Source organism: Pipistrellus kuhlii, unplaced genomic scaffold (assembly GCF_014108245.1).
Source record: "Pipistrellus kuhlii isolate mPipKuh1 unplaced genomic scaffold, mPipKuh1.p scaffold_m20_p_6, whole genome shotgun sequence".
Taxonomy (NCBI): domain Eukaryota; kingdom Metazoa; phylum Chordata; class Mammalia; order Chiroptera; family Vespertilionidae; genus Pipistrellus; species Pipistrellus kuhlii.
The window spans coordinates 77,734,567-77,871,925 of record NW_023425562.1 but is presented as its reverse complement, the minus strand read 5'-3'; the positions used below and the strand labels follow the sequence as shown (position 1 = coordinate 77,871,925).

The 137,359-nt window shown below is 47.3% G+C and overlaps 1 protein-coding gene across 8 annotated transcripts; it reads left to right on the top strand.

Annotated features, from left to right (window-relative positions):
* The first annotated feature begins 43,141 nt into the window (after positions 1–43,141).
* On the top strand, positions 43,142–120,024 carry BCAS1 (brain enriched myelin associated protein 1). Of its 8 annotated transcripts, XM_045574437.1 has the most exons (14): positions 43,144–43,307; positions 53,645–53,721; positions 56,224–56,302; positions 62,542–63,110; positions 80,569–80,724; positions 81,629–81,673; positions 84,304–84,438; positions 88,901–89,077; positions 94,912–94,953; positions 99,068–99,241; positions 106,209–106,274; positions 113,510–113,809; positions 116,558–116,628; positions 119,453–120,021. In XM_045574437.1, exons 2-14 carry the CDS (start codon positions 53,650–53,652, stop codon positions 119,520–119,522), a joined length of 1,956 nt encoding a protein of 651 aa, XP_045430393.1. In that variant the 5' UTR covers positions 43,144–43,307; positions 53,645–53,649; the 3' UTR covers positions 119,523–120,021. The 8 variants fall into 8 exon arrangements, with proteins under 8 accessions (XP_045430396.1, XP_045430394.1, XP_045430397.1 ...); XM_045574440.1 differs by lacking the exon at positions 99,068–99,241 and having other exon boundaries at positions 43,142–43,307; positions 119,453–120,024; XM_045574438.1 differs by lacking the exon at positions 94,912–94,953 and having other exon boundaries at positions 43,143–43,307; positions 119,453–120,023.
* Positions 120,025–137,359: the final 17,335 nt, after the last annotated feature.

Here is a 137,359-nt window from a genome sequence, read left to right as displayed (position 1 = left end):
TGGACTGCATCTCTCTGCGGGGAACTCCGGAGGCTCAGCATCTAAGGAGGGGATTCCACCTCTGGGTCTAGGGCAGCGAGGGCCAGTGGAGTTTGCAGAAGCTCCCCCTGCTGTTTCACTTTGGCTGCCATGAAGATTTCAGGGATCAATGCGAATCAATCACCTGCGGGTCCATGGCCAGCCCTCCACATCGCTGCCACCTCTTTAGGCGCCTGGGAAAGGCATGGCAACTGAGGCTGGCCTACCTCTTTCACGTTTCCCCCCACCCTTTTTGGGGCGCCCTGGGCAAAGGATAGGCACTTGCAGCCCCACACCACAGACCCCGCCAGGCCATCCCCGCCCTTCCCTGCAAAGCGCCTCCCCCCACCCCCCCACACACACACTCACACACACACTCACACACACACTCACACACACACTCACACACACACTCACACATACACACACACACACACACACTCACACACACACTCACACACACACACACACTCACACACACTCACACACACACACACACACACACACACACTCACACACACTTCCTAGTCATCCTGGCGGGTAGGCATAGGACTTCCCTTACAAATCCGGGAAGAGAAGTGGAGATTTTTGTGGATTATGTGAAAGCAGCTCCCCAAGATCTGCCACCCCAGAGGAGCCAGGACTTTCCAGCCTCTTGCCTGGGGCCAGTCCTCCCCTGGCAAGTTTATGGTCAGCTTTCAGTTTGTTACTTGAAACCTTTGCAGCCCAACTTGAGCTTGAACACTGTCATTTCAGATTTGTCCTGAGAGGTTAATAACTGTTAATGTGAATAAAAATAATAGCTTATATTATGTACAATGCACTTCAGATATGTGCTATATCTACTTATGTAGATATCTATACTAATAAAAGGGTAATATACAATACTAATTAGACTGGGAGACCTTCCAGACGTTCTTCAGGACAAAGCCATGTGGCAAGGCTGAGGTAGAGGTGGTTGGGGGCCTAGAGGGGAGGGCAGTTGAGGGTGATCAGGCTGGTGTGGGGAGGGAATTGGGGGTGATCAGGCCAGTGCGGGGAGCAATTGGGGGTGAGCAGGCCAGCAGGCACCTCCCCACATGCACAAATTTTGTGCTCCGGGTCTCTAGTAACAAACTGAAAGCTGACCAAATTCATGCAGGGGGGGGCTGGGGTTGTCCCTCAGCCCAGCCTGCACCCTCTCTAATCTGGGACCCCTAGAAAGATGTCCAACTGCCTATTTAGGCTGGATCCTGGTGGGTTCAGGTCTAGGACTGCTGGTTCCCAACTGCTCGCCTGCCTGCCTTCCTGATTGCCCCTAACTGCTTCTGCCTGCCAGCCTGATCACCCCTAACCACTCCCATGCCAGCCTGATTGATGTCTATCTGCTCCCCTACCAGCCCGTTTGCCCCCAACTTCCCTCCTCTGCCGGCCTGATCACCTCTAACTGCCCTCCCCTGCAGGGTTGATTGCCTTCAACAGCCCTCCCTTGCAGGCCTGGTGCCTCCCAACTGCCCTCCCCTTCTTGCCTGATCACTCACAACTGCCCTCCCTTGCTGAAACCTGTTTGGCTCAATAGATAGAGCATCGGCTTGGGGATTGAAGGGTCCCAGGTTCGATTCCGGTCAAGGGCATGTACCTTGGTTGCGGGCACATCCCCAGTAGGGGGTGTGCAAGAGGCAGCTGATCGATGACTCTCTCTCATCGATATTTCTAACTCTCTATCTCTCTCCTTTCCTCTCTGTAAAAAATCAATAAAATATAAAAAATAAAAAAAAATTAAAAAAAACCTCCCTTGCAAGCCTGGTCCCTCTCAACTGCCCTCCTCTGCTGGCCATCTTGTGATGGCCATCTTGTGTCCACATGGGGGCAGGATCTTTGACCCCATGGGGGCAGCCATCTTATGTATTGGAGTGATGGTCAATCTGCATATTACTCTTTTATTAGATAGGATAGATGCCTGGAGCACGGGTGGGGGCCAGCTGGTTGTCCCTGAAGGGTGTCCCGGATCAGGGTGGGGGTTTCTTTGGGGCATAGAGTGGCCTGGGTGAGGGGCCTGTGGTGGTTTGCAGGCTGGCCACACCCCTCAGAGACCCAAGCGGAGGCCCTGATATCAGGAATTTATTTACCTTCTACTATTGAAACTTTGTAGCCTGGAGTGGAGGCTTAGGCCAGCAAGGGCAGGTGGAAAGCTTGGCTTCTTCCATTGCTGGGGAAATGCCTCCCTCCTGCTCTCTTTGGCTGTAGCCATCTTGATTGGGTTTATTTGCATACTCGCTCTAATTGGCTAGTGGGTGTGGATTGTGGGCATGGCTTGTGGAGAGGAGTGATGGTTAATTTGTATATTACTCTTTTATTCGGTAGGATACACACACACACACACACACACACACACACAAACTATATAGTACATATTATATAGCATATGCTAAAGATATACTACAAAAGTGGGCAAAAGTAGGTTTATGGTTCTGAGTATGTGAAACAAAGTTTTGTCTAGTATTATTATTTATTAATTATTATATTACTAGAGGCCTGTTGCATGAAAATTCATGCACCTGGCATGGGGGGGGGGGGGTTCCCTCAGCCCGGCCTGTCCCCCTCATAGTCCAGGAGCCCTCACGGGATGCCCTACTGACAGCTTAGGCCTGCTCCCCACACAGTCTGGCCTCCCTCTGCAGGAGGTGACCAGCAGATCAGGTATATAGATACTTTCTGGAAACAGCACGGACTCGTTCCTTATTTCTTTCCTCTATGGTTGGAGAACAGGGGACTGAAAGATGGAGACAGAACTGTGGCCTGGCCTGAAGCTTTTGTAGGCAGCAGAAAGAGGGAGAGGGCTGGGGAAAGACTATTCCCATTTCCTTCCATGTCCTCCCTTCGGGCCCCTCCCTCTGTTTTTTCCTTCTCGTGGTAGATGCTCAGGCCTCGGACCCACTGGAGCCAACAGTGGTGTTCAGCCCCCTGACTTCTCAGCTGAACGTACAGCCGCCTCTCACTCCAAGAGGGGCTGTTTTCAAGTGACTAAAGCGCTGGGACTTCACACCTCCTGGCCTTTCCTCTCTCGGGGTCCTCCTTGGGTCTGTTGCAAAGTTCACGGAGACAGAAGCAGCTCTGCCCTGGAGGCAGGGCTGGGGGGACGCATGCAGGCAGCATTTCGTCCCAGGTTAGGGTCACAGGCAGAAAGCTTCACCTCAGTGCGGGGGGAGGGGGAAGACGACACCCATGTGGTTGGAGAACAGGGTCTAAAAAGGGTCTAAAAGTTGGTGACAGAACTGTGCAGGCCTGGGCATGCCTCCACTGGGGGCGGAAGTCCCCACCCCTGTCCCTCCCCCCCGCCCCCCCAGCCTCTGTGCGTGCGAAACCCATTGACTGGTCATGACTCGGACACTGTATGGACAAATTAGCGAATTACCTCTTTATTATAGAGGATTTTCCATATAAACAACTGTAAACTTAGTTTTGCCCACCCCCTGTATATGCAATATACACTCTATCTTGTATAACATATGTTACCTAGTATACCAATGAAAGCTTTGTAGGCCGTATGATAAACCAGCCACTAAGCTAGACATTTTACCTAAATTCTCCCATTTAGTTCAGCCCAACAACAACAAAATAAATTAATAAATAAAATGAAGCTTGAAGAGTTAAGTAATTTGCCTGATGTCACAGACCTTACTTCTGGCTCATGTGGGATTCAGACCCAGATTTTAAATTCTAACCTAGGCCCTTAATATACACCTCCATATACACCGTGCTTTATCACATCACCTTTCCTTACACCAGGACTATCTCTGAATACTGGAAGTATTCCTTAAATGGGACTATCTCCCAGAGGTGGGCGGGGTCAGGCTGTGTGGCTGAGATGGAAATGTTGTTTTATGTGCTGATGATAGTGAAAGAGAAGAACCCTAACAGAAGATCCACTTAGCTCACCACTGCATGCCTTGCTTCTGGGGTGGGGGGGTGGAGTATTGTTGGCACATAATACATGCTCAGTAAAGCATCCCTCCTCTCGCATGCCTGCTGCTGAGTCATCACCCCTCTTTCTTCTTCTTGTCAGGTATGCTCAGGAGGAAAGGCAAACATTTTCATACTTGCTGGTTTTTCATCTGAGCCGAGACTATGCTGCTTTACAAACGCCAAGCAGATGCTTGGAAGGGCGGGCAATCATTAGTCTCAATAGCACGAACATCCCCGCCTCAGGGAAATTGGTTTCGCATGTCCAGTGGAGGAAGTCCCCCTGATTTTACCCTGGGTCGCGGAGGGCAGCAAAGCCGGCTCTTTGAAGCTTCGTGGACATGGACACACACCCATCCTTGAGGAGGTACAGCTAATTCAAGACTTGGGGCCCAGACCCAGCCCTCTCTATCCCTCCCTGGGCGGCTTCGCTGGCTCGCGACTTAGCCTCTGTGAGTCATCGCCTGCGATCCTGCCGGGAATCACTGATGAGAGATCCCAAGCGTCTCAGAAGTGCCCGCCGAATTACTGAGACCCGGCCCCAGCCCTGCTTGGTTCTGGGAAATCTCACCAAGACCTGAGGGGATAATTATACTCCAGCCCGCAACCCCAAGTGACCACCGGTGACAAAGTGTCTGTGCATGTGCACTTGTGCTGAGGGCAGGGCGGCCGGAGGTGGTAGAGCAGGGCAACGTGGGGCTTCTCTGTGCTGGAGACACAAAGCTCTCTCAGACCGCTCCAACGGTAATAAAGTGCTGTGCCTGAAGCTTTGAAGAGTCTTGGGTGTGAGTCCTAGACCTGTTTTCTGGTGGTGGAAACATGGAGACTTACTCTCCACATCTGTGGAGTGGACAGTGCTGGAACTGACCTCGTAAAGCTCCAGCTTCATGGGAACAGGAGTCACAATAGTAGCCTATTTGCTGGGCTTGCCATGGGACTAACACACATACAGCAACGCGCTCTGTCAATGTTACTGCATATCATCACTGTATCACATCCCGGGTTTTGCAAACTCCATACAAGAGAAACAACTAAGATGTGTCAATTACTATTTCTTTTATATATATATAATTGATTTTTTTACAGAGAGGAAGGGAAAGGGATCAACTGCTCAATGTTTCTCACTCATCTCCTGCACAACTCCTACTGGGGATGTGCCTGCAACCAAGGTACATGCCCTTGACCGGACTCAAACCTGGGAACTTTTAGTTCGAAGGCCAACACTCTATCCACTAAGACAAATTGGTTAGGGTTCAATCACTATTTCTTGTGTTCAACTTAATATTGAAGTTTTGACTCAGAAAACTGTGTCATTGGATAAAGCCAAAGGCAGGTTAGCAAAGAAATGCTGGCATGTTCCTCTCCAGCTCAGCCACCCAGGAGCCAGACATAGCAGGGGAAACTCCCAGCAAGCCTCAGGTCCCTCACCTCAAAGTGCAGGTGAAGGTGGGGCCCACCCAGTAGGGTTTTTCGAAGCATTGGTGTCTTTGGCTCCTGGACTGCAAGAGGGTGCAGCCGGGCTGAGGGACCTCCCGCTCCCAGTGCTTGAATGCTGTGCACTGGGCCTCTAGTTGATAATAATAAGTTTGGAAGATATAAAGGCAAGTTAAGCTCTAATAAAAAGAAATCCTTTAATTTGGAAAAATTCTTTTGGTACCGTATATGTTGCATAATTAACTTTTTAAAATACATCATCACATGAATGCCTATTTAATTCTCTCCTGCGTGATATGACTTGCCTAAGTCATCAGGGGCAAAATCAGGGAGATTCCATGACGGAATTATTGTTGCTAATTATATTGGACCCAAAGTATATTCTATTTTGCTCCTGTAAGTCAGGAGCCTGCCTTGGCATATCTGATTATGACTGTTGACTTGGAGAAAGATTGTTGTGCTTTGACTGGGTTTTGCCAAAGCTTAAACACGAGCCCCTGAGCACACACTTCCATAGGGGTTGACACCTCTAGGCAGCTGCTGGGAAGTACTCCCATAGTCCCGGCGAGCACATTCCTAGAAGAGTGGAAAGCAGTTTGCCACTGTTCACGAAATGGGCCAGGTAGCCCACTCTACAAGAGGAAAGCCCTGGAAGAGTCCTTAGTCTTTGGTAAGGGGCTTTGAGGCATTCAGAGACAGTCAAGAGTGTTTTCAAGGGCGGAAACATCTCTACTGTTGAACTCAACTAGAATTCTATTGCACAAGGCCAAGGCTGCAAATAGACGCGGGGGAATTAAATTCAGATGTTGAGAGGGATCTGCAGAGATGGGAGTGGAGGGAGGGAAACTATTTTCCATTCTTGAGATAAACAGCCGTGTTATGGAGTGCAAGAAGCAGGCGCCCTTGTCCTGAAGCTTCTGATCAATGAGCCCATGCTGTTCTCATCAGGGACAGTGCCCTCGGCTGTCAACCTATCCACGCTCACTTATGTAACAATCAGTTCCTCTGGCCAACACAAACAAATTCCTCCTCCACCCGCCTGAGCTGGTGGCCTGATTTCAAAACAATTTAGTCACAAATACAGCTGCCCGTGCGACTTGTGTGTGAAGGGCACGGGCGTCACACGCTTGGCTCTGCAGCAGGATGGCGGCATGGTGCACACACAGGGCCGCCCACCTTCACCAGAGTCCTCTCGGTCTGGAGGCTGAAAGAAAACAAGTGGTTTCATAAAGTCTCTTTCTCTAACAGGCACGGTGTGTGTCTGTGGGTGGGCCGAATCCTGGTTTGACTCTGAACGGAGGAAAGTGAAGGTTTGGAAATGGGACTCGGGCATCCTATGCCCCAGGGTTTGAATCCCAGGTCCCGAGTCCACCAGCCTCTGTGACTGTGGGTGAGTGCTGCCACCCCCCTCCTCTTGGCTTCTACACTGATGAGAAGGAGAGCATCCCCAGGCTCACACGTGGTCGTGTAGGAGCTGAGCGGAGTGCTGGCCCCTGGCAGCTCCCTTTGCCTCTGGCCAGAGCTTCATGGCACGGAGGGCCCATACTGGGAAGAGAGAGGGTGCCCCCAGCTCTGTAGAAAGCCTTGGTGGCAGGAAAGGAGAGTTCTCATGAACAGGCCTTATCTTTGGCCCCTGGTTAAGTTTTCCCTCTTTGAAGGGAACCTGGGAGCCAGGAGTAGCTGCCAACGCAGTTTGCAGGGAAGGGTTGACAGGACACCTGTCTGTCTCTGTGGCCTGGTTCCAGGAGGGTGGCTCCAGGCAATGAGCACTACTCTGTTGGAGAGGATTGCTCTTTCATCCTGCTGCTGCCTTTTTTTTATGATGGTGGAGTCTTTTCTTTCATGCGGTCGATTTTAGAGTTAGTCTTCAGTTTCATTTATTTCCTTGGCAAAAAAAAAATGTTGGCAACTTTCTGCTGATACTATGTTATTAAATACTTACTGGGATGTGAAATTCAAATGTTTGAGAACTACTTCTGTTACGGTAGTATCAAGCAATTCTCCCTTTTATCCCCAACTATAGTGTTCTTTAAAGAATATGGCCCCAGAGATATAAACAGACCAACTCTTTTTTCAGGATCAGGTAAAATGAACCAGACCATTTTTTAATTTTAATTATGATTGAAAGTAGTACACATGTCCCTGTCCTCCCTTCCCTCTTTCTCCCCCTCTACCTGGTTCCTGCCCCACCCCAGGCCTTCACCACCTGGTGTCTGTGTCCATAGGTTAGGCATATGTGCATGTAAGTTCTTTGGTTAATCTCTTCCCACCCCACCCCACTTCTGCGGAAATCCGTCACAGACTGACAGCCAGACATTCTAATGAGGACAACACGATGAAGGCACAAAGGACCACGCCAGTCTCTAAAGCGACCACCCCCTGCTGTTTTGTTGACCAATGAATGCTATGGTCTCTGCTGACTGGCCCGCTTGGGAAGCACACCGCGAGGGGCGGCAGCACCAGGCAGTGGTCACAGGGGCCGGTGCACAGCTTGCCAGAGTTATGGCTCAGGGAAGCCCAGAAAAGGCAGAACGGTGAGTGAGGTTAAAAGCCGGGTGTTGCCGAAACCGGTTTGGTTCAATGGATAGAGCGTCGGCTTGGGGACTGAAAGGTCCTGGGTTCGATTCCGGTCAAGGGCATGTACCTTAGTTGTGGGCACATCCCCAGTAGGGGGTGTGCAAGAGGCAGCTGATCGATGACTCTCTCTCATCGATATTTCTAACTCTCTATCTCTCTCCCTTCCTCTCTGTACAAAATCAATAAAAAATATATTAAAAAAAAAAAAAAAGCCAGGTGTTGGAGGCAGCAGACATGCTTCCAGGGAGCCGTGCCACGTATGGAAGCTCTAGGAAAGCTGAAACAGACCTAATATGTACTGATTATGGTGTTAAAAGATTAGGAAGAAAGTGGGGGGAAACTGGAAGTAGAAGTGAAAAGGCAGAAACGTTATCTGGGTTACATTTTGGAGAGCAGGAAGGTCACAGAAAAAAAAAATCACGATAATGATAACACTGGCATCTTGGATGGGCAAATGTGTGCCCCGGGTCTGGGAATGGCTTTGCTCCCTGACCCTTGGCAGGCACACTGGCGCACCATGCCAGTGGATGCCAGCCGTGGAGTAGTCCGGAGGGTCGACATCGGCTGGTGAGTCTTCCTCTGAAGCATGGATTTGGGATTTGGGGGGAAATCACTCAGTATAAACTGGCCTCCTGGTCAGAAGTTAGGGGAGACCATTCCCCCCACATCTGACGCCGTGGAGGAAGAAGGTGTTCGGAGATGAAGAAGGCTGCAGCTGAGTGGAGAGCAGAGGGAGAAATGACGCAGGTCCCGGTGGCCTCAGGGCTCCTGTCTGCACACCCAAGCCCAGGCCTGGTGGAGACTGAGCTTTTGGATTTGGTGGCAATTTAGAATCTTTGGTTGTAAGCAACAGAAACTGGCCCCTACTGTCCTCAACAATAAGGGAATTTACCTGGCAGGTGACAGAGGCTTGCAAAAGTGGGGCTGATGGCCAGCTGGGATGTGGAGAGGTTCCAAACAGGAGCCCACCCCTGGAACAGCAGCAGCAGCAGCAGCAGCAGCAGAGCCGCAGGGCACTGCCACCCAGAGCAACGGTAGGCTGGGGTCCTTCAAATACCCACTGACATTTGTTTTTATTTAGTTACTAGAGGCCTGATCCACGAATTTCATGCCAGAGTAGGCCTTCCTTCCCTAGGCTGCAGCACTCGCTTCCCTCTGGCACCCGGAACCCAGGCTTCTCTCACAGCCCCGGCTTCATCTGGAAGGTCATCCAGAAGGACGTCTGGTCTAATTAGCATATTACACTTTTATTATTATAGATTTTTATTTTACCTATTTACTTATTTGCATTATATTTATTGGGGTAACATGGGTTAACATGAACATACGGGTTTCAGGTAGAGATTTCTATGGGACAAAGTCTTCCATGTCACAAGATCTGTATATGGCACCAGGTGCCCATCACCGGAAGTCAAATCTCCTGTCACCACATATTAGAACCCCGTCTTCCCCCACCCTTTTCCCTCTGGCAACCACCACACTCCCACAGGAGATCTGAATCGCCTTCTTGCTTCCGAATTCTTAAGACTCAAATTGCTTAGGTATTTTCACTTCTCCAGCAGCTGGGTGAATGTAAACCCTTTGGCATCTCTTTGGGCATTTGAATTTAAGACACAAGTTTGTTTACCAAAGTCATACTGGTTCTCAATCAGAGTAGTCGGTGTGCGCGGATGGGTACCAAAGACCTCACTGACTTCTCCTCCCAGGAGTCTACTCCAAATCTTAGGGGCCACGTCAGAGGAAGTAACTAAATTGAGGTGGGTTTGCAATGAGTAAGCATTTTTCTTTCAAGTGATCTCAGCTAAACGTCCTTGCTTAGCTTAGGCAGCATGGGAGTTTTTGACACTGGTTTATTTTGCTCAGGAGAACAATGTTATCTCAATGTGGGGGCAGGTAGGCTTCGCCCTTCTGGTCTGAAGAGCTCCCTGGAGACAAAAGGGATGAGTTGATGGTTTGGAGGACGAAAGTGACCTTGGCAAAGTAAATCCTGAGGCTCTGGGAAAGATCAAGCACCCGCTCAGACTAACCATCCATGACTCGGTGTTTCAGCCCAGAACCTCCTGGACCCGCCCCACGGGAATAACCCTGCGGACACCGGTGGGTGACGTTTGGATTATTGGACATCCATCAAACAGTCACCGGTTTTGGAGGAAGGTTTACCCTGGAAACAGAGAAAGAATGGAAGCTGTCACAGCTCATCCCTGGCAGTTAGGAAATGAGACAAAGTTTAAAATAAGCCAACAAAACTCACCATCCCACCCCGAGACAACCAATAGAATTGTTTTAAAAGTAAAAATGCTATTGAAGTACTATGCACATACCAAAACAGGACATCACTGCTGAAATTTAAAAGTACATCTCTAACGTAGTCATGGATGGTCTTTAGTGTGGTAAACTTGGACACGAAACGCTGTCCTTTTAGGTATGAATTAGAGATTTTTTTAAAAGGTGCCTAAGGATTCGACTGTTTTCTCGTCTTGCATTTTAAGTAGAACTGCTTTGTAGTGTTTTCAGCAGAAGGTGGCTCCTTTAGAATTAAGATCTTCAGAGATCGAGTCCCACGATTTTAATTATTAACTTGGACCCATCACAACGTAAGCTATAGTGAAGGCACTAACAGATAAGTGTGCGATAAGAGCTATTCACATAACCCAGAGGCAGAAAGTACAAACTCGCCGCTGTCCGCTGGGTCATCCCTGGTGGGGCGGGGCCAGGAAGTCCCCGGCTGAGACACCGAGTCACGGATGGTAAGTGGGGGCTGGTGCTTGATCTCCCCCAGGGCCCCAGGGTTTACTTTGCCAAGGTCACTTTCTTCCTCCAAACCGCCAAACCGTCAACTCATCCCTTTTGTCCAAATAATAAAGTACAAATTGGTTCCATGGCTTCCCAGCCCCCCAACCTGACTTCCCCGGCACCACTCACCCCTTCCTCAGTCTGAGGTCCTCACCTGGTGCCCATTCAGGTGTCCCTCCAAAATGTATGTACCCTTTAAGCTGACAGCCCCATTTTGAAAAGGAAACGTATTTTAATAAACACTGCTTTTATAATGATTCCAAGTGTGTATTTGGAGGGACACCTTGTTGTTGTTGTTTTTGTTTGTTTTTTGAAATATATTTTTATTGATTTTTTTACAGAGAGAAAGGGAGAGAGATAGAGAGCTAGAAACATCGATGAGAGAGAAACATCAACCAGCTGCCTCTTGCACACACCCTACTGGGGATGTGCCCGCAACCAATGTACATGCCCTTGACCAGAATGGAACCTGGGACCTTTCAGTCCACAGACCGACGCTCTACCACTGAGCCAAACTGGTTTCGGCTGGGGGGACACCTTGTATTACTAGTATAATCTCAACGTTTCTTCCTTTTTCAGTCTTCACCAACGCAGAGTTTACCCTAGCCAGTCTCTGTCCCAGACGTGGGACTGCACTTCTCTGGACTTCCTTGGTAACTTACAAAATATCTGACAAAACACTTGAATGATGTGCTTTCATGTGCACGCACACCTACAAAGCAGCTCCCTCTACACTTCGGGACGTGGGAGAGGGAAGCTTAGTTCTGTGTTGGGATTTGAATCTGCCAGAGGCGCCCTTCATTTGGAAAAATTATTGGAACAAACAAGACTCGGTGAGTCTGAAACTTTTTTACAAACAAGAGAATATCTATCTGTCTATATCTATCTATCTATCATCTATCTATTTATCTATCTATCTATCTATCTATCTATCTCTATATACATATCTCTGCATCGCTCTATGTAATATTATGTTCCTTATTTCAAAAGTTCATACATTTAGTTACAGGTTAAGTGAATGTTGTAATTTCTATGACACCCATATTTGCAGATTAAGTAAATCAACATGATTTCTCAGAGAAATCATGTTTTATGAGATGTGTGTCATCACATTAAAGATCAAATTAACAGAAATTTTTAAAAATGGCAGTTGACTGTTTATACCGCAGGGAGCTTTGTGTTTCTTCTCTGAATCTTAGGACCATAATTTTGGGAAACTATTTAGATTTAAGCCCTTTGCTTCCGATGGGTGAGCTCCTGTGATTGGTGGAATGTGAGAATTATCTAACTTTCTCCTTAACGAGAAGGGTAGTAGCGTAGTCATGTCTTGAAGTTTCCCAGATACTAGTAATGTAATACCTAATCATGAAAGGGAATGTGAGAAAGGATAGATAAGAAAAACATAATTGTGTTTCCTGTCGCTCAGTGACAGACAGCCACTAGAATAGGTTTGTATAGTCCTTTCTACATAGCTTATGGGTGAATATTAAAATTCTATTTAGAATCACAATGTGTGTACTTCATAACTTGCTTTATCACTTACCATTACATCTTGCATGTCTGCATGTAAGTTAACATTAATATTCATTCTACATGAATAAAACATTCATCCATGCTCACATCAAAAAAATGTAGAAAACTATAAAGATGGAAGTAAAAAGTCACCTTTAATTCCTGACATCTAGATATAAAATCACTGTTATATATTAACATTTTTCTACAATTTCTTCTTGTATTTTTCTAAGTATATCCATCAATATCTACAGGGTGGGCAAAAGTAGGGTTACAGTTGTAAGTACATGAAATAAGAGTTTATTATGTTATTATTAATAGCCCTGTGCATGAATCCGTGTGCCAGTAGCTCTCTGTGGGGCCTGGCTGCTCCAAGCTCACTGCCAGAGGCTCTCCTTGCCCAGAGGCCCATCCACAGTCAGGTGAGGAACACTTGCCTCCTTGTTGCCATGGCAGTGATGCAAGCGACGCCCCCCTCCTCCACATCCTTCCCCACCCCGATCCATGGGGATGAAGCAAGCATTCTGCCAGGCCATTCATGCTACCGGCTCTAAGTGGCCACACCCCTGGGACTGAGGGACTCAGGCAGGGTTGAGAGGACTGGCGCCACCTTGTGGCTATGGGCACCACCATCTTTGTGACAGAGTGATGGTTAATTTGCATATTGCCCTTTTATTAGGTAAGATTGACTAGAGGCCCAGTGCATGAGATTTGTGCCAGTAGTCAGACATCCCTCTCGCAGTCCAGGGCTCTTACAGTCCGGGACCCCTGTACTTGCCAGCCATGAGCCAGCTTCTGGTTGAGCAGCACTCCCCCTATGGAAGCACACTGCCTCCTGGTCATCTGCCCCCTGGTGGTCAGTGCATAGCGACTGGTCATTCCCCATTTGGTTGATTTGCATATTACCCTTTTATTATATAGGATAATTATTGTATTATTTTCCTTATGAACAAGTGTAACGCTACTTTTGCCCTCCCTGTGCAGAGAGATGCTTTTTAAGAATAAAACTGACATCAGAATTTTGCATCCTGCCTGTTTTTCAGTATCTTCCCTCACGTCACTACTTCTCCCGACTGGCCCTCGGTAACCTTGTCTCTGGGCCGTGAACCTGGCCTCTCTGAGCCGTTAGAGTAGTTTACGTAATGCTCCATCTCTGAAAACTCTGCTTTAATGACTCTTGTATAAATAGCTCATTTCTGGAATTAGGCCTATTTCCTCAGAAGAGGTGGCCAGAAAGAGAACTAGTTGTGAAACAAGAAGACTGTTTATTCATTTTGTGAAGCTGCTTCCGAAACCTTTTGAGCACTCACTCGTTTCCCTGGCGGCAGAGTGAGCAGGGCTGCTCTTTTCCCCCCTTCGGCCTCGGCGCCTGCGCGGAGTTCTGCTCAGAGAAAGCCTGCGGACCAGCAGGGATGGCCGTCAAGGGTTCCCTTGCATCTCTGACCCATCCTTTGCTCAGCACCGAAAACAAACGAGAGAGGCGAGGTGCCTCCTGAGGCTTTGCAAGGAGCCGGCAGGGCCGAGGTACCCGTCAGTTCCCTCTTCTGATGACCATCCTTCCTTCCATTCGTGTCCTCCCTGCTGGCTGATCCCCTTCCGGTGGTGACTGGGCTGTTTCTGGGGGTGCTGTTGGCTTCACTGTGACTGTGATACATCATCAGCCTGCATCTCCTCATAAAGCTCAGGGTCAATTTGACCGCAATGCAGCCTCCAGGTTACTGGGGTATGTGATTTATAAAATAGAAAGCATTGAAAATTCGCTCAGTCCATAGTGTGTAAGGTGGCAGCGTATTGAGGATGATTTTGTTGTTGTTGTCCAGATAGAATTTCACCCCTGCAGATAGAATCCCCTGGTTGTCTTGGCTAAATAACTTTTTATAATAATAATAATAATAATAATAATAATAATTTATTCTAAAAGAAATAACTTACCTTTTTTTCTAAAAATAACATCTTTTAGGGCTCTTTGTGTCAAACAAAGTTGTAAGTACATGAAATAAGAGTTTATTATGTACTAGGGGCAGCTGCAGCAGGCTTCGGTGAGGGGGCTTAGCCTGTGCACAGACCCTTAGTAAGGGTAGGGTTATCTGCACTAGAGGCAAACCTCTGGGGGTGACATTGAAATGACCTTGCAGGCCTGCTCACTTCTAGGATCCCAGCACCTCCAGACCCCAGCCACAGAGCCAGCGAGGACCTCTCTTCCTGCTACTTCAGCAACTCAAGCTCCCCCTGCCAGGCTGTCCTCATCACATGCCTGGGTTCCCCTCCTCTCTTTCCCCTCCCTGCCACTCCTTGCCCCTCCCCCCCCCCCAAGGCACCTGCCCCCTCCCTCTTTGTGCCCTTAGTTCAAAGTCTCCCCTGGTGAATCTGATTGGCTGGACCTAGAGCCGAGCCGCAGGTCTGCATCCTGGCTTAAAGGGTGCCTGGAAGCTGAGTTCTGACTTCTAGAACGGAAGGCTAACACTTGCAACCTGGAAATTTCCAAGTAGAGAAAAACCGGGAGGTATATCTGGTGAGCACAAATGTAGGGTGTCTCCCTAAAATGTATACACACACTTTGAGTAAAAAAAGGTAGTGCTTATTAAAATATATTTCATTTTAAAAATTGAGCTATCTGCTGTTCACGTGTGTCTATATTTTGGGGGGACACCCAGGACATAAGACGCCCACTTCTTTGGTTCTTTTCTGAGTGGCATCTATGTGAGAGGCTGCTTGGTGGGCACCAATGGCCAATATTAAGATCAGCAAAGCTGGCTACTAGAAAAACAACGAGGTGCTATCTCTCACCAGTCAGAATGGCTATCATAAACAAATCAATAAATGAAAGCGCTGGCGAGGATGCACTGCTGGTGGGAATGCAGACTGGTGCAGCCACTGTGGAGAACAGTATGGAGTTTCCTCAAAAAATTAAAAATGGAGCTTCCATTTGACAGTCCAGTGATCCCACTTCTAGGACTATATCCCAAGAAACTGGAAACAACAACCAGAAAGGACATATACACCCCTATGTTCACAGCAGCACAATTTACCATAGCTAAGATTTGGAAACAGCCTAAGTGCCCATCAGCAGATGAGTGGATTAGAAAATTATGGCACATCTACACAATGGAATACTAAGATGTTGTAAAAAAAAAAAAAAAAAAAAAAGGAAATTTTACCATTTGCAACAGCATGGATGGAACTGGAGAGCATTATGCTAAGCAAAATAAGCCAGTCGGAGAAAGATAAATATCACATGATCTCACTCATTTGTGGAATATAACAAATAACATAAACTGATGAACAAAAATAGAACCAGAGTCATAGAAGCATTGAACAGTCTGTCCAACCTATGAGGGAAGGAGGCAGGTGAGGGGGTAAGAGATCAACCCTGGAGGACATGTATGCATGCCTATGAGCATAACCAATGGACACAGATAGTGGGAGATGGGGGTGGTGAGTACATGTGCTGGGGGGTGGGGAGGTCAATGAGGTGGAGGGATGAGGAGACTTATGTAAAACTTTAAACAATGAAGAATTTAAATTTTTAAAAAAACCTGTCTGCTGGAAGTGTTTCACAATTTAAAAAACCATGTGTTACCTGTTTCATCTGTTCTCCTTGGACTTTTCCTCTTGGACTGCTTTGTCATTTTAACGCCCTCAGCGCCTCCTGCTGAGATGTGCATTTTTGGGAACAGCGTTTTCTTCCTGCCACGACCCCTCTGTGAAAGTTCGGGGTTTGCAGATTTCGGTTCCAAGTGTTACAACTTGTTTTTGCTGGGCTCGGTGGTGAGGTCAGAAAGTGCAGGTTGGAGTCAGGCTGAGTTAATGATTCAATGTGCTTCCACGTGGTCTGTTTCTCATCGGAGCTGCGGATCCCTTTACACATGTGGCTGTGGCCGAGAGGGGCTGGGAGGCGACATGGTGGCAAGAACAGAAGGCTCGGTCCACAGCATCCTCCCCGTCACCTCTCAGTGTCCCCACAGGGGAGATAAGGCTTCCCGAGGGAACTGGGCACCTGCAGAGTTATGACCGACCTACCAGGGAAGGTTCAAGGAGGCCAGGGGGTGCGTGACTTCCGTGTTAAAGTGTGACTGCAGCCAGGAAAGGCGCGGTGGACCCCGGGGGCAGACAAGGCACTGAGTTCATGAATGAGATCAGAGCCAACAGGGGCAGATCCGATGGGAAGCTCTGCATGTGTCTGCATGTGTCTGCGTGTGTGTGTGTGTGTGTGTGTGTGTGTGTGTGTGTGTGAGCGTGTACACGTGAGGTAGGACATGAAAACATACACATTAAATCTAAAGTTACCAGCTCTGTGTATAGGACCTTGTAAGTTCCCAGCTCAGCCGCTGGAAAACCTGACACGTCTAACCGCAAATGGACACCCCGGGAAAGGACTCACCCGGCCGGCGGGCTTCGGGGAGTCAGGTGCAAACACAGACGCTTTCTGCCCCGTGGATAGATCTGGGAAGGTCGGGTTTAAAGAAAGTTTGAGAATGTCATTGTGGCTGAGTCCACATGCAGTGTTGTCTCCAGTTGGTGGGAACCTGCAGTTGCATAAGGGAACCTTCACGCTCTGCACTGGCAGCCGGCTCCCTGCCCAGCACCCACCACCGCCTGCCAGTCTCTGCTCTATGCATGTGACTGCCCTGGATCCCTCATAGAGTGAGTGCATCAGGCAGTGCTGTTCTTCTGCCACTGGCTTATTCCATGGAGCATAATGTCTTCAAGGGTCACCCGTGTAGTTGAATGCGATGGGATTTCCTTTTTAAGGTGGAATAATAGTCTGTTGTGCATAGACACTACATTTTCTGCATCCATTGGTATGCTTTAAGAAATTATTTCCAATTTTTTATTTTGAAAATCTCAAGCTTCAAACATATTGAAAGAATAGCATCATCAAATACCTTTAGACCATTCACCCAGATTCTTCAGATTGTTCACATTTCACCGCCTTTGCTTACTCTCTCTTTCTTTGTAATATACACTACATTTTATGGAGCATGTATAATATATAGTATAATATGTACATATATTATTTTTCTGCTAAATCACTGGTGAGTAGATTGCAAATACCATGTCCTTTGACTCCTAAAGACTCAGCAAGTACCCCCTGAAAGCAAGAATATTCCCTTGCTCTCAAATAAGCACATGCAATTATCAAATTCCGAAATTTTAGTATGAGACTAATTTTACTTCTGTTCCTATTCAAATCTCCCCAGTTGTCCACCTTCCCCCCCCCCCCCCCCCCCCCCCCCCCCCCCCCGCACCCTCAGTGCATTGAAAGTGATTCATTTCTGGTGCAGGATGCAGAGTCATGTATTGTCCTGTCAGTTTCGCTCCCTCTGTTCTGGAACTGAGCCTCCTCCTCCTTTCCTGACATGGATGGGCAGTCCTGAAGCCGCTCAGTGTGGGCTTTTCTGCTTCCTCCTGACTAATGGGGGCCGAGATTTCCCTTCAGAAAAACCCTGTGGGTGCCGTGGTGTTCACTCCAGCGGGTCACATCAGGGTCACACGATATGAGCTCATTTCGTTGCAGGCGATGTGAATTTTGATCTCTTGGTGAGATGGGACTTTGACATTTCTAGGATGCAGTTCATGGAGTGAGTTTATGGCCACGATGGCTTCCTCCAACTGAAAGGCTGCTTGAGAGTCGGTGTCTCCGGGATGGGAAGGCCCCTCCTTTTGCTCCAGAGGAGAGCCAAGGCCAAAGGTCCTCCTGCTCTGCCTTAGACCCAGAAGGCCGCCCCCTGCCATCCCTCCCCAACTCGCCTTCTGTGGAAGGAGAGGGCAACAAACCAGTAAGTGCTATGAATAATACGCCAATTCGGATTGTGGCAAGTGCTATGAAGGATAAAAACCAAGAAAATGGGGCAGCGAGAGGCAGGGACAAAGTTGCTCCAGATAAAACAAAGTCCCTGCCTCCCTCATGTCCTTTACGGTGGGGGCAAGTCCCAGGATAAGCACAGGACAAGTCTACAAGGTTGGGGGGGGGGGCGGTAGAGAATGTGCATCATGAAGGGAGATGAAGCAGATGAATGAGACCGTCCTCAAGGGCTCCATGTAGGAGGACAGAAAGCACCCAATTCAGGAGGCATCGCTGATGAAGGGGAGATTTAAATCAAGTGAGGTGAGGGGTGGGGGTCCAGGCAGACAGAGGGGCCATTGAGTGCACCGACCTGGAGGCAGGGACCTGCCAGGGCCATGGAGGGACGGCACCAAGGCTGATGCGGTGTGGGCTGGAGTGCCAGGCACCAGCAGGAGTGGGAGGGATGAGAACGGAGAGGTGGCCAGGGCCAGACCATTGTGGTTTCTAGGCTGTGGTAAGGACCTTGGATTTTACCCTGAGTCCACTGGGAAGTCAATGGGAGGTGGAGAGCATCCATGTTTTCAAAGCATCCCTGACAATTCTGAAGAGGAATCCAGGAGCTGGAAGTTTGTGCCCGAGGGAGGCAGGAGGCCAGCAGTTTCCTGATGGAGAAGTTGGCTCCCACAGAGCCAGCACCTCACTTTCTTCACCTGACTGCCCTGTGCCTCACAAGGGATGCTGGGTAGTTGCTAAATGAGCTAAGGAATGCATGGGTGAAACAATACACTGGCTTCTATCGTTACTAACGTTCAAGTAGAGACATTTGTCAATGGGTGGTGGATTTGCACTGTGTCCCTGTAGCTAAGGTGGGGAATGGCTCTCCTCTGTTTTCAGGTTGGGGTTGTCTGCAGGAGAAGCTGGCATGAGGTTTAGAAGAGGGAAGGGAAGGGCAGCCACTGTTAAGGGCTCTGAGGTCAGTACAGAGGCGACACTGTTGAAGCTCACACAGCCTGTCACTGGTCTGCGGGACCCACTCCTTGGCCTGGGACAGCGTCTCCTTGGGCCTTTGCTGATCAGCTCCCCTGGTCTTTGCACCCTGGTTCAGGTCGGTGTGCAAATCCATGGTCACCTGCTTCCATGGGACACACGTTGTCAGGAGCAGAGACAATGGCCAGGGTGTGCTTGTCTCCCTACTTCACACCCTTTCTCCCAGCAGCCAGTGGTGCTGACTTCAGGCCCAGACCCAGAAACAGAAGCAACAGAATGTGAGATTCCTGCTGCAGTTTCTCGATCGTCAGAGCTCTCGTCCCGTAATTAACCCCTTTCCTATCCCCTTCATCCTGCTTCTACTTCCCTGCCAAACCCCCAGGGGACAGACGGAATCTTGGCGCTTCTAACTCTTCTAAGTTTCAGGGGAGAAATGATTCAAGTTTCTGCTAAATTTATAAATATAACTGATCAACCTCTTAGAGATTCTGGTACCCATAATGCTCATCCTAACACACAAAGGTGCAGGAGCGTGGTTCTTCCTGAGTTTCATAGATATTTGGTGAGAGAGCAGATTTTGAGTTGTTTGTCTATCTCAGAGGGAAATGAGGAAAGGTCTCTGATAGGATTTTGCAACAAGTGAACTGGATGACTTGACAGGGAGTCTGGGGGTGATAAGTTGAGCTGTCAATCATTGGCAGACCCCCACTTCTCTGTTTGGGACCTCTGACCTCCAAATGAGTGCTTGAGATTAAAGTTTAGTCCCAGTTAGGGCCAGATTGAAAACATCTTAGCTTTTGGATTTATGGGGAAAAGAGGTGTGGAAGAGGGAAAGAAGGGGCCACTTGAGATCTGGGCCATTGGGCCTTGGGGAGGAGGCCACTGGGTTTTGTGACTGTTAAGGGCTGGAGCTCTTGTGGGCTGCTGGAGCCAAATTTAAGCCTGTGACACTGTGTAACCTGAAGGAATTTATGGTATGTATTTGAAACTCAGTGTTCTAGTTTATAACGCGGGGTTATCGTTTCTTACTCAGAGTGCTGGCAAAGGTCAAACGGGACCGTGTACAGAGGACTCTGTATAGTGCCTGGCACCAGTGCAGCAGATGAGAACTCTGACCTGGGAGATCTGGGGCAAATGAATGAACGTTTACCTGCTTCCGTTTCTTCACCTGCCAAATGGGGCTATTGATAGCACCCACTCCATAACGTCTTCATGACCATGAAATCGGTACATACCAGCCTGATGAAGATGGCAAACATTAGATTCAAATCCTGGATCCAACACTTAATTACTGTGTGACCTTGGGAAAATCACTTAACATCTCTGACTCTGAGTCTGGTCCTCATAACCACAGTACCCACTGCATGGGCTGTTGGAGGTTAAGAATCATCATGTATGTGAAGCAGTTCACAGAGCCTGACAGGGAGTAAGTGCATAGCAGATGTTGGTTAGTGTTAGTGCTGAGGGTGGAAGTCCCCACTTCCGTCCCTACCCACGGACTGGTTGTAACTGGGACACTGTAAGGGCCAAATTAGCATATTACCTCTTTATATGTATAGATTTTATGGGCACATATTACTATAGTATATTTACTTTTTTTTAATCCTCTCCTGAGGATTTTTTTTTTTCTATTGATTTTCAGAGAGCGGAAGGGAAGGGAAAGAGAAAGAGAGAAACATCAATTTGAGAGAGACACATCGATTGGTTGCCTCCCACAAATGGCCAGACCAGGGCTGGAAGGACAAACCTGCAACCCAGGTACAGGCCCTTCACCAGGAATCAAACCTGAGACCCTTCAGTGCACTGGCTGATGTTCTAACCAGGGCTTATGTTTACATTTTGAGTAAAAGGCACCTACCTCTGAGAATAATAGCCAACACATAGGTCAGCATAGGGATAATAATAATGATTTAAAGTCAAGAGCTAACAGATATTGAGTACTGACGGTGGCAGGAATTCTGTTCTCAGCACATGTAACATCTCATTTAATCCCTGCACCCAACCTGCTGCTTAGGTGCAGTTATTCTGAGGACACTGAATGGAGATGCTTTCCCATCACGCTCCACCCAGCACCTCCGCCCTCCATGAGCACAGGGACCTGGAGGAAATAGTTACTCAGAAACCTCCGGTGACCCCACTGGGGGATGCACCTCTCTCCAGGCGGGAGGGCAGCCCAGATCGGAAGCAGAGCTGGCCTCACAGCCCAGCACACTGTCAACCACAGTCCAAAGGTCGGGGGAAAGCTCTGTGGCTGTCAGGTGCTCATCCTGTTTCTTAGGAAGTCGCCTGCCTGGAATCCTCAAAAAATCTGCTCACTCTCAAGGTTTTATGCTGATCCCGTGATGACCGCCACAGGCTGTGAGGAGCTGGCATGTTCTGGGTTCACTTAGCATGGGGCTGCTAGGATCATTTGCATCGCTCACGCATCCAAGTGGGTGAGCCTTTGCTCACTGTGGGGTTTTTAACTTCGTTGGTTGTGAAACCCCCAGGTTTGTCTCGGGTCTCTGCTGTATCTGTAATGAGAAGGGAAATGGGGGTAGAGGAAAAGGAAAATATTGTTTGAGGTACATGGGTGAGTTTTGGGTGAGGAGGAATTACACAGTTAACCCCCACTTTAACCCATTGGGGTGGGCATTACTGTCCCCGTTTGCTCAGAGAAGTCAAATAAAGACCCTAAGGCAGTGGTTCTCCACCTTTCTAATGCCACAACCCTTTAATACAGTTCCTCATGTTGTGGTGACTCCCAACCATAAAATTATTTTTGTTGCTTCTTCATAACTGTAATTTTGCTGCTGTTATGAATCTCAGTGTAAATATCTGTGTTTTCCGATGGTCTTAGGTGACCCTGCTAGCAGTTCTCAAATTGAGAAACCACAGGTTGCAACCCACAGGTTGAGAACCACTGCTGTAGAGCCTCAGACCACCGGAAAACACAGATATTTACATTACAATTCACTAACAGTAGCAAAATTAGTTATGCAGTAGCAACGAAAATAATTTTATGGCTGTGGATAACCACAACATGAGGAGCTGTATTAAAGGGTCAAGGCATTAGAAAGGGTGAGAACCACTGCTCTAAGGGGACAGCTAGTCAGCAGGCTCCCAGGACCTGGCCCCAGGCCCACAAAAGAGGAGCCCAAGCCCTTCCATCATGAGGCCCAGACTGTGTCATAGGAAACGGAACATGATTGGGTCCTTACAATCTAGCCCGATGCTGATGGTTGAACCAATACTACGTAACCCTAGCCCAGGAGCCACAATCTGCCGAGAAACACAGGAGTGAAATGATTTCATTATAACTCGAGATGCTGTGCATAGACTCTCCACACAGTGAGGACATGCACAGACCGGGGGGAAGACGGACATAAGCTGGACTCAGCATCCTAAGTGTTGCAGCGTGAAGCAGACAGGAGCCAGCAAGCAGAGAGGACGGAGAGGTGAATCCCAAAGGAGGAGACATTGGAGCACAAGCCTACCTCCTCCACCTCCCCCTCCTCTGCTTCCCCCTCCTCTGCCTCCCCCTCTGCCCTGCAGGCCTTACCTTCACAGTCACGCAATTCTCTCTGCGTTTCTCTCAAAGTCACCAGGCGGCTGCAGAAACCCATCCTCCCAATGGCATCCAGCAGGTGTGGAGGGGACGAGCCTTCTTTCTATAATCATCGGGGAAAGATCTTTCCCCCACGCACCCAGCAGGCTTTCCCATACACCTCACTGGCCACACTGGTCTGCTCCACAGAGAGGGAGGCAGCTAAGAAACAGCTGGAACCATCTGAGGTCTCCCTGCTTTTCCCCTCCACCTGCCACCCCAGACTAGTGAGCCCAGGTGTCTTCCCTTTGCCCTCCAGACCCACCTTCTGCTCTTCAACACCCCGTGGAGAGCAGTGCAGATGACCAGTAAGGACTGCCTACCCGTGACACCGCAGGGTCCCGTCATCCCTGATTGGCTTCAGCCAACAAGGTTTCCCACAGTGGATCAGAGGAGACACGGCGATCAGAGGGAATTTCCCTTACGTCCTCCTGGGCATGACCTCCGGCTGGCTGGAGGCCTTCACCAAAGGCTATCGCCCACCTGCCAGGGTGCCCACTGCATGACTCTCCTCCATTCTGGGAGAACCCTCTGCTCCCTTTGGCCTGGGGACGGTAACAGCTTTCTTGCTGCTAGTCTGCCGTGGATTCATATTCAGTTTCCTATGACCCAGTCTGGGCCTCCTGGTGGAAGAGCTTGGGCTCCTGTCTTGCAGGCCTGGGGCCAGGTCCTAGGAGCCTGCTGACTCTGGGGCCTCACATATTCACACCACTACGGACAGTCTATCCTATTTAATAAAGATGGAATAAGCAAATTGACCGTAACTCCACGACAAAGATAGCAATAGCCACAGCCAAAAAGGAAGGAATATGCAAATCGATGCGACAAGGTGACAGGCAGAAGGCAGCTCTGGCCAGAGCGAAGGCAATGCCTGCAGCCACAGGAAGGAAAACCTATTCTTGCACGAATCTTCATGCACTGGGCCTCTAGTTTTACATACACTCCTTCTAAGTCCCTGTGTTTTGATTCTGCCATCAGGTGCTCCATGCGGCCCTTTTGCTATGACCAATCTTTGTCTAGGAAGAAACCTGATCTAGACCAGTGGCGTTTCACCCCGGGGGGCCAGGGCATGTATCTGAGTAGACACAGCAGCCTGCACCATGAGCTGCAGCTGAGGAGACAACACTCCATTGGAGCCAAAGTATCCGTGCCCATGAGCTCACAGGGAGGGCAGCGGCTGAGAAACACCCAGAATCCAAGCAGAGGCCCTCCTGCACTGTCCTCTCCACCTTCCTCTCCGTGTGTCTGGTGTTCTCTCTTCACCTCGCCACTTCTCACCGGTGGGCAGTTTATTCTCCCCACTCAGCACCACCGTCGATGGACACCTGGAGTCTGTATCAGTGGTTCCCACAGGGCTGCACCAGCCGCCTCCAGCATCTGGGAAATAGGCATTCTCCGGCTGTTTAACACCCCTGCCCACGTCATTCCCTCTCCACCCAGGAAGATTCCCATGGGCATCATGACCAGACAACCACAGCCTTAGAGGGGGCTGGACTGGTGATGGCCTGCTCCCTCGCATAGGCCCACCTGCCCCCTGCTGGCAGAATGAGGTGATGTCCGTGTCCAAGGAGGATCACTTTCTCAAGCAAGTTTTCCCAGAGCTTCCTGTCCATTCTTTGGGTTTCTTTCCTCCTTGGCAGCAGACTACAGGGCTCAAAGTCAGAATCGATGCGTGAAAAGTAAGATGTGGGCTCAGGAAAGGCAAGGGAGGGGAGGAGGAAGAGGAAGGAAAAAGAAGAGGAAAGAGAAAGAAATTATGCAGAACCTCTGGCATCTGGTTGAAACTCGATTGTGGCCCTCGCTAGTTTGACTCAGTGGATAGAGTGTCCGCCTGCAGACCAAAGGGACCCAGATTTGATTTCGGTCAAGGTTACGTACCTCGGTTGCAGGCTCCTCCCCAGCCCAGGCCCTGGTCAGAGCTCACGCAGGGGGCAACCAATCAATGTGTTTCTCTCACATCCATGTTTCTCTCTGTCTTCCTCTCTTCCATTCTCCCTGAAAATCAATGGGAAAATATCCTCAGGTGAGGATTAACAAAAAACAAAAATCCTTGACTGTGTGGTGTGGGTGTGAGACTGGATTTTTAACTCCCCCATGTCAGGGAGCAAACTGTTGGACCCTGGGCTCACCAAGCGTCCTCTCTTTGCCAACTGGTATTTGGAGTTAAATCTGAGAGCTAGCCTTGCTCAGCACAGAGGTGTCCCCACCCCAGCACAGGACTCACCAGGAGGCTCATGACCCCAGCGCTGGGCCCCATGCACCCACCCCAGAGTCTCCCATTTGACCCTACTGGGGTGGGGCTGAACATTTACATTTCTAAAAGTCCCTCTGGTTTCATTCTCTCTAACCAGCAGGGCATTTCCTGATGTTTTTATAACATCAAGTGACAAAGGTAGCCTTTATTTATTCCAGATGCTAATAATTCCTAATGTTGATTTTTAAAAACAAACAATTTATTGTTTGACAAAACCCAGGACAGGAGCACCAGGCCCTGACCATCTAAAAGGTAATGCAACTCCACCACCTGCTGGTTGTCTCAGAAAGTGCAAGGGGTGTCTACAGTTTGGCAAATTAACATTGGCAAACACTAACCACCATCCTCCTCCCCTTTTTTTTCTTTCTTTCGAGAATATATATGATTTGTGTAGCTAAGGAATCAATCCCGGGATTCTCACCTCCATGGCACCCGGCACATAGAAATAAAAGTGATAGCGAATATTTGCCACCCTTTGCAATGAGCCAGGTACCTGCAGGTCAGCAATGTGAATGAACTCCACTGCTCCCCGGCTTCCTATGGGAAACTCAGGCACAGAGCCTCTAAGGAACTTGCTTAATGTCACACAGCAGAGTGGTGAAGATGCCCTGGCCAATGTGGCTCAATGACTGGAGCCTTGGCCCACACACCAAACGGTTGCAAGTTCAACTCCTGGTCGGTAGTCCTCCCACTAGAGGTGGGCACATAACTCTGTTGCAGTTCCCATCTCTGAACCCAGTCAGGCCCACGTGGGAGGCAACCAATTGGTGCCTCTTTCTTTTTTCTCTTTCTCTTTCTCCCTCTTTCTCCCCTCTGCCTTCCACTCTCTCTAATTAAAAAAAAAAAAAAAAAGTCAATAGAAAAAATACCCTCGGGAGAGGATTAACAACAACAACAAAAGTGGTGAAGACAGAAACCAAGGTAGCCTACTGGGCGACCTCAAAAACTAATGAGAAAAGTGCCCAATACATATGTTTTGGATTAATTAACTCACCATTTCCAGAAATTTATCACTGAAATATGCTTTGGATCCAAAATTTTCCATCCTCTTTATTTTATAAAAAGAAAAACCCTTGGGCACCGAGAGGTGGAGTGATTTGCCTCCCAGCAGCTTGGCAACAAATCGGCAAGTCACTTGGGCTTCTTCAGCCACAATGCACTTTGAGCAGCATTTACTGTGGGTAAATGCCAGAACACTAGAATTGAGTTATATTTGGGGATTAGGCCCTAGAAAAAAATAACAACTCACTAAAAATACAGGGTGTTCCAAAAAAATGAATACACACTTTAAAAACGGATATCTCGCCGAAACCGGTTTGGCCCAGTGGATAGAGCGTCGACCTGCGGACTGAAGGGTCCCAGGCTCGATTCTGGTCAGGGGCATGTACCTTGGTTACGGGCACATCCCCAGTAGGGGGTGTGCAAGAGGCAGCTGATCGATGATTCTCTCTCATCGATGTTTCTAACTCTCCCTCTCTATTCCTCTCTGTAAAAAATCAATAAAATATATATAAAAAATAAATAAATAAAAGCGGATATCTCACTTAATTTTCAATCCTTTTAAGGTTTAACTGATTTGAAATAATGGGTGAAGCCAGACTAAGCTTTGGACAAAAAAAATTTATCCTAAAGTGCCACTAGACTTTTTTTATGAGGGTACACAAAAGACAAACTTTAAAGTACAAAACTGGAACAGTCAATGAACTGAGCATGTGCAAATACCAAGTGAAATGATTCTTGATGTTTGCGATTCCATTGCTTCTCATTATCAAAAGTTCCTGGATCAGAATGGTCATCAGTTTGGAAACAAGCATTGGCGAAAAAAAGTTATTCATTTCTGTAGTTTCTTTTAAATTTTGAAAAAATGAACTGTTTTAATACACATTAACTTTATAATCATTCAAAGTGAGAATATATTTTGGGGGATACTCTGTATATACGATATACTCAAGGGTCTACCACATTCTCTAGTCCGCCATTTAAAAAACATTTCCCAGTTACTAAAATAAGCTATTAACATTTCTGACATGTACTAGCTGGATTATTATTGACTCAAGACTTTTCCTGTAATCTATTCATTTTGTTTTTATTTGTCCTTGTCCTAAGTCATCATATCTGTGGAATTGAGCATGATATCACCTGCTAAAGTTAGTTGTTTGAGTTATTCATTTGAAATACCCAGAATTCTCTTGTGTAATGCCTAAAAGTGTCTGGCTCCTCACCAGCAATAACCCACCATGTTTTGGGGAGATTAGCTAGGCCCACAGTTAGCCTGGGACCTGCATTCTTCTCTTGGCCTTGACAACTACCAGAAATTGATCATTGTCTCACAGAAAGAAAGATGTAAAAGGCTAGTCAACCTTGAAGCTCTGAAAGGTTGGAGCCACCCACTTCCTATCCAATTGAGACAATGGTGACGAGGCAACTTCCCCATTAAATAATCATGTAAATCCTTACTGATATTATAATCTGCTTATTACCTTCCTCAGGGCTATGGGCGTATCCCAAACCTGCTTAAGGGTAATGGGTGTATCCTATAGACTCAATAAAAGAGATTGTAAGGCCAGAGCCTAGCGGAAGTCCTCCCACTAGAGGTGGGCTCCCGCCTGGCCCCATGTATCGCCAAATTAAATTTCTTCTAGTCTCTTTAATTTGTGTGCGGCCCTTCTTCAGAACCAGAACCCTGAACCACGCAGGACGTAAAAGGGGTTCCCACAAACACCTGTAGGTCGTGTGATATGGGCCAGGTTATAACCTCAGTGACAAAATCCCGTTTTGTCATCTGAAAAGTGAGGTTAATGCCATTTCTTATCCGATATGGTCACTGTTGGGCATATTAACAGCAATAACTACTCCACATCAGAATTTGACAAGATGCCCCATACATAGCAAGTCAAATCAATGCCAATATTCTAATGAGCATCAATAATTGCTCTTATGAGGCATGACAATTGCATCTTTTTTAACTGAACTGTGAATTTCTAGCCATCAATGTTGCACTTCACCATCTTCTTTGAGGATGTAGGTCTCTATTTGGAAGAAGGGACTGTGTTACCCATTTAACAGCTGGACAAACAGAGGCATATCCTATAGAATAGAGAACTAATATGCAAATTGGACTGAACAGCAAAACGACCATCTGGTCGCCCTTCCGGACAACCGTCCAGACAACCTTCCGGACAAAACCAGGACTGCGAGAGCCAAGGCAGCCAGGGCTGTGAGGGCTAAGCCTCTTACACAAATTTCATACATTGGGCCTCTCATGTAATTATAAATAGAGTTACCATATGATCCAGGAACCCTTCTTCTGGATATCTACCTGAAGAACTCGAAAACATGTATAGACAAAGACATAAGCACCCCTATGTCCATTGCAGCATTATTCACAATGGCCAAGATATGGAAATAGGGCTTTTGATGGATGATTGGATGAAGAAGATGTGGTACACACATACAGTAGAATACTACTCAGCCATCAGAAATAGTGAAATACTGCCATTTGCTACAACATGGATGGATCTTGAGAGTATTATGCTAAGCAAAATAAGTCAGATGGAAAAAAGTGAATTGTTCTTTTCATGCATATGTGGGATATACTAATAAAACTAAAAGCAAAAAACAAATAAGACAAAAACCAAAAACTCACAGACACAAATAAGATGTACAAGCAGAAACACAAAGCATAAGATTGAAGCAAGCACGTGTGTAAAACAGTGCTCTTTATGGTATTGTGATTATCAGAGGGAAGGGGGAGGGGTGTAGAAAAGGTTAAAGAGGGTCAAATATATGGTGACAGAAGGAGACTTGACTTTGGTGCTGAACACATAGTGCAACGCATAGATGATGTGTTGTAGAATTGTACACCTGAAACCTATCTAATCTTATTAGCTAATATCACCCAAATCAATTTAATAATTTTTTAAAATCATTATAATGATTTCCCTAAAGTCCTTGCACAACTCAGCAGGATTATGGGCATTGTCAGATCTGCGGGTTGGAAGTTTATGCTGCTAAAAGAGTGCGCAGTTTTTCCATATCAGGAAGCAAGCAAACCATGAATCCTAAATGCTGCTCCCTAAGAAGGAAGTGGGCTCTGCCTGCTGGGGGTGGTCTCCCCAAGATACATGAAGGACAGTTCTCCTGTTCTGAAAATAAATCGTTCCTATGGAGAAACCACATAGAATCCATAAACTCTCATCTATTTGGAAGAAGAAATTCCATTTGCATTCTCTGCGTTTCTTGTGCCATAGATATGAACAGAAGGCAGCCTTCGTTCTGAGGAGGACCTGAGCCTCGGCGTGTTTAAATAATTGCACACAAACAGAAGAGCCGGAACCATTACAGCAGATCCAGACTCCAGCCTCCGAGCTCCTTCAATGGGGCACTGTTCCTCCCGGGCGGCCCAGAGGAGAGGCTGCTGCAGGCGCACTCAGGGGCGCACTCCCGAGGTCTCTCCCAGCCCTGGGGAGCCAGCTGTGGAGAGGAACCGGTACCCTGGATCAGAAGATCACCACTGTTGTGCACGCACGCTTGCTTTAGTGATCTCCCTGGTTATCAATGCCTCAGCAAATTAGCAAGACTGGCCCTCAGCCCTCACCAAAATAGAGAGAAGAGAGCATGGCACATCTCCCCGCCCAGGATGCTCTCCCTGGGTGCTCATGGAAATGCCCTGAGCAGCTTAAAGCCATGCGCTAGACCTGGCCCAGGCCACCTGCCCCGCACCTGTGGAAACTCATCCCTGGGAGGGTGGCTCGGAGGGCGGTGCCACAGAGCAGGAGGGCAAGTGGGTGGGACTGGGCAGCTGTCCATCACCCAGAAAGCCAGGCGCTCCTGTGCTCCAAAGATGCCCCGTGAGGACAGCTCGGGATCCTGGCAAATGCTCAGGTGCCAGCAGGGTCCCTGCTGGGTCCCTTCCAAGCTAACAATGGTCAGCTGGCTTTCCTCAGACTCTTCTGTAACCTGCCTGCACCTTTCTGACTGTGACTCTGTGGATTGAGGGGAAGAGCCACCCAATGGTGACGCATAAACTCAAGATTGTGGCTCACAAGGAATATGTTTACATGGACCAGATACAGTAGATAGAATAGGGTAGAATATACTCAAAATCGGATGTCTCACATTAAGTACCGTATTTTTTGGACCATAAGACGAACTTTTTTCCCCCCAGAAGTGGGGGGGGAAAGTCCCTGCGTCTTATGGTCCAAATATAGCCTACACATATACTTTAAAAAAAAAGGTTTTTTACTTGCCCGGCTCTGTGTGGTCTCTGTGTGCTTGCCCGGCTCTAAAATGGTTCTAAATGCTGCTGTTTACTTTACAGGGTTGATTACATGTGTTTATGACTGTGATGTTGGGTTTTAATGCACATAAAATATTTTAGGACACTATTTGTTTCAGAATCTTTTTTTCTTCATTTCCCTTCTCTAAAAACTGGTGCGTCTTATGGTCCGGAGCGTCTTATGGTCCGAAAAATACGGTAAGTGTAAGCACTTTTTCCCGGGCCCGTGTGTGTGCACGCCCGTGTGCGTTCCTGTGCGCAGGCTCTGGTGGAAAATGTTTGTCTTCACTTGTAAGTGACCATCAAGAAAGTGTGGACAACTGTTGTCACCATGAATTACAAATATATCCTTCTGGATTCTCATGTTTTTCTCCACCATTCACTATTACCTTGTTCACAACTAATCTGATACCGGTAGCACCTAGTTTTTAAAGGTGGCCTTTACTGAGTTTCCTCCGCCCCAAGGAATTTAGTTAAATTTTCACCAAAGCAACAACTCTCTTTATTTTGATCGTTATAGGTTACCACATTATTGATTATTTGTTTCCATGATTGTTAACAGGTACTACTGGCATAAGCAGGTGTGAGGACAAACACACCTTGAGTCTGGTGAGCACATAATTCAACAGGTGGAAACTCGGGGTGCTTAGACCCAAGTATAACCGAACCCCTTGGGCCATGGCTGCTGGAGCCTCCTCAGTGTGCGGAGGCTCCGGCTGGGTGTGTGCCAGTGAGACCCACCTGTACACGGAGGGAGGAGGTCCATCCAGAATGAATAACAAGATCTAGTTCACTTTGGTCAACCATTCTGTGATCTGGGCTTCACAATATACATCCCTGAGAGAGATACTGTGGTTCTTGGATGAAGAATTGCCCCAGTTTCATTGCTACCTTGAGTTGCTGGCTCAGCAATTGATCCATAATTGATCTCTAATTGATCTCACAGGACCAGCTTTTCCAATGCCTTCCAACCCAGGCAGCTCCCCACCCCCCATCTACTGCCTGACACTTTCCACCTGCACTCTGCCCCCAAGGCCAGTCTGGATGAACTGGTCAATGATGGGGTGCCTGCTCGGGCTTCAGGTTAGATGTGGCCAATCAGGATGGCTGGCAGGAAATTGGAGGGAGGGGGGAGAGTGGGGTGACTGCAGGCTGGCTGTGTCCCTCTCCAGAAAGTCATTGTTCACCTGACAGCAGCAAGCTTTCTTTCATGCTGGGCCACTGCAGCTGCCCTTGGTTTTCAAGTTGTCCTGTCTCTGCCCACCCCTTGGTCAGTCTTGCAGGAGATCAATTTTCCTTCGATCGCCCTCATTTGCATGCACCTTCAGTCTCCTTTTGACCTCAACTGGTACACTTTGGGATGGCTGTCTGGGATGCCGGGGAGAGCACCCGTGGGGGACAATCCAGTTCCTAAAATACGGGTCCCCCTTAGTGAACGTTGTCAACAATCCCAAGCTGCTCTTGGGAAAACAAAGGAGGTGGCAGGGCGTGGGGCTGTCAGAGAGGCGCCTGGCACGCCTGCTCTCCGCACAGCTGTCCTGGGTGTCAGACAAGGTGGCGTCCTCTGTGGAAGTTTGCACACTGTCACTTAGATGAGAAAACAGATTCCCAGGAAATCGGCAGCAATCAATGAGTCATCGCAGATGCCAGGACAGGGCGAGACAACGGTGGGCCCTGGCTGGCCAAATGCCTCTTCTCCCTTCCTTTTATATATATATATATATATATATATATATATATATATATATATATATATATATATATATATATATTGATTTTTTTACAGAGAGGAAGGGAGAGAGATAGAGAGCTAGAAACGTCGATGAGAGAGAAACATCGAACAGCTGCCTCTTGCACACCCCCCACCAGGGACGTGCCAGCAACCAAGGCACATGCCCTTGACCGGAATTGAACCTGGGACCTTTCAGTCCGCAGACTGATGCTCTACTACTAAGCCAAACCAGTTTCGGCCTCCCTTCCTTTTGGGGACATCGGGTAGCATTGGAAATGTGCTGTTGGAAATGTGCTGAGTTGTGAGTAGCAAAAGTCACTAGTTGCACACGTATTCACTGTGAGCACTGATGGAGCGCTGTGTGCCAGGCACCAGATGGTCCCCTTCCTGCCCTGACTCACCGGATTTCACCAAAGCCCTCACAGTGTCCTCTCTTGTCCTTCACGTTCACCGCTGAGGGATCTCTGCCTGCCCGGAGTGAAAAGACTCGCCATTGCTCACCCAGCAGGTGGCAGGGACAGTGTTCAAACCCAGGCCTGTCTAATTCCTGTCCTGACAAGGGCATGGCAACAGGTGAGCAAAATGCAGAGTGTGTTCCAGGCTGTCTGTCACTCGAGTGCTTGGCTCACCTAGGGCAGGTCACCAAGACTCAGAAACCACTTATATAAAACGAAACTAATATTACCTGTGGCCTGGCCTGTTGTCAAGATGAATCCGGATCCCCTCTGTCCCTACAGAGATGCCTGCCACCTGGTGGATACTGGAGGATGCGCAGGCCCCAAGGGCATGGAGAGTCTGCTTTTACAGGTCTGATTTTGTAACTCTTTATTTTGGCCACCTCAGGGTTTATTTACACTGAGGAATAAGAATAGAATTGGACCAAACAACCATCATTTATTTTATGCCAGCATTGTGCCCAGAGTGCTGTGTACACTATCTCATTCCACCCCACACAGTACAAGGGAGAGATTATTATTGTCTTCATTTTAGCAGTGACTGAACTGAGTACTAGAGATTAAGTCACTTGCCCAAGGCTGCACAGCTGGGAGGTGTCAGAACTCAGATTAGAGCCCAGCTCCTGCACCATTGTTCCTAACCACTGCCCTGTACCTCAGACCTATTTTTGATTGCATTTAATGGACATTTCTATGCTGGCTCTCTGACAGGAGCTGTTCTGAACACTTCAATATTTACTTATTTAATCCTCATAAAAATGTCATGAGTTAGATGCTGCTGTCAGTTTTACAGGTGGCGGAAATTCAAGCCCAGAGCAGCTGGGCAATTTGCCTAAGATCACACAGCTTTTCCAACTCCAAATCCACTTTTGCTTCAGTTTACAGATGAAATCCACACCAGTGTTTTTGGGAGTGGCCGGTTCAGGTTGCCCACAGACTTACTGATTTGCATGGCCATGCTATCAAACTGTACCCTTTGCAAACGGGTGAAGAAAACAGACATTGGTTTTCAACCCTCAGCCTCACCATAAAATAGCTGGGGCTGGACGCTGGCCTCATCGGGAATGCCAAAAAGATGGGAAAGCAACCCATGGGCTGGTTAAGTAACTTAAGACACCTGAGAGACCCTCCACCCCACTTGTCTGTAGGCAAAATAATTCTGGATTAAATGTCAGCCACCAGGCGGCCCTGGGCAGGGAGGCGTGAGCTGGAGAGGAGCCCAGGCTCTTGTTTCACGGGGAGACCATGAGTATGTATTCCATGCTGAGCCCTAAAGGTTAATTGCTCTGAGTTGCATTGTGGCACTTGGTCCTGGTGCCAAATGAACTAAGACAATATTGACCAAGAATCGGCTAACATCAGAATGCAAACATACATGGAAATCCAAGTCCTTAGGCAGAGAAAACCCAGGTCCAAGCAGGAATCTGAATGTCAGGAAGATCAGCCGCTGGAGAGCAGACCCTCAGAACCTAAGGTCTGGGGCTGTGTGTGCCAGCACCGTGCTGCTAGAATCGTCACCTGTGCGGGCCTTTGCACATGTGGCACTCTGGGCTAGAAACGGCTTTCTCCACTCTGGGACCCGGCTTTCTCCAGATAAATGCCACTTTTTACTCAACTCTCACACAGTAGGACTTCTTTGGAGAAGATTTTTCCCCCAGCCTAGGCTGAGCTGGGACACCTCTTCAAGCGCCATATTCCCCCTTTGTGGACTGCTGTTTGAACATTTTTTTTCCAATTTAGACACATTCCTTTCTCCCTATTCATCTGTGGCCCAGACAGGAACTACATTTTTTTATATTTGCATCCTTTTGTAATCTTAGCACTTAACACAGTGCCTGGTATGTAAGTGCTTGATAAATGTTGGAAGGAAACAAGGATGAATGAACAAATGAATGGATAGATGATCAGATGGCTGCATGGATGGATGGATGGATGAATGGATGGATGGATGCTTGCATGGATGGGTACATGGGCTGCATGGATGGATGGATGCACAAATGGACAGGTGCATGGGTGGGTGCATGGGTTTGATCAATATTATCTTAGTTCATTTGGCATCAGGATGAAGTGCCACCATATTACTCAGAGCAATTAACCTTTAGAGCTCAGCCCACACACCCATGCATCCACCCATGCAATCATATGTGCGGGAATGGTACTGGGATGGATGGTTGAGTGGATGGATAGATGCCTCTAGCAAGCAGCTGAGGCAGGAGTGACAGAAGTTTCCATTTTCTGAAATTCAGAAAACCATGTCTTCTCCCACTACAATAGGTTCATAAAATTACGTAAATTATCCCTCGGCACAAAAGCCAAAGCAACACTTCCCCTTTCTCAGAACATAAGGCATTTTATTTTGAACTATTAGTCATTTATTCACTAACTGAGTTGAAAATATCTGTATGACTACTTGGGTTACTTCTGCCTACCAGCTACTGTGTCAACTTGTTATTGACTGAACAATTACTACCCCGAGATAAGATTCTTGAATCCTTACACAACCCTTGAAGGATGAGAGAGAAAAGGGGAAATAGCATGTCAGTATTATTGTAAACATCGTGTGACCTCTTGGATTCCCTGAAAGAGTCAGGGACATTCCTGGATTCCTGGACCACACTGAGAATCCCTGAAATAAATTATGCATAAGAAAGTGTGTGGCTATGCTGAAACTGGTTTCGCTCAGTGGATAGAGCGTCAGTCTGTGGACTAAACGGTCCCAGGTTTGATTCCGGTCAAGGGCATGTACATTGGTTGCAGGCACATTCCCAGTAGGGGGTGTACAAGAGGCAGCTGGTCGATGTTTCTCTCTCATCGATGTTTCTAGGTCTCTATCCCTCTCCCTTCCTCTCTGTAAAAAATCAATAAAATATATATATATTTTTTTTAAAAAGAAAGTATGTGGCTAAAGGGTTGGGGGAGGTAAGAGAGAGTATAGGGGGCATAAATGGTGATGGAAGGAGATTTAACTTGGTGTGGTAAACACACAAAACAATATTCAGATGATGTGTTACAGATTTGTACACCTGAAACCTATATAATTTTATTGACCAATGTCACCCCAGTAAACTCAATAAATAGGGGGGGAAAAGTATGTAGCTCTAAGAGCTGGAGTGATAGGTCTGCTTTTACAGTTTGTGTGTGTTTGGATAACCTTCTGGATTGTTTATTGCACTTTTTTCCATGCGCATTTCAATTTTAAAAATCAACTTTCCTAAGGCCACTGTCACAGTGTGGGTCTATGGGAAGCAGCCGGGGAGGTGGAGGTTTGCCTGTAGGGAGTTTATTGGGTGTGGTCGTGTAACCCACCCCTGTGAGGGAGGGACAGAAGCAGGACCCATGGGAGGAAGAAGGTGGACTGTGGTACACAGTCGCATTGAGGCCTCAGTCCATTTGCCCGGGAGCTCAGAGCTGGTCGCCCTCCCAAGCTGTTCCCATGAGGCAAGGCGATCAGGTCCTCCTATGTCCGCACCCACCAGTCACTGCGCACTGGCTGCCCAGGGAAGGGGCCTGATCTGGGAATGGCCCATGCTGGAGAGAGGAAGACTATCCACGGCCTCCCTTCCAGAATTGGGCCTGAGCCCTTGGGACTGGAGGGGTGATCTGGGCCGGGCACCGCAGCCTCCACTGCAGCCAGGGCTAGCCAACACCAGGCCTGGAATTAGAAAGCCCATCCTGCCCTAGCCGGTTTGCTCAGTGGATAGACTAAAGGGTCCCAGGTTCGATTCCGGTCAATGGCACATGCCCGGGTGGTGGGCTCGATCCCCAGTGGGAGTGTGCAGGAGGCAGCCAATCAATGATTCTCATCATTGATGTTTCTATCTCTCTCTCCCCCTCCCTTCCTCTCTGAAATTAATAAAAATGTATTTATAAAAGAAAAATTCCTCTGTTTGCCTCCAGGAGGGACCCTCTGAACACTGCTTCATCTCATGTAAGCTCATCAAGAGTGTAGGCAGTGCCAACCAGCATGGCTTAGTGGTTGAGCATCTACCTATGAACCAGAAGGTCAGGGTTTGATTCTGGGTCAGTGAACATGCTTGATCTCCAGTGTGGGATGTGCAAGAGGCAGCCAATCAATGATTCTCTCTCATTATTGATGTTTCTATATCTCTTTCCCTCTCCCTTCCTCTCTGAAATACACACATACAAACACACACACACACACACACACACACACACACTGAGTGGTCAGATTACTATGATCTCTGAACCAATAATAATCTAGCCACTCAGTGTGTATATATAAATATATTAGAGACCCAGTGCATGAATTTTCAGCCTGGCCTGTCCCCTCTCACAGTCTGGAAGCCCTCAGGGGCAGGAGGTGACTCAGTGATCATGGGAAGGCAACAACCCCATCACACCTCTGTTCTTGCCACTGCTGGCAGCACAAACCTCAGCCGGCCCTGGTTACCTGAGCCTCAGGCATCCTTGGGCAGCTGGGCAGCTGACATCTGAGGCTTGCTTGCACCTCAGAATGGCCCTGGGTGTCTGGGGGTCTGAGGGGATGCAGGGCTCCTGAGGGGACTGTGGGACTCCGGAGGCAGGTGCGCAGAGTGGCCGGACCCGCCTGGGGGTAGGCTCAGCTGTGCCACATGCTTGGCACCCCAGTGGGGCTAAGGGGACTGGCACTGCTATCTTGTGTCTGTGGGTGCCACCCTCTTTGAGCGTGTGGCAGCAATTAGCATATTTCTTCCTTATTGTCTGTGTGAACTGTGACAATAGTAACTGAAGCCACCATGTCCTATGTCCCCACTGGGTGAGGGTAACCCCAGAGCCTGCCGTGTCCTTCCCTGCCTCCTTCCTGCTGTGGGGTTGCTGTCCTCCATGCTCCAAGCTCCATGTCCTCAACTGGCAGAGGCAGAGTATGATGCCACCATCTTCCTATCTCAGCGCTTCTCCACTGGGGCAGTTTTGGCCCCGGGGGATCACTTGACAATGCCCAGGGACATCCAGGGTTGTCACAACTGGGGGAAGGAGGTGCTGCTGGCATCCAGTGAGACCAGAGACACTGCTAGACACGCCACAGTACACAGGACAGTCACACCTCGGAGCACGACCAGGCCCTGAATGTCAACAGTGCCAACACTGTAAACCCCAGCCCACCCCGCCCAGCATGGGTGGCATCTCTCTCTCCATAGTAATGAAAACAGGACCCACCCCCACTGATGTTGGCTAAATACTTTATACATATCAGGCTCCGATCCCAAGGTGATGTGAGACACTTAGTCCTGGGGCCTTGAGAGGCCTTGCCTACGTTCCCAGGGCCACTCTGAGGCAGCACTAGGTTCCAACGCTGAGAAGGACCCGTCCCACATGGGGTCCCACGCCAGTCCCTGCTCTCAGCCCCTCGGCCAATCGCCCGCCCCCGTAGAGGCCAGCAAGTAGCATGAAATGGTGGGAGCCGTGGTCTGGGATTCCAGGAGATGGCACGTGGGCCTCCGCAGGTGCCGGCAGCGAATCTCCTGGCACGTGGAGGAGACCAGCGAGAAGCTGTGCTCTGAGCTGAGTCACCTGGGCCTGGCTTGTGCTTGGCAAGGTGCTCTCTCGCTCAGAGTCGTAAGGTCAGATGGTCTCGCTGCATCCTAGTGCTTCCGTTAAAAACAGAGCTCTGGCCCATTTAGCTCAGTGGATAGAGTGTTGGCCTGTGGACGCGAGGGTCCCAGGTTCAATTCTGGTCAAGAGCGTATGCCCAGGTTGATAATTCAATCCCCAGGAGGGGGTGTGCAGGAGGAAGCCAATCCATGATTCTCTCATCATGGATGTTTCTCTCCCTTCCTCTCTAAAATCAATAAAACTATTTTTTAAAAAGAAAAACTTATTTTTTTTTTTAATGTGCCTCAGAGATTCAGGGATATACATGAGCATAGTCAAGTGACCAGCATTCAATGAGGCCAGCAGGTGGCTTTTAGGTTACACATGGGGTTTGCTACCACGTGTCTGTCCGTTGAACACCTGTATTTGTGTCTTTGGTTTCTGTGTGCAGGAAGGGGCATACCCTGTTTTATACATGTGTACTGAACATTTCATTAGGCACAGATCCTGGAGCCAGAGGCTATATGCTGTCCTTTTGTTTACCAAACGATGCAGCAGGTACTGTGCTAGGTTTTTGTGAATTATCTCATTTAGTTCTCAGAAAACTCTCCATGCCTGGGCACTGCCACATCCCATTTTACAGATGATCACATGGAAGCACAGAAAGGGTAAGCCCCCTGCCCACGTCTCACAGCTACCAGCTGCTGCAGCGAGCTTCTTGCTCAGCTGTGTGACCCCAGAGCCTGGTTCTAACCGGCTGGGCCGTGGGTTAGGCCTTGAGAGACTGACCCCAGCATCGGTTTGGGGTGAGATATCTGTCCTCTCTGAGCCCACGTTTCCTCCTTCTCCGTACTTCTTACGTCATCGGTCTAATGAGGAGCACATTATTGGGTACAGGAGAGCGTCTGGAAATGCTCAGTGATGGCGCACACATCACCACAACAGAACACGTCAGATTCCTGTCTCAGCCAGGCAGCCGTTTTCGCAGGGCCACCCTGCAGCGTCTCGGGGAGCACCTCCAGCTCAGTGATGGAGAGCAGTGATGCGGGAGGAGGCGTGTCTGCGGGGCTGCCCGGGAGGGAGGCCTGGAACGGGGTCTGAGAGGTTTGCGGGGCCTCTTTCAGCACAGCGACCAGCTCAGCCCGGATGCCAGGGCGCCCGCTGATAACAGAGCTGACAGCTCCATGGGCTCGTCAATATTTGAAGAGGGGTGGAGGCCGTCAAGCAGGGAGATTACGAGGCCAAGCAAGTGAACAGTGAGCACCACCTAAAGCATGTCCGGCGGGGAAGCCTAGCCCAGGGAGCCGCCGGGTGGGTCCGGGAGGCAGTCCCCACCCTGAGGTGCGGCCCAGGGACTCCCTGATCCCACAGCCAGGGTTCTGCACAGGTTTGATGCTCCGAGGTCACCACCTTCAGTTTTGAAGAGTTTTATCTTTGAACTTGTGTTGTGGGAGTAAAGCTCATGGGGCAACCTGGTAGAAGACCCCGAAGCAGATCACTGACAGCCCCAAAGCTGGTGGGGACGGGGGGTGGTGGTGGAGGGGAGGAGCACGGAAGTCTCGGTGGGCATGCAAAAGGTACGGCCACTGTGGGACATCCTGGAGGGATCCTATAAAACTGAACATGCGCTGAAACCTGTTTGGTTCAGTGGATAGAGCGTCTGCCTGCGCCTGAAGGGTCCTGGGTTCAATTCTGGTCAAGGGCATATGCCCTCGTTGCTGGCACATCCCCAGTAGGGGGCGTGCAAGAGGCAGCTGATCAATGTTCCTGACTCTCTATTCCTCTCTCTTCCTCTCTGTAAAAAATCAATAAAATATATTAAAAAAAAAAAAAAAAAAAAAAACCTGAACACGCTCTGATACGTGACCAGCACCCATACTCCTTGGTGGTTTCCCAAAGGAGTTGAAAACCTGCGTGCACAGAAACACCTGCACACGGTGTTGACAGCAGCTTTGTTCATAACTGCAAACATAGACGAGCCTTTCGGCCATGAAAAGAAGTGGAGGAACCTTGACGACATGTGACTAAGTGAAAGAAGCCAACCTGGCCAGGCTGTACGACCACGCCACTGGACCTTCTGGAAGTGACAATCCTGTGGAGACATCTAAAAGATTAATGAGGGTGCCCCGCTAGGCTGGCTCAGTGGTTGAGCATCAACCCATCAACCAGGAGGTCATAGTTCGATTCCCAGTCAGGGCACATGCCCAGGCTGCAGGCTCAACACCAGTAGGGGGCGCGTGGGAGGCAGTTGATCAAGAGTCTTATCACTGATGTTTCTCTCTCTCTCCCTCTCTCTGAAATCAATAAAAAAAAATTAATAGGTGGGTGCTGGAGGGGGATGGGACTGGGGAGAAGGCGGATTGGTTAAAGGGGGGTCAGATCTATGGACAGTGAGCCAGGCTGTGGGCAGGGGAGGTACATACAATATGCACGCCCTGTCTGTTGCCACCTCGTTCACAGGTGGCATTCCTGATGCCCACAGGCACAGGCTCTCAGTTAGGCCCACAGGGAAGATAACGGCTTAGTGTCATGTGGGCAGCTGGGTTGTAGAGGCCCTGACAGCCCTGAGAAGCCATACCTTCCATCCAATCCAGAATTGTCTCAGACACAGAAAGGTCTTTCAAGAAACATGAGCAACCGAAGAACCGTCCCAGATCCCTTCCGACTCGGTTCCGCCTGTGACAGCCTCTGCTGGAGACGCAGCCCTGCAGGAAGAGCCTGATCCCTGCTTCCCGTCCTTCAGCCCTCGTCGTGAGGGGGAGGCAGGGGGTGTAGGGGGAAGTGTGAGCGTCTGGAGGGGACACAGCAGCCACTGGGTCAGCCACTCGCTCTGTGTTGGTAAGGATGATCTATGAGCCGTGTGCGTGCGGGGCGTCAGCCGTGAGTTAGGGCCTTGGAAGGCGGCAGAGCACGGCACACGGGCATGGTCACGTTCATGCTGGTGCCTTGGCCAGGGACTCGGTTGGTTGGAGCGTGGTCTGTGTGCCAAAAGGTTGCGGGTTTGATTCCCAGTCAAGGTGTATACCTAGGCTATCGGTTTGATCCTCATTTGAGGTGTGTATAGGGGACAACAGATTCCTCTCTCTCTCTCTCTCTCTCTCTCTCTCTCTCTCTCTCTCTCTCTCCTTCTCGCCTCCCCCTTCCTCTCTCTCTCTCTCTAAAATAAATAAAAATTTATCTTAAGGTGAAGATTAAAAAGTTCATGCTAATAACTTGAAATTTTAATTTTTTCCTTTCTTAAAATGATTTGTGTAGCAGATGGAAGGTGCAAGTAGAGAGAGAGAGAGACGCCATGGAAGAAGGAAAAGCTGTGTACACATCCGAGTGCCTCCAGCAATGCTTCTTCCTCTTTTATAAGGGGCTTTGCTTTTTCTTTTTTTTTTTCTTTTTTTGCACCTGGTCCTGCAAATTCTGTCCCCAGCCCTGCCTCTGCCACTGCCACTAAGTTAACATGTGGTGAGAATCTGCAATAGACACACTGCTCCGTTTCCTCCCACCCTCAGGGCCAGAGTCACTCCGCTCGCTAAGCCCCATATGATTCTTCTGTAAAACGGGGGTAAAAAGCCCAGTCACAGCATGGACACAACTGAGAGGGAGGGATGCCGAGGCTTGGCGAAGAGTCAGATGCCATCCACGTGGCGGTCGTTGTCCCAGATAGTCCAGAGTGCACCCGCCCCATCAGAAACGGTAGGCCCAGCACCTGCTCTGCGGTGGGAAGACAGCCGTCATGGTTTGTAGGGCTCTGGGGGTCTGGGACACAAAAAATAAGCACAAAGGTGCTCGAGGCCAAGGGCAGCCGACGGAGACTTAGTGGGGGAGAGTGCTGTCGGTTCGGGCCAGTCAGAGTCAGGGCCAAAGCTAAGCCCTTGCACCTGCAGCCGCACTGCCTCTGTGCTCCCTGGCACAGTGTGTGTGCATGACGGCTGCTTAATAAACGGGCTGCGTACATTCCAGACATAAAGGCACAGCACTGAGCTGGAGTCAAGTTCACAGCCCTCATCATGGGGCATCGGATTGTGGATTCAGTGTTTGTTTAAATACCATTTCTGTCCCTTACGTGTTACATTCTGAAAGGGGTCTTCCCCGGCTCTCCCCGTGTCTCTCTCTGGGCAGCCGTGGCTTTTGCTTCGTGGTGGGATCGCACTCTGCGGTTCTGCTTATTTGTCGGGCTCTGAGTTCACTCACAAGGAGCCCAGGAATGTGGGGCAGAGCCTCGGAGTCTTTTTTTTTTTTTTAATATATTTTATTGATTTTTCACAGAGAGGACGAGAAAGGGATAGAGAGTCAGAAACATCGATGAGGGAGAACCATCAATCAGCTGCCTCCTGCATACCCACTTCCGGGGATGTGCCCGCAACCAAGGTACATGCCCTTGACCGGTATCGAACCCGGGACCTTTCAGTCCGCAGGCCGACGCTCTATCCACTGAGCCAAACCGGTCTCGGCAAACCGGAGTCTTTTTATAGCCTGGTACCCAACAGGAATTCGTGATGGATGCTTGCATGAGCATATTGATGAATAAAACCACAGTAATTACTAGTCTGCATTTCTCCTAAATGTTTTTTTTTTTTTCAAGAACACTGAAAAGCATAATTTACCATGTTTCCCTTTTTGCCCTGGCTGTTAGGAAGCTCAATATCTTCATACCAAGTCTGTACATCAATATGCACATTTTCAATGACCCTCATCCCATTGCTGTGCCCACTTTCGTTTTTCTATCTCCTTGAACTATTTTTTATGTATGCTCTCAGGCTGTATCTGCATAGTCCTTGTGGGGCATTTTAATAAAAACCCCTCCTGGAATGAAATAAACTAAACAGCCTGTCCTGACCCTCCAATGGCATGCTCTGACCCCAGAGCATTGAGCTGCACCTAGTTACCTGCTTTCCGGCGCCAAGAGGCCTTGGGGAGCGATGTTTGCCTGAGGAGGGCAGTTCCGTGAAGGAGATGCTATTTCCTCCCATTTTAATGGTTTGGTTAGTGGTGGGGGAGGTGGTGTTCTGGAATCAATGGAGGTGAAAGGCAGACAGAACTGCAAAACCTCACAGAACGTGTTTTCCCTGCTCTGGCCATGACTCACGGGAACAGAGGAAGGAATCAGCTACCCAGGTCGCCTGGGCGGCCACAGTGGGTGAGGGGCCCGGACAGGATGCTTGGAGTGCCAGGGAGGCACCAGAGCGAGAGGACTCAGTTGGTTGGTTTTTATTGAAGAGGCACTGCTGCCATAGGCCCCACCCAGGCTGTGTTTGCCTGGCCTGTGTACTCAGCCAGCAGCTCCGGATGAGGAAGCAAAGGGCAGGGAGCTGGCTCAGTTGACAGCTGGTCCCGGGTCGAACCAGCTGCAGACCAGGCGCCCTGCACCAGAGCAGCTCCAAGTGGCACCAGGGGACCGAAGACACTCCCTCCAGGGACACCACAGGTAACTCTCCTGGGTCCTCTGAGCACGGCGTTAGGGTTTGTAGTTTGCGGCAGGCAGTGACCTGCAGAAGCTGGGGGTCAGCGAAGGTTGTTTGACCCCAGCTCTGCCATTGACTCACTGTGTGGGCTTGGGTATCTGAGAGCCTCCATTTCACCATTTGTGGGATAGACCCCAATACGGCCTTCCCTAACAGGTCTGCCTGGGATGCAGTGATTATGTGGCAGTGGCAGGTGCCAGAGGTAGCTCCTGTTTGCAGAGAACCACTGAAGGTCGTTTTCAGTGTAAAACTTGGGGTGGTGTGGGATACTCAACAGTGGAGGCGTGAGGTATGTGATTTGGGGAGCACTGTCAGGACACGGGTGCCACGGAAAGGCTGCCTGAGGGGACCTAGGAGCGCTGTCTGCGGCGGGAGGAGAAGGGGGAAGAGACCCTGGAGTGTCATTAGCGAGCCTGGCTCTTTGCACAGTTCGTCTTACTTAACGCTCACGGTTGCAATCCCAGCTGCAGGACTCCAGGAACCTGCATGGCCGTCCGCAGCCTCATTCTCCGCCTGGAGAGCCGAGGTGATTGGAGGGCAGGTGCCCTGGAGCTTCAGGCTCCTGATCTGTAAAATGGGATAATAACAGTGCCGAGATCAAAGCCAAGGCCATGAGGGCGGAGAGGTCCAGGGCCGGAACACCTGAGCCTGTGAGTGACGGATCTCAGCTGTGGCTTTTTTCGCTGCCATTCTGTCGTCTTCTCTGTTTACAGTTAGGAAGCTGAGGCTGGGCAAGGGGAGGACACCTTGGGGCCTCTGAGAAAGGAGGTCACGTCGTGGCTTGAGTGACATGGGTGAGGCACTTGCCTCAGGAGCAGACTTTAAGCAACACAGAAAGCTCTGTCACCAGGACAAATTATACTTTAAGGCAATATTTTAAAATTGTTAAGCTAATGCCAAGAGATCTATGGGGAGTGAGATAGCATGTTAGGCACAGATGGGATCGATAACAGCACTCATGTGGGTTCGTTTAAGGTTTTGTGAAAATATATTGCTCATCTTGAGGCCTGAGTTTTCTGGGTCCTTTTTAAGTTCCGCTCTGGTGGCTCCCTCCCCCTACCCTCATCCAAGCTGTGATCATCGTCAGCCCTGGGGTGTGTAGTCCTGCTCCCTCCAAAAATAAAAGGGGAGAGGGACAGCTCGGTACTTTTCAGTTGAAGGAGAGTGGGCCGACCCAGCCCGCACCCCAAGTCCTGGGAGATCCTTTCCCCAAGCGCTCTGAGCCTGGGGGTGGGGGGCTTTTCAGGGAGAAGGCAGGCACTTGGGGAGTGCTGGCCGGGAAGAGCCCACAAAGGCTGGGGTCCGCTGGCAGGCGGTGCTCGGAGAGGCGTGGGGAGGCCTTGGCAGGTCCGGTCCCATCCAGCAGGCTCGCCGTCCTCTCCAGCTCGAAGCTGTTGGCTCACTGTCAGCAGCGCCTCTGGCCTCTGCCCAGAGCTGGGCAGGAAGTGGTTAAGGATTCGAGTGACTGAGTCATGTGGAAACAGGTCAGACCCCTAACTGCCACTTCACAGCTTCTGGCCTGGGACAGTGTCTCCACTTACCCACCCAATGCGAATTGGGGGCCACCATGAGCAAGCAGGACCAGCGAGGTGCCTGCCCGCACGCAGCACCTTCTGGGGTGAAGGCATCGCATCCGGTCTGGGTGTCTTTATCTGTGTGATGGGGCGTGACCGGCTGCTGGCAGCTGTAGGAAAATGCAGCTGATGGAAAGACAATGCCTGCCCCAGGGCTGGGGCCAAGGTGAGGCCAACCAGGCCCCTGGACAAAGCTGGGAGACATCCCCTGGTCACGCCTCCCAACCCTGAGAGGGCGCCTGTTTGCACATGTACCAGGCCTCTCCGGATCCTCCTGGGCCTGTCTGGCTCATGTCAGTAAGCCTTTGGCCAATGTTACCTGCTGCCCTTAGCTTAACGATGTGTGGGCAACGCTGAGAATAAGGTGGTAAGCTTTAAGACTCTGGGAGCATCAATCATTTATATAAATATAATTGACTAAGACAGTGGTCAGCAAACTGCAGCTCGAGAGCCACATGCGGCTCTTTGGGCCCTTGAGTGTGGCTCTTCCACAAAATACCATGTGCGGGTGTGCACATACAGTGCAATTGAAACTTCGAGGCCCATGTGCAAAAGTCAGCTCTCAAAAGAAATTTCAATCGTTGTAATGTTGATATTTGGCTCTGTGGACTAATGAGTTTGCCGACCACTGGACTAAGAAAGAGATCAATTAGCAAGTATCCTGAAAACACACAGCTCCGGTTTGATGAAGGCACCCCTCCCCTGGACCCAGGCGGTCCCATAGCAGGACGCAGGGCGGCCAGTCCTCATGCGCCCCCTTGTGGAGGAGGCCGGTGGTACCACTGCACCTGGCGGTAAGGTGCTGGGGAATTCCAGGAGATGCAGGACCACAGGAAGTGGGCGAGCAGGTCTGTTCTCTTCACTCACCTTGACCTTGCCTTTGGAGATGGGGGCACGGGGCTTTTCTGCTGTGTGTGCCAGCCTGGCCATGTTGGCACTGCCCTCCACTGGGGGTGAGGAGGGCTCACAGTTTGCCTACAGGCCATTGCATCGGCCAAGGCATTTCTGTTTGCTCGGTGACTAATTCTGTCAGCATCCACCCTCCGAGGACCTGCCCCTCCTTGTGACAGTCACTTTGCTGCCCGGCTGCAGACTGATTGCTCTTTCTCCCGCCTCTGAGCCTGGGTTTGCTGTTGATGGGTTCCCAGGAGGAGGGCTCACTGATAACCTGCATGTAAGCCCAAGGAACACCAATCAGGGGTAAAGGCCACTGTCACCTCACAGGAGCCCATGAGGTTGGGTCTGCGATGGCCCCTCTCTGCCCTCACCTCACAGACAGGAGCGGAGGCAGCTGGTGCGAGCAAGACCTGACCCCGGCGGAGGGCCTGACCCCACTGGAGGGCCTGACCCCAGTGAAGGGCCTAACCCAGGCAGATGGTTTGCTGTTTCATCACCAGGGACTGCTCCCTAACAGCTCTCAGAAAAGCGGGTCCCGGAGGCACTGGGCCACCGGGAAGAGAAAATCGCTAGATCCAGCCCCTGAGCAGGTCCCTCCACTGAGACACTGGCGACATTTGGGGCAGATCGTCCTCTGCCGCCGGCGTCCTGTGCACCGGGGGTGCTCACTCTGAGTCCTGACGCTCACACCTGTCTGCAGGCATGTCTACATGGGGGGGTAAGGGAGTGGGGGGCAAAACTGCCCGCAGTTGGAGAAACACTGCCTGTGAGCTCCTGAGAATCAGAACGGAGAGCACACATTTCTAAGGAGAACATTTTAACAAGATAGCAGAGATAGAGAGAGATCTTCAGCACATCGAAACACCCGTCCCAGGACCACCTGGGTGCCCGCCCCATTTAACCTTCCCTGAAACGCTGTGATGTACAAGGCCTGTTGGGCTGGTGCCAGACCTCCCTGTGCCTCAGTTTCTCACCAGAAAATTGAGCAAATAACAGCATTTTTTTTTTAACCCAGAGAGTGGTTGCCCAGGCAGGGGAGTCAGGACAAACATAACGGCAAACACGAGAGGTGTTTGATGTAGTCAGAACAGTGAACACCAGCCTTTTCCGCAAGACAAAGGCATTGGGAGAGAGCACGCCTTGCTGGAGGCCTCATCGTGGTGAGACTGACGGGGGCTAGCTCAGGCCCTAGCTTTCTCTCAGAGGAGGAAGGGGAGTGCTCCCCACTCAGGCAGCCCTTCTGCCGTCCTCCTTCGGGGCACCCACGCCCTCCTCCCTTCTCACAGCCAAGTGGGAGGGCAGGCTGCCCAGGAGCAAGCACGCCCTGCACACATGCTCAGGAAAAGGGCGCTGCAGACCTGGTGCGTCTCTGTTTGCTGTTTTGCTTGGTGGCCCAACCGGCTGACCCAATGGGCCACCGAGGCGTGCCCGGGAAGGGTTGGGGACATGCTCGGGTGCCCTGGGTGGCAGTGATTGGTCCCTGGAGCCCTGCCTGCGTCTGGGCATCCCCAGCCTGGTTCTCTGAGTCAGGGAAGGCTGTACCCAAGAGGTTCCCAGCCAAGGACACTCGTTCACCCCGAAATACCCAAAACCATGGCTCCCGGCGTTGGCTGTCATGGAAACCACCTTGAGATCTTGAAACTATAGGGATGCTAAGGGCCAGCCCTGGAGAGGCTGGTGGGATGGGTCTGGCTGGGGTCTGAGCATGGCAATCGGAATGTCACCGGTGATTCTAACCTGCGGTCCCGTTTGAGGACTGGCCTCAAGGACACAGCGGGAAGTGGAGAAATGAAGGGACTTCCTCATCCGAATGACTTCCACCCAGAGAAAGGTTCACCCCACATCCTCAAAATGGGAGGCCCTCAAACACGAGTCCAATTTCAAAAACAAAGCGCCCTGCCATGGGGCAGCTTGTGTCTAATGTCAGCCACGTCACCAAGCAAAACAACTAACACCATCGGCTCCTGAAAGAAGGACGAGGTGACACCACCCTCAACGCTGCCCTTCTCCAAATGAAAGCTAGCTCTTTCCAATGAAGACTTTTTCTGGGCAAAAACCTCTATCTGGTTTATTTGTCTCATTTGTTGAAGACTTGAGAAAACGTCACGGAAATCATTATCTATACTGCCCTGAGCCTCAGTTTTGCCATCTGTTAAATGGGGATTAACCAAAGGACTGGAGTTCATGCATATGGGCCTAGCCAGTGGCCATGGACAACAGGGGTGTGGGGCATATGTGGGGAGGGGTTTGGGTTGGGAATAGGGGGATGAGGACAATTATGTGGTACCATAATCAATAAAATTAAAAAAAATTTTTTTAAAGAGTCCTTACCTCACAAAGTCTTGGAGAAGATAATAAGGTGGTCACCATCCTAGTTGTCACAGGACAGTCTGCCTCCCAGAACACCCTTGTCCCTGGGACAGATGTCACCATCACTGTATTTCCCACATGAGCCTGATCATAGAACCAACTGTGTATTTGCTAAAACTGCAGCTCCAGGGCCCCAACCTGGCTTTTTTGGTGAGAATCAGAAGTGCTGGCGGGTTCCTCAGTTTTTTATCATCAGGGAGCTTGGGGGGGGGGGGGGGAGACACTGACAGAAAACCCTATATAATAAAAGGCTAATATGCAAATTGTCCCCACGGGTGGGAGTTTGACCAACCGGGAGTTAGACATTTACTGACCACCAGAGGGCGGTATGGAACATGGCAGGTGTCAGCGATGCAGTGCTGGCAGCAGGCAGCACTGGAGGCGCTGCCGGCCCCAATGGGCCCCAAAGAGAGTGGGAACATGGCAGGATGGTAAAGCAGCGAGCAGGCAGCGCCAGACCAAGGCAGGTGTGAGTAGGGTCCCTCATCACACCACTGGTCACCCCACAGATTGGCCTTGATCGCCAGCCAGGCCTAGGGACAAATCTCACGCACAGGCCTCTAGTAGCAATAATAATGATGGCAATAATCCTAACCATGGCAACACTTACATGGGCATTATCGTATGCCAGGCCTTAAATAGATTAATTCTCACAACAACTTCTTAAAATTGGGGCTGTGGTTATCCCCATTATACAGATTAGGAAACTGAGGCCCAGCAAGGCTCAGTAACTTGCCCAGGGTCACAGACTCAGTACACAGCCCATCAGGGCTTCCAAACTCAGGGTTCAGCTCCAGAGCCCACATCCCTGCCTACATGCTACACTGCCCTCTGCCCAGAGCGCCCAGCACATGGCAGGCCTGCCCTGCACATCAGATGTGATTATCATAACCTTTCTATTCTTTGTATTATTTGGGGGGGCATTAAAAGACTTGGCACTCCATTGCCAACTTTTAATTGCTAAACTTTTAACTGACGTTTTAATTGTGACGGTTTAATTGCGAAGCATCTTCTTTGCCCTCCCCAGACATTTTGACCTCACCTTGTAGGCTGACTATATTCATTTCTGCTGATACTGACATCGGCCAGTAGGTGGCAGCACCCCTTTGTTTTTGTCCCATGTAAATCCTGCTCCTCACATTTGAAGGAAGGGCAGGAGAAATTTCACAAGACATGTATGTTATCATGTCTTGTGCCGGAAAGCAATCATTGCCTGAATCCAGATTGTCACTCCCACAGACGTTCCCATGGCTTTTCCTTCTTCCCGGCCACCTGCCCTGAAATCTACAGAGGCTCTGAAAATGTGCAATGGCAGGGCGCTGTAACCCAGCTTTGCAGGTGACCAACTTTCTCTCCTGCCCGCACACATCACACTCCTCCCAGCCGAAGACTTTGCATAACCTCAAACATTTTCATAACCTCAAACCCCAAGTTGGACTGAATTTATTTATTTATTTATTTATTTATTTATTTATGTATGTATGTATGTATGTATGTATTTATCATTTTTATTTTCCCAGTAATGTTTATTTTTTTTTATTATGGTATCACATAATTGTCCTCATCCCTCCATTCTCACCCCAAACCTCTCCCCACGTATGCCCCCACCCCCCTGTTGTCCGTGACCACTGGTTAGGCTTACCGGTATATGCATCCACATAAGTCCTTTGGTTGATCTCTCCCCCTCATCCCCACCCTCCCCTACCTTCCCTCTGAGGTTTGAAAGTCTGATCGATGCTTCCCTTTCTCTGGGTCTGTTTTTGATCATCAGTTTATGTTGTTAATTATTTCCCCTAAATGTGTGAGTTCACGTGATACAATAAATACACTTGTGAGAACCGAAAATGAGACCAGCCATAATGGTTATGCTGAGAGGCAAATAAATCGGTCTGTAGTGAGTTTCTTTCTAGGCCAACAGTTCTTTTGAGTTCTTATTTCAATTGGACTGAATTTAAAGTGAATACTAGGAGCTCCAAAGGTTGTGTAAAAAGCTGCATTTAGGGAGACAGAGTTCGCCGTGTGTGTATTTGTGCATGTGGCCTTGGTCACAACCTTCAACCTCGGAGCCTCAGTTTTCCCGTCTGTGAAATTGTCTTGCTGATTTGCTGTAAGGGAGTGAATTAGTTTGCTGCTAGCAACCCTCTTAGAACAGTTTCTCAACACAGGGAAAGTGTGCCGCGCCAGCAAGCCAAGGGTTGGGCGAGCCTGAGGGAGGGCCGGAGAAGGATGAAGAAAAGACAGACAAAGAGGATAAGCTGGGTCTAGGTGGATCTTCTGTGCCTCGCCAAGGCCACAGAACAGGTCCAGACTGCAAAGCTGAGGCTTTATTTATTGTCAGGGACAAATATGGTAATTTACAATGTTGTAACTTTCATTTGTTTTGGCAGCACTTGCTGCCCCTCCCACAGCCCACTAGCTACCCAGGAAAGATCTAGAAAGCAGTCACAAGATCAAGCTTAATTATGCTTACAGGGCTGTGCTCCAAGCTGGGACTTGTTTGCGACTCTGCCAGCAGGTCAGCTCGAGGCTTAACCCTATAATCACTCCCTACAGGAAAGCACTCACCAAATTGGTTGTTGTTACTATTTCATTAATATGGTTGTTAGAGCTGTTATTGTCATTATTTTTATACACCGTGGGTTCAAATCCTGGTCAGTCTTACTATGGACAACATTTAATTTCTCAGCCTCCTCAAACCACTTATTTGCAAAATGAGTGTATATTACCCAGAGTGATCTTAAGCAGGGAATGATAAGCTTTAAAAATATATTTTTTTAAATAAGCCTGGCTATCTTCCTTTTTTCTTTTTTTCTTGTAAAGCACAGAGATTAGTTAAAACAAAAGTACACTCTCAGATAAGGGAGTGCGGGCAGACTGGAGAAGTGAGTTGCTCCGTTGGCAATCTTCCAATAAAACCAACATTTGAATTTCACATGATTACGATGAATCACAATCCATGATTCTTCTGCTTTTTCCAACCACTTATGAATGTAAAACATGTGCTTAGCTCACTGGCTGTACCAAACAGCCTGTGGGTGAGGTGAGCTTTGTCCCTCAGCTGCCATTTGCCAACCCTGGTCTTAAGGATTTAGTATTATATTTATAACTAGAGGCCCAGTGCATGAAATTCATGCACAGAGTAGGGAGCGGAGGGATCCTCAGCCCAGCCTGCACCTTCCCCAATCTGGGATCCCTCTCACAATCCTAGACCACTGGCTCACCTGCCTACCTGGTTGCCCCTAACAGCCCCCTCTGCCATCCTGCTCACCTCTAACTGCCCTCCCCTGCCAGTCTGGTTACCCCCAACTGCCCCCACTGCTGGCCTGGTTTTTCCACACAGCATGTTTGTTCAGTCATTTGGTCATCCCTCACTAACCCCACTGCCGGCCTGGTCATAGGCAGCCATCTTGTGAGGGTGTGAGAGTTAATTTGCATATTACCTCTTTATTATATAGGATGCCCATTTGTAGATTAAGCGATGACCTATTGTGATTACGTACACCATGGATTTTACAAATAGCAATACTGCAAAATACCTAGTATCCTGTATGTTTTAGTGCTGCTCAGCTTTATTACATGGTGAATTAAAGAACATGTAAAATCCCCAGATCCTGTAATCTAGCAGAATCCCCCAAGAGAACAGGAGGTGAGATCTATGGCCCTTTCCAGCCTCGGTAATTTCTGCTTACTTGACATGTCAATTTCTAGAGCACAAGAACACACAGGGGATGAAAGGCCCATGGGACCCTTGCAGGTGCACGGGCTGCTTTCAGTCAGAAGTCAGGCCTGACTTGTATTCTGAAAGCCACCAGAGCGGGTGGGCAGTGAGTTGGAGGTGGGGCTACGCTGGAATCGCTTGTGGTGTGTGAAGCAGAGTTTAGGTAGCGGTCTAGAGCAGCTGGAAGAGCCCATTCCTGGGACCAGACAGACTCTCTGGGTCAGATCCATGGTCGGCCACGTATCCTGGGTGGGTTTGGGAGACTGGACTCCCTCCTCTTGAGGGAGGTGATAAAACCTGGAGCATCCTAACTATCAGGATAATGGCAGCCTGTGCTTGCATTTTGTCTCTGCCATCACCTCGGTGACCTTTGGGAGGTAATGGAGCCTCCTGGAACTCAGCTTCCTTGTATCTAGAGGGAGATGATGACACCTGTCTCACAGGTGGGTGGGGACACATGAGAAGATACAGGAAATGCACCTGGAAAATAGACTGTGGAGGACAGCATGCTAAGTAATTTCTGGCTGTTAAAAGGGTAATATGCAAATTAATCATTACTCCGTCACAAAGATGGCAGCGCCCATAACAACCACAGTGGGATGCTAGTGGCATTGCCCCAGCAACGCAAGCCCATCATTCCGCACTCTGGCCATGCAGAGGGAGGGAGGGGTCTCTGGCCAGAGGCTGGGGCACAGGATGCTGGCATTGTCACAGGCTGGGCTGAGGAGACCCCGCTAGCCCCACCTTGGTGCACGAATTTCATGCACCAGGCCTCTAGTTGTGATTATAACAGATATTCTCAAAAGCTTAGTGATGGTGTGGGCTTGCTTGCCTCTTGTCCTCTACCATGGCCCCGTCTTGCTATGTTAAGCAATTTATTTTATTCATAGCATCATGCCCTATGTCTTTTGTTTAACAAACCCTTCTTATTGTATATTATGAGCTAGACATTATTCTAACCACTTAGTAAGACTTAGTTGATTTAGTACCTATGTTCCTGTGAGGCACAGAGAAGTTAATTAACTCACCTGAGGACACAAAGCAATGAGAGGCAGAGAGAGGGTTGAAGCTCGGGTTGTCTTGCTCTGGCTTTGTGCGCATAACCACTTACCAAGCTGCCTTGTCATCAGAAATGGCCTGGTTTGTGGGCTTCTTATTTGTTTATTGTTTGTTATCCCACCACCACTACCTCTCTCCCTTGACCCCCTGTGAGGTCAGGGGCCTCATCTCTTTCATTCATAGTTGTAACCCTGGTGCCTGGGGCAGTGAAACATGCAGAGTGCCCAGTATATATTTATTGAATCAATGAATGATGAAAATGTAGCCAAATAAATATATAATTGCAAGTAGTTCTGTGAAAAAAAAAAAAAAAATCCAGTGCTAGGATGGGTTTTAATAAAAGACCTAATTTAGTTTGAGGATCAGAGAATACTAAAAATTTTAAGTATCCTTTAATTATCTTCACACTAAAATCTCCTTGATATAAAAGCTGTGACCGAGAGGGAAGAAATGCTACCCACACTGAATACACGGTTCATCATGATAAATATTTACCCCAGAAATGAAACACAATTGAAAATCGGGGCTGGTTTGACTTGGACTTTGTGGATTAACGGTCTAAAACGTCTCTTTCCCCCCAAATGAATGTAGGCCATGGCGGTGACATGCCACAGTAACTTGCCAGGTCTCTACTTTTGATTGTCTTGAATTCTAATGTCTCTCTCTTTTCTCTCTCTTGCAGGAACCATGGGTAACCAAATGAGTGTCCCCCAAAGAGCTGAAGAGCAGGAGAATGATTCAGAAACAGACGCTCACGCGGTAGAGTAGCTGTGGTCACTGAGCATGGGCTCCCCCCAGGCAGAGTGGCGGGGGGGGGGGGGGGGGGGGGGGGGGGGGGGGGTAAGGGGGCGGGGGGCCCTGCCCAGGGCTCATTCATGAGCCTGCTCTCCCCATGGCTTGTCCTGCTGCACTCAAACCTCCAGACTCTATCACGGAGCTTGGCTAAAACGCAGGCTCTAGGCCCCACTGAGACTCCCGGAATCAGAACCAGCAGGGCTGGGGGCCTCGGGATCCTGCGTCTTTAAGGGCCTCTACAGCCAATGTGATACCTGCTCCCAGGTGGGTTTGGACCAGTGGGACTCACCTGGGGGTGGATTTGCCCATCCCCACCAAGGGGCACTTGCAATGTCTGGAGACATTTCATTTGAGGTCCACACAACTACTGGTCTAGTGGGCAGAGGCCAGGGATGCCACGAAACCCGTGGTCGGCAAACTGCGGCTCTCGAGCCACATGTGGCTCTTTGGCCCCTGAGTGTGTCTCTTCCACAAAATACCATGGCCTGGGAGAGCCTATTTTGAAGAAGTGGAGTTAGAAGAAGTTTAAGTTTTAAAAATCTGGCTCTCAAAAGAAATTTCAATGATTGTACTGTTGATATTTGGCCCTGAGGACTAATGAGTTTGCCGACCACTGCGGTAAACGTCCTTCTGTGCACGGAACAGGGGGCAGATGTCACTGTTCGAGGATGAGAGCCCCGGAGATGATGGCTGCATTCGCAGCCTCACTGCACATCAGAACCAGCGGGAACCAGAGGCCACCTGGGACCAATAGCATTAGAGCGGGGGGGGGGGGGGGGGGGGGGGGGGGGGGCAGGCTTCCTCCCCTGTGGCTTGTGCAGCCAAGGGGGCGGGGCTGCTTGTTTAGGAATTCGTCTTTGAAAAACTTCTCGGGAAGACTGAGGCCAGCGATGCCGAATGCGTCTCCTCAGGTCTGCATGACCGGGGAGCGGGGAGCCGGCACGTCCACCATCGGGGTTCAGAGACGGAGTGAGTGTGAGACTGGGCACTCCTCCAGGAAGAAGGGAATGCCTGTGAGCCACCTGACTGCACACTTTCATTGCCTCGGACTCTTAAAACCCTAGCGCTGGCCAAGAAGTTCCCGACTTTACTTCCATCAGGAGTTGGAAAACGGTGTTGATGAAACCTCCTGATGTTTAACTATTGGCAACTGATTCCAAAATGATTTTCAAAATTCTGTGAGCCAAATAAACACCCTTTGCACCCCAAGTACTGGCCCCAGAAAGCCGGGGGGGTCACCTCGGGGCCACGTGGTCACGTGGGCGTGGTGTTCCACTTCCGTGAATTCTCGGTAGCATTCACAGTGAACGCGAGAACACGGACTTAACAACGAAAGCCATTTCACAAACGTAAGGAAGGAAGAGTCTTCTGTGTCCCCCAGGAAGGCCTGCCTTTTCGCTGGTTGCTGCTGTTTAGTCTTTTCATTTTTATTTATCCCTGCACTTATTAACCGCTTACACTACTAACAGAACTGCAAAATAAAACTCAGTGTGCAAAACACTTAGCATAACATCAATCTTCAATGAATGTCAACTATTAGTGGTATAACTTAGTTGATTTTATTCTTTAAATGACATTACATACCATTACATACCATTACATACCATTATTTTCTCTGTTGTGACTTTTTGCTTTCCTTGTGTATATGTGTATGTCTGTATGTGTATACCCACACACACACACACACACACATACACACATAAAATCTTCTTTAATATCTATAATAATAAAAGGGCAATATGCTAATTAGACCAGACATCTTCCCGATGTCATTCTGGACATCCTTCCTGACAAAGCCAGGGCTGGAGGGAAGCCAGCCGGGGTCCCGGTGGCTGTGGGACGGCCAGAGGAGAGAAGCAGTCCAGGTCCCAGGTGCCTGCTGGCGGCCAGAGGAGGGAAACCCCGGTCCTGGGTGTCAGAGGAAAGCCAGTGCAGGCAGCAGGGGGAAGGAATTCCCACTCTTGTACGAATTTTCATGCATCGTGCCTCTAGTCTACAATAAATAACAGAAAAAAATATCAAGTCTGGGCCCTAAAAGTGGGGAAAGGCTGCAGCATGAGATGAGAGGGGTGTGGAGCAGGCAAAGGCAGCTACGAGCTCCCTGTGTGTGCAGGGTGCTGACTAGGGCCCTGGCTGTGTGTGCAGGATGGTGGGGCGAGGCTAACCTCACAGGCTTTGGAGTCACGTGCTCAATGTTCCCCACCGATCAGTCAGCCTGGGCGTCCATTGCCCATGAGTCCCCCCTGCTGTGCCCACAGGCTCCTAAGCAGAGATGCAGACAAGGGGTGTTCTCAGGGTCCCAGGTTCCGTCTTTAGGGGGGGGGGGGCGGTCTCGTTTCTCTGATGGAATGCTGGGAGTTCCCAGAAACACGGCTTTAAATTAAGTTTCTCCTTGGGAGGCACCCCGTGGCCTCGAGGCCTGCCTGTCCCAGGAGACCTGGCTGATACTGGCACGTGTCTGCACAGGTGGCGTCTAAGAGGGACTGCGTTCGCAACGGGACGCCGGTGATGGTGTCAACCTACACGGTGCAACTCTACGACGAAGGTCAGTGCCACGGGCCCTCCGGGGCCAGGACTGCTGGTCCCGGGTATGGGGAAATGGGATGGAGGATCAGAGCCCCAGGCTCATCTTGAAATACTGTGCCTGTCACCTGGGGCGCCCTAACAGTGACCCAAGTGGGTGGTTTAAGCCACTGAAATGGGTCGTCCACAGTGCGGAGGCCAGAAGTCCGAGCTGGAGGTGTTGCAGGATTGGCGCCTTCTGAGGGATATGGGGGGTAGGAGTGGGAGAAGGAGGGTGCTGTTCCCTGCCTCTGGGGGAGCTCCTGGGGCCTCAGGCCCTCGGCTTCCACGTGGTGTTCTGTGTTCCCACAGCATGGCCCTTCCGTGTGTCTGTGTCCAAACTGCCCCTGTTAAGAAGGTGCGGTCACACTGGGTTTTCCTCCTTTACTGGTCATCTGCAAAGGAGGTCACAGCACTGGGCACTGGGGTGAGGGCTCTGTCCTCTGTGGGCACACACCTCAGCTCGAACAACTCTCCGCCCTCTTGGTGCATGACAGCTGAGGAGGCCGAGATTTAGGGCCGAGGAAAGGAAAGCAATGATGTAAAATCACTGTGAGTGGCCTGTGGAGGCAGACAGACCTCCTGGTTACACCCCTGCTCTGACCTTCCATCTCAGCCGAGGCTGGCGCCATGTGTCACTGCGAGGTGGGCCCCGTGTCCCTGACTCTCCAAGGGGTCCTGGGCCGGAGCCTCCCTGCCACCCGGGAACCATTAGACCTGCAGATCCAGGGGCCCCGCCAGGCCTCCTGGATCAGATATGCTGGGGGTGGTGACCCCCGTGTTTTCTCGCATGTCCTCCAGGGATTCACGCTCTCCCTCAGACTTCTGCTCCTGAGAGCCAGCAGGCGCCTCTGGGAGGCAGAGAGAGGCCTGGGATGGCTCCGTCTGGATAATAGAAAGGGGCCACTCAGCTCCGGCCGGCTGCCTACCGGAATCCCTCAGCAGATAAAAAGAGATTGCAATGAAAGCCCGATTTTAAGAATTTCAAATGAAATTTTCCAATTAAAAAAAACCTAAGCACTAAGGGCCAAACCCCAAGCTGACCACATCATAAATGCCAACCTCTGTTATTGTAGTTTTTCCTACTTCACATCTCTTAACAAAGGTCACTTTTTTGTTTTGTTTTTTAACCACCACCAGGCTATCCAAGCGTGAAGCATTAGACATCTAAACCCTGTAGCCAACTCCACGCGTGCTTGCTTGGCTCCGGGCCCCCAGGCATCCGGGCCACAATAAGTGTTCCTGTGTGTGCCCACAGGGAGGGCCCACCTGGTGGGAGGTCACCAGTGGCCGGTCCCCTTTTCAGCTCTATTTTCTCCTCTTAAACCAATAAACCATGAGTTCTTTTTATTTTATACGTTTAAATCATCACCTGAGGGTATTTTCCCACTGATTTCTAGAGAAAGTGAAAGGGAGAGAGGATGGGGGGTTGGAAGGAGGATCGAGAGAGAGAGAGAGAGAGAGAGAGAGAGAGAGAGAGAGAGAGAAAGAGAGAGAGAGAGATCGACGTGTGAGAGACATATCAATTGGCTCCTTTTTTTTAATATATTTTATTGATTTTTTACAGAGAGGAAGGGAGAGGGTTAGAGAGCTAGAAACATCGATGAGAGAGAAACATCGACCGGCTGCCTCTTGCACACCCCCTACCGGGGATGTGCCCGCAACCAACATACATGCCCTTGACCGGAATCGAACCCGGGACCCCCCAGTCAGCAGACCGACTCTCTACCACTGAGCCAAACCGGTTTCGGCAATTGGCTCCTTCTTAAACCCACCCCTACGCCCCTCCCCAGGGCTGGGGAACCTGCAACCAAGGTCAGTCAGTGCCCTTGACCAGGAATCAAACCCTCGACCCTTCAGTCTGTAGGCCGACACTCTAACCATTGAGCTAAATCAGCCACGGCCATGAGCCTTTTTAAAATGACCTCTGAGAAAACAATCCTTCCTCCAAAGTTCTCAGTATTGTAATACAAGCTGTATGTTTTGTTAAAATATCTCATTAGAACTCTGAGGAGGCAGCTTGCTTTGACTAAGAATACTGGGAGCCTAAATGAGAACCATACCTGATGCTCAGATTTCCGAGGAGAAATTAATTTCATTTCTATTTTTAAAGTGTTTTCAGAGCCCTCAAGTTTGTAGGCTATCCCCTTGGAGTAGCTCCTTGTTTTATGGCTGATACTTAGGAATGTCAGCTGGTAGTGGTGGTGATAATGTACAAACGTTATGAAACAACTGATGTTTACTGAATACCCACCAGCTGCCAGCTGCCGTGTTCCATGTCTTCCGAGAAATATGTCCTGTAAGCCTTCCAGCCACCATTGAAGAAGGCACTGTGATCTCCTGGCTCGCTTTATAGTCATGTGGAGGCACAAAGAGAAGAAGTAACTTGACCAGGTCAGGTGTTTAATAAATGGCGGGTTCAGCGTTAAACCCAGACCCTTCCCATCCACAAGGTAAATTCTTTAACCACGGCCCTGAGCTGCCCCGGAGCCAGTGCTCAGTCCGCGCTGGGCAGCAGGACTGTCTTAGGAGAGAAAACCGGGTCCCCAACACCAAGCGCCTTTCCCGCCCTAAGGAGATCCGTGCCCGTCCCTCCTGGCGTTCGCCTGGTGCCTTTTCATCTTCCCTAAGCTCTTGGACGTTGTTTTCATGGAAAGTGAAACTCTTTGGTACGTTGTCTGTCTGCTCTGCGAGAAAACCCTTTATTGAAACCAGATTCAAGATGGGCTGGCTGGCTTCTCCCCAGCTCCTCCTAGGAAGTGAAGGCTCCGATCGGCTCCTCCGGAAGGAGCATTTTATTCTTCCCAGGATCACGTCGGGAAGGCGCGTAAACTATCCCCATCTTTGCAAGAGAATAAAGCCTGTCACTCCGGTGGGTTTTTATTTTAATTTTTATTGGCTTTAGAGAGAGAGGATAGAGACAGAGAGACACATCAGTGTGTCATTCCACTTACTTATGTATTCGTTGGTTGATTCTTGTATGTGCCCTGACCAGGGTTCAAACCTGCAACCTTGGCATATCAGGACAATGCTCTAATCAACTGAGCCACCTCGCCAGGGCTCCAGTGGATCTCCATCTGCTCACTTACACAGATTGGATGTGTGTGTGTGTGTGTGTGTGTGAGTATGTGTACGTGTAAGTTAACATTTTAAAATGTATTTGTTTTTAATGTTTACCTAAGGTCTCAAATGACTGTCATCTCATTTCCCCAAGTGGATTTTTTTCCTCTTAATTGAGAAGACAAAGTGTTTTTCACTTCTATCCAGCTCCTTAAAACTCACTTCCTCCCATTTCATTCTCCTTACCTTCTTTCCTCCCGTACTCACTGCCTCCTGGGCAGACTTGAGGAGCCTGGAGACTCCATTTCAAAAAGAGAATTGGTTGCCACTAATTGGCTAGTGAAATAGGTACGGACCAAGCCCCGGAAATTCTCTCCAAGTCACTGAGTATGTACATAGTTTAAACTGGCGTAAGTGAGTTGGGGCAGTGGGGAGATTGTTGGCCCTGTAGTGGTTAAGTCCAGTCTTCAGGCACAGCTGGATCCAGGTGTCCAAATGCTATCCTCGGGCCTCTGCTCCCTGGACCTTCTGGCTCTTTGTTCATCTGTGTTAGTGTCACCTGCGGGCAGCCATTCCCAAAAGGGATGGCCAAGGCCGCCCTCTCTGGTGTACTCCCTTCTTGTTTGCCAACCCAAGCACAAAGGGCAAAACTCTGTTCTAATAGGTTCAGCTAAATTCTGTTCTAAAAGGTTCACAAAACTCCCAGGATTTCTTTCATTAGTCTTGCTCAGGTCATGTGCCCACCTGGGAGGTAAGCATTTTAGCGAAGGAAATAGAAGTGCCAGAGAATGGACGTGGGTATGCACTCACCCAATTTGGGGGGCCCAGCTTCGATGTCACGGGATACCCCATGTAAGAAGTCCTGGATCTCACACATTAGCAAAAAGCACTTCACCCATCCCGTGATATCAAGAGCTATGGTTTGCCTCTGTGATAATCGCTAAATGCATTGAAGTCTGGTCTAGATCCCGGGATGTAGGAAATGCATCCTTGATCAAAGCGATTTATTGGCACTTTTTAGAAATCTGTCCACAGGAAATTCTTTTCAGAGCCATTTTCTGTGGCTGTAGCACTCACCACCATTCCTTTGGTTTCTAGCCAGAGAGTGAGGAAGAGAGGAAAAAGGCCGAGAGAAATCAGTTGATGCTCTTGGCATTTTGAAAAGCCCTTCCTTGTTTTGAATCATAGTCGCTCCCTTTTTGCCAGCTGTTTCCTTTTCTCCCGGCATGGACCATCCCTGCAATTCCTTTATATTCACTCTGACACTTCAGCCACTCCCTGGCACCCGACATACTCATCTATCACTTTCCTATTCCCATGCTCCCCCTCCCTCCTGTCCCCCCTGAGAATAACATTGACCATGATGATGAACTCCGGGACCACAGGGAAAGGGCTAAGAAGAGCTAGAAGTTATGGTCAGTGTTCCTGCAGGCGATTCCTTGAGGTCTGAGTTAGTGAGGAAAGCCCGGTGCTTGCCATAGGTCTCCTGTGGGTGTCCTCTGTGCTCCTCAGAGCTTAATGGGAGGCTGCCCTTCTGCTCCAGAACGCAGTGTGCGCGCGCTCGCTCTCTCTCTCTCTCTCTCTCTCTCTCAAATAAATATTTTTTAAAGAAGTAGCTGTCAACAAATTATAAAGCAGAAAGCAATGTTGGCAAAGGCGTGGCAGAAACCTTAAAAATAATCACAGTATCTGTCAACTATCAAGACCCACTATAGCAAAGGCAGTGTACCGGCTCCTAGGCAAGAGTTTCTTCCTTCAAACGTCTCACCAGTCCTGCAAGGGAACTACTGTTATTCCCATTGTACATTCCAAAATTTTAGTGACTAGTCCAAGGTCATACAACTTAGCAGTAGAAATCTTGATCTTCAACTGTGGCTCCAAAATGTGTGGTATATCATACCCTATATAATAAAAGCCTAATATGCAATTCAACCAAACGGTGGAACTACCAGTCGCTATGACGTGCACTGACCACCAGAGGGCAGACACTCAATACAGGAGCTGCCCCAGCCCACAGGCCCCAAGTCGGCCAACGTGGGTGCCAGTAGGGATCCCTCTGATTGCCCCGCTGATCACCCCACAGATTGGTCCTGATCCCCAGTCAGACCTAGGCACCCTACCCACGCACAAATTTTGTGCACCAAGCCTCTAGTTGATTTATACCAGGGACCTAGAGAAGAAGGCAATGGAAGGTCAATGCAGAGATCAAAGCAAAAGAGATGCTGGCAGCAGTGTGCTCCTTGCAGAAGGTGCGGTCCCGGGCAGCTCACCTCATGTGTCTGACCCCACATGCCTGATGCCACGCAGCCTGAGCCTGAGTTGCCTTCTTGTGTGGACATCTGCTCTTCTAGCCTTAAAACAGAAACTTCCTGAGTCTTTGTGTCTGAGATCCTTTAGTGTTCTCAGCAGATTCCCACCCACAACCTCCCTGCCTGTTTCCTCACTCATGTGTCCTGACAACAGCTAGTGTTCCGGGCACAGTTCTACGTGCTCTAAGAATGCTAACACATGTCATCTTCATAACAAAACGCCTCCTTGTACCAGACCACCAGGGCACAGGACAGGTGGGTAACCTGGATTCAAATAGGCACCTGAGCTCAGTGGTTCTCAAATGTGAGTAGCACACCCCCCCTCCCTCCCATACACACACCCGCCCGCCACCAGGGGCAGATGGCAGTGTCTGGAGACATTTTTGGTTGTGACAACTTGGGGAGGCTACCGGCATCTGGTGGGTTGAGGCCAAGGATGCTGCTAAGCACCTTAATGCTCAAGAGGGGCCCCCTAACGAAGGATCCAGCCCAGATGCCAGGAGTCCCAGGGCCGAACAACCTCTTCCAGACGCGGAGCCCAAGTGCCCACCCGCTCCTGCCTCCCAGGGGAAGCGTGAGGGGGTGCGCCTCCGGGTCCCTGCGGAGATGCAGCACCTGGTGTGGACTTTCCAACCACAGTTTCCTCCTGGGGACCTTTTGTCCCTCTCTCCCGAGAGGCGTAGGGTCCGGGGACAGCTGACAGCCACCCTCAGCTCTGCAGGCGATGGCCCTCATGTCCGAGGTGGTGTTTGTGTGTGAGGCGGTGTCCTCCGATGCCCACACTTGCGTTTCCTGGCAAGACTGGGATGAATAACGGCTGTTTGTTTGTGTTTGTGTTTGTTTGTGTTTGCAGTGGATTTGGAGATAAGAGTCCAGGAAGACAGTGTAGCCGCTTCTTCCCCCAAGACAGTGGACACCAGCGCCGTCGCGGCTGCCAGCGGGAAGAATCCCGGGAAGGAGGCCAAACCCGGGGCCCCAGCTGCTAAATCGCATTTTTTCTTGCCTCTCTCTCGGCCTGTACCAGGGCGTGCCGGAGACCGAGGCGAGGATTCATCGGAGCCAGGGCGGCCCGATGTCAGCGTGGCGGGCGGCCTAGGGCACAAAGGCGCGAGTGACAGCATGGCCCTGCGGCCGGCAGCTGCGCAGGGCCCTGGCCCCCATAAAAGCCCCGGCCGGACCCCCGCCGACCACCACGGCCTCGCTGCACCCCGGGGACCCGCGCCTCTGCCACCTGAGTCAGGGGGGGCGGCCCCCGCCAAGCCTAAGGACTCCGGCTTTTTTAACAAACTCTTCAAACTGGACAAGGGACAAGAGAAGGCACCCACTGTCAGCCACCAGGAGGCCGAGGGTGCGGCGCCCGAGGACCAGGCCTTCGACATCCCTGGCTTCCCTGTGCCGGCCCAGGATGTCCCCGCGGAGAGGGTAAGTGCGATGGGACAGTCCGTCCCCTCTGGGTGCGAGCTCCTCGGGGGCCGCGCTGGGCAGGACGGTGGCAGATAGATGCCTCTGCAGGCGCCCAGGGCCTGGCAGGTATGGGGTCCTGGCCCCCAGGACAAACAGCACATTGTGGGGTGCCTCCCGGGCCTGAGCAGGAGCATCTGTTTGCAGACAGTCCCAGCTGGGGTATCTGTTTCGTGTACAAGCCGGCGGAGGTGAGTTACATGCAGATGAATCCCTCCTTCCATTTATCAAAGGGGAAGCAAGACAGGTTGATGTGGGATCCATGGCAGCCAGAGGGAAAGGCGTTAGCAGAATAAAAATGGTTCCTAAAGACTTAACTACCCTCCAGGCTCGGCGACCTATTCCCTGGAACTTTTCACTTTTCACTTTTCAGAGCCCGGATTGGTCTTTCCCTGCCTCTTCCAGTGAAGGGTGGGTTTATGTAAAGAGCTTTTACCAATAAGGGCTGACTCTTCATGTACTACTTATTTTCCAACAACCTGGAGCAATACCATTGTAAAAAACTAGATTATTCTTTAAAGGAGGTATCTAGAACTCATTTTTGTTTCTTGACACTTTTTTGGCCTGTACAAAGAAAGGCGCGGGTCATTTTGATCTTAAGAAGAGCATGAGCTTTGAACCATGAAAATATTTGGTTTGTGTTCAGGGCAGAGAAAAGAGACCCTTGAATGAAGAAGGAACTAAAAATGAATACATGGTCTTTCAAGAGATTTGTTTCCTTCTTTAAGGGACTTTTAAATGGCAGTATTTTTTTTTTTTTCCAGACTTTAGGGTTAAATCAAGTGCCTCTAGTTGAGGTTAGAACCAGGAAAGAATTAGCTGGGCTGAGTTATTGATTCTATGCTCATGTGTCAAAGACAAATGAGTATTTGGTCATGTGTATTTGTCTTAATAACAGCTCACTACACAGCCACGCTGCAGATGCTGACGCTGGCGCCACTTGTTGAGCACCTACAGCGTGCCAGCCCCTGTCCTGGACACGGTACACAGCTGGTGTGCATTCTCTGCAGTTTCAGGCACCTAGGGGAGTGTGAAGAGTTACATTATAAATACTTAACAGCAGCTGAAAATTCCGAATTGTTAAAACTGGGAAAAGATCGTTGGGCTGTCAGTTGTTAGTTTCTGACTATCAGTATTCTTGCTGTTCCTGTAAAAGTTGAGTCCAAGAAATACAATATTCAAATTTTCCTTCAAAAGTTTAGAACAGCCCTGGCTGGTTTGGCTCAGTGGATAGAGCATCGGCCTGCAGACTAAAAGGTCCTGGGTTTGGTTCCAGTCAAGGGCATATGCCTGGGTTGCAGGCTCAGTCCCCAGTGGGGAGCATGCAGGAGGCAGGTGATCAATGATTCTCTCTCATCATTGATGTTTCTTTTTCTCTATCCCTCTCCCTTCTTCTCTAAATCAAAAATATGTTTGTTTTTTTAAGTTTAGAATGATTGCCCTTCAATTGCCCTCTTTCCCAAATGCACCAATCCGAGAGCTTGCTTTCTATCTAATTCAAAGTCAGTCTTTCCATGCATCCAGGCACCAAATCTTTGCTGAGTGTGCCACAGTGAGGCACAGGTGAGGCCTGGCCACATGGTGGGCAGGACAGAGCGCTCCTGTCCTCAGAGAGTGTGCAGTCCAGCAGGGGAGAGGATAAAAGCCCCACAGGTGTCATACGAGGTGTCAAGTGTCTGCTGGGGGAGGCAGTGGGCAGGGGTTGGAGAAAGAAAACTAGCCTTGCGGCCCACAGAACAGTCCCTCGATATATAACCCTCTTGCAGAACAGAGCTCATCTCAGGTATATAAACCGGTCATCGGAATTCATGAATATCTGAGAAGCTATGAACTACTTCACTCGGAGTGTGGACACTGATGGAGCTCACGCTCTTGGTCATGGGCTCCAAAGCCCATCCTGAGCGTGTGACCCACTGCATAGTCACTGTTGTGTTCTCAGAGGCATCAGAGCCAGCCATTGCCTGCCTTAGGGAAAGGCTGAGCTACTGGCGGGAGACCCCCTTTGGGACAGGTGTCGAGTGCCTCCTCCTAATTCCAATCTTAAGGAAGTAAACCAGGTCAGCATCTGATTGCCACGCTTCACACACACACACATACGCACGCACGCACGTGTGCACATGCACACACACACACACACACACACACACACACACACACGCACTTCCCCATAAAACCCAGCACACCCAACCCATTCCTATTTCAAGAACAGTGCAGAAGTCTCCACGCTGTGCTTTCTCAGCTTTCCTTCTCATTGAAGACTCTGATGGGGAGCACCTCAGTTTGAGTGGGATGACTTTCAAAATGACTTCGGAGTCAGAAGAGGGGCGTGTGTAGGGAGCGTGGCCGGTATCTGATAAAGTCAGGCCCGAGAGATGCTCTGAAGGTACGGTGACCTCTCAGGAGGCCCCTCGTCGTAACTTCTCTCCCTCTCTGAGTGAGTCCGCACCCTTAGATGAACAAAATGTGCATCTGTTTTTGTGACACTGCCAACCTCCAGTCTTTGCTGGTGGTGCCTTAGAATCGGATGCCACTCTGTACTCTGCATATAAAACACAGACATGTTGTGAACTAGCCATTCAGTGTTCTCCTTCAGTCTGTAAACTTGGGGATATGTAAATACAGAGGCCTGCAAAGATCTTTCACACACAAAAAGCAGCCTTCTGATTGCTCAGGTTTCTCACTTGGTCGCCGGTGGCACAGTGTGTCTCTGGAGCCACACACACACACACACACACACACACACACCAATTGTTCTAGAAGGGTCATGAGAGAGCCCAGCCCTGAGAGTAGCAGGAAGAAAACTCCTGGATCAATGGCCTTTGGGGAGTAGCACTTATGCATAAATGGCCGTCAGTGTATTGATTCAGAGCCCACACAGTGAATGATGCCTCAAGCTCAGCCATGTGGCTCTCCCTCCCCTCCCGCACGTGAGACAGGAGGTGTGCCCAGCCCCTCACCCCTAGCCCCTAGCCCCTCACCCCTTGCCAGATTGGAATTCCAGCCACAAACCCACCGAGCTGTGAATTGGGAGAAAGATGCCACCATTTGATTCTGTGGGGGAACACAAATCTTCTGTTTCCAGTTCGACAGTCTGATTTTTGTGCCTCATAAAACTACATTCAGGGCAAAGCAGCATTCAAACAAGGCCAGGATTCATGAACAAACGCAGCATTTACCACGCAGGCCAAGAAAAGATAAATTCTATGCCTGGAAGGTTTCGCTACATTGGGATTCCCACGAGCCAGCGTGTGGGCAAGGATAAGACTTTCTTTTTTTAATTTTCCTCTCCTCTCAACCACTGAACCAGCACTACGCATTGCAGATTCATCACACACACAAAATGACAATTTGACCTTTACTGGTTAAAACACACACACACACACACACACACACACACACACACGCGCACACACACACAGCTTCTGTTGTCAGCCAGGCTTCCAGGAGTGTCTTAGTGTCGGGGGCAGGAGGAGGTCCCTCAAAAGTGTTGTCAAGCACAGATGCGTGAGATGGAAACAGGACTATTCCTTTTCTTTGCAATGTTTAATTGAATTCGGCACGTGTTATTTAAACACCACACTTGTGTAAGGCATTTAAGAGATGAATCACCTTCCTAGCTCTTCATTGAGCATACAGTTCCGTAAGAGGCACCGTTTTTGAAAGGAGAATTATGATACCTGCATTGACCCGCAAGTTCTTGCTGATATGAAGGAAGATCCTCAGTGGTCTGGCTTCCTCCTCCGCCGCCTTTCTGTCTTGAAGCACTCCTTCCAGGTTTTGTCCTCCCAGAAAGTGCTCTTGTCAAACTGCCGCCATGTGGCACCTCCCAGGCTCAGGGCAGCTGCCAGCTCAGGTGTGCCTCGTCCTTGCCCTTCTGGACCTGCCGCTCACACCTGACACATAGGCCCCTCCTGAAGCAGCATCCGCACATGCCGCTGTCCTTTATCTCTGTCCTCTTACCTTGGCATCCCCCAGAGTTCAGCTCTTAGCTGTCTTCTCTCACTACCCTCTCTTCCTTACAAATCACCCCCGGGTCCCAAGGATTTAAATATCAGTGTCTGCTGACGAGTCCGACATTTCTATCTCCAGCCCGGATCTGCCCCTGAAATCCAGGCTGCTCTCTGCAGCTGCCTCTTCCAGGTGAATGCTCACTGCATCTCCATGGGAACGCTCACCGAGCATCTCAGTCTCCGTATGTCCACAGCCACAGAGTGCCTACACGCTCAATGCACAGGCTTCCTTACCTCAGTGAACGGTGACTCCATCCTGCCGCTATCATTTAGGATTAGAATTATAGAATCAGTATCTTTAGTAATCAAATAGAAGCATTGCAGTCAAGGAGCCTAGTTTCAACTCTGCCTCAGTCGCCTGCTGGCTGTGTGACCTTGTGCATGTTACTTAACCTCTCTGAGCCTCAGTTTCCTCATTTGTAAAATGGGGATAATAATACTATCCAGCATGTGCTCACATGATTTACACTTGTGGAAATTAAATGTCATGTGAAATACTAAACATAGAGATATTGCATTTTGAAGGAAAAGAAAACGTAGCTATTATTAGGATATTGGTTTTTCTCCCTGCCTGTCACTCCACATGTTAGTCTTTGTATTCCTCCTTTCCATAGTCCTCAACCAAACCCCAGAGGTAGCACAGTTGAATCTAATTTGAAAGACATAAGTCCAAATGTAGGTTTTAAAAAGTGAAGGAGTGGGAAATTATTTTTAGGAACAATAGAATGTAAATGCCCATACCCATTATACCTGGTTTCTTAGTCTGATGTTTAAGGGTGTCAACACCCTTCCCTCTAGTCCACATGTGTCAAACACAAGGCCCGCGGGCCAAATCCGTCCCGCCAGGCCTTGCAATGTGGCCCGCACCGCGCTGTCATCACTGCACTCCGCTGCGTTTCCATCACAATGACAGTTTATGACTGTTCAGTAAACCATTCGGCCCGCGATTTAGGCTGGAATTTAGATTTTGGCCCCTTCTCTGATTGAGTTCGACACCCCTACTCTAGTCCCTTAAACTTCCCACTATTCCCTTAAACTTCCCCAATCAGTATGGCTGGCCTTGACCTTGGCCGATGTCACTGCTTCCCAGTTTTCTCTGCCAGTGTTTCTTTTTCTCTCTGCTTATCAAAAATTTACTTCACCTTCAACCCAAGTTCTGAAACTGACCAGATGTCCCCCACCCCCCCTCCTGAGGGGCCTCTGGCAGCAGAACCCCTCTGACGTGTTTCTCATGCTCTGTCCTAAGTTAAATTCTGTGATAAAGTCATTTAGAAGGAATCATCTCATTAAAACACCAAACTCCCCAGGGAGTGTCTGTGTTTTCAGCATTTATGGAGATATAGAAATCAAAGCCTGAGGGAAACCAACTCACTTATTCCAAGTTTCACAGCTAAAGGAGAATTGGCCAACCCATACTTACCATGTTCCACGTTATGTTTTTACCAATTCTAGTGTTTGAAACATATGCAGTAAGGTTGCAAAATGGCAGAATGGAATACTGTTACTTTGAGGGAGTGCTATTCAAAAATGTTAGTAAATAGGAAATCATAAATACCAAGTTAATCTCAAATTAAAAATAATAATTTAAAAAAGAATCACTTGAGTCCAACTTTAGAAGGCCAAGTGAATTATAATCTGTGTGTTTTGGTTTGGTTTGGTTTGGTTTGGTTTGGTTTGGTTTGGTTTGTTTAACTCAGGGCCCCAAGGCCAGGCCATCGAGGCTTAGTTAGTGAGTCGTAAGCACCCAGAGGCAGGGTGCTGGAGTGGCTCAGGGTTGTCACTGCCCCGGGCCCAGCCCCTCTTCTTCAGTGTCCTCCGTGGACTGGCAAGACTCACAGGGTCAGCCCTGTGGTTTCAGATGGCGGCCTTGTTGCAAGTTGTCATCGTTACAATGTCCTATCAAATGAAAGGGGTTTCCTTAGACTTACCCAGGGGCGACACTGAGTCACATGTCTATATTTAGAAAGGAGGCTTGGGAAATTCCTCCAGCGGAAAGCAGATTCTTTCCTAGCCGGCTAGCTTGCAGACTGAAGTGTCCCGGGTTTGATTCCAGTCAAGGGCACATATCAGTTGTGGTTTGATCCCCGGTCCTGGTCAGGGTACATGCGGGAGGCAGCCAATCGGTGTGTCTCTCTAACATTGCTGTTTCTCTTTGTCTCTCCCCCTCCCTTCCATTCTCTCTAAAAATCAGTGGAATAATATCCTCATGTGAGGATTAACCAAAGAAAAAGAAAAGGAAGGGAAGGGAAGGGAAGGGAAGGGAAGGGAAGGGAAGGGAAGGGAAGGGAAGGGAAGGGAAGGGAAGGGAAGGGAAGGGAAGGGAAGGGAAGGGAAGGGAAGGCAGGGCAGGGCAGGGCAGGGCAGGGCAGGGCAGGGCAGGGCAGGGCAAGGCAAGGCAAGGCAAGGCAAGGCAAGGCAAGGCAGGATCTGCTGGTAAAGATGATGTACCACAGATAGAAGAAGATACATTTTTTCCTACCCAACTTTCTATCAGGAAGTCATGAAGTGTGTGGAACTACAGAGCTGCTGCAGCATCGTTTATTAAATGCACTATTGCACTCACTTTCACCTTGACTCTGATCCACAGTAAGAATAGATTTCACATCTTGACCATAGACACATGTGCATATGTGAAACAAACATGCACATACATCATAACACAAAATGATGCTGTTCGTACAGCGCTAACAGAGGCTGCTATTTTCTTTTTCATTTTGCCCGATGTCAGTTTTGAACCACTAAATTAGTTCCTAATCCACTGAGTCGCAATCTAAAGTTTGCAAAACCCTATTCCACCGTAATTGCCTTCTTTTCAGACATGGAGTCAGTGGTCTTGCTGCCTGGCTGTTTCCTGTGCACCTGGGTACGCCCAAGCCCAGCACTCACAGCAGGCGTCACGTGTCCCAGCTGCCTGACTAGGCTGAGGATGACACTCTTACCACTTTCCAGTGGGTGCTTGAATATATTATTGCAATCCCATTGTCAGCTCTGCCTAACGCTCCTTTCAGTAGGACATGGTTTCAAGATATATGTCTGACATAAATGCAGGAGCTGTGAAATTCCTTAGGTAAACTAGGTAAAATCATATACGTGTACCATTTATTTGGTATTTTCAACTCAGACTTTAACCTGCCGTGGTGTTCATCATAACTGAAATATAAAGTGATAGGTATGGTGCAGAGTTTGCAAATTAAGTTGTGAATTAACTGTCCCTTTCCTGTTATCCAGTTTGATTCACTCTCACCACGGTTAGAACAAAGCCCTAAGGCAATAGTCGGCAAACTCATTAATCGCCAGAGCCAAATATCAACAGTACAACGATTGAAATTTCTTTTGAGAGCCAAATTTTTTAAACTTAAACTTCTTCTAATGCCACTTCTTCAAAACAGACTCACCCAGGCTGTGGTATTTTGTGGAAGAGCCACACTCAAGGGGCCAAAGAGCCGCATGTGGCTCTTGAGCCAGTTTGCCAACCACACCCCTAAGGTATTGAGAGGCTACTAACTCACAGAGAGGTGAAGTCAGTGGCATAGAAGCACACAGCTAGAAAGCCTACATGCATAGCCTCTGTGCCTGGAAGTTCAACAAGAGGGAACACTTTGAACCTTTTGAGACATCTACTATATGTATAAAATTTCTGGAGACACGAGTCCAATAAAATTGACCTAGAACTAGGACTCCACCATCAAATAATTTTGGAAAATACTATTTGCTTTATACTATTGGTTCATAATGGGCACTGGTCTACTAAAGGCTCTGAGAAGTCCTGCAGCAAGCACTTCACTTTGTTTAGCTGAGTGTTTCTTAAACTCAAATGTCCGTGTAACTATTAGTTGTCTAGTCTGCCGGGCACGTCTTTCAAGGAACAGTTCTAAGAAATGCTGTTAGGCACGGAGACCAACGTTGGGAAATGGTATTATTTGACTTCTAGTGTGTTAAACAATATTTTAATTAATTGATAATGTTTTAATGGACACTATTTTTAAATTAGGAGATCTCAATACAATTCCACATTTCAGACATTTCTGGGAAACGAGAAATTCTGTGGGATGTGAGTTGTGACTCTTCCTTGAGATGGGGTATTCGCTCGCCTGTCACCCACCCCTCCATGGATTCCCAGTGGGGCAGTCAGGGGCAGTGTACTTTACTGCAACACTACCTTGTCATTGTCTGTGGCAGTGGTCGGCAAACTGTGGTTCGTGAACCACATGCGGCTCTTTGGCCCCTTGAGTGTGGCTCTTCCACAAAATACCATGGCCTGGGCAAGTCTATTTTAAAGAAGTGGCATTAGAAGTTTAAGTTTAAAAAATTTGGCTCTCAAAAGAAATTTCAATCATTGTACTGTTGATATTTGGCTCTGTTAACTAATGAGTTTGCCAACCACTGGTCTGTGGTAAAGTTGAGAGTAAATTAAAATATTTACTTCCTTCACAGCACTTATCACAATTTGAAGCCACTTGAGGTGACCATCTGGTTAATAAACTGAAAATCCAGCCCAGAGTCCATCCGTTGACAGGTGTCAAACAATAAATAGGAGACATGAATAACTTTATTTATTCATTCAACAAACATCTGAGTGCTTTCTCTGAGCCAGGAATGGTGTTAGGTTCTGGGGTGATAGAACCACATACCTCAGGGGAGATTTTTTCCTATAAACAAGAAAATTATCAAACAAAACAAATTGTTCCTGTGTGTGAAAGGGGCTATAAATGAAGTAATAGAGTTTTGGGGTAGAAAGCCCCGGATGAACAGGCTGTTCTCACACACACTTCTGTGAAAGAGAGACTAAGGCACCACTTGGCTATTGCCGCCAAGTAGCTCTGTTTGCCTGTCTCCTTAGGTTTTTATTGTCACAACAGCTTGAACTAAAATTAAATTCTAGATACAATCAGCAGTGTAGGTATCCTTGAGAGAGCACATGCTTCTACAAGGTCAGGTTTAGACTAAACATACAGATTCTGGCAAAACACCCAGGGATCAGGTTTGTTTGGAAAAGTCAAGGCAGGCCTTCTGCCATTGGCAAGGTCCCCTCAGAGGCCCCGACCTTTCAGAGAATCCTCCTTACAGACCTTCCAACCACGTCCCATGCTTCTCCACAAGAAAGCGGGAGGCTGATCAGTAACATTGGGTGAGGGAGGAGGGTGGTCTAATCAAGAAATTCAGGGGAAAGGATGTGATTTTTCCTCTTTTCTGCACAATGCCAAGCCATTCTTAGAAAGTCCGCCAGCTAATTCTGCCAGCATTCACCAGTTCTCCCACTACAGGAAAGTGTCCATTACACAGATGGCAAGCAGGTTCTAGGCTTTGGGTTATTAGCTTTTGCATTTCCAAGTCACGTTTTAACGGATATTTTTCCTCTAAGAAATATGAAATGAACCTGTTAGAATGAATCATAGAACAGAAGAAGCTTCCACGAATCTCTTTGCCCAACATGACTTCCCTGGGGACCACTGTCCACCCACTCTATGCCCACAGCAAATGTGCGTTTTTGTTCCATCCCACCCACAGTGGACTTAAAAGAGTGTGCCAACTCACGTGTCTTTAGGAATGTCCCCAAAGTAATGACTGCCTCAAAAAAGAAAAGAAACAAGAAAGGAATATATTATTGCATAGTTCTCTGCCCATATTTCACTTGCCATTGGAAATCAAGTGGACAAATTCATGACCTCCTCCAGTGGAGGAGTTGTGGGAAAGCCTTGTTTATAGGGAGCAAGCATGAATTGCTTTCTTTGGCCGATTTTTCCCACTGTCCATCTATGACTATGATGAGCAACTGGTTGGTTTAATCTCAGGAGAGTGTCCCTGCCTCAGATGAATGAGGCCCCTCCATGAAGGTGCTGGGTGCTAGATCCAATGTGTAGTATCCTGAGGGTGCGTCTACAGAGCATTGTAACACGTGTTGATCTGATGATGTGCAATAAAAAGCACCTTACTGGGTAACTGGTTCGGCCTAGCTCGATTCCGTTAGTGTAAGATAAAATGAACACTACTGCCTCTCTTCTCCCAAAGAGAGAAGGGGTAATGGGTAAGGAGCAGATTTAGATCAGTGTCATTGCAGCTTAGATTCCTTCATGGAAAACATTTCAGAAGGAAACAAATCTACCTTTTATGTTTTGATATTTTATGTTCTTTTTATTGCCCTCTTAAATCTCCAATAACTTTTTGTTGTTGTTGTTAATCCTCACCTGAGGATATTTTTCCCCATTTCTTCTTAGAGACAGTGAAAGGGAGGAAGAAATGGGGAGAGAAAGGAGAGAGAGACACACATAATATAATTGGTTGCCTTCTGCCTGAGCCCTGATTAGGGTTGGGAATCAAACCTGCAATTCAAGTACCTGCCCTTGACCGGGAATTAGACCCTGATGCTCAGGCCAATGCTTTAACCACTTAGCACACTGGCCAGGGCAGAAATCACCAGTAACCCTTAATCATCTACCTGGACTGCTGGGAGGCTTGTTTGAACCATGGCATTTGGGCAGTCCCCAGTTTTAAAGTCCTAAAACATACATGCTTTCTCAATGAGCCATTTGACAATGAGGGACTTATTGAGAAAAGGAGAAATTTTCATGCACAAGATTTTTTTTTTTTTTTTTTTTTTTTTTAGTCCCAGCATTACAAGAGAAAAGCTGGAAAGATTCAAAAGTTTCAATAGGTCGGCTTTTATAATTACGGTACCACCCTCCCACTGGACATCAGAAACAGGATGACATAGAATTGTGGGCATGTGAGGACAGTCATAATATCATGTTAATCAGGAAGGGCGAACTCCACAATAGCATATACAGAAGGATCCCTTTGGGGGAAGTGGTGCCCGCCGGTCCACGTTTCATCCTTCCACCCAAAGGAGTGGAGAGTAAAAACTTGAAAATTGTTAGTAGTCATTTCTTTCAGTGTGGGGATAAAGGGAGAATTTTATATTTTCCCTCTTTGTTCACCTATATTTTCTTTTTTAGAAAAGGAGAAAGCACTGCTTACGGCCTAGCTTTAGCTAATTAAAAACAAAACACTACAACTAGATAACTTCCTGATTTCTCCACTAGGCTGCGCTGTGAGGCTTGAGGCATCTCGAGTTCAGTAGAAGTGGCAACAGCAGCTCCTAAAGGGCTGCTGCAATGTGATTTTTTGCTTACAATCATTCCTACACTGTGCAGCCCTGAGCCTGCATGGCAAGTCCTTGCTCAGAAATCACGCTGACTTTTAAAGATACACTGAGAGTTCGAGGGCAGTCACCCCCCAGTAGGAGACAGGAAGGAGAGATTTTGTAGTTGATGGGCAGTTGGGGGACCCCTCTCATAACTGGCATTTCTTATGGTGGTGCTATTTGCGTTCATTCCCCTCTTTTACCACAGGGTTGAAAGATGGGGATACAGTTTTATCCTTTGATGCAAATGGGACAAGGATAGTGGGGGAAATAAAAATACAAAATTAGCTACAGTGATAGACCCTCCTTGGGTGAGTTTCAGATTTGTAGTAAAACAAAGTAAAATAATAATATGAATTATTTAATTAATACCAGTCTGTTTAGGGAATTGTGATGTTCCACAAAACATTTTTTAGTAGGCTTTAGGATTGGAGTGAGTTCCTGCTTGTTTATTAATTTGCTTTCTTTTCAAGGCAAATTGGAAGAAGTAAATTCCACCTTCAAGAATGAGCCCAATGCCATTTTTCTCCCTGGATCTGGCAAAGGCTCTAGGCAGGTGACGGTGCTCTCAGTGATGGCCTGGAGACCACCGTTGCCTAGCAAATCCTGCCCCTTGTGCTGTGGGGGCATCCAAGTAGGAGAGGAAACAGGGCTTTTCCTTTTCTTTTAGGCAGCATGTGGCTCAAATTTCTAACAGATGGAGAGGCGCGGAGTAGTGGGTTCTGTACCACTCAGCACGTCTCAGACAAATTTCCCTGTGTTAACCGGCACGTTAGGCCCTGACTCTTGGTACAGAGGTACAACATGAAACGGGTGAGGTTCAATCAATGGGGAACTGTAGACGTTTATCACAAAATGTTCCTGATTAGGCGTTTTTTAGCCTTGATCGTCCTGCCTTCACTTACACTTTCGCTTTGACACTGTCAACTTAGCTTAAAGGAGCCTGAAATACATTGACAATTTGCGGATGAAAGAAGGCCCCCAAAGTCCCTTATGGGTTTGATTACAGACAATCAGGTTATGACACAGCGGCATTATTTTTCAACATGACAGATTGTGATCACTTAACCAGTGTTCCTGTCTGATTGCTCTTTGAAGCCAACAGTAGGGGGGGATGGGGGGGAACGCAGGCTTCAGCCACACAATGCAGCACAAGCTGACACCAGGAACACCTGTTGGCTTCGAAGAAGTTTCCAGACGTTGCCTGGAGAGCATGTGTGCCTCTGCCTAAGATTGCTGTCTGCTGAGGATGATCCAGAGGCCTGATGAGAAGAGCAAAACCATGTTGTCAGTTAAGGACCAAGATCCTACCCTGTTTCCCCGAAAATAAGACAATGTCTTATATTATTTTTTGCTCCCAAAGATGCGCTAGGTCTTATTTTCAGGGGATGTCTTATTTTTCCATGAAGAAGAATACAGTACACATTTATTGTTAAATGAAAATAAAGCTAATTTATTACCTGTATACGGTAAGGTAAATTAATTTTCATTCTGAGACAGAGCCTAGGGGGGCCTTATTTTTGGGGGATGCCTTATATTTCACTCAGAAGGAAACCTGTAAGTAGGTCTTATTTTCGGAGGATGTCTTATTTTCGGGGATACCCAATAGTGAAGGCACAGGCCATATACTGGTGGCCTTCAGCTGGCTCATTTTCCCAACCATGTGAAGCCTGGATTGAGGGAGAGTTTTTAAAATTTGGAATTAGTGGCCCACAGTTTGTGTTCATTGTAATTTTTAATGAAAAATTAGGAAATTATACAATAGTATCCTTGTCTACCGATACCACACCAATAGACAATCAATGTTTGTATTTTTAAATGGATCCTTCTAGGGTTTCTTTGGGCATCCACAAGTAAACACAAGTATAAGTTCTTTCTCCTTTTTATTTGCACAAAAGGTAATATACACTGTTCTATTCCATGTCCTTTCTCAGTGAGCGCTGCTTCCATCTCCATACAGAAAGAACACTGCTTCCTGTAGCTGTACCACTTGCTCACTTGTAACACTTACGTAGTTTTCTGTTGAATGGATGTACCCACTATATGCGACTAGGACTTTATTAATGACATTTGGCTGGTTTCCAAACTTTCGCTATTGCCTCACTGCAAATCTAGTATCTTGTTATTTCACACATGTGTGAATTGAGGTTTAGTATTAACTCTGAGAAGTGAAATTGCTGGTTAAAAGAATATATTACTTAAATTTTGGTTGATAATGTCCAAATGTTATCAGGACTGAATTAACTTACACCCCAGTCAGCATTGTCTGAATGAGTGCTTGTGTCTCACCCAAGCCTCCCAACTGAATGTTTCCAAACACTTGGTTGTTTTCACTTTCAATCTTTCTTTTCATAACTGCTGGATTTTGAGCCAAAGTTACAAAAGCCTTTTCAATCCAAAATTATAAAATGTTTTCTCATGTTTTCTTCTAGCATTTTTATCCCTTTGGATTTTACCCTATTATAGGGTTGAGTAATGACAGCAAGTTACTTTTTTTTCAAGTGGCCACCCTGTTGTCCCTACATCATTTATTAAAAAGTCCTTCTTCACTTCAATAGATTTAAGATGTCAGCTTTATTATACACTAAATTCCCATATGTCTTTGGATAAAATGTATGGTATATGGATGTAGTATATATAGAAGGGAAAAGGAATAGTGATACAGGAAAGTAAAATAGGAAAATCTTTGGTGAGAAAATGATATTTAAGTAAACACCTGAAGGAAGGGAGATGATTGAGGCAATGCAAGGTGGTACTTTAAACAAGCTTTTTGGCCCTGGCCAGATAGCTCATTTGATCATCCACTATGCCAAGGTTGCAGATTCATTCCCCCAGTAAGGGCACATACAGGAATCAACCAATGAATGCTTAAGTAAGTGCAACAACAAAGCAATTTCTCTCTCTCTCTCTCTCTCTCTCTCTCTCTCTCTCTCTCTCTCTCTCTCTCTCTCTCTCTCTTTTTCTACAAATAAAAGAGCTTTTTGCCTCTGAAATCACTTGGGTGTTGAGTCAAACCCCAGCTCCATTCTATGATCAAAGGCAAGTTTGCATCAATTATTAGTCAGTAAACATGAAATTACAAGTACTACGTACTTCATGGGATCATTCTAAGAATTAAATTTGATCGTTTTAACTAGCTTATCATTGAGCCTAACCCATAAAGTTTGGTCATTTTTCTTATTATCATGGATATCTGTCCTTCTCATTATGCATTCCTGAAAAATTTATAGCTGCAAAATATTCCATTGTGTGGTCATAGGTAAATCTCACATGATATTAACACGAGATTTACCTTTGACCACATAATGGAATATTTTGCAGCTATGAATTTTTCTGCTTTATTTACCTGTTCTAGACTTGTTCATGGGTCTTTAGCCTTACTCTTCCAGGACTACCCTATAATGTTTTTTGGTTTTGTTTTTTTGTTTGTTTGTTTGTTTTTGGTATTTATTTGCTTGTTTAATCATTTTAATCATTTTTTTATTTTTACTTACAGTTGACCTACATTATTATATTAGCTTCAGTGTATACCTCTGTGACCAGGCTTCATTACTTATTACCTAACTTAATAAGTGATCACCCCAATAAACCCTTCACTTATCCAGGACCACACCTAGTTATTGGGATATTATTGTACTCTATAATGCTCCTTTAAAACTTTTTAACCTTGAAATTTTTTAAGATTCACATAGTTGGTGTTTGGGCGATGCAGAGCAATTATTGTTTGAAAGCTTTGTGTTGCTGGACTGGCCCTTCCGTTGAGAGAGTAGCTTTTTGAGAGGATTTTTGTTTTGTTTTGTTTTGTTTTGTTTTGTTTTGTTTTGTTTTGTTTTGTGAGTGCCCACTGGTATTTTCAGGTAGCTAGCCTCTTTAATTCCAAGTATGAGGCCAAAAGGAAACCTGGGGATTCACCGCCATGTTGTTCCTCGGGTCCCAGCTGATCTGCTTCTCCTCTCCACCTTTCAGGAATCTTTATGTTTGTTTCCTATCTAATGTCAAAAATTTTCCATTGTGGTGAATAGAAGGATGAGGGAAAGTATGTATTCTCCATCTTCCTGGAAGAAGAATTCTATGTTCTTCTTTATAAGGCAGTTGGAGAAGAAAAACAGTATTTCAAGAAAAGGGCTCAAGTTCAAGCTTAGTTTGAACTTGAAAAATAATAGAACTCTCCCTCAGAAAGAGGCCCCTTTAAGCAAACCACCTCCTTGCACTGAGCGCCTGGTCATCCCTCAGTTGCTGTCCAAGCCCTGAGACATTGCTGTATCAGGGGTCAGCGGGGGAGAGGACTCCGGGGAACACCTTCAGATGAAACTCCCAGGGCAGACAGGAAGGCTGGGGGCTCCCTCTTCCTGAATTCTGTGGAGCTGCACCCCCCTGTCAGAGCTGCTTTCCTCGCTGAAGAAGTACTAAGAATCTCTCCCTTGCTCAAATGAGACCCATCATGGCAAGTCTCCCCTGATAGTAACCTTGTCCATGTGGACCCAACCTGGTCTGTGGAGACCCAACCTGGTCCATGTGAGCCAACCTGGTCGATGTGAACCAACCTGGTCTATGTGAGCCAACCTGGTCCATGTGAGCCAACCTTGTCCATGTGAGCCAACCTGGTCTATGTGAGCCATCCTGGTCTATATGAGCCCACTCTGACTGAGTTCACAGTCCCCCAGGACTTCCCTGCCTGTCCTGGATGTGTTCCATGTATCACCTGCCACCAAACAGCTTTTCAGATTCAAAGTCAGACCTGGTGAAATCTTCCTTTTTGTGTGTGAGTTTATATAAAGTTATAAAATGGGCACACTTTTTGACCCAGAAATTTCACTTCTGGGAATTTACTCAAAGGAAATGTAGATACACATGATTGATTAAAACCACTGTTTATAATATCCTAGATGTAAAACAGTAAGTGTCCATTGATAAGTATATGAGATATCAAATAATGTCACAACCCAACAGTAGAATAGCAGCTGAGACCTGAAGGATGATACAGATGTAAATGTATTGCAATGGAAAGGTGTTTGCACTATTTTACTATGTGTGTGGGGGGGATGGGGGAGGGGGGATGAGTTGATACAGGTAGCACCATCCCATTTATGTAACATTTATTTACATCCATTCACCTATTAAGTAGTCAAATGGTCCATGTGTTCTGAATGCCTGCTGTGGGTCTCCCTGCCCTGGATATTAAAGAAACAGCAGTAATCAAGCCGATGTAACCTGTCTTTGTCAAGCTTCCAATCTAAGGGAATAGGAAGAAAAGGACAGATACTGAGTAAATAAAGGGAAATGTTGTCATAGCTAAGACAGAAAAGGGCAAGGGATACTCTCGGAACAGGGGGGTGGGGGATGGAGATGACTTAGACTTGAAGGATGAATGAAAATCATGCACAGGCAGAGAGGAAGAATGTTCCAGATAGAAAGCCTTGAGGTTGGAACTAGCTTCTGGTATGTTTGAGAAACTCTGAGGTGGCTGGAGAGAGTGGAGTGAAGGAGAGAGTGCCACCCGGAGGCTGGAGATGAGGTCATAGGCCAGACCATGTAAGACCTGGGAGCCTTCACTCCATGGGCCATAGGAAGCCTTTGGAGGGTAGGAAGGAGTGGGAGGCTGGGGTTTGCTGAGTCAGTCGTGGATTGGAGGAGTCCAAGCAGACGGGGGTCGGGGGTGGTCACAGCAGTCATGGGCTGGAGAGATGGCCAGGGCTTGACCCAGGGTCATAGAAGCGGGGATGAGACAGGACAGAGTCAGAATGTACCCTACACCCTGGCTGAGTGAGAGAGAAACTCGGTCCCTATATCACCTTCCCGGCACCAACAAACAACCAGATCCAGACAACACAATTCTTATTTTAAAATATCAGTTCCTTTTTCAGTTGCTATGATTCACCATTGTGTGGATTGTGAGAGCTCAGACATGTCCCTGAGGTCACTGGACTAGGAGACCACAAAGATGGAGGCCATTGGCATCACACACAGCCCCTTTGCAGAATTGGGAGAAAAGGGTTTTTGTTTGGAATGCAACGTGCACGGCTGTGTTTGTTACCCTCCAAACAATGCCCCTCCAACTAGCTTAGCTGCAAATGCTGAATATGTTAGAAAGAGCAGAAGGGGGAGGAAGAATGACTCTCATAAGCTCCTGATTGTTCTGCACACCCGTGGGCAGAGGAAGTATGGCTGGAATTAGGGGGCAAGGGAGAAAAGAGTGTGAAGCAAAAATATTACTTTGAGAGTCCGCATTCAACAAGTTGCAACTGTGAAAAAGCTGTTTTGCTCCTAGGACATAGCTGAAGGCGTAGACAAGGGACAGGAAGTCACACCTGTGAGTTGCTCTCTCCCTCGGGACCCTGAAGAATTGGAGATTGCCAAGGAGGACCCCCAGACAACAGCTATCACTGAGGACAATAATTCCGTCATGAGCTTCTTTAAAACACTGGTAAGTCGTTTCCTTCCTTTCCCCCTCAATTCTATTGCTCAAAGGTTTTGTTATTCTAAGAATAATGCACATTTGCATGTCATTGTTTGAATGATGCAGCTGGGACGCTGGAGAACAGCAGCAAGATGTGTTTTGAAAGGAAACTGTTATAGCAGGCCTTTCGTGAGGGAGACTTCGGAAATGGAAACCATGGGTACCCAAACTCCGTAACGTTGGGCTGTATTGTAGTGGAGCTGTATTGCAATTGGATGGTCATTGATCATGAAAATAACTGGAGAATACTTCCTAAAGTTCTTAACCCATCAGAGCATTTTGACAGGCACATGGCCAATAAAACGATAGAAACCGCTTCTTATCTTGTTCCAGCTCAGTCTACCATTTGAATTGGATGGAGGCAGGGACCCATGTCTCCCATGACTTGCTCATCTTCAACCCTTCAGGGAAGAGCCCATGGCCTGTCACATGCCAGATACTCAGAAAGGAGCTTGTAATGAAGTTGTCATTAAACAGACAGCTCCAAGTGTGTCTGGGCTACTTCCAAAGGTCAAGACTAACTTCAGAGGCAAAACCCAAAAAACACCAAAGGGTAGTTTGTTTGTTTGTTAGATTCGTGGCAGAACCGATGGAAAGTCTTTGGCATTCCATCAGTCAATTGTTTAATGTGGTCAAACTTTTTGATGAATGTATGAGATCTGATGCATTTCGTTATAAAACATTCCATTTTGTTAACTTTTGTATACTAGGTATACCAGAAGCCTGTGTGTTTCTACTCTATTAAAAAAAATTTTTGGTTACATTTTTTTAACTGTAGAGTGAATTAGAATGACCTAAAACTATGTGTCTATGAAGTAAAATCACCCCAAAGAGCTATAAGTTTTAACATTTGATTTCTCAAACTTTTAAGGTGTCATCGAACAAAGCTGAAACAAAGAAGGATCTGGAAGACACGGTAGGTAGTTTGAAGCGTGTTTGTGTTTGGGTTTGTGTGTAGAATTGGATTTGCATTGGTATCTGCTTCTTTGTTTCTTGAATTTTTGTGGGTGGACATACATATTTAGCAATTTAATAGATTGTCTTTTAAATGCTTCATTTATGTTCATGGAATTTTAATAAAAATGTTAATGGGGAGCTTGAAGTACATGCCAATTCTGACTAAATAATGCCACAATAACCCATTTCTTATATAGAAGAAGAGTAGAATACTAATAATTATCTATCATCTTTTCTCTTCATCTGTATGTAGAGAAACCCAGGGAATATAGTCAAAATTAGCTCATGGAAATGAGAACGAAGTGAGACTCAATTTATAGTGGAAGTAAAGGCTGCTATATTTTTGGTCTTTAAAAAATATGTTCCTTCTTTTTCATGTCATTTGGGGGGGAAATAAATCTCGCTGCCAAGGCAATTATTTGATGAAATGAGGTAGTTGCCAGTGGACACGCCCAAGGAGTTAGGTTGCCCTAGAGAGCCGAGATTTTTTTCTCTATCATCCTGAAATTCAGTCAGTTCCCCTCAAAATAAACTTTCTTTGAAGTAACTATTTTCTAGAGATGTTTCCCCTTCACACTTGACAGAACTGATTATCTCTAGTGGATCAGATGGCATAAAGTCCAAGGGCTCCTAAAGAAAGTTTAGCTTGGTGACAGCTCAGTGTCTTGCATCCTCCTTTTAATAACTAAGAGTGTTTTGAAAGACACTACGACCAAATAAATGGTTTGGCCAGCCCGATATATCTGCTGCCCATATCTGAAGGGGCTAAGTTATGAAAAGGATCCTAGAATTTGTCACAGAAGACCTGTGTCTGAGCTCTGGTCCTACAACCCAATTGCTATGTAATTCTAACCTGTTTGAACCCAAATCTCCACATTTGTAAAATGGAGACAGTAAAGATTTGATCTCTCCGGTCCAGGATTGAGTGAAAGTTGCACAATGCCTGGTAAACCATGGAACTCTCTTGAAATGTCGGTAATCCCTATTTCCATAACCACTGTAAGGCAGACAGCACCATGATTACATTTGTCTGGTACTGGCTGATTTCTCTAAAACTTTATTCTTTTATTGAAAAACTAGAGGCCCAGTGCATGAATTCGTGCACAGGTGGGGTCTAGCCAGCCAGGGGTGGGCTCTGGGGGCAGTTGGCCGGCTGGCCCTGCCCATTGGTCGAACTCCCAAATACTTGATTGAGGGGACTGTTTGCATATTAGCCTTTTATTACATAGGACTAGAGTGTGGCCAGTGAGGCTCCATGGTTGAGTGTTGACCTGTACCAGGAGGCCACAGTTCAATTCCCAGTCAGGACATATGCCCAGGTTGTAGGGTCAATCCCCAATAGGGAGCAGGCAGGAGGCAGCAATCAATGATTTTCCTCTCATTGTTGATGGTTCTATCTCTCTCTCTCCCTTCCTTTCTGAAAACAATAAAAACATGCTTTTTTTTAATTAAAGAAAAAATAGATATCTGAGCCATGTACATGTGTTTTTCTATGGAATTATTCATTTTCTGTAAGACAGCCAGTGTCAAGTTCAATGAATGTTTGGGTCCAGTTTCTCTTTTGGTCTGTGTTTTGTATTGTTTGAGGATACATAGCACAATAAGCTATAAAGAGGGGGGTATGTGGGTGTGTTTTGTGGCCTAAGTGACATGATGCTCTCACTCACTTCAGCTGCTCAGATATTAGTCCTCCACCCAGAATGTGGTCCCAACTGAATGTGCCTGGCTGATAAAATCTCACTGTCCTGCCCAGACAGCTGAGGGGTGCCTACTGGTGGAGTCTATTTTCAAAGGAAGGTTTTGTGAATGTAGGTTGTCCTTTACACACACAGACCTCTTTCTACAGCCCTGGTTCTCATACCTGGTCTTTTTGACATGTTTTCTACTGCAGTTCTTGGAATCATACTTTGAAATGTCTATACCCTTTGTCTATCCTTCCATTTGGGAAATTTTTAGCACGCTGTACACTCCACACAAAATCGCCCCCCATTTGTAACTCGAGTAAACAATTCTGAATGGTTGTGGTTGGGCTACTTCAGTTCCAATCACTCACCACTTTGGCTCAGTGGACTGGCTCATACTAGAAACTTGGCTTGGGAGATCTGCCTACCTTGAAGTCAGCTGACATTTTTGTGGGCGATACTGTGTCCCTGAAGTCCCTAACACTAAATTAAAGAAGGTTCATTTGGGAATGAAAGTCGCTTGATTCTAGGACGCAAAAATCGATCAAGTAGGGACTGTATTACCTTTTTAACTTTGTAGATTTTTCATCTACAAAGTTAAATGTATTTTAATGTCCTATAGACACAGTTGGAATGTTCTGTCATTGCCTTTAGCAAATAAAGTTGTGTTCATCTGGGGCACTGAACCAGGTTGCCGAAAACCCATGTGTGCCTGCCATGGACTTTAGCAAATCACCTTTGTGGGTTTTAAAGAGAGAAACAGCCACATGATGCCTTGTGGTTGGGGGATGCAGTTGATATACCAGCAGCGATTTGTCAAAGTGTTTGAATGTACTTAACAAACAATGGAGGGAATGGATTTTGTCTAAAAAGAAAGTTCTAAGCTGTGGCTGCTGTTGCCCAAAAGGCGTGCAAAGCAGAAACTGTCTGTGATGGGCAAGCTGGGCAGAAGACATCCGAGATCCAGGCGAAAGGCGCCAAGAAAAAGCACCTGAATAGCCCCAGGCTAGGACTCTCCTTTAGACGGTTCTTTAGGCATAAGGTCTGTATTTGTTAACGAGGAGGGGGGAAAGGAACTCTGGTCTTCACCACACAACGCACATACCATTCCGCATCCACCCAGCTCCGCTTCAGGGAAGAGAGAGCTTTGGGTGGTTGGAACTTTAAAAGGGGATTCAAGATTCTGTAAATCAAATTTCAGTACAATTGTTTAAAGTCTCCATATTTATAAACATCTCACACTGGTTTCTTCCTAGCGTGGACCAGGGTTCTGAAACTATTCTTCTAACCCAGTGTTTCCCAAATGTTGAAAGTATGCATGCCACCGTCATCACTATTGTCATATACACTATTATTTATTTGATATTTTTATATTGAAGTCAACTCATTTCCTATGGAAAGGCATCTTTAAAAGAAACTTCATGTTACATTTTACATAGGAAATCAGAATCCTCATAAGGAGAAGGTAACTATTAATGTGGCTAATAAAAAAAGAGCTCACATTCTAGTTACCATATTTGTGTTAAGTCCAAATCGAATGCCCTTTAGAGCTTTACTGAAAGGCAGTTAGCCACCAGCAGACCAAGAATGTCCCCCAAAGCTTCTTGGAATAATTCGATGAGAGTTAAAAAAGGAAAAGTATTTTCACTATTTGAGTATCATTTCATGTCATATCTCCTTGCAATGTAAAATCATCTCTGATTCCATCAGTGGAATGCTTTCTACACTTTGGGAAACACTCCTCTAACTTACAGATAACAATTTTATCTTTCTGGGGCCTGTCCCACCCATCGCCTGCATTAACTGAGCTTATACTGAACCCACATGAAAACCCAGGCAGAACCAAACAATGAAGGGCAGAACAAGTTCTAGCTCAGGATCCTTCTGGGTCCTTTGGGAGATTCCACTCTTCTCATGTCTAAGAAGATGCCAGTGCTGGTCTGAAGCCAATCAGTTAGAAGCACCCTTGAATTGGACCAGCAGGTTTGAAAATGTGTCTAAAATATCAATCATTCTGCACTAAGTTGAATGATCTTATTAAAAAATGCCCCCAGCTGGATGTGATAGTCCCAGGATTGTGTATGCAAATAAAAGCTCCATAGAAAGTCTCATGGGTGAATCTATATTTGCATAAATGTGTTAGGAAGCCATTCTTCAATTTTCATACAGGATTTCTTTTGTGCTGTAAAGAGAGAAAGGGGTGATAGAAATTGCAATGGGAGAGGGAACATTAGAAAGCAGGGTGCTGTGTTTGGGAAGAGCTAGTGAAACGTCACAGGCCTCACACAGGGAATCCAGCTGAGCTTCTCTGGAGCCTCGGTGAGCATGGGCCTTGGAAGTGTGAGCTGAGTACCCCCTGCCCCAGACCTGCATTTCCTGAGGACATTCATTTCACACCCAGAATCCCCTCCCCCTGGACCACCCAAGTTCAGTCTTCCTAGGACTTCCCCAAATCCCTGGCCTCCCCTCCTGCCCCTGAGGTGCATGTTGGGTAGGGCGGGATTGGGAAAGGACTGGAAAGGGCAGAGGCAGTCCCTTTCTGGATGCTGTCATTCGCATGCAAGGGCTTTGGGGTTTTGCCTTGAGTTACACTCAGTCTGTTTTCGTGTAAAAGGGGAGTAAGGGGATTCCCAAATATTCTTATTTCTCGTATGCAGCCATTTGGTTGTTCTCCCTGGCTCTTACCTACAGACCTAGGACAGTTTATTTTACTTGATTATCCTGTTGTGTAAAAAGATAGGAAAATAGGGCCATTGAAACTGACAGCCAGATTCTCTCCATAAACCTTGTGGCATGATTACAGGAGGTGTGACTAAAGTCATTCTTCTTGATTTTATTGTTACCTATATCAGAAAAGAAGAAATCCAAGCCCTAGCTGGTTTGGCTCAGTGGGTAGAGCATCATCCCAAGAATGGAAAGGTCATGGGTTTGGTCAAGGGCAAGTTTGCACGCTCCATCCCTGGCCTGGTCAGGGTGCATGCAGGAGGCAACCAATTGATGTGACTCTCTCGCATCAATTTTCTCTCTCTCTGTCTCTCCCCCTCACTTCCACTCTCTCTACAAACCAATGGGAAAATATCCTGGGGTGAGGATTAACAAAACAAAATAAAAGAAATTCAAGGATGAACTACTATCTTCTAGTTTTGCTCTAAATGGATACCAGTTCTGGTTAATGCCTAGGTTCATTTCTCTAAGTCTCAATTTTCATCCTATAAAAAGAATTCTGTAGCCTAAAAAAGTGGAGAGGCCTGGAATTAATATATGGAATAACATTCTTGCTATAAAGAGTAAAAGTGTCAGCTCTCCTTGGATGAATCTGAATCTGCATTGCCTCAGACTGGAACCTTCTCATTTATCCCCAAACACTGGGCGTGACCCCAGGCTCGCAGATGGGCATCGATTTAGAGTGCTTTTGCCACGCCTAGAAGTGCCCCTGTCCCCACTCAGGTTTTCCCAGGGGCAATCATCAATCCTGCTAGCGCCATCACAGTTTGGATGGTAAATCCGTTGCTTGCTACTTACCCTGAGGTGCTGTGGTATCTGTCCAGGTCATGGCTGCCCCGTCATTGTGCTCAGCCCATTCAGCCAAAGCTGTATGAGGGTTCCACACTCACAAATGAAGCCCCCAAGATGCCCATGTTCTAGAATTTCTCCCTCTTCAAAGAGGCACAGAAAACATAGCGTGTGGCTTACATAAATAGTCAAATTGATGTTCTTTGCGAACACCCTATGAAGAGGTGATGTGCTGCGTGGAAAGCCAAAGTTCAGAGTTGAGGCCAGGCTGTGGCCCCTAATTAATGACGGGCTGATCATGTTCCTCAGTTTCCCCATCTGTGAAAATTCGGGCATTGGCTCAAAAGTACCATGAAACTTATTGAATTACCACAGTCCAGTTTTACTGCCGGATTTTTCCCCTTTAGTCAGAGATCTGACATCCGTGGAATTGAAAGGGCTTATGCCGCGAACTCCTGGAGCACAAATCATAAAATGAAGATGCTTAAAAGAGGTCAGGTCAGATGGACCCAGTGTTAAAATTGGTTATGTTGGCCAGACCCATGTGGCTCCATAGATGATGTCAACCAGGAGGTCGTGTTTCAATTCCCGGTCAGAATACATGTCTGGGTTTTGCACTCAGTCCCCAGTGGAGGGCGTGGAGGAGGCAACCGATCAATGATGGTCTCTCATCATTGATGTTTCTATCTCTCTCTTCCTCTCCTTCCTCTCTGAAATCAGTAAAAATATTTTTAAGAGGAAAAAAAATTGCTAATGCCGGTGTTCACTCATGTCAAGATCAATTGAGATTATCTTCCTTCTAACTCTCCCTTTACCCCAAGACTCAGGAGGAGGCAGAACATGAGAGGTCATGGCCCTGTCCCTAAGGAAGTCAGACATCCTGGAATTGAACCTCAGCGTGGCCACCCAGAGTGGGGACAGGAAGAGAGAGTGAGAGAATGGGGAAGGAGGACAGGAAGAGAGGGAGAGAGGAGAGGAAAGAGGGAAGGAAGGAAGGAAGGAAGGAAGGAAGGAAGGAAGGAAGGAAGGAAGGAAGGAAGGAAGGAACAGAGGGAGGGATGGAGGGAAGGAAGGAAGGAAGAAAAGAAGGAAGGAAGGAAGGAAGGAAGGAAGGAAGGAAGAAAAGAAGGAAGGAGGGAAGGAAGGAAGGGACAGAGGGAGGGATGGAGGGAAGGAAGGAAGAAAAGAAGGAAGGAAGGAAGGAAGGAAGGAAGGAAGGGACAGAGGGAGGGATGGAGGGAAGGAAGGAAGGAAGAAAAGAAGGAAGGAAGGAAGGAAGGAAGGAAGGAAGGAAGGAAGGAAGGAAGGAAGGGGAGAGAGAGGGAGGGAAGGAGGGAGGAAGAAAGAAAGGGGAGAGAGAAAATAGGGATAAAATTAATAACATTTGAAGTTTTGAGTCAATTACAATCTATTCAATTATTTCTAATTTAGATATAGAGGCTCCATCTAAAGGTGAAGAAATGGGGTTTTGAGGGCTCTCTTAAGAGCCTTTCACCCCGTCTATTTGTCTCCTACTCATTTATAGCCTGGGTCAGGGATCTCCACAGTGGAGTATAGGAGGAAAATTGAGAACTTCCATTTTAAATTATATTTATTTAACCCTTCTTTAATTTTGAACTGGGGTTAGTAAAACAATGCATCTCTATACGATAAATAGACTGCGTGTTGGAGGTGCATGTTCAAAATGTTTTGACTGATAGGAACATGATCAACATCACCTGAAGACCAACGGCCTGGGTACGCATTAACCTTCTAACAGAGAATGAGCTACTTACATAAACATGATCAATGATGCTTCCATGGTATTTTTGTCCAAAAGGAACGTCTCTTTACTTTTTCCAAGATTTTAACACAAACTCACATTCATAGTAGCGTATTTGGAAAAGCATGAAGAAAATTAACATGCACAACCCCAGCCCATGTTGGTAAAAGAGAGATCTTTCACTTTGGAGATCTGGAAATCATTTTGAATTTTTTTCTAAACTCTATAGGGTGCTGAAAAGTCACCTGCTCGGTCAGCAGACCTGAAGTCAGACAAAGCCACCGTTGTACCCCAGGAGACCCAAGGGGCAGCCAAGAATCCTACACCCACAGAAACGGCAAAGGAGGGTGCCAAGCAGAAGGGGGGCCCCCCCTCTCTGCCTCTGAGCAAACTGTTCTGGAAAAAGGTAAGCGCTGGTCTCAAGATGTGGAGTGTGCATGGGGCCGGGGTGACTTGAGAAATTATTTCCGTTGAGCCAATCAATGAACTCAGCAACATGTGGTGTTTCTTTCTCTTCTCCAAAATGACTCAAGTAGCCATTGAGTAGAAGACTTACTCACTGACTCAGAATGACATGCCTGGCATAGTATAAACATGTGTTTCGTGGGAAAGGAAGGGAAATGAACAAGTAGAATATTTCATTCTTGGAATTACTCCAGTTCATGACTGAGGGCTGTGGTATTTCATGATTTCATTGTCTTTTGAAAATCACTCATTATCCCCCTGGCTTCCTCTGAGTGCTCTCTCCCCGGCGAGAGAGCTGGGCTCTGTTTGCACTGCCAGATATAATCAGACTCTAGAAGCACCAGGTTTCATGATTCTTAGGAAAAGCCAAGGTGTCCGCCAGTTTCCACCAGGGCAAGTACACAATGTGCTCTGTGATGGGAAAACGTAAACCAGGGTCTGATTCTTTCCTCTCTAGAACTGAGGAGCTGGAGCCGTCCGAGGAGATGGTTGGGTGGGGCTGAGTCATTCTGAGAGCTATTGCTTGGTCGTCACTGCGAGTCCGCCCCAGCAGCCATGCATGTTCCCAAGTCTCGCCTGTTTCCAATGTGGCCAAATGATGAGCAAGACGTGGTGGGTGAGGTGGGCGATGGGTGTGATCTCTAGAGCTGGGGAAATCTAATTTAGTAATTCCATAAAAACCCATGCCACCTGGCACCCACGGCCAGGCAGGCGATGAACCAGGCGCTGCTGGGGAGTGAGTTTGTTCTCTCGTCTAGAATCCTGAGTTTCTTCTGGATTTCTGAATGTCCTCGCGGGTGTTTTTCTGTCCTGAGGAATTCTTCCGTCCAGATCCTGCCCAGAAACAAACTCCGACACAAAGTGAAAACATTGGGTGATGTCATTTGGTGTCCAGTTCAAACCCTCTTCCCTCACCAACCACCAATCGCTTATTTTTAAAATTATTTTATCAGCAATATAGTGTAGGAGACAATTTCTAGTGAGTGACATCACATAGGGGTGGCAGGGCACTGAGTTTGGTGGCCCATATTCAAACAGTTTTATTTTTATTTAAATACTAGAGGTCTGAAGCATGAAGATTCATGCAAGAATGGGCCTTCCTTCCTCTGGCTGCCAGCATCACCTGTGCTCTGGCCTAAGCAGCCTTTCTGCTCTGGTCCAGAGACACCTTTCCATTCTGGCCCAGAGCCACCTTCTCATGCTGCCCGGAGAAGCTGAGGTTTCGAGGAATGCCTGCTTCATCACCATGCAAGTTAACCCACCATCTTTGTTGGGTTAATTTGCATACTTACTCCTGATTGGCTGGTAGTTGTTGTGAAGGTGCAATCACTTAGCATGTTACTCTTTTATTAGGTAGATATATACATTTAAAGTGTATTAGGAAAAACAGTACTGACACATTGAACTTGGTTTAACATATATTTTGTTTAAGGTAAGAGAGAGGTTTCAAAGCAGCCCAATTGCAAGGAAAGTGCAGCATAAACCATGGTACTGACAGTAAGTAAATAAAGGTACATTGGGTCCTTTAAGAAGCAGACCCCAAGACAGAATTGATGTGCTAGAGGAGAATGAGAATGAAGGGTAACGGGGAGTGGCAGGAGGAGGCAGGGAGCCTGCCCACCCGTGAGAACCGGTCACCTGTGACCTGTGGCTGAGGGAGGGAATGGAGGGGAGAAGGTCCCTCAACCTGAGGGTGGACTGAGCTAGAGGGGATTCCCAGCACAGACACTGGGCATTCTGGGGCCACACATTGGGCAGAAATGACCCAGCACCCCAGTGCTCAGACCTGGGCTGAGAGTAGCCAGGGAGAGCTGGCCTGGGCATCAAGGATGCTGAAGTTATGACAGTTGGAGGCGGGGAAATCTGAATGTCACTCCCCCGTGACTGCCACCTGATGGCACATACAACAGGCAAAAACCGCATAGGAGGCCGGGAAGTATCAGATGTTTGAGGACCCCTACGTAAGGGTTAAAAGTCTAGTGTCAAACAGATCTGACTTTGAGTCCCAGTATGCCTGGTTGAGCCTCAGTCTCCTAAGCTGTAAAATGCAAACAATAAGAGCACCTACATCATGGAAAGGAAGCCAGGGTGGTGTGGAGTCATTCCGGTAAAACCCTAACAGGTGCCCAACACAGAAGTGATTTCCTGGCCTCCGCTCAGGAGGGGTGAGCACTACCCACATCCACTTCTCGGCCTTCTGGGCCACCCGGTTTGTGGAGGCCTCTAAGCCAACAAGCTTCAGCGCTTCATCCTTTCTTCCCTTGGTGACGTATCAGAGGCATGCTGGTTTTCCTTTGAAATTCAAGCTTTTCCCTTGGAGATAAAAGGGGGGTACTTGGCATTTATCTCCCTAATAACAGAATTTCATTTATTTATGTTTCCCTCTTTTTCCCCCAACATTATCTGGCTTTACTTCTTTAGTAGATTATAAAATTTACTAAAACTAATCCCCTGTATGGTAAATCTTGTCTTTCCTTCTTTCACCTGGTCAGAAAGAACAGCGCCCTCTGGAGGTAAAATCGGGAGCGTACTTTTAATTGGTTTCTTTCATCAGTGCTGACTTTTTTTGTGCTAAATACTTTGTGCCAAGTAATCAGCATTGAAAAGTCAGCAGTGAGTTTATTTTGTTCATTAGATTCTAGTGTAAGTGAAATCATATGAGTCTTGTCTTTCTCTAAAAAACAAAATGGAAACAGACTCATAGATATGGAAAATAGTACTGCAGCTGTCAGAGGGGAGGGGGAGGGGGCTGGATGAAAAAGTGACAGGATTAAGAAAAAACAAAACAAAAGCCTCACAGTCAGACAACCTTATGGGATTAGCAGATGGAAAGGGGATGGGGGAGGCAGAAGAGGGTAGAAGGAGGACAAGTGGTGATGGGCGTTGGTAGTGAACACACAACACAGTATACTGATGGCATGTTGTAGAGTTGTACCCCTGAAACCTAATTTTATTAACCAGTGTCACCCCAATAGATTCAGTCAATCAATCCATCAATAAGAAAAGGCAACAGTGGGGAGATGGCCGACCTCCTGTAGTTTACAGTCTCACGGGAGCGTCTGTTCTAATTGGAAATAAAATTGAGACCTTTGTTTTCTTTAAGTTAAAACAAGTTTACAGTAATACTTTCCATGTTCCTCCATGCTGTCTCAAAGGGTAAGAGATCCTTCTTTTTTACTGCTGCATAGTGCTCTGAGAGAAATAAGCCAGGCAGAGAAAGACACATATTGCACGATCTCATTCATATGTGGAATCTAATTAACAAAACAAACTGATAAACAAAAAGAAAAAAAAAACTGATGAGACTCAGAGATGTAGAAGCATGGAACAGATTGTCAAATCTCAGAGGGAAGGTGGGGATAGTGGGTGGGTAAGGAGAGATTAACCGATGAACCTGTCTGCATATATGCAAAACCCAGGGCCACAGACCACAGGTGGTGAAGGCCTGGGGTGAGAGGGTGTGGCAGGCTAGCAGGGATCAGTTGGGGAAAAGGGGATGTATGTATGTAATACTTTAAACAATAAAGATTAAAAATTAATTAATTAATTAAAATGTTTTAGTTGTACAATCATTCTTGTAAAAATGTTATAAAGTGCTAAGAAGCGCTAGAAAATTCTGGTGTTTCGAGCCACAAACTCGCCGTGCAAGCTGGTCCAGACGTGGGCTCTGAGCAGGTGTCTCTGACGTGTGACCAACACCGAAGGGGCAGGAGCCCGGCTGTTCACTTACCCAATTACCCCAACTGGCTATTTGAGCCCCTGCTGGCATAAAGGCGACACGCACGGGCCAGTGTGGAAATGGACAGAAATGTGCAAAGGGTGACCAGTCACAGGGCCTGGAGTTACCTCCTCTTCCCGACCCCCCCCCTCAGTGACACTGGAGGAAAATCTCCCCTTGCTACGGGCAGGCACCTCTCTCTGCGCCACCGTGCCCACCTTCCTTTCAACAAGACTTTAAGTAATCAGAACTTAATTCGAGTTTGTGAAATGTCAGAAAGATCTGGAAGTCTGAAACCAGGACAACGATCACAGGAGCATCATGTCCCAAAGCAGCTCCTGCTTCTCACCATCATCTTCACTGGGTTCCCAGTCCCGTCTGGAACACCGCCAGCGACAAGGGCCAGGACTTCCCAGACATGGAATCCAGCGGGGCCGGGAAGGAGGTTGAAGAACTGAAAGCTGCTATTCAGAAACGGTGGGAGGACTGTCTCCCCCTAACGTGGCAGGCAGTATATTGCCTCTTGAAACTTTGGCAGGTCAAGTTTGAGGCCGTCTGGCTTTCAAAATATTGCTTAATTCCTCACCTGTTCATCATATTAAGTAGCATGCAACTGGTCTCAAGGGGAAAGGGTATAATTCCAAGAAGCTACACTTCTGAATGGCCTAGGGCTTCTTGACAATCAGAAGCTTCCAGAAAACCCACAACTTTTTCAGGGGCATGTCTGTGCTCAGGTAAATGTCAGTATGAGAAGGAGATAAATACAAATAAATGATCCACTCTGAAGTCTAGAGAGAAAGAAGTCTGTAATGGGGAAAGACACACAGACACCCACCACCACCACCAAAAAAAATAATAATAATAAAATAAAATAAAAGTGTTTCTGATCCTGGCAGGAGGAAATCTTGTCCCAAGAACCATCGCCACCATTTTTTAGCTGTGCCACCTGGGACAAGTGATTGCCCCTCTCTGTGCCTCCATTTCCTGCTGAGTAACTGAGGATGCCTATTCTTACAGCTCCGGGCCACAGTAGGTGAGAGAACATATACAAAGCGCCAAGTGCAAAAGATGGATTTGTAAATGTCAGTTCCCGTCTTCCCTTCCTCTGGATGTTTTAAAGGTAAAAAGAAAGGCAGGACTTGGCACTAAGTAGAGATGGGGAAGAGTTCTTAACCTGAATCCAAGAGAAGAGATGTGAGCGTGTATGGACAGCCGGAAACAATGTGCAAAACATGTTCTTCATGCTTCCTTCTCGGGGAAGACAGCCCAGATCTGTCCAGTGAGCCTGGACTGAAGTGGTCTGTAAACCATTGCCCGAAAAAGTTTAGGGACAGCTGCAGGAAAGATGCAAAGGTGAGCTCCACAGCTGGCGCTTGGCAGACTGACAGAATGATTGTGGCATCGGCTTTGGGTAGAATTGGGATACCTCTCTCCTGTCTGGGGCAGGACAGGGAGTAACAGTGTTTGAACTTGGATGTGTTGGACTCCAGGCCTCTGACCTTCCACTGAAATGTTTTACCAGAATGAGGCTTTGACATGGTGAATGTGGCCCCTGTTGAGGGCTGACGTAAGCAGCTTCTAGCTCTGGCCACTGTGCAATGGTGGGAACAAGGCTGAGGGCCTGCTGGTTACCCAGCGCCTGCTGCTTTCCGAGGACCACGGGAGGACTTTCTCTGGTCCTGCTACCAGAATTCCCCTGATCATCACTTGTTTTTCCCTAGCAGTGCCCGTATATTGCAAGACAGAACTTATTTCTCCCTTTCCATCAGTTACCAGGAAATGTCAAGAAAAACGTATTCCAGACAAGACTGTGGCTGGTGCTTTCTATACCAATCCCTCTCCTGGCTGCATCTGGCTGTTCGCTTTCCCTTTGTTGCATTTTTAAAAAACATAACGTATATGATTTTGCTATACTGCTTACATTTGTGTAGGCTCCTTCTAGTTCTTTCTGGAACAAGGCACACATAAAGCATCGTCCTCGAGTTGCACCCGAAGGCTGTCAGCCCTGGTGTCTGTAACATTCTGACTCTTGCTTTTGTTTTTTTTCTCCCCTTCAGTCAGTTAAAGAGGATTCCATCCCCACAGGTGCAGAGGAGAATGTAAGTGACGCATGATGCCACAGACTTATTCCATTCTCATCTGCATGTTGGATCATGGGCCTTCATCTCCCAGGTTGTGTTCCTGCATGCTCCCAGGGCTGTTCACCTGCCATGGACTCTTTCACCCTCTCACGGGATCCGGGACTTCTGGGGAATAACTTGGGTGAACATTTGTAATGCCCGTTGAATCAGTGCCAACTAAATGCAAAATCAGAGCACACTTTTATCATTTGTTATCCTTTGGGGGCTGAAAGAGTCTAATAACTGTGAGAACATCTTTATATTTCCTTCTGGGACAAGGTTACCCCCCTCTGTTCCATTCTGCTCTTGTTGCTTCTTTCACGTTCATTTGCATGACAACCCAGATTCTCTACTGACAATGGGTGGGCGGTACCTGGAAGGGCAGTTGCCCCAGGCATGAGAGCCTCTTGCTGCAATAGATGCTGAGATTGTTGGTCTCTGGTGGGAGAGCCAACTTCATGAGACTTAGGTGGAGCCCCACTGTCTGTTTGACCTTGATCTTCAGAGCGATGGTCAAAGTTTTCAAGACTGTGCACTCATGTCTGAAGGAGCTGGCTTCACATGAGATGCCACGAAAATGTATCTTTCCAAAACATCTTCCTGGGAATGAATGAATGGGCCTCGTGCTCTGAGAGTGGCAGTCCCTGGAAACTTTTATGGGTAGGATTGGGTGAGGTCACTGCCCCTCAACTTAGAAACCGAGCACTATCGTTTTGCCAGAGAAAAATATACTCCGCTCTTCTGGGTGTCTCTGTGTACTTGCCACGGATAGGGGGTGTATTTTCCTTTTCATTTAGTTGCTGGAACTGAACAGTGAATCAGACAGTTCATTACTTATCTAAGGCAATTTCTCTTTCTCCACCTGTCTTCCCATGACCTTAGACAAGGTTGGCAATTCTACACCCCCAAAGCATTTGATCATGTTTAGTCTAAACTAGGGGTGTCGAACTCAATCAGAGAAGGGGCCAAAATCTAAAATCCAGCCTAAATCGCGGGCCGAATGGTTTACTGAACAGTCATAAACTGTCATTGTGATGGAAATGCAGCGGAGTGCAGTGATGACAGCGCAGTGTGGGCCACATTGCAAGGCCTGGCGGGACGGATTTGGCCCACGGGCCTTGTGTTTGACACATGTGGTCTAAACCAATAATTCCACGTTCTTCCCCAGTGATTAGTGTAGTTATCAACTTTTGGCCAATGAAATGTCTCCTGAGGTAGGGGGTTAAAGTACAGTTCATGGGAGCAAAGACGTTTGCTGTGATCTTCCTTCCTTCTTAGGACCTGGGTAGAGGATGCGATGCTGGACCTGTGGCAGCTACTTTATATCCACGAGGTAGCAAATAAAAGGATGGAAAGCCAGCATGCCAAGGATGTGAGGGCCAAAGGGTAGAAAGAGCTCAGGTTCTTAGAGAAATTGTGGAGCCGCTAAACCACATGTGTCAAACACAAGGCCCGCGGGCCAAATCCGTCCCGCCAGGCCTTGCAATGTGGCCCGCACCGCGCTGTCATCACTGCACTCCGCTGCGTTTCCATCACAATGACAGTTTATGACTGTTCAGTAAACCATTCGGCCCGCGATTTAGGCTGGATTTTAGATTTTGGCCCCTTCTCTGATTGAGTTCGACACCCCTACGCTAAACCAATCCCAGAACTTCTGGCTTTCAGACATTTTGTTCCATAGCATTATTGGTTAAGTCGCTATTAGATATTCCGTTACTGGTAGACAACTTCATCCTCCCCGAAATGGCTCCTGACCTGTGGTGTGACTTTGGCCAAGTCATTCAGTCCTTCTGCTTCTTCCCATCGGTAGAGATAACACTGTGCGCTGAGCTGTCTCTGAAACTGCTTACCGAGGCCTGTATTAAACCGCCTTGCATAGTGACAGGCGCAGGAACAGGTAGTTATTAACATCATCTCTAAACGGTGCATGTGTGTGTGTGGGGGGGGGGGGGGGGGGGGGTAGGGGTGATTCCAGGGACCCCATGCCCGTGGGGTAAACATCTCTCATAGCAGCACATGCAGCAGCAGGAGTATGAACTGAGTGTATCACACACCAGGCTCTGTTCTAAGCACTTTGCCTGCTTTGCCTGGTTTGATTCTGAAAACAGCCTTCTGATGTATATGCTGTTCCCTTGGAAAGGTGAGCAAATGCTGGCACAGAGATGCTGAGGGGGGACTTGGCATGTGCTAGCTGCTGTGAGGGGCAGCGTCAGTCTTAGAGCAGGCAGGCTGGTGCCGGCGGCTGCACTCAGTCTGCTGGCTGCAGGCTGACCCCAGGCTCCTGTTGCTGATGCTTGTTTTCAGAAATGCAATTGAAAAATCCGGCCTCCATGTGGGAGTCCACACCACCCCGGACTGCCAGTCCAGTCTCTCCTTTGGCTCCAGACTGAACTGGCTTCCTAAAGCCAAACAGAGTCCCAGGCCCTCACACACGTGTTTCCTTTGGTTGGTTCCGTGCTCTATGCTTCGAATCCCTGTAGATGGGGCCACCTGCCTTTTGTTCACGGTAGTCCCCACCCTCCTTTTTGTCTTCGGTCTGGTCAGTCCGTGCTGAGGTCATCTGCTGAATGCCAGCATCTTGGCTCCTGGGACTTCGGAGTTTGTAACTCTCCAACTGAGATCTTTGTTTACAAAGCGAAGATGCTGGAAGTTGTGCCGATATTTTAAGAAAGAAAAGGTGGGGTAAAGAGCTGAGATTTAACTGCCTCATTTCAGGGTGTTCCTGCATGCTGATTTGTTGGTGGGTAGACAACTTCCTGCTTTCGTGGACAATACTGTGATAGGTGCCCAGTTTCACCATTTGGGTCATTTGCAAATCCTGAAGGACAGGAGAAGGTTCCCCACACACATGCTCTGCTTTTGGAAGTACGTTCCCCCCGCCTCCCTGACAGTGAGCACAAGACAGGAAGCTGGGTTCTGGCACCAGGAAACCAAACACTGCTTCCCTCCAAGGCAGGAACAGCAACCGCATGTCAGGCGCCAGAGAGTCAAGATTTTAGACCTCACAGGCCACACACAGTGTCTGACGGACACGCTCTATCATTTAAAAAAGTGTTTACAACCTTTAAAAATGTGAGCCATCCTTAGTTTGGAGACCCTACCTCAATGGACTCGGGTGGATCTGGTAATGGTTTGCCAATCCTGCCTGAGGGAACCAACAAGCAAAGTTATAAATCCTCAGTTAACTTGGGTCCTGTTGCAGGAGCCAAAGCCAATGCCAAAACTGCCCCAGGTATGACCAGGAACCCGCACAAAGGCAGGGCGGCCATGCACAAGGACACGTGTGGGATCAGAGACAGGTGAGCCTGACTCCCAGCTGTGCACCAGAGCTGGCCAGCGTCCCCACAGGCAGGTGACCTGGACTCCCAGCTGTGCACCAGGGCTGGCCAGCATCCCCACAGGCAGGTGACCTGGACTCCCAGCTGTGCACCAGGGCTGGCCAGCATCCCCACAGACTATCAGGGGACCCTGAGCTCACTAGGCACCTTGCTGGGGGCCATAAGCAACTTCGCCAAGTTCATTTCTCTTCTGAAAGTATGAACTGAGCTAAGCAGCAATGGCAAATGACAGTCTGGGGTGGAGAAGGAAATGAGTTAACGAGGACGTGGAGTCTGGTGATGGAGGGGCTTTCACATGACCCTTTCCACACAGAGGACAGCTTCTCCCGGGGTGCTAGAATGTGGGCTGGAAGGAGTCAAGGTCACGGTCTCTAAAGCTGAACTCTTAGGGGAATGATCCCCCTGATATTTACACAGGCAGGCACACTTTACCTGATGGCACACCAGAGGTGGACCTTCTGGAAGGGAAGGGATCTGGAGCATGTTTTGAGGGGCAGTCCCCAAATGGTACTTCCTGTCTAAGCCTGTACCTTCCTGGGGCTGGGTTTTGGCCCCCCCACCCCCACCCCACCCCAGCCGTCTGTTTGGCAGCTGTGGTGAGCGCACCTTGTGAACCTGAGTGTTCCCTCTTGAAATGGTCATAGATTCTAACCTGTAGCCACCGGGCGGATGAAGGACAACCAGGACCCTGCTTTATCAAACATGGCTGGGGCAATGTTTTCTCTACTGTCTTATGACATGGCAAAATAATCCAGGTGGTGTGCGAATCACCGGTAGAGGTTAGAAGGTCCCAGGAAGTAGACTCCGCCTTACAAACAGTGGATCTCAATGATGAGGCGGAGGCCACCCCTGCACCCGCAGAAGGAAAACTCAAAAGAGAAGAACGCAAGCCACCGGCAAACTCCCTGATGGCGTTCCTCAGACAAATGGTAAGCCACTCGCTCCCGGTGCAGGCAAACCCGAACACCTTGCGCAGCCTCCGAGGCTAAAGACACATGTGCACATGCATGAGAAAGAATTGCAGGCGGGGTGGAGGGCATGTGAATTATGCGGTGAGAAAATTCCCTTGTATGCTTCAGATTCAATCATAGAGGAAGTCTGTTTATTGCTAATATTTCATAACCTTTCGTTTACCTCTACTAACCCCCCCCCTTTTTTTTAAATATGTTTTTTACTGATTTCAGAGAGAGGAAGGGAGAGGGAGAGAGAAACATTGATGCGAGAATATCCAACGGTTGCCTCCTGCACGCCCCTCACCAGGGGTTGTGCCCCAACAGGGAATCAAACCGGTGCCCTCTCGGTACAGAGGATGATGCTCAACCAACTGAGCCACACCAGCCAGGACTCTACTAACTCCTTTCTTAATAAAGAAAGAGCTGTCCTTGGGTCCTGAGTTTTAGCAGACAACAGTATCCACCTAGAAGTTAATATTATTGTTTACTTTTATTTATTTGTGAAGGTTCTACCTATTTATGGAAAGACACTGCTTTTCTTATTATGGGAATTATATCTGGTTTGCTTTGAAAACACATTTATGACACAAAGAACATGGGCATTTTTAAAGGATTAAGTAATGAATAGTCGAAATTACATACTGATGTTGGAAAAATTCTGAAGGTGACATAAACTTGGATGAAGCTGACTTGTAGATATTCAAATAAGGAAATGAGAACATAATTTTCTAAGAATGAATATGTATAACTTAGTTGGTAAACTCGCCATGCTCTTTATTATATAGAATTGAAAGAATTCAGGCATACAGCATCATCCACATTAAATATCTAAAGATCCAAGAACTTAAATAATAATAATGAACTAACACCCAAATCACTAGGAAGACGAAAGACAAAAATGCATGTAAAAGATCATTGGTTTAATTCTCTTTTAATGAAAAATAAGAATTTCATTATCGTGTGTCTTCATGTTCATGAGTATTTGGGAATTTAATCCTTTAAGAAAGCAACTCTAATTTCACAGGCCCAACCTGTTAATGAATTCTTTCTAGTCCTCAAAGCAAAACAACACAACACCCTTGCCAGTGGGAGTGAGGCATATGAGAAATAACTCTTAGAAATTGTTGGCAGGAACTCTTCTCTCGTTGCTGGTTTCTCACGGAGAAGCTGCGTAGGGGTAGGTGTGGGCAGCTTATATAGCGGGAACCCCATCCATATTCCTGGCCATTTACCCTGCAATTTGGCACTGAAAATGCGGATCAAGATTGGAGATGTTTAAACCAATTTGTACACAATGTCAGGAAAGAAAAGAACATTTGATCCGTTTCTGGAAACCCATCTGCATTACAAATGGGGTCCCCATATAGCTTGTCAGAGCCTTGAGTGTGATCCAGCTTGCCCATGTCTGAATGGAATTGAGAGATAACATGTATGTCAAACAGAATGACTTTCTCTTCCAAATAACCAACATGCTAAACTTATTTACTTAAAAGAGAGGAAAACACAAGAGACCCAAATGAAGCATGGGAGATGTGTAAACCATCCATTCAAAACAAATCCTTAAATTCTAATGAGTCCCACATTACTTAAATTCATCCTCCAGAGCTATCCATTGCTTGGTGATATTTTCTAGCAGTAGGAACTGGGTAATCTGAACTGTTAGGGAAAAAAAGTCCTTTAGAATTGATTTTCCATAGGATAGGGATAGAGGTAGGAGACTTTTATTTTCTGAAGCAGACTTCAGGGAATTCATAGTGTCAGATCTCACAATGTCCATTGTTTTTAATATCTGTTGCCCAATAAAAGGGTGGTGCCTGGGAGTTTAAACATTATTTCTTTGAATGTATAAATGCCAAAGCTTCCATGACTGTTGGTATTTCCCCTAAAATTCTAGTTGTCTTACATTCTGTTTTATTTTCATTATATTACTACTAGAGGCCCAATGCACAAAATTTGTGCAAGGGGTTCGGCCCTCACAGCCTGGCTTCATCCAGAAGGTCTTTTGGTTGTCCAGTCTAATTAGCATATTATTATTATAGAGTAGAGGCCCAGTGCACGAATTCATGCAAGGGTGGAGTCCCTCAGCCTGGCCAGCTATCAGGGCCAATCGGGACTGTCTTGCCTAGGATGGAGGGAGGGACTATGGGAAGTTGGACGGCCATTGGAGGTTGGGAGCACACTGACCACCAAGGACAGCTCCTGTGTTGAGCATCTTCCCCCTGGTGGTGAGCGCATGTCATAGCAACCAGTTGACTGGTAAATTTAGTCGACCAGTCGTACGGGTCACTTAGGCTTTTATGTAGAGAGAGTGTGATTAATTCAGATCCACAAAAGACGGATTTTCTAGTTTACCACAATCCCCACTACTTCCTATTGTCACATCCAGCCCAGCTCACTCATTTATGTCGCTGGCCCTATCTCTGTAGGCATTTGAGTTAGAAGCCCCTGTTACAGAGCCACATTATCTTTTATAACAACTTCATTGAGTCTCATTGTCTGGGTTTATTAGACTCTGATTCACCCTTGCTCTATTGATGGACAATTGGTTTGTTTCCAGTTGTTGCATTTCATTCATTCACTTATTGAACAAATAATTATTGAGCACCCACTTTACTCAAGCACAAGGGATACAGCCGTGAGCATCAGTAGACATGGTTCTTGTCCTCGTGGAGAAGAAAGCTGAGGAAAACAAGCATTTATTTTTCTCTCTCTGCCATATGCATTCAGAGAGCAGGAACCATGTGTCTTACATGAACACCCTGCCCCACTGCTTTTATACATCTGTGATAATATGCCCTTAGTGTAGCCTCCTGGGAGTCAGCTATGGCAATTATTTTGAGGAAATATTTTTAGATTATATTTAATGGCTTCCAAATATTTAGATTATATTTAAAAGGTGTTTGTATTTGTGCGTGAAGAAAAAAATAAACTGCTCTAAGGGCCTGGAAATAGAGACAGTACCTGGTCCTTCCCTGTGGCACTCTTTGTTTTTTGTGTTGTTGTTTTGCTTTGAGCAAAATAAGTAAATGTTTCCACTGATTTTAGATATTGTTACATATAGTTTTGAAAAAATAATTGATTTAGTAGAAGAGAAAACTCAATTTCAAATGAATCCCCTTGTTTGTAAGCTATATCTCCAGTCATCAGATCATTGATTTTCTACCTTCTAGTCTCTGCCACCCTTAACTTTTCTTCAGATGATGCATTCACCATCCCATGACAAAGTAACTCTTGGTTGAGTTTTTATTTTAATAAATGCATTGCCCAGTTCATTTCTAAAGAGAGCCTTTTCCTTCCAGAAATTAACCTTATAACAGTAAAGGTAGAAAGAATATCATTTTTTTTCCAAATAATTTTATTTCAGCGAGAGGAAAAAATAGACTAATGTAAGTACTTACACTACAGGTAGATATAGCACTTCACAAAGACCCTGTGGGCTCCTACAGATCTTCAAAATAATTGCAAGGAACAGCTGAAACATCTGTCGTGCCCCAATCAAAAATGATTCTTCTATGCATTAAGTCAACTGTATGTCAAGAAATTGAATAGTTTAAGCATTATATTTTTATAAAGTGAGTGGGTAGAGGACTGTATTCATGTACCTGCAAACCAGGTAGGCAGATGAAGGTGGTAGAGAGAAATAGAGACATTCAGATCTATCATTTGTCAATATTAATAGCACCTTGTACTTGAAAAGTACAGCACGTTCCTCCTCCAAATTAGTGTCACATACATTGTTCCACTGAACCCTCCTCCAATCTCCTTAGACCATATGTTTTGTAAGAAACTCTTGGGTAAAGTAACATTCTCAGGCTTAGGTAAGAAAGACTGTGAACTTCAATATTGAGCAAAGTACATTCAATCTATTGAGTCTAAGAAAACCTGTTGAAATTTACTATCTGGAAAGGGGTGGGGAGATGGTGGTTTGTCATGGTAATTACAAAACAAAACCAAACCCAAGAGTTTTCTAGCCAAAGTTCTGGTTTTTGTTGTTGTTGTTGTTGCTTAATATATTTTTATTGATTTCAGAGAGGAAGGGAGAGGGAGAGAGAGAGAAAAATATCAATGATGAGAGAGAATCATTGATCGACTGCCTCCTGCACGCCCCATTCTGGAGATCGAGCCCCCAACCCAGGCATGTGCCCTGACTGGAAATTGAACCCTGACTTCCTAGTTCATAGGTTGATGCTCAACCACTGAGCCACGCCAGTCAGGTGGTTGGCAAACTCATTAGTCAGCAGAGCCAAATATCAACAGTACAATGATTGAAATTTCTTTTGAGAACCAAATTTTTCAAACTTAAACTTCCTCTAACACCACTTCTTCAAAATAGAATCACCCAGGCCGTGGTATTTTGTGGAAGAGCCACCCTCAAGGAGCCAAAGAGCTGCATGTGGCTCTTGAGCCGCAGTTTGTCGACCACGGGGCTAGCCAAAGTTCTTGATCTCAAATTCTTTCTTGAATATTAAATATAAATGCTGAACTGCTCATTAAGGAAGGGTTTCTGGAAGCAGCATTTGTTTAGGCAATTTCTGTCTTCACCAGCAACTTGTATTTCTCTCTATTCTTAAAGGGGAGGAATTCTACACTTCTCAGTTATTAATAATAATAATAGCTGCCATTTATGGCATGCAAATGGTGTGGCTGGCATTGTGCTAATAAGCACATCGCATGTGCCAACTCACTTATTAATATAAAAACCCTGTGAAACAGGCACAACTCCTGCCCTGCTGTGAGGGCACAGAGACTCAGGGCTGAAGCGACCTCCAGTCACAGAGATGCTAACTGGCCAAGCCAGAGCTCAGTCTCAGTTTTTGTTGATTCACCCTTATACTCGTGTTATTTCTGCTTCCTGGCTTCTCCTGGAAACTGGTTTCCTCTGAGACTATCTAAAGATTGGACAACCATAGCTTCACGTTGGTGATTCCCTTAGTAATGCTTACTGAGCAAACATCACTTTTATGTCGTGGTCCTACCTGAAATTGCCTAAAATTACACTGACTTGAAATTACAAGGCAAGTGGAGAGGAATTAATACATGGTGGATGTAAAGCTTGCACATAGTTTTCTGAATGTGCTTTGTCACTGAAATGAAGTTGGCTACCCCTGTAATTTTGTCTGAATTGTCCAATTTCATTCAAGTGGGCATTTTGGTAAACCACCAAGTTTGGACTTATAGCCTTTGTTTATCCTGGAAATTTCTGGCAGGTCCTATTCCTTGGATATATGTAGTGAGATCATGTTGCTGATATGCTCAGACTAAATTAAAATGGCTTCCCAGTTTTTCTTGTAAATCTCAATTTGGGTTGGATAACATCCCCATCAAAGTACACAACAACTCCCCTCGAGAATGTTGAGTACCTAAGAGATATATGCATTGGAAATGGTTCAAACGTGCCACGGAGTATCAAGCAATAGGAACGTAGGACCCGGCAAAGGAAACCAGAAATAATGTCATGAATAACCCAAGGCTTGGATGTCACAACCAGGCCCCATCTCCATGCCTTGATGATCATGAGCAGAAATAACCCCCATGAAGAAAGTTGCTCTGTATCTCGTTGGAAAGTTTCTGAAATTATTTCGGAGTCTTCAGACTGTTCTTTAAAGTGTTTGTCTCTGAAAGAATTTTAGTCTCTTTCAACAGGAGCTCTGCTATTTTTGACAGCTGGAAAAAATAAGTTTCTGTGGTTATGGTCCTTTTAATACAAAGCCCAACATGAACTATTCCAATTCGTCTCTGGAGAGGAGTTCTGCCCAGAGGAGAGAAGGGGAATAGAGAGAATAAACAAGGGATGAGAGAAGGAATTAAGGCTGAGGGAGAGAGGGAGGAAGCAATGAAAGACCACCAAATGTCACCAATGAAAGGCTACCAGTGGTTTTTTTTATTGTTTATTCATCTACTGTATTTTTATTGTTTCCAGTTTTATTAAGATACTAGAGTGCCAGTGTGGGGGTGGGAGGTGGGTCCCTCAGCCCGGCCTGCCCCCTCTCACAGTCCAGGAGCCCTCAGGGGTGGGAGGTGACCCAGTGATCAAGGGAAAGTGATGCCCCCATCACACCTCTTCTGCTGCCACTGCCAGCAGCGCAAGCCTCGGCCAGCCCTGGTTACCTGAGCCTTGGGCAGCCCTGGGTGGTTGGGCAGCCACCATCTGAGGTTTTCCTGCTCCTCAGGCTGGCCCTGGGCAGCTAGGGGACTGAGGGGAATGAGGGACTCTATAGGCAGGGCTGAGGGGACTGGGTGCCACCATCTTGTGACTGTGTGCGCCGCCATCTTTGAGGACATGGCAGTCAATTAGCATATCCCCTCCTAATTAGATAGGATAATGGACATATATCACTGTATGACTTTCAGGTGTACAGCATAAAGGTTTGAAAGTTTAGTTAGCATCCATGATCTCATACAGTTACAATGAAAAGAAATGGGGTGGGGGAGAAAAATATGTTTCTTCTTGTGATGAAAATTCTTAGGACTTGGTGTCTTAACAACTTTTCTATATCATCCAGCAAAGGTCACTGTGGTCTCTTGTGTACATTACACCCCATAATACTTATTTATCTTATAACTGGATGTTTGCACCTTTGGGCCACCTATTTGTTCATTGATTCATTCATCAATGTTTTCAGCCACCTCCTGGTTCCAACATTGGTATTTTTATCACGACTTATTGATCCCAGAATTACCTAACCCTACAGTTGAAGATTTGTGTTGTTGTCATTTTTGGATGCTGACACTTGAACTTAATTATTTAGACTCTCTGGGTGCAGACCATGGAAATTGTATATTTTCATAATTGTATATTTTCATTTCTAGTTGGTCTGCCATTTGTCTTAATCTGATTCTCAACAACGAATGGCTATGGCCACCCATATCAGAACTGCCTTTGTGTACTCTATTTTGCTGTGCGTATGGTAGCTGAAAGGCCCTTGTCTGTTTGTTATTTTAGTCAGTGAAAGGGGATGGAGGGACCGCCCACTCAGAAGAAATAAATGGGAAAGACTCCAGCTACCAAGTAAGTGACTGGTGAACGCGGTTCGGTGGTGGGTTTAGCTGTCACGTTCTCAGTTCTTTCCAGCCTCATTTCCAATGCAGTCATCAACCATGCCAGCTCATTCAATGTCTCCAGGTTAAGCGCCTACTACCTATCAGCATTAATGGGCTCTGCAGATACAAGCATGAACAAGCCAGAGTTCCCCAGCTATTTCTTATTGCAAAGCTTTTCCACACGCTCTTCCCTCTTCTCCATGTGGGAAATTTCTTGAGCAGTTCTCCCAAGACTTCCCCAGTGGGTCCTGAACTCCACCCCACCCCCCATATTCAAACAAACCAAGACGATTGGCCTCCTTACGTTTGGCCATTCATGTGGGCCCGGCACGGTGTCATTACTAGCTGACGTAGTCCTCCCAGAGGCACGAGGTATGATGTCTTTAATTATCCCCCTACAGACGAGGAAGCTGAGAGACCGAACAGTTTATTCCAGGCCACACACCTGGTCCCTTAGACTTCAGACGCCAAACTCTTAGCTCTTCCCTGTATCTTAAAACCTTCCATGCAACAAAAACAGTGGGTGAGCTGTGGGAATGGGGTCACTGGTCACTGGGCTTTTCTGAATGGGAGCCTCTGGCTCATTGTCTGCTGTACTTGGGCTTCTGTGTGTTAGCCTTTGCTAGAACGTAGGCAGCAGGGGCCCGACAGAAATACTGGGGACACCCGGTTACAGAGCAGCTTCTCGGGCACACTGAGTGTCTGATGTGCTTTTATGCAGGGAGGCTGACCTCCGGGGGCTGCCACCTGCAGAGACCTCCTCGGGCCCGGGGACAGCAGTCTTCCCACTTCCTTCCAAGGATGTGCTCAATCCACCGTGTCAGCAACAGCACTCTGACTGCTCCTTCTCAACAGACCTGCCCCCTCTCATAGAGTCTCTGGACCTTGGGACAGTAATAACTTCATGAATCAGAGATTGTAAACATATACCCAGGAGGTTAAATGCAGCTCACAGGGCACTGGGGCTGTGGTTTGCTGTAAACAGCGCTTTAAAACTTGAGAAGTCGGTACTTAAAAATGCACATATGTCACATTTTTAAAAAATCAATCTTTAAGTTTCCATTGAAAAGCCAGATCTGACGATTACACTGGGCTGTCATCCTACATAGCATCTCGAGGCTGGGTCTGAGCAGCTGTTTAAACAGGGCACGTGACATTCAGCTCACCACAGTGCCCCACTCCACACTGTCTCCTGACATCAAAGTCAGCATCGCTTCAACTGGTGCTTTCTTACACTAAAGCAGTGGTCAGCAAACTGCGGCTCGAGAGCCACATGCGGCTCACAAGCCCGGTTTGCAGCTCTGTCGACTAATGAATTTGCCGACCACTGCCTTAGGGAAAAACACTTAAACAACATTTTAATAATATACTAATGTCTTTAACTTGAAGTCAAAACTTCTGGGTAAAGGTGATAACTTACACAGTGGTCGGCAAATTCATTAGTCAACAGAGCGGCAAACCGAGGCTCATGAGCCGCATGTGGCTTGCGAGCCGCAGTTTGCCGACCACTGCCTAGAGAACTAATTCCTTGTCCCTACATTGGTTTCACAACTGGGGGGGGGGGGGGGGGGGGGGGGGGTGTGTAAGTCTCCATGAAAGTATTCTTACCTGTAGCTTGGGTCATGTTTTATTTTATCTGTCTGGCCCCTGTAGGCATTTCAATTCAAGTAAATTGTGGAGAAAAGGCTTTTGCTTCCTAGTAGATATTTTTTTAAATAAATCTTTATTATTCACATTATTACAAAAGATCCTCATTTTTTTTCCCCTCCACCAGCTTCCCACCCCACCCTCTGCCCTTTCCCCACCCCCAATTGTTCCTCATCCATAGGTGCACAGTTTATGTTCAATCTCTTCCCGCACCCCCCCACTCCTCTTTTCCCCAAGAATTGTCAGAGCACTCCCCTTCCATACCTCTAATTCTATTATATTCACCAGTTAATATTGTTCATCAAGTTTTTTAATTCCCTTGGTTTTTAGATTCACTTGTTGATAGTTACATATTTATTGTTCATAATTTTTATCTTTATTTTCTTCCTCTTCCTAAGGAACCCCCTTCAGCAATTCATATAATTCTGGTTTGGTGGTGATGAACTCCTTTAGCTTTTTTTATTTGGTTTTTTTTGTTTGTTTGTTTCTTTATTTTTATTTTTTTATTTATTTATTTTTTTTTTTTTGAGAAAGCTGGAGTGGTTTCATTAATGTCAGATAAATGAGACTACAGAGCAATGAAAAATATTAGCTATAAAGAGGGACATTTGTAGCGATAACAGAGTCAAATGACAAGGAAGGGAACACAGACCAAGCCAGTTACCAGGCTGCTGTACTGAGGTGCCACCGGTCGGGTGGCTTGTAAACAACAGAAAGTTCTTTCTCGCAGATCCGGAGGCTCTGATTCTATTATATTCAATAGTTAATATTGTTCCTCAGATTTTTTTTTTTTTTTTTTTTAGTTTCCTTGGTTTTTAGATTCACTTGTTGATAGTTACGTATTTATTGTTCATAATTTTTATCTTTATTTACTTTCTCTTCTGAAAGAACCCCCTTCAGCAATTCATATAATTCTGATTTGGTGGTGATGAACTCCTTTAGCTTTTTTTTATTAGTGAAGCTCTTTATCTGACCTTCGAATCTGAGTGATAGCTTTGCTGGATAGATTATCTTTGGCTGTAGGTTCTTGCTATTCATCACCTTGAATATTTCTTGCCATTCCCGTCTGGCCTGCATGATTTCTGTTGAGAAATCAGCTGACAATCGTATAGGTGCTCCTTTATAGGTAACTACCTTCTTTGCTCTTGCTTCTTTTAATATTCTCTCTTTGTCTTTTGCTCTTGGAATCTTAATTATGATTTGTCTTGGTGTGGTCCTCTTTGGATTCCTTTTGTTTGGAGTTCTGTGCGCTTCCTGGACTTGTAAGTCTAATTCTTTCACCAGGTGGGGAAAGTTTTCTGTCACTATTTCTTTCAGTATGTTTTCGATATCTTGCTCTCTCTCATCTTCTGGGACCCCCATAATTCTGATGTTGGTTCGCTTGAAGTTGTCCCAGAGGTTTCTTACATTATCTTCAACTTTCTGGATTCTCTGGCCTTCTTGCGTCTGCGGAAGAGTGTCTTCTGGCTCTTTATGTTCCAAATCTTTGACTTGATTCTTGCGATCTTCCATTCTGTTTTTAGGACTCCATAAAATATTTTTTATTTCAGAGAATGTATTCTTTATTTCTTGTTGATCCCTTATTATTTCTAGTTGATCCCTTTTCATATCCTCATAGGTCTTGTTTATTTTATCGGCCTTTTCTAGGAGATTCTTGAACAACCTTATAAGTGTGGTTTTGAACTCTATATCCAGTTGCTTTTTGTCCTCCATTTCTTTCGTTTGTGATCTATTTGGTTTAGGCATTTTCGCAGGCAGCTTTCCTGATGGGGCGGGATTTCAGGGTGGAGCCTACAGCCTTGGCTTCCGTCAGCCCCGCCCTATGCGACTCCTGAGACTCAGGGTCCTTCAGTACTTGTTGCGAGCACCTCTGAGAGAAAGGTGCCCTCGATTTTCGCCTGCTGCCAAACTGTCTATGCTCTCCCCCAATGAGTCCGGTATTGGGGTTCAGTTCAGTTGGTAGTGGGATTGGAGGTGGCATTCAGAGCAGTCTGGAGCCCCTGTCTCCTTCCCGTCAGGGCAATCCCGAGGCACAGCCAGCCGGCCCTTCTCTGCGCGCAGTGTGCGCGCCTCTGGGACCTCCTTTCGCCGCTTCCCTGGAGTCCCGCCTTACAGCCCGGCTCCCTATGGGTGAGCCTGGGTCCCCGGGGTCTGGCCTAGAATTGGGGTTCAGAGCAGTTGGAGCTGGGCCCAGCACAGTCGGAGCTTTTCTCTCCTTCCCGCTTGGGACCACCAGCCAGGCACTCGGCCTCCCTCCTCTCCGACTCTGTCCTCTCCGCACGCACCGCGTGTCTCCGTACCTTGGGCTTTTACAGCTCCTCCGCACTTCCTTCTGGTTTTCTCCTTGCTTCTTGTTGTAGAATTTCCAGTCAGTCAACTTTCCTGTAGCTCTGGGTAATGTCCATTTTATATTTTAGTTGTATTTTGTTGAAATTGTTGTGTGCGGCTGTGGCTAGTTGCCTACCCGAGCAGCCATCTTGGATTCTCCCAGCTTTTTTTATTTGTGAAGCTCTTTATTTGGCCTTCAATTCTGAGTGATAGCTTTGCTGGGTAGAGTATTTTTGGCTGTAGGTTCTTGTTATTCATTATCTTGAATATTTCTTGCCATTCCCGTCTGGCCTGCATGGTTTCTGTTGAGAAATCAGCTGACAGTCGTATGGGTGCTCCTTTATAGGTAACTACTTGCTTTTCTCTTGCTGCTTTTAATATTTTCTCTTTGTTTTTTGCTCTTGGAATTTTAATTATGATGTGTCTTTGTGTGGTCCTCTGGATTCCTTTTGTTTGGGGTTCTGTGTGCTTCCTGGACTTGTAAGTCTAATTCTTTCCCCAGGTGGGGGAAGTTTTCTGTCACTATTTCTTTCAATATGTTTTTGGTATCTTGCTCTTTGTCATCTTCTAGGATGCCCATAATTCTGATGTTGGTTCACTTGAAGTTGTCCCAGAGGTTTCTTACACTATCTTCAGCTTTCTGAATTCTCTTGTCTTCTTGCTTCTGTGGAGGAGTGTCCTCTGGCTCTTTGTGTTCCAAGTCTTTGACTTGATTCTTGCAATCTCCCATTCTGTTTTTAGGACTCTGTATAATATTTTTTATTTCAGAGAATGTATTCTTTATTTCTTGTTGATCCCTTATTATTTCTAGTTGATCCTTTATTATTTCTAGTTGATCCCTTTTCTTATCTTCAAAGGTCTTGTTTATTTTATTGGCCTTTTCTAGGAGATTCTTGAAAAACCTTATAAGCGTGGTTTTGAACTCTATAGCCAGTCGCTTTTTGTCCTCCATTTCTTTTGTTTGTGATCTGTTTCCTTGTCTGGGCATTTTCACTGCTTCCCTGAGTTGGTAAGGTGGGAGGATCAGCTGTATCTATGCCAGGAGACAGCCTTATTACACTAGACTTGGAAAACTGCAAGAGCCTCTGTGCTCAGCTTGGATGGGGTGGAGTTTCAGGGTGGAGCCTACAGCCGTGGCTTTTGATTAGCCCCGCCCTATGAGGTTCCTGAATCTCAGTGTTCCTCTGAGAGAAAGGTGCCCTAGAGTTTCGCCCGCTACCAGATAGTCTAGTCTCTCCCCCCACGAGCCCGCAACTAGGGTTCTGTGCAGTTGGAAGTGGGGTTAAGATCAGTCTGGAGCTTATGTTTCCTTCCCACTAGGTCAATCCAGCGGCTCAATCAACAGTCTGTCCTCTGCGCGAAATGTGTGCGACTCGGGGGCGCTGCCTTTCGCCACTCCCCTGAGTGTCTGCCTTACAGCCCAGATTCCCTCTATATGAGCCTGGGGCTTAAGGGTCTCATCCAGAACTGGAGTTCAGTGCTGTTGGAACTGGGGCTCAGCACAGTCTGGAGCTTTTCTCTCCTTCCCACTAGGGCAATCTAGCAGCACAGTCAACAGTCAGTCCTCTGCGCGCAATGTGCGTGACTTCGGGGGCTCTGTTTTTTGCTGCTTCTCTGGGATTCCACCTCACAGCCCCGACTCCCTCTGTTTGAGCCTGGGTTCCCAGGATCTCGCTCAGAACAGGGGTTCAGTGCTTTTGGAACTGGGGTTCAGCACAGTCTGGAGCTTTTATCTCCTTCCAGCTAGGGAACACCAGCCAGGCACTCAGCCTCCCTCTCCTCTCCAGCTCCGTTCTCTCTCTGTGCATGCAACGTGTCTTCGTACCTTAGGCTTTTACAGCTCTTCTTATTTTCCTTCTGGTTTACTCTTTCCTTCTCGTTGTAGAATTTCCAGTCAGTCCACTTTCCTGTAGTTCTGGATAATGTCCACTTTATATATATTTTAGTTGTATTTTTTGAAATTGTTGTGTGAGGCTGCAGTTAGGCAGTTACCAATGCCGCCATCTTGATTTCTCTCCCCTAGTAGATTTTTTTTTAATCTGTCCATAATTTACCCAGTATTCTCTAGAATTTTAAATTTTACAGCCTCATCCCTCCAAATGGTAGAAACCAAATAGGATTATAAACATTTCACTTTGGCATGAAAGGATGTGAGTTCAAAACTAAAAGTAAAACAATCTCCTTTATCACTGCTTGATGAAGCAAAGGGACAATTTCACACCCGAAATTAAGGTAGACATAGACTAGAAAAGGTAACCCCAAGAAAAGAGCCGCATGCAGTTGCACGTGCAGAAATATCTCAAAACTAGCATTAGCGTGAAGGGCTTCAGGAACAGCTGGATCCAGGCACACACACAGTGCCATCAATATGTGGGCTCTTTCTCTCCTGTCTCTCAGCTTTCCTCTGTGTCCACTAACTTTTCAAACATATTTTTTTTGGAAATGCCCTGGCTCTGGGAGCTGCAGGCTTGCTTTTTTCTTTAAACCCAGCAGAAAATGAGCAGGACTCTCTCACATAGCTATTTGAACAAAGCTCCCGAGATAAGCTCAGTTTTCATCTGCTTGGCTATCCTGAACAGCAGCCCAATCACAAGCAATAGTTTGATTGGCCAGCCTGGGTCACGTGTTTGCCTAAAAGCTAAAGAATAGACTAGAGCAGTGATCGGCAAACTGTGGCTTTGGACCCTTGAGTGTTCTAACACCACTTCTTCAAAATACACTCGCCCAGGCTGAAAACCAACTTCTGCGCATGGGCCATGAAGTTTCAATAGCACTGTACGTGCATGCCTGCACATGGTATTTTGTGGAAGAGCCACACTCAAAGGGCCAAAGAGCCACATGTTTGCCAACCACTGGACTAGAGGGAAGAGTGGTTCCCAAGGAAAACCCAGGTTCTAGCACCAGAAAAAGGAAGAAGAATGCTTGCTGGGAAAGTATGACATTAACAAATTATCAGATGAATAAATAAATGTCCCCTACTGTGAGTATACCGTAATAAGTATTGGTGTGTTTCTTGGTTTTCTTATTTATTTATTTATTTATTTATTTATTTATTTATTTATTTATTATTTTTATTTATTTTTATTTATTTTTATTTATTTTTTCTTCATTCCACCCAGGACTCATGAAAACCTAGATCCCATCCAACATTTGAGTATCTCTGTTTTGACGTATTTATTGAGAGTTGTCTTGCAGCCACTGAGATGCATGTGTTTGAACTTGTTGTAGACTCCGCACTCCCCGCAGAAGGCCCCCGCGCCACCCGAGCCCGAGCCTGCAGGAGCAGGGGCGAGCCAGAAGGGCAAGGAGGGCTCCGCCAAGGACAAGGACAAGGATAAGAAGACAGTGGCCGAGAGCAACAAGCCGCGGAACAACAAGCAGGAAGCCAAAGAGCCGGCCCCGTGTGCGTGTGTGGAGCCCGCCGTGGCCGTGGCCATGGTCCAGGCCAACACGCTGCAGAATGGGGACCGGCTCCAGAAGAGACCTGAGAAGCGGCGCCAGTCCCTTGGGGGCTTCTTCAAGGGCCTGGTAGGTGGAGCTTTTCACATTTCTCTCTGGGCTCTGGCCAAGGTGAGCCTCCTGCCTCCTGAGGGGACCACTGGCTAGGGGCTGGCAGGACATCTGTCAACCAGTACTTACCGAGCACCTGCTCTGTGCCAGGCGCGGTGCTGGGCACAGAGAGAGAAGGTGGACACAGGCCTTGCCCTCTGGAGTGACAGTCCCGGTGGGATGGATGGGGTGGGGGTGTGGAGTCTGGCAACAGGTGGGAGGCAGAAGGTAAACCTGTGAAGGGAGCCTGAGGGTGAGGGCGTGGCCTGGCCTTGCCCTTGAGAGGAGTCAGGGAAACGCTTCTCGAGGAAGTGGAGTCTCAAACTAGTCTGCGGACAGAGGGACAAGGGGAGGTCTGAAGGCAGAATGTGTGCCAGGCAGAGGAAAGACAGGTGCCAAGGCATGCTGGAGAGGGGGCAGAGAACTGGAGTTCCATCTGGCTGGAAGAGAGAAAGCAAGGACAGGGGATGTTGGCAGGGACAGGGGATGACAAGAAGCATCGATGGCTGTCTGTGGCCAAACAGAGCCTTGAAGGATTTCCACCAGGGAGATTGCTCTAAGCCTGACCCTGCAGGCTGGGTGCACAGGTGACTAAGCTTAGCTGCTTCCATCCCAGGAAGCCAGGTGGGCATGAGCGGAGGACTGACATTAATACTTAGTCAACCTTTTTGTGTTCTCCATTTCTGTCCGTTCAGTTGTTTCCTCCCAGGCTATTGGCTTTGCCCTATCTGTCATGACAAATGCCCTGTTCCCCCCCCCCCCCCCCCCCCCGGTGTGGCAGCTGGCCGGATGCATGTCTCATGGATGCACGAGTGGGTGAATGGCTCGATGAGGGGATGTATGAATAGATGATGGGTGGATGGGCAAATGGGTGCATGGATAGATGGATAAATGCATAGATGCATGCCTCGTGGATGGATGCTTGGGTGAATGGATGGATGGATGAGGGGATGGATGAGCAGATGATGGGTGGATGGGGCAAATGGATGAATGGATAAATGGATGGATGCATAGATTTATTAAATACTGTATTTTCTGTACAAAAAATATAATTAAAACTACTTTGGCCACTCCTTTATATACTATACTACACTGTGCTACCTTATATATATTTATATTATATATACAATGGTTTACTGTACTATATATACTATATACTATGCTACATTAACTCTACTAGGTTTCAATATATATGTGTATATATATTATTCAATATACACTATCCTATAGTATACTATCCTATACTACATTATACTATACAATACTATCTATATATACTATTATACTACTCCATACTATATGCATTTTACTATATGTGCTTCACTCTATGTACTCTCTGCCCTTGGGTTAGGGTTACTGTACTAAATATGCTATCCCATTATACTATACTACTTTACAATGTATTTGCTATATTGTAAAACAGGGCCAGTAATAATAGTACCCCCGATAATGCAGCAAGATGGATAAATCTCAAACCCATTAAGCTTCATGAAAGAAGCTAGACTCAGAGCTCTGTGCTCTGTGATCCCATTGCTATGGCATCCTGAAAGAGGCAAAAGTCTAGGCATGGAGAACAGCCCCTGGTTACCAGTGTCTGGGGCTGGGGGGAGGGGTTGACTCTAAAGGGGCCTAGGGATTTGTAAGCGATTGAATGCCATATTTTGGTTTTGGTGGTGGTTATAGGGCTACTTATATTGGTCAAAGATCAGAGAACTATATACAAACAGGATTCATTTTATTGTATGCAAATTATACTTGACAGAAAAGGTTAAATAATAATAACAACAGTAATAATAGCACTTGATTCCTAGAGTTTATTCAGCCACATTCAGGTGATACCTACTGTGTGCTGGCACGTGCTGGGCACCGGGAAACAGCTGGCATCCTCAGAGCGCCATGCAGGTGGAGACAGTGTGGTGAGGAAGTGGTTAGAGAGGGGGACTGACATGAGCTATAATCATGGAGGGCTTTCTGTGCCCCAGGCATGGCACTAGGTGCATTACAAGTACAAACTCACTTTATCTTAGAACAATTCTCTGCGATGACTTGTATCACTCACAATTATTTTAAAGAATAATTTATTGATTTTGAGAGAGGGAGGAAGGGAGAGAGAGAGAGAAACATCAATGTGAGAGCATAACATTGATCAGCTGCCTCCTGCATGCCCCAACCAGGGATCAAGCCCACAGCCTTTCAGTGCACCAGATGACACTCAGCCAGCCTTGCCACACAAGCCAGGGCTGTCACCCCATTTTAAACATGAAGAAACTGGCCCTGGGCAGGTAACTCGGTTGGTTGGAGCATTATCCTGATATGCCAAGGTTTTGGGTTTGATCCCCAGTCATGGCACGAACAAAAATCAACCAGTGATTGCATAAATAAGTGGAATGACAAATCAATTTCTCTCTCTCTCTCTAAAAAAAAAAAAAAAAAAGAAAAAGAAAAAGAAAAGAAAAGAGAAAGAGAAAGAGAAAGAGAAAGAGACAGAGAAAGAGAAAGAGAAAGCTGACTGAAGCACAACCAGTTATTTGTCTAAGATTTCACAGAGCTAGAAAGTAATAGAAGGGGGCATTGAATTTGGGCCTCTGATAGGAGACCATTCTCTTCGAGTAAGGTGCATTCACTGAGCACAGCACTTGGCACGGAGTAAATGCTAAATAAGTGGCAGGTGTTGCTGTTGCTGTTCCAGATCCTCATCAGGACATACTTTCTGGTGTTTTTCTCCAGGGACCAAAGCGGATGATGGACGCTCAAGTGCAAACAGACCCCGTATCCATCGGACCAGTTGGCAAACCCAAGTAAACAAATCGCCACGGTTCCCACCATGTCCTCCTGCCTCCAAGATGCCTCCTCCCTCCCCACCTCCTCCCCAGCCCACGCCATGTATATATGTTTCCCTCTGATGGCCACAGAATGAAATGCTGCCAAAAACCACGCCTGAGCCGCTGTACATTGAGATGTATTATTTATGTCTCTGGTCCGATCTTTGCTGGGTAAATAATCGCAAGGATGGCTTAGCAGGTTCACTCGTCAGGTCAGAAGAGTGGGTGGTGGGGTGGGGTGGAGAAATCCCTCTGGTTGAACTATGAAGCATGGCAGCGACAAGTTGCAGGAAAGAAATGATTTGTCGTAAACGGGCTCGCCCAAGAAGAGAGGAAAATCTGCTTAAGTTCACGTTTCAAGGAGGGAAGGCCTGGGCTCCGTCTGGGGAGGCTGCCAGTTTCCCAGAGCGGCGTGTGTGGGGAGGGAAGAGAGGAATGAATATGAGTCGTTTTTCACACAGGGTCCTTGAACGTATTGACAAGAGGGGCCAGACTGACTGGAGTGGGCTTGAAACAGTTTGGGCAAACAATTGCTTTGTTGAGGCTCAGTGACAAGGGCGAGGATTACAACTTAAAAAAACAAAACACACACACACACACACACACACACACACACACACACACACACACACACAAAATAAATGAAGTTGCTAGTTTATTTTGCAACACAAGGGGGCGCCCAGGGCTCCGTGTGACTCCTGCATCCTGTGTCCCTGTGTTTTTCTCAGATGGAGGGATTTGCTTCATGTGCTCTGTCTGGCACTGTCTCCAGTCTGTCTGTAATTTCCTAATGTTCTCAGATGTGCTCTGATAAAACCCTCCCGTAACCCCCTTAATAAAAAGTTACAGATTATTCACAAATGAGTTTTTTTTAATACTTGTACAGAGGAGTAAATAGGACCAGCAGTCTATTAAAATGTAATTCAAAAGTCGCATATGATTGGCTGATATCATGTACTGTATCTTTCTTTCTTTGATTTAATAAAAAAAAAATACATTGACATCTAAAGCATCTTTTAATTTTCCACTTTTAAAGCAGGTCTCTCACATCCTATGTCTGAGACGCCTTCACCTTCCTCAGTTTAAAAAAAAAAATCAGTACTCTTCCTCCAGCTTGCCCTCTCTCTCCGCTCCTCCCAGGTTCCCTGTGTGTGGGCACACAGGTGGGCATACCATGACACACACCTACTGCATATAAAAGTACTGCCTTGGGTCCAGCTGCCTGGCGCTGAGCTTGAGACGGGATTGATCCCGATGCATGTGAAATGCTGTGGGAGGACTTCCTGCAGAAGGGGAGGAAGAGAGCAGGGCTGGGAAGGAGCTGAGCAAAGCCTGGTCTCAGCCGAGCTGGGCTGCCCGGTGCCTGGGGGCGCTGCGGCATGAAGTGCGCCTCACAGCAGGTGCCTCCTCCAGCCCAGGGGCCACCCTTCCGGGCGGGCGGGAAGGGCAAGCTGCTCCCATTGCGCTGAGACGCGGGCTCCCTGCGCAGCGAGAGGACGTCTGTCTGCATGGGCGGCGTCCGCTCACAGGTACACGCACGGGGATTTGCATTCATACCTCTGAGCATAAGTGCATGTGTTTATACATACACACATACACTGCATACAGAAACAAAGGCATGCACACGTTTATACATATGAACATAAGTGCATACAGGAATTGATAAATACATGCATACATTCGTATTCAACACACTAATAGACGCATGTAACTAACACACACACACTTGCCCATACAAAGCCATCACATGCGTGACCCATCACACACTGATTGAAAATCAAATGAATATATTCTAAGACTGCACTTTAGCCAAACAAAACCATGGATTGGGCCACAAGGTGTTTAGAACGTGTATTTGGGAGGAGGAGAAAAGTGGGATCTCTAAGAACACAGGTCAGGGGGCCCTTTGCTGCTGGGCACGCGGGGTGCTCATTTCAAACAAAGACCCGAGGTGTCTCCCTGCGGCTGAGTGACTTCCTCACACTGCCTGCCCAGCCTGGGGGTTACTCTGAGAATGACCTCATGACACAAGTGTGGGGGGGAAACCCTCTGGGGAAGCCCTCGCTGTGGGGGGGACGCTCCGGCCCGGGGTCACACAGCGTGGGAAGAGGCCAGGGAGCCGGCAGCTGGGGACTCCTTTGTGTCCGCACACCAGCGGGGGTTTGCGGGCCACACCACTCCACCAGTCCACGGAGAAAGGCGACGGTTTCCTTTGCAAGTTTCATCTCCCTGGATGCTTGGGCCTTGGGCCTGATGAGAATCCCCAGGAGAAACTGAGTCATGCAGAAGGAGCCCTCCCACCTGCCATCTCCCCCTCCCCCCCAAAAATGTGAAATATTAAAAGAGGTCCTTTGCTGAGAAGCCCCCTGCAGAGCATGCCAGCAGTTCCTATAACTTGTTTCCCATCCTCCTGGCCAGAAGGAAAGCAGTCTTTTCATGAAATGGCTGCTTTCTAAGGCATGAACACTGAGCCCAGCTGACTTCTGCGGGGAGCTCTATATGAACTGTTACCATAGCGCCAGGAAGCAAGGTTAGCTCCACGTCTGAGGGTGTGTGGACTTCGTTTGATGGGGGGGGGGGGGGGGGGTTGTTTTGGTTTTGGTTGAGTGTGTGTGTCCGCTGAGAGCCTGCTCCTGAGCGTGTACCGTAAACACGAAGATGGTCCTCAAACTAAGCCGCTCAGCAGCAAAACTGCCTCCGCGCAACTTCCAACACCCGAAACTGAGAGACATGGCCTGGGGTGGGGCGGGGGCCGTTACAGTGTGTGCTCTCATTTACGTGTTTGCTTGTTTATTTTTAGGTGCACAGGAAAGTGTGTCTTCTCCAAAGCCAAGAAGTGGCCTTTCCCGAGAATTGAGCTATTGAGCTGAAATGGCTGACACTGGGGAAGCAAAACCAGAACTCCACTCCCGGGTCCAGCTGCCGGCGACTTGACTGATGCCCACATATTAACCCATTCACAGCACAGCTGTTCTCAGCGGCTTCCTGCCCTCACGACTTATCCTTTAGGTAGGGCCTAAAGGTTAGGGGAAGGGAGCACATACCCCCAAAATGCCCAACAGGGAGGGAAAGGGAAAGAAAGCGAAGTTCTTTTGTTTTTGTTGTCACCCCTTCTCCCACCCCCTCCCTCCTCTCTTTAAACAAATCGTCAGGGACTTAAACACACAGACACGGTAGCTGGTTGTCCTCGTTTGTTTGCAAACAGCCCAGATTCCCATTAAATTTCAGGAGGCCGGAGGCCGCAGCCTCTGTTACAAGCCCCGCTGGCACCTTCTCCGAGGGAGCAGATTCCTACCCACTGAACCTGACAAACGTCATTTCTGATGTCAGAGTCCCAAGTTGATCTTCAGATTTAAAAAAAAAAAAAAAATGCTGTGGGCTAGCTAATGGCACTGATTCACTCACCCACCACGGAGCAAGCGCAGAGCATGGCTCCCAGAAACAGGAGTTAGGAAGGGCTGGTTCCAACCATCCCCCCAACATGTCCCTTAAGCCTCTGTCCAGGCAGTTTTCAGGCTCCGAGGTCTAGATCTCAGTGGGAAGAACAGAAAGGACTCCATCAGGAAGAGCAGAAATTCCTAGCTGAGCAGCAAAGCCCATACATTTGTAATTCAGATCGTCAGCGCTGGCCTGGAGGCTGGTCAGCACGGGGTCCTTTGCATAAATTGGTTTTCGGGAGAGTTTAACCCTTTCCGTTTCCCTTCCCCAGAAAGCTGCTCTCAGAGCCTCTCCATCCCCCCACCCTTTAGCCATAGCAGCCCAAGCAATTTCACCGCAATAAGGGAAGTCATAGGAATGCCTTAGGTGACCACACTTCACAGCTGGTAGAATGGATTTTGGATGCGTTATCTAACTGAAAGCTGCACGCCCCTCACTTCGTTGCATCTCATTATGAGGAGACTGTCCTGCACCTGTATGGCTCGCCCTCCCCTCCCCCGCTAGCCCCTTCTCACCAAAAGATCACTAATAACAAAATGGCCCCCAGCTGCATTGCTGACAATGATGGCCATGGAAGGAGCTCAGAACCTAATTTAGTACTCTCCAGAAGAACGTTTTCTTTAAATCTGGCCACACGGGGGAGTTCCAGGAACGGGGGTCTGGAATCTCTAGCCAGGCTCTTCCCTGACTGCCTAAATGGAGGTTGGGGCTAAGCAGCTCTTAAGAGTGTGTTTGTTGATTGACCTCTAGAAAGCAGTCAAGTTGAATGAAGAGGACTAAAACAAGGGGCCAAACTGGGCATGTTCCATCTCCCTTGGCACTCGGCTCCGCCAAGTAAGCACCACTGGTACCCCACTGCTCAGGAAGGGAGCTAGAGGTTCGGTGTCTCGCCCCCAACTGAGTGTGGGAGGTAAGGCTGATGAGGATGACTTCAATGTTTGCAATCACACTGCCCTTCCTCACGTTTCTTCCAAGACTGAGCTGATGGGGATGGAAAAATAAACCAACCAACTGTAACTTTGGGCTGGGAATCACAGGTGACCTAGACGTAGCACATGCTCCATAAATAGCGGCTGAAGGGATAAGTCGGTAGGTCAGCGTTCTATGGCCACGTCCCCTGGAAATGGAGTTGCCTGTATGTAGTATGGGTTGATTTTAGCTACAAGTGTTTGGTCACTCTGACCAGACACCCACCCTCCCCTGGTGGCCAGCCCAGGGGTTCTCAAAGTGTGGTCCCATAATGAGCAGCATCCCTAAGAACGAGGGAAAGATGCAAATTACTGGGCTCCACTCCAGGCCCGCTAGATCAAAACCTCTGGGGTTGGGACCCAGGTGGTTCTGATGCACAAGAAATTTTGGAATCACTGATCAGTGTAGAGCTACCACGTCACTGAACAGCAACTTTAGAAAAACAGCCATAAGATGCAGCTACCATTGGGTCTGAGTCTCTGCCAGGTGGGAACTTAACCTAAGCTTGTAAAGGCATGTTTTCGTGTTTGTCAGAGAGATGGGCAAGCAAAGGACGGTCATAATGTAATATAAGAGAGATGCAGGTGCTGTGGGACTCGGGGAGGCACAGATACGAGTCAGAGGTGTTTGCAACAGAAGAGGAATGCAAATGCAAGTAGCTCAGCGTGGCTGGGGCGAGGCGGCGGGAGGACAGATGAGATGGTGGGGCTGGAGAGGAGATTCAGACATGATCACCAGGACATGTGGAAAGGAGCCCACAGTAAGTTTAAACTCTCTCCCAAGGACAATGGGGAGCCGTGGGGAGATCCGACTTACTCTGGTTGGTGTTTTGGTTGCAGGTAGGATCCAATGCCAAGTCAATAGAACTAATATTCATTGAGTGACCGGAACTGAATACTAGAAATAACGCATAATCATTTTCTTTTTAAGCCTTTCTAAAGAGTATAAGGAATTCCCACTTTGCCCGCCGGAGTGGCTCAGCTAGTTAAGCATCATCTCATGCACTGGAAGGTTGCTGGTTCAATTCCCTGTCAGGGAGCATACAGAAGGCAACTGATCAAGGTTTGATCCCCAGTCAGGGAGCATACAGAAGGCAACTGATCCCCAGTCAGGGAGCATACAGAAGGCAACTGATCAAGGTTTGATCCCCAGTCAGGGAGCATACAGAAGGCAACTGATCAATGTTTCTCTTTCACATCAATGTTTCTCTCTCTTTCTCTCTCCTTCCCTTCTCTCTAAGCATGTCTTTGGATGAGGATTAAAATAATAATAATAATAAATTCCCACTTACATAAAACCTCTAAATGGCTTTGGTCCTTAAGTGGATGCTTAAATGCTTATTTCCCAGGGTCATAGGTGTGAATCTGGAATTTGGCCCCAACCACTTAGATGTCCCCCACCTGTGACCCCAGGCTCTGAGATCTTGATCAAGTGACTTCACTTCCGAGAACCTGAGTTTTGTCCCTCGTAGAACGGGAGTAACAACGGTCCTTATCCCAGAGCGTTAGAGGGAAGAGGAAAGAGAGGATGCACTTAGAGCAAGTACCCCAGTGCTGGGGAGTGGTAAGTGCTCACCCAGCATTACTGATGACATCTGCTCACTGTAGAATGGATGTGTTCTCAGGCTCAGGCTGAGACCACTGCACCTTTGGGACAGCCTTAAAATGTGTCCGTCTCTCCCCACCTAGGGACAGCTGGCTGGCTGGCTTATCCAAGAGAAAGGGAGGAGAGACGGGAAAAAAAATGTTGATTTCCCTGGTGTCTAACTGGTTCTAAAGTAGAGTCCCATTTGGGGGAAGGACTGCCCTTGGCTTTCCTGGGTTGCATGTGTCTATAACATTAGCCAGGTTGCCATGGCAGCATCTCTCCAGCCCACCTCCGAGTTCACCTGCAGCAAGGACAGCCTCGCACCTCAAAGAGCCCTCTCCCTTATTTGCTGTCCTTCTGGGTGGCTTTGTCCAGGGGTGCTGGGGGTTTGTTCAGCCCATGTTGCAGGGCATTGTGGGAATGCCTGCGGTTTCATGCCCCGGGGCATCCCTCAACCAGTGAGGCACGGAAGACAGCAGACAAATACCTCAGCTCGCCATCTCTCAGTGGGACAGTGTGGAGGTCTCTTACCCATGTTCCCATAAGGGTCGCCAGCAAGACAGAACCCTAGCTGCCCCCAGCAGTAACATACTGATGAACACCCCACCCCCATATGTACGTCCTGGGATCATTTCCCAAATAAACTGCCTGCGTCCATGTTCCTGTCTCAGGGTCTGTGTCTAAGGCACACACGTCCATGTCTCATGTGGGGTCCTGTCTGGAAAACCTCACTGGTGCCAAGGAGTTCCGTGGAAGGAAACCCACATGGGCACCAGCTGGAAAGGTGCTGGGAGAGTGAGGCAGGCAAGCCTGTGTCAAGGAGACCGTAGACAGAGAAGGGAGCGGCAGCTACAGGAGGCCAGGCAGCCAAAAGGAGTGACGTTCCCGGAGCCAGGGAACCTGGGCCGGAGGAGAAAGGAGCACCGTGTGGGAGTGGGGGAGAGGAGTGGAGCTAGAGAGCTCTCCAGAAGCCCGGCCTGATGACCACGAGAGGGTGCCAGTTGGCAATGGAACCTGCGCAGAGCAGTTGGAAGGGGAGCATGGCAAGAGGGGCTAAGAGCAAATCGGCAAATGCCAGGCACACTCGGAAGCCCTGCTTTGAGGGAAGACGGAAACCAGGGCACCACTTTGGCTAGGGCCCCCCTCCCTGACCTGGAGAGGAGAGGGACCATGGGGATTATGGCTCCAGGGTCAGCCCTGCCACTTCCTTTGTCTTCAGAGCCTAGTCATGGTTAACCACGCAAGCCCTGGTTGGAATCCCAAATCACTCAACGTCCTCAAGCCTCACTTTCAAAGCCATGCAACGAGGTGAAAGCAGAATCTACCTGTGGCATTGCCATGGGGATTGAATGATATACTCCAGGGGAAGCAGTTAGCACTGTGGCCGGCACACAGTAAGTGCCTAATAAGTGCTCATGCTTATCAGAACATCTGGAGAGTTAGCTGCTCTCTGGATATCTGGCAGCCCATTAAGGTTCCTGCTCAACCTTGTTTCTGCTCTTTGCCACACCCCCAATGTCAACATCTAGAACCTGCCTCTCGTCTCTACTTCACTGCCTTTTTAAAAAAGTATTTCCACTCTCAGAGAAATTCTGCCAGAACTGCGGGAGAAAGAGCCTTCTCCTCCCTCCTGGGCTGAGTCCTCTTGCCACAGCCCCACCCCCACCCTCTCCCGGCCAGTTGTTCACAAGTAGCTTAGCAGTTTTGAGGATACAAAACAGGAAATTATGCACAGCCCTGACTGGGGCAAGATCATATGCAAACCCTTCATCAGGCAGATTGCTCCAGCTCTCAGAACCTGGGGCCTTGAAAAACCAGGTCCCCTCACCAAGATCTGGTCTGCTTAATCACTTCCTTTGCAAAGGGACGGCCTCTTTGACTCTGGAATGGAAAAGAGACATGAGAATGAGGGAGGCGGGAGCTGACAATGCTGTACGTCAACCACAAGACAGGGCAGGAAATTCTGGAATGAGGGGAGCATTTTTCTTTAATCCCTCAGTGAGAGCCACAGCAGCCTAAGAGAGCCGCTCTGGGCAAAATGACCATTCTAGCATATTCTACTGTTGATGCTCACCCAGAGGGAAATGTGTGGCCTTCTTCACTCAGGGGCTTCATAGAGAGTATTGGAGCAGCGAAGATTCCTCGGACCCTTTAGTTGACTCAGGCAACAAATGTTTATGGGGTGCTCACTGTCCCCAGTGCTGTGTAGAGAGCACTACGGGGGAAGGAGAGGGGAGGGTGTCCAACAGGCAGAGTAACTTCCTCCCCACCCCCTCATGCCAGATGAAAGTTCAAGGGCCTCCAGGAGGCTGCCTACTACCAGAACCTGCAGTGGATGATCCAAAGCTGTTGTGTCATTAAAATCCCTGAAAGACAATCACTTTCCCTCTCTCCCCCCTCACTTTCTGAGCTTTCCCTGGCAAATCAGAGCTATGTGCTTTATCAATCCTTAAGGGAAGGCACTGTCTTACCTGTGATTTTTATCTGCAACTGGGGACCAACCCATTAATGGTAAGCCAGCATATGGGACGGGATGGAATGGGATGGGATGAAAGAGAACATTTCATGTCCAATTATAGGTAATATAGGTAATAGTGATTAGTGAAGGGTCAGATTTTTTAAATTATGAATATGTATATATAGATCTAATATCTATTTCTTACGATGGTTTCTAATCAGTTTAGTGGTTAAAAGTGTGGGCTGTGGAGTCTACTAGCATAAATTTGAATCTCAGTAGGTGTACTGTGTGAGGTTGGGCAAGTTCACTTACCCCTCTGGATCTCAGTTACTTCAGGGAAGTATCCTACCTAATAAAGAGTAATATGAAAATTAACCATCACTCTGCTACATCCACAAGCCACACCCACCAGCCAATCAGAGCAAGTATGCAAATAAACCCAACCAAGATGCCTACAGCCACAGAGAGCAGGAGGGAGACTTGGATTTCCCAGGCAATAGAGGAAGCCAAGCTTTCTGCCTGCCCTTGCTGGCCTAAGCCTCCACTCAAGGCTACAAAATTTCAATTATAGATTCTGCCTCTATGTGGACACAAGATGGCCAGCAGAGGAGAGCAGTTGGAAGGGACTAAGCCTACAAGGAGGGCAGTTGAGAGGGAGCAGGCCTGCAAGGGAGGGCAGTTGCAGGCGATCAACCCTGCAAGGGAGGGCAGTTAGGGATGACCAGGCCGAAAGAGGAGGGAAATTGGGGACATACGGGCTGGCAGGGGAGCAGTTAGACATCAATAAGGCTAGCATGGGAGTGGTTAGGGGGTGATCAGGATGGCATGTAGATGTGGTTAGGAGCAATCAGGAAGGCAGGCAAGCGAGCAGTTGGGAGCCACAGTCCTGGATTGTGAGACAGATGTTTGACTGCAGTTGGACATCCCTTGAGGGGTCCCAGATTGGAGATGGTGCAGGCTGGGCTGAGGGACACACACCCCCCACCCCCATAAATATCATGCACTGGGCCTCTAGTCTGTATATATAAAAGCCAAGAATTCATGCACCAGTTTTCTAGTAACAAAATAAAAAGAACTATAAGATGTGATATTGGATCTCACCATCTCTCAAGTTCTGGGGCCATCTATTTTCAGAAAGTGCCATTCTGTCCCCTATATCTTTCCTTTGCTTCCAGACTGCTGCTAATCTTTTCAGGGAAATCCAAAGCCATCCTACCTAATAAAAGAGAAATATGCAAATTGACCACACCTCCGCTATGCCCACCAGCTGATCAGAGCAAGTGTGCAAATTAACCCAATTAAGATGGCAGTGGCCACAGAGCTGTAACAAGCAGGAGGCTTGAGTTGCCCAGGCAATGGAGGAAGCCAAGCTTCCTGCCCACCTTGGCTTGACCTGGTCTCTGTTCAAGGATACAAAGTGTCAATTATAAAAGATAAATAAATCCCAGATACCTGCTTCTGGCCCTGGCCTCTGCTTGTGTGTGTGTGTGTGTGTGGGGGGGGGGGGGGGGGGGGCATGGCTGGCCTGCAAAGCACCACAGGCCCCTCGCCCAGACAGCCCCAAGCCCCAAGGGAACCCTCACCCTGATCCAGGACACCCTTCAGGGCAAACCAGCCTGCCACCACCCATGCACCAGGCCTCTATCCTATCTAATAAAAGAGTAATATGCAAATTGACTGTCACTCAAACACACAAGATGGCTGCCCCCATGTAGTTAAAGATGGATGCCCCCCTGTGGACACAAGATGGCCACTACAAGATGGCCAGCAGGGGAAAGCAGTTGGAAGGGACCAGACCTGCAAGGGAGGGTAGTTGAAGGTGATCATGCCTGCAAAGGAGGAAAGTTAGGGTTGACCAGGCTGGCAGAGAAGGGAAGTTAGGGGTGACCAGGCTGGCAGGGGAGGGCAGTTAGGGGCGATTGGGATGGCAGGGGAGCAGTTAAGGCATCAATCAGGAAGGCAGAGGAGTGGTTAGGGATGATCGGGCTGGCAGAAAGTGGGTAGGGGCAATCAGGAAGGCAGGCAAGCGAGCAATTGGGAGCCAGAAGTCCTGGATTGTGAGAGGGATATCTGACTGCCCAAAGCCTCCGGGATTGGGCCTAAACGGGCAGTCGGACATCCCTTGAGGGGTCCCAGGTTGGAGAGGGTGCAGGCTAAGCTGAGGGACACACACCCCTATGCATGAATTTTGTGTACTGGGCTTCTAGTTTAATATATAAAAGTTCTCTCTGGAAAATTGGCCAGATAACCAGTGGCAGATTATCTCGCCTACTGAGAACAACTAGAAAAGCTAGACCAAAAACAAAAATTGTTGAGAAGGCACTGAGCATAGAGACAAAATGCCTACTTCCCTGGAGAGGACAAGAAAACTGGCCTGACTCTTAGAATTCTTTAGGAAAAAATTAAGGGCTGGAAGAAAATAACTGCTTATCTATAATTCTACACCCAGCTTAAAAAAAAAAAAGACATCAAAATCTAAGATAAAATAAATACATTTTCAGACGAACAAAAATCGAGTGAATACATTACCAACAGACTCTAAACAAAGGCTAAATAAAGTTTTTTAGGGAGAAAGATCATTATCTAAGATACAAGAATAAAAATTTAGGAAAGAATAAAGAGCAGTAGAAGGATACATGTATTAATAAGACTAGATAAATTTTTACTGTATTAAAATGTAATGATATCATCTCATGGGGTTTTAAATATATATAGACTTAAAATATATTACAGCAGTAGCACAAAAGGTAGGCAAGAACGAACAGGGGGTTAAACATATCCTAAATTCCTTGCATTGCCTGAGAAGTAGAAAAGCACTAATTTTATTACTTTATTAAAACAAGGATCACACTTGTGCTCTGTAGGATAATAATAAAAAGAAAAGAATATATGAAAATAACAAGCTAATAGAGAAGAAAAATAGAATGACCTAAAAAAAATAAGACCTCATCAATATAGAGCCACACGGGCTAGGGCAATGAAAAGGGTCATAAAACAGAAAAAAGTAAATGTATAACAGATGGAACTAATTTAAAATAGCTAATAATATATTAATATTATGTTCATAATATATTAACAATTGCATTAAATGTAAATGAACCAAATACTCCAATTAAAAGACATTGTCATACTAAATTAAAAAACAAACAAACAAACAAAAAAGAACACCTATATTCTGCTTACAAGAGACAAACCTTAAATATACAGAAATGTGCTGTGCCAGCACAGCCAAGAGTTTGGCAAACCTGAGGGAGGGCTGGCGAAGGATAAAGAAAAAACAGACAGAGAATAAGCTGGGTCTCAGTGGATCTTCTGTGCCTGGCTGAGGCCACAGAACAGATCCAAGCTGCAAGCTGAGCCTTTATTTTATACTCAGGGGTAAACAAGGTAATTTACAATGTTCTTGTAAGTTTCACTTATTTTGGCAGCATTTGCTGCCCCTCCCACAGCCCATTAGCTACCCAGGAAAGATCTAGGGAGCAGTCACAAGATCAAGCTTAATTATGCTGAGGGTTGTGCCCTCTAAACTGGGACTTGTTTTTGGCTTTGCCAGCAGGTCAGTCAGAGGCTTAACCCTATAACTGCTTCCTATACAGAAAGGATGAAAATAAATGGAATGTAAAAAGGTATTGCCTACACGTACAAACCAAAAGAAAGCTGATTAGTTATTAAAGTATATTTTTAAGATAAGAAGCAATATCATACAAGGGAGACCCATCAGAAAGATAGAAAACTTCTAAATCTACAAACACCTGCTAATGTAGCCTCCGTATATGTACTAGTAAAACAGAAACTACCAGATCTAAAAGAAGTAAAGAAACCCTATAATCATAGTGAGAGTCTTCAACATTCCTTTATCAGTAATTCACAAACTAACCAATAAAAATACATCAGTAGGAATAGAAAAATTTTGGCCAACTTAACCTAATTGACATTTAGAAAACAAAGCAACCAAAAACTGCAGGCTATATATTCTTCTTCAAGGGCACAAAGGACATTTCCCAAAATCAACGTGTGCTAAGTTGACATTTCCCAAAATCAATGTGTGCTAACCTGTCTCAAATTTAGAAGAGGGTGTGAACAGGGTTTGCTATTGGATTGGATGTGAGTATGAAAGAAAAAGGAATCAATGTTGATGACAAAGGACTCAGTGCTAAGAAGCCACGAGTGACCAACTTGTGCCCTAGCCAGTGTGGCTCGGTTGGTTTGGTGTCATCCTATGTATCAAAAGTTTGCCAGTTCAATTCCCTGTCAGAGCACATGCCTGGGGTTTCAAGCTCGATTTCCAACAGGGGGCATGAAGGAGGCAGCTGATCAATGTTTTGCTCTCACTCTCTCTCTCTCTCTCTCTCTGTCTGTCTCTGAAAATCAATAAAATACTTATTTTTAATGGGGGGGGGAGGAGTGACTGGTTCATGTTAGCATTTTGAAAAGATGGGTGTGTGTATGCATGCATGCGTGCATGGGTGACAGTCATAAGGTAGTCAGGAGTATTTATATGTGTGAGTCAACCTGGGAATAAACCTGTGTCCAACTAAACATGAAGCAATTTTTCAGACTTGGTTTCCGGAATATCCCCAGGGTGAAATAATTTCCTGTTTTAATCACTGTTTTCTCAGCCTAAATGTTTGCTTGTCTTGTGAACTGGGCTGGCAGGCATCATCTCTTTCAGTTTGGAGTGGTGAGTGCACAGCAAAGAACTCAACGAAAGTCCCACAAAGTTACAGACACCTCTTAAAAAATGAGGTATCAGCCTAAACCGCTTTGGCTCAGTGGATAGAGCATTGGCCTGTGGACCGCAAGGTCTCAGGTTCGATTCCGGTCAAGGGCACGTACCTTGGTTGTGGGCACATCCCCAGTGGGGGTTGTGCAGGAGGCAGCTGGTCAATGTTTCTCTCTCATCAATGTTTCTAACTCTCTATCCCTCTCAATTCCTCTCTGTGTAAAATCAATAAAATATTTTTTTTTTAAATGAGATATCAACCCAATTCCTGGCCTCTTTTCTCAGAGTGGGGTCGGTTGATTCATCGACTGACTACCAGCTGTGAGTCTGGGTCTGGGAGAGTGATAAACAAGAGAAGCAGAGAATACTCCAGTATAGCTAAGGAAGCATCCATTCCAAAGGCCATCTAACAAGGAAACATGGGTTATGTGCCCTGTGTGATGTGTTTGCAGTAGCAGCTAAGAACATTCTGGAACTCAGTTTTATGAACTAGCTCTGAGACACTGGACTTGATAAGAAATAGCACATCTCAGTTTCTTCTCTGTAAAATGGGCTGATAGAACTAAGACCATCATCGTTATAAAGTAAATCAGATAATATACACAGACTACTCGGATCAGTGCCTGGGGTTAAGTATGCACAGAATTAGCATGTGCAACTTTTATCATTGTGCTGTTTCAAATATTTCTTTTCTTTGTTATTATAAACCATAATGTTTTTTAAAATGTATTTTTATTGATTTCAGAGAGGAAGAGAGAAAGAGAAAAACATCAATGATGACAATCACTGATTGGCTGCCTCCTGCACGCCCCCTACTGGGGATTGAGCCAGGCATGTATCCTGACCCCTTATGGGAACAGAACGAACTATGACCTCCTGAGCTACACCAGCTGGGCTAACACCATTTTTTTTTTTTTTTTGTCTTTATTATTGAAAGTATTCCCTTTTCCCCTCATTGACCTCTTCTAACCTGCCCCATCTCCCACCTCAGGCCTTTACCACCCTATGGTCTGTGTCCATGAGTTATGTATATAAGCATGCAAATTTTTTGGTTGACCTCTTCCCATCCACCCATCCTCCCTACCTTCCTTCTGAGATTCTGTGGTCTGTTCCATGCTTTTTATGTCTCTGGATCTATTTTGTTCATCAGTTTATTTTGTTCAATAGATTCCACATATAAGTGAAATCATGAGATACTTATCTTTTTTTTTACTGATTTATTTCACTTAGCAAATACTCTCTAGATCCCTCCATGCTGTCTCAACATAATGTTTTTTCATCTTGGGGAGAATTAAGGTTTACCTTAATTCTCCCCAAGATGAAAAAATATATAATCCCATCTCTCTGAATCAATTTATTTTTTATGTATTTTACTAATTTTTTACAGAGAGGAAGGGAGAGGGATAGAGAGCTAGAAACATCAATGAGAGAGAAACATCAACCAGCTGCCTCCTACACATCCCCTACCGGGGTTGTGCCCACAACCAATGCACATGCCCTTGACAAGAATCGAACCTGAGACTTTTCAGTCTGCAGGCTGATGCTCTATCCACTGAGCCAAACAGGTTTTGGCATCAATCTTATTTTTAAATAGTCCTTTCAAATATTTTTATATTCACCTTTCATGAAAGCAGGGATATAACAGGTACTCAATAAAATGCATACTTACTGCCTAATTGTCCAAATCAATGTGAACTATTTTGTTTTATGTTCTTTGTACCTTAATTATAAGTATATTAGAGGCCCAGTGCCCAAAATTCGTGCCCAGGTAGGTCCCTAGGCCTGGCCAGCGACCAGGGCTGATTGGGGCCTTCCTTCCCCTGGCTGCCAGCTGGTAGCTGAGGCCATCCTTCATTGTGTGTCACCCTCTGGTGGTCAGTGCATGTCATAGTGAGCAGTGGAACTCCAGTTCAGTTGAACTCCTGAGAGAACAATTTGCATACAAGCCTTTTATTATATAGGATTATGTATATAAAAGCCTAAGTGACCGTCTAACCATCCGACCATTTGACCAGTAGCTATGACACACACTGACCACCAGGGGTCAGACGCTCAACATGCAAGCATGGAAACATGGAACAGACTGATGAATCTCAGAGGGAAAGGGGAAGGGGGGAGAGCGGGAAGAGATTAACCAAAGATCATACATGTATACTAGAGGCCCGGTGCACAGATTCATGCACCAGTGGGGTCCCTCAGTTTGGCCTTCGGGGATCGGGCTGAAACCGACAGTCCAACATCTCAGAGAGGTCACAGATTGTGAGAGGGTGCAGGCCAGGCCAAGGCACCTCACTGGTGCACAAATCTAGTATAAGATATAATACTATATTACATTATCATTATAGTATGTACATTCTCCTTATTTTTGTTATAAGCTATGTGATTGTAATTCTATGGCTCCAGGATATCTTGCTGTGTCACTTTGCAAACCTTGGCTAAGGCACTTCTCTTTTCCCTTTAAGTTAGCCTGAAGGGAGCCCCAAAAAGTTGAAACCAAAATGGGGTTCCTTCCATAAGACTGGGTTGTAACAACATTAAGTCTACAAGGTGATGAGATTATGAGGTGATCCTATTTTCATATGAAGCTTTGCTTTTACTCTTTCAGAAGAAAAATGTAGTGAAACTCATAAATCCCCAACACATATCAATAAAAGATATGCATATGTTGATGTATTCATGAACAAAACCAACAAATCCACCCTGAGTATATATGTAGGATTCCATCAGACCTGATTAATTCAAAGACTGGCTTTAAAAATCTGCAAAGGAAAATTTTCAGCTACATGTTACATTTCCTGAAGCAGCGTCCCCAAAATCTTACCATGTGCTGGGTGGATAAACTCCTCCCTCCCGGTCCTGGGAGAGCAAGAGAAGCTGAGTGCAGCCGGTGCACCAGAGGGAGACAGCTCATTGCACCATCGATGCTCACTTCTCAAGGCAGCCATGAGGGCTGTAAGCCTGCTGGTCCAGAGTGGGGCGGACGGCCACAGATGTGAAGAGCGGCTTTGCCCCGGCTACCTGCGACCCTAGGTAAGTTAGTAACTGACCAAGGCTGGGGTCACGCCCAACTCTCCCTGCCTCCCAACTTCCTGGGCTCCTGCACATAAAGCTCCTCTGTCCGGATTGGCTCTTCTCTTCTTTTGGTGGATTCAAAACTGTCCCGACCCACGGGGCAACAACGAGGGCATGCAGGAACTACCTAAGAGAATGAAACAAACAAGGAACGCGAAAGAATGGAGGCAAGACAAGGTTCTGATCAAGCCTCAACTTTATTCTTTGAAATGGCTATATTTATACAGCAGAAACAAAGGGGGGCAGGGTTGCCTATGCAGAGGGGTCTTTGGCATCTGACAACACAGGATTGGCTAACTGCCAGGGAGGTGTAACATTCCAAGGTGCAACATTCCAAGGCTGGGCTATCTAGGGGCGAGGATCAGGAAGGGGAAGCGGCAGGAAGATGCTAAGCGGCAGGTTAATCTTATCTTCTGGCCAAGCCCTCAGAGCACCGCATAACTTCTGCTAGAAGGAATTTAATTCTATTTCCTTAAGACAGAGTTGCTTGTCCCAACTCTGATGGCTCCCAACACAAAACTTCACCCGGAAGAATAGCCCATACAGGGCTATTGCGATCACTTCTTGAGAGAGGTTGGTAGCTCAGATCAGTGCGGGTGCTTAAGGGGTGGCGGGAAGCACCTGCTTTCAGGATTGGTTTGAATGAAACTTGACACAATCATGTAGTCTGTGGGCAACCCACACGTGCACCTGAAGGGGGCATAAGCACGCTGCCTGGAAGATCGCAGCGCTCAGCAAATGGGGTCATTGGCTCTCAGTGGATACCGACGTGGAAATGGGTGCCTTTGCTTTTCACAGGAAAACCTGCAGGTCCACAAGACAATCTTTCTCCCAAACCGCCCTTCCTTATTTCAGCCCCTGGGTGATGGCCATAAGGTGGGGTGAGCAGGAAATAAAACGAGATTCCACCCGAGAGTAAGACCACCCATTCGATGACTGCCACAGGCCCACTCTGTGTATTTTATTTCATTCATTCGTCATCAAAGGGACCCAATGAAGCGGGGATCGTCACCCCCCTTTCCACACATGAGAAAACACAAGTACAAAGAAGTCGCAGAAGTCGCCGGAAGCCACAGAGCTGTGAAGTGAAAGGGCAGGGATCCCAAGGGGTTTGTTTTGATTCCAGAGTTTGGAGGCTTCGTCATGAGCTGCCTGCCGTGTTGGCGGGAAGGAGGGGGTCCCGTGAGGAAAAGGCCAGCCTTCCCATCCCTGAGGCCACAGACACTTTCAGGGCCAGCCCCGGCGGTGGGGCCAGACCTCTGCGGCAGCCGTGGCGTCAGCCCACCCGAGTTCTGCGTTTCCCATTGTTAGTGTGTAAGAACACACAGCAGCCCCTGGTTGGGAGGGGTGAGGGTGAGCATTAGTCGCCCAGCGTTTGGGAGTTGATAACAGTTCTAGATCCTCTTAGCTGTGTGGGAGCCCGGCATTGACATCTGGGGAGAGTCTCCACAAGGCTGCCTGGGGCCTGCCTGCCCGATTCCTTGCCAAACAGGAATCCTTCCTTGGCTCCCTTCCCTTGGAAACGGTTCCCAAACTGCAGTTTTAAAAACAGCTCCTTTGGGGAATCATACCAGCGGTCATGTTTTCGCTAGAAAATGGTTGTGTCAACAGAAATGCATGAAAAATAAAATCACCAATTTCCCCATCACCCAGAGAGAAGCACTGCTAATAATCAAGGGCTTAAAAAAATAAAAAATAAAAATAATCAAGGGTTTTTCTTTCTGTTTTCCTCAGGCACAGATACTTCATTTTGTAAGTGCAGTTGGACTCCCGACTGCATAAAAAGTCTCCCAGCATGCAATTTTTAATCAAACCTCATCTGTAAGCATTTCTCTCTGTTTTAAACTTTAAAGTTTGGGAAAAGTGATTTTTTAAATAACTACCTAATAGTCTGCCCCAGTGGTTATTAAAACCACTAATCATCTTTCCATTGGTGGACATTCCTTTGTATTTTGTCTCAAGTCACATTGTGCCCATATGCATGTTTCGCCTTTACACTACTGGTATTGGGGTCTTATCCCACCAATCAAACACTTTTTTTTTGTTGTTCATGTTAATCTTCACCCCAGGATATTTTTCCATTGATTTTTAGAAAGAGTGGAAGGGAGGAGGAGAGACAGAAAGAAACATTGATGTGAGAGAGACACATCAATTGGTTACCTCCTGCTCATGCCTGGCTAGGACCAGGGATGAAGCTTGAAACCAAGGTATGTGCCCTTGACTGGAATCAAACCTGGGACCCTTCAGTCTGCAGTCCAACACTCTAATCACTGAGCATAACGGCTAAGGCCCAATCAAACACTGTTAATTTCCCATCAAAATCCTTCCAGATTTTTCTACATCAGAAGAGTTGAGATGCAAATTATAGATGCAATCTTGGCTCCCAAAGCAAACCCATGCTCATTGTAAAAGCAATGTCCTGTCTGAGAAGTCAAAATGCCCTTACATTGAGTTTTCTGTTAACCAGTTAAAAGCAAACCAGCCCTGGCCGGTGTGGCTCAATCGGTTGGGCACCACCCGTGCACCGAAGGATTGCTGGTTCCATACCCAGTCAGGGCACATACCCAGGTTGTGGGCTCAGTCCCCACTGGATGTGCAAGAGGCAGCCCATCAATGTTTCTCTCTCTCTCTCTCTCTGTCTCTGTCTCTTTCTCTCTCCCTCTTCTTCTCCCTCTCCCTTCCTCTATTAAAATATTAAAAAAGAAAAAAAAAAAAAAAAAAGCAAATCAACAGAGAACTTTCCCTGGCTGTCTCCCCACTCCCCTCCAGCCTATAGCCTGTGTTGCTCTTTCCCTTCGCCTGGATTCCCACTCCTCGCCTGCCATTTACTCAAGATGTTGTTAACCCCTCCTCATCCCACTGCTTCACTGAGGCAGACAGACCTTGCAAACTGCCAAATGCAGTGTTCTATGCTTTCAGCTAATGTTTCACTGCACAAGTGACACAGAAATGCATTTTCCCAGTAAAATAATTAACAACTTTAAGATAAAGGTAGATTCCCTTTTAACCACTTATTCCTGACCTTGGACACTTTCTCCTTCAACAAGGACATCTAGCATTCTACGTGTGGTGGCGGGTCCTCGGGTCTGAGAGAAGGAGAGAGGGGGGAAGGGTGGAATATAAGAACACTGCTAAACTGCTACGTATTGTTTGGAAGTTTTTCAGTGTATCTTATCTTTTTCACGAATCCTTGGGTCTCCACAGCACAGCTGTAGCATGGACTGTGGTTTACTTACCTGGGACTCTACTGACGGGCATTCAGAGCGTTTCTAATTCATCTCTACACAGAGAAGGAGCTCTCTCCCTGTCTCTCCATGCGGTCCGCAGGAATTTCACTCCTCCAGGCCAGTAAGCGCCACCTTACCCTCTTGTGGTTAAGAGGCGGTGATGAACCAGGCCTCCCGGAAGCTGGGGGATCCACGTGACCCCCATCTCACCCTTCAACTCCTGCGCTCTCCGGGAGCTGCAGGCAGCAGGAGCCGGCTGCGGTTTCCTCCTCCATTCTAGAACATACCCCCCATGGCTGATGGAGAGAGAGAAGGAAGAGGAGAAGGCGGGGCAAGTGTCCAGGTTCCTCCTCTGCTCAGACAGCCTTCCTGGCGCCACATCCCCCATAAAAAGAGTTGCCAGTGTCGGCCACATTTGATCAGCGCTGGGCCCAGCAATATAAAATTTGACCCAACATTATCAAATCAGGTTTCACATAAATATTCAGATACTGGATTCAGATACTTCCTGAAAGATCTGACTGACTGACAGCCCTGGGGCTGCATGTTTGACAATACGCATGATCGTTGTTTTATTACATGGTAATCAGTTGTAAACAAGAGTTGTCACATGGACTCAATTGGCCTGAGCCCAGGAGTGACGGTAGCTTTGGGAAGCCAGGCACTTTGCTCCCTTTCCTGTTTCCTCACCTCAGCCAGCCTCATGCACCCATGTTACTGGGCCTAAAGGGGGCTGCAACCTCTGAGCCATGAGCTGAAATCCACTCTGTTAATGTGGCTTAAGGCCCTGTGTGACATGGCCCTGACACTCCCACCCCCAGCCTTAACTCACAGCCCTTCCTCTCACCCACCTCCTTTTCCCATCACTAACACTGGCTGACTCTCTCAGAAATTGTTTCAGACTTGAACCACTCAAATGCCATGACTGTTTTCGTTACTTAAATCAAGGAAGACACACTCGGTTCAGAGAGGTCTTCCCTTTGGCTCAATAAATCTCTCTTCAAATCACTAATGAAGTTGAACTTGCTCTAGACAGTGCGTTTCAGATTGAAAAAACTCCTAGTGGAGCTCTTTATTTAGTTCTCAGGAGTATCCTCTCATGTCAGATTCTAACAGAAGGAGACTGCGCTGCCAACCGACAAAGTCACCCCTAATTCATCGAAACCCCCAAGAGGAATATACTGAAGATCCTTCAGTAAGAGTGCAGCTCACGTTCCTGGAGAACACACACAG

Excerpts from the sequence above, each read along its gene's own strand:
- BCAS1 (XM_045574437.1), top strand. The coding sequence starts at position 53,650 with ATGGGTAACCAAATGAGTGTCCCCCAAAGAGCTGAAGAGCAGGAGAAT. Across the intron at positions 80,725-81,628 it reads TGAGCTTCTTTAAAACACTG|GTGTCATCGAACAAAGCTGA; the intron begins GTAAGTCGTTTC and ends CAAACTTTTAAG. Across the intron at positions 113,810-116,557 it reads GGGGCTTCTTCAAGGGCCTG|GGACCAAAGCGGATGATGGA; the intron begins GTAGGTGGAGCT and ends GTTTTTCTCCAG.